At 47.3% G+C, this 133,055-nt stretch overlaps 5 protein-coding genes and 1 long non-coding RNA gene across 11 annotated transcripts; 4 read left to right on the top strand and 2 right to left on the bottom strand.

Moving 5' to 3' along the window:
* Nucleotides 1-13,777: 13,777 nt before the first annotated feature.
* On the top strand, nucleotides 13,778-32,765 carry Znf316 (zinc finger protein 316). The gene is given in 9 exon segments (XM_028890288.2): nucleotides 13,778-13,947; nucleotides 16,055-16,341; nucleotides 18,824-18,991; nucleotides 19,353-19,542; nucleotides 19,545-19,734; nucleotides 19,871-19,962; nucleotides 20,564-20,690; nucleotides 21,134-21,247; nucleotides 28,853-32,765. Coding segments are annotated over 6 exon segments (3,027 nt in total). The 5' UTR covers nucleotides 13,778-13,947; nucleotides 16,055-16,341; nucleotides 18,824-18,991; nucleotides 19,353-19,377; the 3' UTR covers nucleotides 31,192-32,765.
* Nucleotides 32,766-37,726: 4,961 nt separating this feature from the next.
* Nucleotides 37,727-51,842, bottom strand: Znf12 (zinc finger protein 12). 3 transcript variants are annotated; one of them, XM_028890282.2, is made up of 5 exons: nucleotides 51,560-51,842; nucleotides 50,667-50,726; nucleotides 46,132-46,258; nucleotides 45,796-45,891; nucleotides 37,727-41,470 (listed from the first exon to the last, which is right to left on the bottom strand). In XM_028890282.2, the coding sequence occupies exons 2-5, from the start codon at nucleotides 50,679-50,681 to the stop codon at nucleotides 39,621-39,623; spliced, it is 2,088 nt and encodes a 695-aa protein (XP_028746115.1). In that variant the 5' UTR covers nucleotides 50,682-50,726; nucleotides 51,560-51,842; the 3' UTR covers nucleotides 37,727-39,620. The 3 variants fall into 3 exon arrangements, with proteins under 3 accessions (XP_028746115.1, XP_028746116.1, XP_028746118.1); XM_028890283.2 differs by lacking the exon at nucleotides 45,796-45,891; XM_028890285.2 differs by lacking the exons at nucleotides 50,667-50,726; nucleotides 51,560-51,842 and having other exon boundaries at nucleotides 45,833-45,891; nucleotides 46,132-46,155.
* Nucleotides 51,843-61,280: 9,438 nt separating this feature from the next.
* LOC114707573 (speedy protein E4A-like) lies at nucleotides 61,281-68,808 on the top strand. Its single transcript, XM_037198566.1, has 7 exons — nucleotides 61,281-61,597; nucleotides 62,144-62,362; nucleotides 64,165-64,223; nucleotides 64,759-64,844; nucleotides 66,145-66,313; nucleotides 66,490-66,593; nucleotides 67,914-68,808. Exons 1-6 carry the CDS (start codon nucleotides 61,384-61,386, stop codon nucleotides 66,556-66,558), a joined length of 816 nt encoding a protein of 271 aa, XP_037054461.1. The 5' UTR covers nucleotides 61,281-61,383; the 3' UTR covers nucleotides 66,559-66,593; nucleotides 67,914-68,808.
* A 7,456-nt stretch (nucleotides 68,809-76,264) lies between these two features.
* Nucleotides 76,265-85,471, bottom strand: LOC114707572 (speedy protein E4A). Its single transcript, XM_028890340.2, has 7 exons — nucleotides 85,202-85,471; nucleotides 84,462-84,680; nucleotides 83,298-83,356; nucleotides 82,674-82,759; nucleotides 80,001-80,169; nucleotides 79,706-79,808; nucleotides 76,265-77,170 (listed from the first exon to the last, which is right to left on the bottom strand). Exons 1-6 carry the CDS (start codon nucleotides 85,308-85,310, stop codon nucleotides 79,749-79,751), a joined length of 702 nt encoding a protein of 233 aa, XP_028746173.1. The 5' UTR covers nucleotides 85,311-85,471; the 3' UTR covers nucleotides 76,265-77,170; nucleotides 79,706-79,748.
* Nucleotides 85,472-93,257: 7,786 nt separating this feature from the next.
* Rbak (RB associated KRAB zinc finger) lies at nucleotides 93,258-121,079 on the top strand. Of its 4 annotated transcripts, XM_037198480.1 has the most exons (6): nucleotides 93,258-93,531; nucleotides 101,307-101,447; nucleotides 106,276-106,334; nucleotides 115,977-116,103; nucleotides 117,257-117,352; nucleotides 118,682-121,079. In XM_037198480.1, the coding sequence occupies exons 3-6, from the start codon at nucleotides 106,320-106,322 to the stop codon at nucleotides 120,565-120,567; spliced, it is 2,124 nt and encodes a 707-aa protein (XP_037054375.1). In that variant the 5' UTR covers nucleotides 93,258-93,531; nucleotides 101,307-101,447; nucleotides 106,276-106,319; the 3' UTR covers nucleotides 120,568-121,079. The 4 variants fall into 4 exon arrangements, with proteins under 4 accessions (XP_037054375.1, XP_037054377.1, XP_028746127.1 ...); XM_028890294.2 differs by lacking the exons at nucleotides 93,258-93,531; nucleotides 101,307-101,447 and adding an exon at nucleotides 104,870-105,137; XM_037198481.1 differs by lacking the exons at nucleotides 93,258-93,531; nucleotides 101,307-101,447 and adding an exon at nucleotides 107,279-107,387.
* Nucleotides 121,080-127,302: 6,223 nt separating this feature from the next.
* LOC114707533 lies at nucleotides 127,303-128,314 on the top strand. Its single transcript, XR_005089875.1, has 3 exons — nucleotides 127,303-127,414; nucleotides 127,532-127,651; nucleotides 128,000-128,314. It is a non-coding gene; the product is annotated as an uncharacterized LOC114707533 (long non-coding RNA).
* The last annotated feature ends 4,741 nt before the right edge of the window (nucleotides 128,315-133,055 follow it).

Below are 133,055 nucleotides of genomic sequence, written 5' to 3'. Positions count from 1 at the left end.
ATGCCACAGTGCACAGAGGACAACTTTGTGGAGTTGAGTCCCTCTTTCCACCTTTATATGGATTCAGGGGATTGAACTCAGGAAGCCTGTTTTGTATGACAAGCACCTTTACCTGCTGAGCCATATCACCAACCCCAACCACCTTATTTTTTGAGACAGGGTCTCTCACTGAACTTTGAGCACACCCATAGGATAGACTAGCTGGCTAGTGAGTCCTGGGGACCTACTTGTCTCTGCATCCCCCACAGCTCTAAGGTTAGAGATATGTGTTACCACCCCTGTCTTCTGTGTGGCTGCTGGGGATCTGAACTGGGGTCCTCATGCAGACTGAGCTGTCTCCCGAGCTCTGAACAAACCTTCCCAAGGATGAAAATGTGTGGATCTAGGCCAACATTGTGAACAAACTGCCTGTGAGCACATTTTTAGATCTATTTTTATTCTTTTTAATTATGTGTGTGTGTGTGTGTGTGTGTGTGTGTGTGTGTATACACATGGATGCAAGTTTGCCCACAGAGACCAGAAATGTCAGATCCTCTGGAGCTGGGGTTATAGAGGGTAGTGAGCTATCTGATGTGGGTGCTGGGGACTAGTTAGTCCTCTGGAGGAGCAGCAAGTGATCTAAACCACTAAGCCAGCTTTGCAGCTCCCTCTGAACTAATGTGAAAAGTGGGTCCCTCTCAGTGATGCGCCCCACTACAAGATTCAGGGCTTATGGGGAGAGGGTGAGCTAGACTTTAGGCCCCTCAAGCTGCTGCATCACCTGCCCTTCACCTGCAGTCTGATTGGTTGACTGATTTGCATAGTTAGTAGGTTATTGGTTAGTTAGTTGCTTAGTTAGTGTGTGCCATGGCCCCTGTGTGGAGGTCAGCACTCTCCTTCTGCCAACCAAGTGGACCCAGAGATCACACTCATGTCATTAGGCTCTATCCACTGAGCCATGCTGCTAGCCTCTACTTTTGGTTTTAGCCGAAAGTTTTAGAATTGAGTGATTCTTTAACTTGAGTGAACCGAGGCTACCCCCGTTCACACACCTTACCCATCAAGTGTTCAGATCCCATTTTTGCCCTTGATGCTGCTGGCGCAGTAGAGATCTGCCCAAGACACACACTTGCTGGAGAAAATGAAGGCCAAAGGCAGAGACTAGAGAATTGTCTTTTAAAGGAATTTTTCCAGGTGTGGTGGCATATACTTGTAACCCTAGCATTTGGGAAGCAGATGCAGGATAGTGAGTTCAAGGCCAGCCTGGGCTACATAGCAAGCTCTTGTCTCATAAAAGAAAAGCAGGGAGGAAGTCAGCTAGATGGTAGTTCACGCCTGTAATCCCAGCACTTGGGATGCTGAAGGAGGATCCAGAGTTGGAGGCTAGCCTAGACTAAATAGTGACACTTTATATCAAAAAGAAAAAGAGGATTTAAATGCTGTATGTCGCTTGAGGGAAGCATAAGGCAGCTGTAAAAATAAATACAATGCTGTTTCTAAAGTACTGTTACATTATGGCAAGCTCCCAAGGCTTGCTGAAATGGTGGATACAGGGCCTCCTTTCTCTTTGTTTAAAAGGCGTCCAGAGATGGGAAGACAGCCACTCCACCTTCTTGGTGCAGTAGTTTGGGGAGAAATGGAATGTAAAGCTTTGTTGATGTGGCATGAGCAGTCCACTTATAAACCATGCCCCCAAGCTCCACTGAAAGATTCCAGGCAGGAGCTCCATCACTGAGCCCCACCCCACTCCCTTACTGGTAGATTCCAGGCACAGGCTCTGCCGCGGAGCCACACTCCCACACCCTCACTTGTGAGTTCTGGGCAATAGGGTCCCAACCACTGAGCCAGGTGCCCAACCCTCTTATTTCTTTTGAGACATGATTTTTGCCCAGGCTGGCCCGAAACTTACTCTGTAGCCCAGGTAGTCCAGGATTCCTGACCCTCCTGCCTCAGCCTCCTGGGTGCTAGAAACACAGGCCTGCACCATTACGTTCAGCCCCCAGTAGCAACTACTGCCCTTTGCTTCTACAGCGAATGGCTGGCAGACTGCTGAGTGACCGACTAGTAAACAGAGTAGAGCTTCAATTGCCCATGTGTGAAGAAACCAGAGGGCTAGCCCCTGCACCTGTCTCAAGATGCTTCTGCTTTGAGGACAGTGGTACCCTGGCTCTGCCTGTACTGTGGCTTGGTTGGACTGTTCTGTTACTGCTGACCTCAGTCTTGACAAGCGGTCACAAACTTGCTAGAAGGGAATACTTTTATTAATTTTTTATTTATGTATATGTGTGTGGTGTGTCTGTATGAGCACATGCCACATGTGTGCAGGTGCCTACCGAGGGCAAAAGAGGGTGTCAGATCCCCTGGAGCTGGAGTTATAGGTGGTGGTGAGCAGCCCAGTGTGGGTGCTGGGTACCAAACTCCAGTCTGGAAGAGCAGTGAGTGCTCTTGACTTCGGAACCATCATCACTCCATCCCATAGAAATGAGTCATTTTAGAGCAGTTTCATCAAAATAATACGGATAAAATCTAACGGACATCAAAAAAGAAAAAATAATGTGTGGCACTAAGGCAACTCCGCTGTCTCTCATACATATCTCTAAATGGTGTGTACAAGGAAGATATCCCCCCAATACACTCATGTAACAGCTAGCCTGGCTTGTCGGCACAGCCTCCCAGCCCTGCTCTCCGAAACCTGAGGCCGGAGGAGAGACAGCTCATCATCACGGTCACCTGCTTCATTCCTGCTCTGCTGGCCATAGGGGCCTCTGTCAGTGACAGGACCATCTGTCGACCCAGCGAACTTCTAGAAGCTTGCACTTGGTGTCAGCTTTCCTGCACTCACCAATGGGGGCAGAGGGCACACAGCCAGCTCAGGAAGGTGCCAGTCATTTCAGGACATTTGTGATTCTGTGAGTCTGGGAATAACTCAGTGCACACACAGTAGCTTTGGGTGACTCTTGAGTCTGCTGGAGTCTCCCAGCTGTGGACATGAGCTATCCGTCCTTCAGAAACCACCCACACTCCTGGGCTGAGTAGCATTGTTGTGTGACAGAATTCTTTCGGAGGAGACACAACACACCCCAGATAGGTATTTTACAACAGATCAAAGTACGGATACCACCAAAGTCCGCACCTGGTCATCGGCTGAGTTTTATTGGGGTTACTTGCAGGAATACCGGTGAGGGGTTAACTTACAGGAAAAGAAACAACTCAAAGGCAGCTGCATCACCAAAGCCCACCTCAGCATGGGTGACAGCTCACACGTCTGGGAGCCTGGAGCACACTGCTGGAGCACAGTGCACAGCCTGCAGGCAGCTCAACAGGCTGGAGAGCATCCTTTCCAAGTGACTGCTCGAAATCTCTTCCAGGCAGCTCAGCGGGTTTCTACATCCAGGCAGCCGATCTTGTCCTGGAGTCTTCTTCGCTGGTCTGCTCTGCGGGTCACAGAGGGGACACTCTGGTTTTTTTTTTTTTTTTTTTTTTTTTTTGGATTTTTGAGACAGGGTTTCTCTGTGTAGTTTTGCGCCTTTCTTTCCTGGAGCTCACTTGGTAGCCCAGGCTGGCCTCGAACTCACAGAGATCCGCCTGGCTCTGCCTCCCGAGTGCTGGGATTAAAGGCGTGCGCCACCACCGCCCGGCAACACTCTTTTTTTATTGCTTACTCTGGCAGGAGGGGCCTAGTGAATCTGGTCAGTTTCAGGGACTTCCTGGAGCTATTTTGAGGTGTTTACTTCCTGCTTAAGGAGCTTCCTGCAGCATGGAAGGTTTTAATCTCCAAGGAAACTGTTACATAACACCTTCCTTCCTCCTGTGTTCCTCTTCTGAGCCTTGGAGAGGGTAACTATAGATGTCCACCTATGACTAAGTGTGGCCACCATGCCACAGTAACAGTCACTTGTTCTCAGGAGCTTCACCAGTAGTTGGGTTGAGGCCAATGACAACAGATGACAGCAGTGGTCTCTGGGCTAAGTGCACATGTTTAGAATGCAGTTTGACAGGCACATCACATCCATCTAGAAAAACCATAGAAGCTGCTTCCTCATTGGGATCTATGATTCCTCCTAGCTACAGGTTTTTGTCCTGGCTTACAGTACTAGATGTGAAATCCCTCCCGATGAGCAGGCCTTAAATCCACCTGGAAGGCTGTTGGTTTTACCCACCATAGCCCAGCCGTTATTGCACAACCCAGCACCTCCTGCCTGGCATGTCGGTGTTTTAGCATGCAAGGTCCATAGCCGAGCAGGAATGCTGGGGACAGTTCTCCGCAAGCTCCCTGCACGGCCCCTTCTGGCATCGTGAAAGCCAGTCAGCATGGTGGGAGTTTCCAGTTCAATCCCAGCGTAATTCCTTCATGTCACACAGTCAGAGCATGCGCATACGGTGTCTTCGGCAGCAGGCTCTTACTATCTAGTTCTGGCGAACAACCTACAACAGTAGCCACAGCCTTTATATAAGGTTTGTGGGGCCTCGGGGGTTTTCTTGGCCAACAACTCAGAGAAGGCGGCCCACCCCTGGTGGTAGGGTATTGGTGAAATTATTAAGGCTACTCCACGTGGTTAAAAGGAAGATTTATTTAGTGGGTAACTTACAAATGAAGGGATAGGTAGGTGGCAGGTTCTGGAAAAGACGCAGCGCACTCTGGCAGTGTTCTCTGGAGAACTCCCCTTGGTCTACCTCTAGTGTCCAGGTCCAGGAAACAAGAGAGTGCCTGATGGGGTCTTCAGGGCCCTCCCTTGGCCCCGCCTTGTAGGCATGACAGATACCGAAGCCTCAATGGGGGTTGGAACTTCCAGACCAAAGCTGGAATGGCTGCCTACTACAGTAGGGTAGTCATTCAATCACCTTATAGCCTCTGGGAGTGTCCATTTCCACCCATGTAGCATATCTTTTGGATTTTTTTTCCTTTTAATTAACCCAATCCAAGCAGGGTTGGAAGTTAAGTAGAAATACCATTGCATCTGATTGTCTCTCAGTGGTTTGCCAAACCTGCGAAACACTCTGCGGTTAGCATTATGTCATCTCTAGAACAAAACTTTTTCCAGAGGATGCAGGACGAGGCCACATCCTGAACCTCCATCCCGTAACGAAGATAACATTGGTGAGGCACTCTGAAAGTCTGTTGTCATCTGTCCTAAGCAAGTGTCAGGTGATCCCGGAGGTTAACAACCAAGAAGGTACTGACGTCAAACATAAGCAAGGTCTCATACAGCATGGGCGTTCCAGCCATTTAAATCAGTTGCTCCCTCCGCAGATCAGGGTTGGGTACAATTAGCTCCCTGTAATCTATAACTATTCTCTCCAAGCCAGTACATTGCCATGTCCTGGAGGTCTTCCATGGAGCATCCCTACATGTCTCCACCCGTGATAAACTCCGTGGGGCCTCACTTAATCTGCTCAGCCCTACTCAGGGCCAACGGTAAATGTGGCCCTGCTTCGCCTGGCTGTACCTGATGGCTCCCTCAGTCAAAGGGGCCTTGGGTTCCCACTGTAGCTGTAACACCCTCCCTCCCCCGTTCACCACACCTGGCTCTCGGGGGAGTTCCTGTCTGGGAAAGCGTCTCCACCCCTAGCATACCGTTTTGCTGGAGGGAAAATGTACCCTCCTTAGTCGGGAGGGGGGGGGGAAGGGGCGGATATTACTCACCCCTGGGACAGGCTTGATTGTCTTCTCTTATACTGCTCTATCATGGATGTCTTCTGTGAACTGCTCCTCAGGCTTTCTGGCCTTCCAGACACACAATTTAGCTTCCTATCAGTTTTTTTTTTTTTCACCCCCGCAGGAACTCCAGCTGGACACAAATCTTGCCACATTTGTCTTTAAGTAATGCAGACTCTTCCTCCGCCTTACCTTTGCTATCTCCTCTAGGTTGCTTTCTTGCTTTATGGACTCTCTTCTCACGCTGGTCGGAGTCACTGAGATCTGCCAAAGCCCTTCCTACTTTATAAAGATCTTACCCTGCACCAGCAGACTCAGCAAAGCCACAAAAGCTCCACCTGACCCCTGCTGGGTCAGCCTTGTCTTTAATTCCTCCGTGAATGCATTTCTCTCTGGTCCAGTGAACTGGGGTTCAAACACAGCTTCTCTTATCCCTAGTTCCCTCAACAGCATCTACCCCTGATATTTATGGGGACCTCAGATGGAGGTAACCAAGTGTTCCTAATGGCTCTGATAAGCCAGTCCCTGAGGGACTGACTTCCCTCACACTGTCTCAGGTTATGCCGCCTTTTCTTTAGGGAGGGATGGGTAGTCGTATGACTCAGTTTTCCTGCCTCCACAGCAGTCAGACCGATCTCGTTCACCACCATGTCCCACAGTCTCAGAAGCCAGGTGGCAACAGGCTCTTTCATTGTTTAAAAGTCTTCCCCAGTTCCAGCAGCTCAGGTGCTGAATATTCCTTAATTATCAACCTGGACCATTGTTAATGCCCCCATCTGCAGGACGGATTATAGATCCCCCTTTTTCTATTACCTGAGGTGTATCTTCTATTGCTTTTGTGATGTTCTACTCCTCCTCCTCACTCACTGGATCTTTTCTGGATTCCAAGTTCTTGGACCCCCGGACGGGCTTTTGAGCACGGATCTAACTTGTGTTCTCTTTTCTTTCCGGCCCCAAGCCTTAAGAAGGGGCAAGCCAACCCCTCCATCTCACCCTCTCCTTTATCTAAGTTACTTGCCGGAGTAGAGGCTCACACAGAGGATGCGGCCACATCGCCCTCTCTTGTTGCAGTCGCTCCTTTACGAGAATAAGTTCCTGCTTGACAGCAACTTCAGACGCGTTTCTGTCTACACAACAGGGGCCAGGCAACCTCTGCCGCTGCTGCCCATAATCTCAACTCTTGTGCACTAATCTCAAAGACCGAAAACTTTCTTCTAAACCTTTAACTGTTTTCAGGGGATCTCCATATTCACACGGCAGACCCCACTCATCAAGGAGGCATGCCACTCCACAACACACAGACGAAGACTGCTATCCTGAGATTTCTCCCACAGACACTCCTGATCCCGATGGCTCAGCCTTAGTTGCATGTCTCATTATCTATAGCAAGAACGATGCAACCCGCCATCGTGAACAAAGGCACACGAACACACACCACCGCACAGGAAAGGACAGTTCTATCGGAATTTCCTCTGCAGATGCTGCCCCCCTCAGGCTGCTTAGCAACAGTCTCAGTTGCATGTCTTGCTACCCACAGCCAGGACCGCGACTCACTCCTCCCCAACTCATCTTTGGTCCTGTCCTGTTCCTGTCCAGGCGCCAATTATGCTGTGTGTGACAAAACTTTTCCCGGGGAGACACAACACACACATCTACTCAGACCCCAGTCCGGATACCACCAAAGTCCAACTCGGTGAACCAATGAGCTTCATCGGAGTTACTTGCAGGAATACGGGTGAGGGGTCACTTGCAGGAGCGGAAATGACTCAAAGACAGCTGCAGGGGAGCACCCTGCACAGCCTGCAGGCAGCTCAATAGTTTGGAGAGTGTCCTTTCTAAGTGACTTTGTCTAAACCTCTTCCAGGCAGCTCGGCTGGTTTCTGTATCTTCCAGGGAGCTGGTAACAAATGTCCACACCAGCTCAGTTTCCAGGACTTGCACAGGGAAGCAAGAAGCCTGGCATAGTGGAGTGCTGACCCATGTCCCTAGATTGGACAGACAACTGTAGTGCCAGTTTATTTTACCTGAATTTTAGATCTATTTATTTTACTTTATTTTATGCCTGTGTGTGTGTGTGTGTGTGTGTGTGTGTGTGTGTGTGCGCGTTGTCTGCATGCATGTCTGTCCACTATGACATGCATGGTGCCTGTGGAGTCAGAAGAGAGCATTGGATCCCCTGGAACGGAAGCTACAGATGGTTTGAGCTGCCACATGGGTGCTGCTGGGAACCACACCTGAGTCCTCTGCAGAAGCAGCAAATGCTCTTAACCACGGAGCCTGTTCTCCAGCCACTGTAATGCCAGTTGGAAAAAGAAATGAAAGCGCCTGTGGCCAGGATGTAGCTCAGTTGGTGGAGGACTTATCTAGCATGTAAGAAACCCTGGGTTTGATCTCCAACACCTCATAAACTGGGTACAGTGGCACATGCTTGTGATCCCAGTGCTTGGGAGGCAGATGCAGTTATGCCAGCCTTAGCTACAGTAGCCTCTCTCTCTCTCTCTGTCTCTCTCTCTCTCTCTCTCTCTCTCTCTCTCTCTCTCTCTCACACACACACACACACACACACGTTAGGCCTGGGGAAATGGTTCAGTGGGTAAAAACACTCGTTACACAAGCATTAGGACCCGAGTGTGAATCGCTATCACCCACATAAAAAGCAGAGTATGGCTGTTCATGTACCTGTTACCCCAGAGCTACAGGGAGTGGAGACAGGAGGATTGCTGGGCCTTGATGGCTGCCAGCCTAGCTCCAGATTCAGTGAAAGCTCCTGTCTCAAGGGAATAAGCCAGAGTGCTAGAGTAGAACATCGGACATCCTCTTGTGGCCTCTGAGCATGGACACACACATGGATACACACACCCACACACACACACCAAAAGACAGAAAGTTAAAGTGCTGAAGTCTTATTTAATCCTGGGGGCAGAGATCTGAGGACAGAAACAGCTTGATTAGGAACACAGCATGGACTATGCTGTCAAGGACCTGGGGGTGGGACAGGTGTCAATACATGGAAAGACACTAATGGGGGAGTCTGGTTAAGCAGACCAACAATGGTGCTTGTGGAGACAGGTCAGGGTGAGGAGCTAACAATCACTTTGGGGTGGTGGAAGCGTTTCGCCAGATGCTGGGGGTGGGGTTTCTAGATAAACCGACTGGACAAGATTTTTGCTACAGCTGGGCTGTGCAAAGATGGACCAGCAGTACAGAAGTTGAGATATGAGCTCACAGCAACCTCAGAGGGGCCCTTGGGCATTCCCGTCCTCAGGTAAGATACCCCACCTTTGCCTGTTCCTTACTGCTTCTCTTCAGGGACCTGGAATTGGTCCAATCCTCTCTGGCGGCCCTCTGGTCACCTTCATTTGTACCCAGCAAGAAAAGAGCTGTCATCCCCTTTCTACCGCCACCCCCTCCCCAGGCCCAGTGACCACTCACTCCCAGCATGCCTTGCAGTTGCTCTCAGCTGGAATGTTTCAATGGATTTGGTTGCCTGGGTAGGGCAACAGAGGGCAGATGTGGACATGGTAGTGAGGGCTGGGGTTAGGAAGCCGGGCTCCATCTGAAGGGAAGATGGAGGCCCTGTTTTTCATGATGGTGTTGACACAGACCACATCACAGACCTGGGACACTTGGGGTCCTAAAGGGGGGTCTGGTTCTTGTTGAAGTTTTCAACTTCACAGCTTGTCACTTTGGCCAACTCAACAGCTTTGTGTGTGTCTGTGTACCTGCAGGTGCATCCGTGCATGCGTGCGAATGTCTATGTGGAGGCCAGAGGCTGATGTTAAGTGTTTTCCTGCTCACACTCCACCTTAGTTTTTGAGGCAGGGTCGCTCAGTGAACTTGGAGCTCAACTCAGCTGGAATGGCTGGCTATTGAGCTCCAGCGATCATCCTCTCTTCCTCCATAGCTTTCATCCTCCTCCCCCTCTTATTATTATCTGTTTATTTACTATAAGAAGAGGGCTGGAGAAATGGCTCAGAGGTTAAGAGCACTGGCTGTTCTTCCAGTAGTCCTGAGTTCAATTCCCAGCAACCACATGGTGGCTCATAGCCATCTGTAATGAGATCTGGTGCCCTCTTCTGGCCTGCAAGCATACATGCAAACAGAATGTTGTATACTTATTAAATAAATAAATATAAATAAATAAATATATTTGAAAAGATGATCTAGAATTTGCCGGTTTGTCTAGACAGGCTGTCAGCAAGCCTCAGGAACCCCCTCATCTTCATTTTCCCAGTGCTGGAATTACGGGCCGCCACGCCTGACTTTTCTGTGGGTGCCGAGATCTGAACTCAGGTCCTCACGCTTGCATGGCCGGGATTTTGACCACTGGGCCCCTCTACCACCTCAGCAGCTTTTAGACGTCTTCTTGCTGCTCCCCAGAACTCCCGTATCATACCCCCCCATCTCTTGGTGAACCATGACCTCTCTGCTGTCCACCCTCTTGAGCTCCCTAAATTACCCCAAGCTCCCACCTCAGGCTCTCACCCAGGGCCTACTGTGTCCCATTCTTTGTCCCCTGTCATGCTTGAGTGAGCACTACCTGGGCCGGGGAGGCATAGGGACCCACTCTGCTTTCTCTCAGCTCTTTGCATGGGGTTCTGGGGTGGGGGCTCATAGTCACAGCTTTGGGATTTACTTTATTCCCTGAGGGGGTGGGCTGTGTGCCCTTCACTGCTTTGTGATATCCCCATCAACACCTTATGTCTGGTAGTGACACTGTGCAGGAGCCCAGGATGGAGGGACAGCTGTTTTCCAGTGGAGGTATCTTTCCCCCCACTATAGAGTTTACTCTGTGAGTGTGTGCATGTTCCTGTGGAGGTCAGAGGGAAGCCTTGGGTGTCTTTCCTCAGGAGCCATCACTTTATTTAATTTTAAAAATTCAGAAGATTTTAGCATGTTTAATTGTGTGTGTGTGTGTGTGTGTGTGTGTGTGTGTGTGTGTATGTGCACGCAACACGTGAGTGCAGCGCCTATAGAGGCCAGGAGTGTGGGTTCCCCTGGAGCTGTAGTTATAGGTGGCTGTGAGCCCCTCGATGTGGGTGCTGCAAATGAACTCAGGTCTTCTGGAAAAACAGCAAGTGTCCTTAATCACTGACCCATCTCTCCAGCCCCTACTTTAGTTTTTGAGCCAGGGTCTCGCACTGGGAGACCCTGAGTATCACCGATTGGGCCAGGCTGGCTGGCCAATGAGCCCGGGGACCCTCCTATCTCGGCTTCTCTGGCACAAGGCATACAAGCACGCACCACCATGCCCGGCTTTTTACGTGGGCGTTCAGGATGAAACTCAGGCCTCTAAGCTTGCATGGTAAGCCGTTCACCAACTGAGCCATCTCCCCAGCCCCACATCTGTTTCCTTGTTTCTGTTCTCTTGGGGTGCACAGGCCTGGGCAGGTCTAGTCTCCAGACAGGCTGCCAATCCCTTCTCTTCTCCAGCTCAGTATGCATCTGGGGGCAGCTGGACCAGTCCATGATATGGGCGGGCTCAGTCTCCTTTCTTCTTCCTCAGAAACCATCACCTACTTTTGTTTCCCATATGATGAGACAGACTCCTCTCCCTTTCTGTGGGTTCTAGCCTGTCAGGTTTCCTGCAGGGAGGCAGGTGATGGGCAAGCCTTGGGCACATCTACATTCCAGCTCTTGTCAAAAGTGGCAGTGGACAGGTAGGTTGGAAGCATGCCTGGAATCCCAGCATTGGGAGCAGGGGGATCTCGAGGTCAAGGCTAGACTGGGCTATATAGTGAGGCTATCTGCCCTAACTACCTTTTCTGCTGCTGCGATTCATCACTCTTACCAAGCATCTTAGAAGGAGAGGGTTTGTTTTGGTTGACAGGTTACAGTCCATCGCCGAGGGAAGAAGTTCAAGGCGGGAACCCAAGCAGGAACTGTGGAGAAACAGTGCTTACTGGCTTGCCCAGCTACCTTTCCTACACAGTTCAGGGCCATCTGCCTAGGGATGGCACCACCCGCAGTGGGCTGAGCCTCTCACATCCATTGAATCAAGAAAATGCAGAGACATGCCCACCGGCCAGTCTGATGGAGGTAATTCCTCAACTGAGAGCTCTTTCCCCAAGTGCCTCAACTTGACAACCACCAAGATCGGCCATCACACTATCTCAAGAGTCAATCAAACAGACAAAACAAAAAATGCTATCAGCACACAGACACACACATTCCCTTGACAGTGTGATAGAGCCAGGACCCTTCACCAGAGTCTGTGCCAGGCTGTTTGAACTTCCAGTGTCCAAAACTGTGAGCTAAATATACCTGGTTTCTTTACTACCTTCCCCTCCAAAAAAGTGACCTCAAATTCATCCACTGCAGAAAATGCTAATGTCTTATCTGTTTTGTTTTCCTTTGGGAGGAGTTAGGGATGGAATCCGAAGCCCTGAGCAAGCTGGGTAAGCACTTTATCACTGGTTCACACCCCCAGATCCTCACTAGTGGCTTCTAGGCAAGTGCTCTATCATTGAGTCACACCGCTGGGTCCTCGCTGGTGTAAATTCTAGATAATCCATCTGCTCCTGAGCCACAGCCCAGTCCCTCACTGGGGATTCTAGGCAGGGGCTCTACTACTGAGTCACACCCCAGCCCCTCACTGGGGGATTCTAGGCAGGTGCTCTACCACTGAGCCACACCCCAGCCCTCACTGGGGGACTCTAGTCAGGCCCAGTACTGGTAGTTACCTCCCAGCTTTTAGTATTTTTTAGAGCTAGGGTCTTACTAGTTGTTCAGGCTGGCCTTGAACTCCCTTAGTAGCTCTGAACTCATGTTCCTCCAGAGTAGCTGGAATTTCAGGCTTGCACCACCATGCCCGACTGCAGGACTTTTATAATACACAGCCCCCCTGTGAAGATCTCTTTCCCCTTTGCCCCCTGCCCACTTGACAACGGGGCCTGAGAACATGGAGAGTGAGTAAAGCATGGCACATGGCAGGAATATACACACCCCATCACCTGCTTTTGGTGTCCCTTAGGGTGAGATTGGCTCCTCTTCCCTCCCTTGGGTTTCTAGCTTGTCAGGTAGCCTGCTAGGGGAAGGTGGTCAGTCTGTGTAAAAAATCAGGGTGTGGAAGAATGTCATCATGGAGATAGCTTACATACACACATGGGAACACATATCCTAGTGAAAACGAGAGACAAGGACCTTCCTTCCATGTTTGTCTGCATGTGTATCAGCAAAGAGGGGTGAGGTTTGGGTCCTAAAGAACCCTCAGGCAGAGAGGCAGCCAGAGAGCCAGCCAGGTCCACGAATCCTAAGCATCCAGGCTATATGGTCTATCAAGGAAAGCGCAAAAGTTTCGCAGTCTTCTCAGTGTAAGAGAGGGGAGGGTGAAAAAGAGGAAGGAGGGCAGAGGCTAGACCCTGGGGCACTCAGCTCAGGTGGCTAGCAGGCTCAGGGTCCAGGGGCTTCAGAACATAGATGGCCCATGTAGGGCAGCAGAGCACTGACCAGAATAGCCATGAATATTAGACTGTCAAGGTGCAACTTGTCTGAGGCCATTGCAAGGCCACTACCCAATATTCATGCCAGATCAGGGGATGGCAGGTCAGGGGGTTGAAGAACAGGACTCAATTTTGGCCTCAAACTACAACCTTCTGTGCATTGGACTGTTCTAGCCCACAGGGCCCCTCATGCCTTGATCAGGCTGACCCTCTCCTTGCCACACCCTTGTCAGCACTGTCCCTGCACGCACAAGTGACTCCAGAAGGCAGCTGTAGTGGAGCTGTGGATCATCAAAGAGGGATCAACCTCTTGGCCACACCCTTGCTCATGTCAGGGTCCGACACTTGCCGCTGCCTGGATATCCACAAGGGGTCACCACTTTCTCCACCATCGTGAGATCCAGGGAGGGTCCTGTGGACAGGGGACGGGCTCCGGACGCGTCCTGACACGCACCGCAGTGGACCTAGGCCGTGGTCTGGAAGGAAGGGATGCTCGCTAGGGCTTGACGTCGTGGGCATCTCCAAGGGTGGGCAGGGATCTCTTGCAGGGGAGAGGAGCAGGTAGTCCATGGATGCTCATCATGGGTAGCCACGAGCATCCTTCACGCACTTGGGGGTGCGACGCGGCAGCCCCCCTGTCTGCACCCTGAGCTCCGTGACGCCCCATGACCGGAAGTGCCCCCCCGTGGGCGCGGGCAAGGCGGGGCCGGCGGGCGGCACTTCCGGTGCCCACGCGCCACCGCCTCCTCCGCCGTCGCGCAGCTCGCGGCCGTCACTTTGTGTAGTGCGGGGGGGTCCCCGGTGGTCACAGCCCCCCGCCCCCGAGTCCGTGTCTCGCTCCGGCTTGGTTGGGCCCCGGGCGCGCGCGCGGTGAGTGGGGCGCGCGGACGCGGCAGGTGCGCGCGGGCGGGACGCGCGCGCTGGGGCGGTGGCGGCGGCGAGCCTGGCCGTCCTGGATGCCCTGGCTCTGGAGGCCTTGGATGATCGTGGGGCGATCGCGGGGCTCCGCGGCCTGTGTTTGGAGGGGTCGGAGCTGCAGTTGCACGAGCTGGATCTTCCAGGCCCCTAAGTCCCCCAATACTGGCCTGGGCCTGCGCGTCACGTCACGGATGGCTTGACACTCCCCCCCGCCCCTCGCCCCCGCCCCCTGCCCCAGAGTCATAGACTCCAGCGTGGGAGGGGGCGGGCCGGAGACGACATACACTGCACCTTTGGAAGGTGCCAGCGCCGCCTCCTTCAGCTCAGGGGCGGGAGCTGGGCGGGGACCGCCCCCACTACCCGGAGACACCTTCCAAGGAGGGCTGTCACCACTCCTGCCCAGGCATGAGATGGATCCTAGGTAACCGCTCTAGAGGGAGGGAGAGGAGGAAAGCACCCTGTGTTGGAGCCCTAAAGCTGGCTTTGTGACATTGGGGGGCCGCGGTCCAGTTGGTCTCGTTTGCAAATGGAGGCTGACTGGGTTCCTGTCTGCTAAGTCTGTTGCCCCCGATGTGTGGGGGAACTCATCCCTCGGGTTGTTGGAATCTAGGGTGCCTCATGTGGACACAAGGAGGGAAAGAGGAGATGCAGGAACCATCGAGGATCAGCTCACCTGCTCAGCCTCAGTGGGTGGCACCGGCACTTTGTTTTGGTTCAGTAGCCCCTAGGGCCGGTCTTGGAGGGCTAGCTAGGAACCTGATCTGGGGGGTCGTGGATGGCTTCCGGGAGCAACCCTGGAGAGTAGGGGCTCCGGAAACTCGGCAGATGGTGAGGATTGTAGTGAACCGGGAAAGACATCCTGGACAAAAAGTCCTGAAGGGCCTTGAAGTCAGTGGGGGCCACTGAGCAGGAATGAAGGTCACTAGAAAGTGTGCACGCATGTGCACGAACACACAAATATGTGCCTTCACGTGGGTTCCTCTGGATTTGGGACTTCTGGAGTTCCTAACTTTTTAAACTTTACCATGTGCCTTTGCACACCCCCTTTTTATGGACAGGGCCCCACCCCATTCTGTATCTGCAGCACTATTGCCCTAAGGGTTGGAGTGTTTTTGCATGATGAAGCCATGAACTTGACTCTGCATTCTGATCTAGGATGGGAGGTCAAGGGGAAGTGAGGAGAAAGGCTTTCTAGTGACTGATTGACTGGAGGGGAGGGGGAGTGTTGGGGGGAAAATATCCAAGGAGGCGGGGCGCCCCTAGGGCCTGAGTTGTAAGAATATGAACTGACCTACCCCTGGTCAGACTGGTTTTCAGAACTTTGGTTCTGAACCCTGGGTCAGGGCACCTGGAGCATTGGCTTTTTCTTGGCTTCTGCCCTCTCTTCCCATGGACTGCTAACTTTGGAGGATTTGTTGTTGTTGTAGTTTTTTGTTTTTCGAGACAGAGTTTCTCTGTGTAGCCCTGGCTGTCCTGGAACTTGCTTTATAGACCAGGCTGGCCTCAAACTCACAAAGATTCGCCTGCCTCTGCCTCCCAAGTGCTGGGATTGAAAGTGTGCACCACCACCACCATTTGGTAACCTTAGAGGCTTTTGTTTTGTTTTGTTTTCCAAGACAGGGTTTCTTTGTGTAGTTTTGGTGCCTGTCTTGGATCTCGCTCTGTAGACCAGGCTGGCCTTGAACTCACAGATCTGCCTGGCCCTGTCTCCCAAGTGCTGGGATTAAAGGTGTGCACCACCACCACCTGGCTCTTAGAGGCTTTTAATCGTTTATTTCTCCTTGCTCTGGCCTAAGAAGAAGCAACTAAGTGAGGAAGCTTTTGCTTAGGCTCACAGTTTAAAGGTACAGACCATCATGATGGGAAAGACACAGCGGCCATTACTTGAGGCAGCTGGTCATATTGTATCCACAATCAGGAAGCAGAGTGATGGATGCTGGTGCTCAGCTTGCTGGCTCCTTTTTATTCAGTCCAAGACCCTAGCTCAGGGGATAGTGTCACCCACATTCAGAGAGGGTCTTCCTATCCCGATGAACCTAATCTAGAAACTCCCTTACAGACATCCCAGATGGGTCTCTCTTCTGTGGTTTGAGATCCTATCAAGTGTGCAACAGTGACCATCACCAGGCTAATGCATGGATTTGATTTTACCCACTGTCCTCTTTGGAGGCAGAGGCTCTCCACTGCTTCTGGGGTGGATTTTAGTTTGATGTACCCTTCCCTCAGTCAGTGGTTGGCCTGTTGTGGAGTGTGACAGTTGAGCCCTGACACCGATTTGAAAAAACAACAACGGAAAACAAACCGATGTCCATGTCATTAACTATAGATCTTCGGGCCATGTCTTCAGTAAGTACTGAAATGACTACTGTGTGTCTGGCATAGGGGTCCGGGGGAAGAAAACGCAGACTCTTCATCATCCTTCTGTTGAATACTCTTCAGTAAAGAAAATGTGGATGCTGCCTGGGAAGAGAAGTAGCCAAGATGGGCTGCCTCCTCCTCTCCTCCTCCACCACCTCCTGCTCCTCTACCTCCTCCTTCTCCTCTTTGTGTATAGTGTATGTACACAGTTTTGTGTGTGCTTCTGTGCACACTTATACACAAGTGTGCATGTGGATGACAGAGGTTGGTATAGTCACTTTCCACCATATTATTTGAGGCAGTGTCTCTCTGAACCTGAGCCTTACCAATTCTGGTTTCCTGGCCAGCACTGCCCAGGGTTTATAGATAGACAGAGCTGTACTTCAGCCTTTCTTCCCCCTGCCCTCTCCACAGCTGCTTGTGTGGCCGAGCACTTTGACTAACTGAATTGACTCCCCAGCCCCAGCTTTCTTCTTTTCTTGGATCCTTACAGACAACAGTCTGGCCTGAGGAAGTCTGAGTTAGTTCTGTGGGTGTCTGGGCTCAGCTTGAATCGATAGCCTGAGGCCTGAGTAAGCAAAGTTCTTCTCTAGTAGGTCTGAGGTGGGTGGTGGTTGGAAATCTCTCCCTGAGTGTTCTCGGTGACCCTGAGTGCTAGCCAGGATAGCACAAGGTGTGTGTGTGTGTGTGTGTGTGTGTGTGTGTGTGTGTGTGTGTGTGTTTACCCTTCAGGCATCTTCCAACACCAAAGAGCCCTGGAGGGCTCAGATGGTTCTCTTAGACCTAGTTTTGTGGCTTCAATCTTTGATGCCGTGTGCTTCGGAATCTAGTTTGAGACAGTGCTGGGGGTGGGGAGGACAGACAGTCACAACAGAGGGGACTATGGATGTCAGGAGTCCCAGCCCTTGGATTTGGGGGGTTGGCACTGGCAGGGATGCCCAGAGAGTTCTAGCTGCTAAAGAATGGGATTCGTTTTGCTTTGTTTTTGACTGCTCATTTGTTTACTTTCATAGTGTGTGGAGTGTGTCCATGTTTATGTGTGTGCAGGTGTGTATGGATGTATGTGGAGCCCAGAAGTCATGCTAGGTGTCTTCAATTGCTGTCCAACTTTTTGTTTTTGTTTTTTGAGGCAGGGCCCTTCACTGGAGCTCACTGAGTTGGCCACACTGGCTGGCCAGTGAGTCCCATGGAAGCTCCAGTCCCTGCCACCACAGTGCTGGGATCATAGGTGTGCACTGTCATGCCCAGCTTTTACATTCAGGGGAGCAAACTCGGGTTTTCATTCATGCAAAGCAAGCACATTATAGACTGAGCTACCTCCCCCGTACCAAAGTGTAGATTTTAATTAAAACCCTTTTTTAATTTTACGTGTGTAAGTGTTTTGCCTCCTTGTATGTCTTGTGTACTACCTGTATGTCTGGTGTCCACAGAGGTCAGCGAAAGGGCCTAGGATCCCTTGGAACTGGAGTTACAGATGATTTTGAGCTACCGTGTGGATTCTGAGAATTGAACCCAGGTCCTCTAGAAGAGCAGCCAGTGCTTCTAACTGCTGAGCCAGCTCTCCAGCCCCCAGAGCATAGGTTTGAAAGCAGACGTCTGAACAGAAAGGTGATGGGATTTAGGTGAGCCTGGCCCCAGCAGGGTGCTCAGGTGTGTCCCTGGGAATACCAGGCACAGTGTTCTGACTGTTCTCATGGCCCTGGGCATCTTTACCTGCCACAGTCTGGTTTTAAGCGTCCTGGGGCAATGCTGTCCCCTGAGGTGGCTCCAGTGTCTGGTGTGGCCTGGCATTTCAGGATCCTTTTGGAATCCAGCATGCTGGGGTGGCCTGCCTTGCTTTTGAAAATGTTCCCATTCAGATTTGAGATACTTCCAGTGCATGAATGACATGATGGCGGAAAGAGTCATAGGAATGAATTGGTGAAAACCACAGCTAACGGCACCCACTGCCAAGCCTGATATCAGGCCTGAGTTTGATCCCGGAGACCCAGTGGGGTGGAAAGAGAACTGACTCCTTCAAGTTGCTCCCAACCTCCACACATTTGCCACGACATGCACCTCTACTCCACAAATAAATACAATATAATAAAAAAGAAAACATAACTGCCCAGCCCTTGAGATTGACTGGGCTGGTTCCTTGTAGTCATAGGCTAGATTAGTAGCTGTAGGATCCCTGATGCCATTCCCTTCAGTCCGTGGCTCTAGGCTCCAGGCCAGGCACAGCTGGACTGAGTCTGTGGAATGGCTGGGGGAGTAGGACCCTGTGAGCCTCTGAGGTGTTGACATTTCAACCGTTCTTAGTCTCTGGCCCTTGCACTTGAAGGAGTGTCAGTCACCTGTGCTGGCCTAGTGATGAGCTGGACTCCGCCTCCCTGACCAGCTGAGATTTTTCACAACACCCCTGGAGTCAGATAAAGACAGGTAGCAGAGTGATGCCTGCTCATGGCCCTGTCTCTCCTTTGACTCACAGGAGGGGGTCCGAGAGCTGCTGACTGATGGGCACTCTCTCCTTTCCCCGAAGAGACAAAACAAAGACACTTTTCCAGCCCTGTGCCACACCCAGCCACCTACAGCCGCGTAGGTGCCAGTGATCTGACGGTGTGTGGGCCTGAACTGGCTCATGTGTGCGGAGGGCAGGGTAAGCTGCTTATGTTGGCTTTCTGTGTGGGACAGGCTACCCCTTGTAGGTTACAGTCACCCATCAGTAAACATGGATCGCTGGGGCTCTGTTGGCTGTACTCCATGCTTCTCCTGGTCCTTGAGGATCGATGGGTTGGCATGAGGGTGACTTACCCACGAACAGGTTGCTGCTCACACTAGACACATGGCTGCTGGTAGAGAGAGCAGCAGCTATGTCCCAGAGGATTGTGGGGAGGAGCCCTTTGGGGGGGGTCTCTCTGGGTAAACCACCTGTCAGTTGCACAGCCTGAGATAACAGACAGAACGTGGTCCTCCCTCAGCCCTTGTGGCCTCCCCTGTGAAGTGCCTCTGTGTTTCAGGCCACACGGAGGCTCTCTCCTAGGGATGATGGCTGCCCTTCAAACTACTCCAGAATCCCCAGCTACCCACCTGGAGCCTGCCGAAGATGGGTCGGAATGCGATGCGGACCCTGAAGAGGAGGATGAGGATGAGAAGGGGAGAGAGGAGGCAGAGGGGGAACAGGCAGAAGAGGTAGTGGTGGAAGAGGAGGAGTGGCCACACAGGTACAGGAGGTGGAGGTGGAGGCCAGCTCAGAGGACAGTGCCAATGCCAATGCCGATGCCGATGCCGATGCTGACAGTGTGGAGGAGGTGCCGGCAGAGGAGCAGAGTCTGAGCTTGGGGACCCAGGAGCAGCGTAGCAATGGTGGTGATGTGAAGTCGCCAGCTCTTCGAGGAGAAGGTAAGGACAAGGACCCCACTGCTGCTGGGGGATCATGGAGCTGAGACTGGACCTGGGTCTGAAGTATGGGAGTAGCCGAGAGCCCCATCCTGCTTGCCAGCCAGGTACCACTGGCCCTAAGCAAGCTTCCTCTCAGCCCTGCAGGCCTCCCGAGTGTCTCCTACTATTCAGGATGAAGACCCGGAGGAAGAGGAGGAAGAGGAAGACGACGAGCATTTCCTGACACAGGTGAGCAGCCCTCCGCATATGCACCGGTCAGCTGTGGTCTTAAGTCCTCTTTGTGTTGTGGCTCTAGCTCCCAGGCCCAGGGTTTATGTGGTTCTGTTTTCCCAGGTCTCTGTCCCTTCCCAGGCCATTATGTTGTTCTGAGTACTCGGGTTACCTCCCACTCAACTGTTCCTGGGCATGGCTGCCCCCATCCTACTCCCAAGTCAAGCTGGAGTCTTCTAGGATGACTATCCCCTGCCTAGGGTCTGTTTTTCTGCTGTTGGGTCAGATATCAGTACCCACACTCAGTTTAGTTGGTACCAGCTGTCCATCGCCAACCTGTTGTTGATGTGGCCAAGGTATTTGCTGGGACTGGTCTGTGTGACATCGGAGGGGCCATAGTTGCTAGGGCTTCTGCCCTCTCGGAGTTTGATGGATAAGAGATGGGTCCCTGTCACAGGTCGAGAGGCCTGAGAGACAGCAGTATTGTCTGGGCACCTGTGGACCCATCAATAATGGGGTGCTAGGCTGTGTGCCCACTATATGTTCTAACCTTATCTGGCATGGGTATTGGAGGCAGGGCGTCCCCTTAGCTTTTCTCCTGGGGCTCTATGTTCTTCAGGGGCTGGTGACTTTTGAAGATGTGGCTGTGTACTTCTCTTTGGAAGAGTGGGAGAGGCTGGATGTGGACCAGAGGGACCTCTACCGGGAAGTAATGCAGGAGAACTATGGGATCCTGGTCTCCTTGGGTAAGGAAGGACCCTGAGGCAGTATGCTGTGAGGGCTATGGGGGCTTAGCCGTCCAAGGGAGTGCTTCTTGAGCTCCTGGGTTTTGGAGCAGTCAGCCCATTTTTGCCTCTGGGTTCAGGGGTCCGAAGCAGGTGGAGACATGCTATGAAGCTGGTGGTCCACTCTGGCCTCTTAACTGCACAGCCCTAGAAACCTCTAGGTGGGAGGAGAAAGTGTGGGTATCCTGCAGGTGAGGATGTATGGGGTGGGGTATGGAAGGAGGAGAGCGGCCGTGGAAGGCAAGGCTTCCAGGAATGGACTTTAGGATCTCTCAGAGCAGAGGTCGTGGGGGAGGGCTGGTCCTGGAAGGGTAGAGAGCAGAGGACTTGAGTGTGGACAGAGATAGTCTGGGGCCCATTGGGACAGCCACCCATATACAGCTCTCTTTCCCTCTCTTGGGTAGGATACCCAATCCCCAAGCCAGATCTGATTTTCCACCTTGAACAAGGAGAAGAACCTTGGGTCCCAGACAGCCCCCATCCTGAGGAGGGAGACATTGTCACCGGCGTCTACACGGGTGAGTGAGAGACGAATCTTGAGGGGATTCTGCTAGCATGATTGCTCAGAGCTGTGTCCTGCTTGAGTCTTTACCAAGGCAAGCCCTCTGCAGACCTGTACCTGGTCCCTCTGCGTCCCTGATGATGCTAATGCTCACGTGTTGGGGTCCGGAGGTGCTGTGAGGGAGGCTGCTGTGTGCTGGTCCCCTGCTGTCACCTCCTGAGTCTTCACGGTCCTGCTTCACAGAGGTCCAGGGGATAGACCTTAAGTGAACCCTAAGTGGTTTTTGTTGTTCCCATCTTGGAATCTGTGAGGTTTTTTTGTTTTGTTTTCACTTTTCTATAACTGAGGGGACTTGTCAGGCTGGCACAGAAACCGACCAGACTGTCAGTGTGGCTTTCCACACACAGACTAACCAATGTATGGCTTCTCCACCCATTTGGCCATTTCTTCATAAGGTATCCCTCAGTCCGTCCACTCCCTCCAGAGCCATCCAGCTTGTGTTTTGAGTCAGGGTATTACTGCCATCCGAGGCTCACCAATTGAGTAGTCTGGCCGGCCAGTGAGCTCTCGGACCCTCCAGAGCTCCATCTCCGCCCCTCCAGTGAGTGTGCTGCCAGTTTTGTTTTGTTTTTCTATGTATGAGTCTGGGATTTAACTCAGGTCTTCAGATTCTGACCTGTGTGAGCGGTTAAAAGCTTCCGGGGGAGTTCTGAGGTGATGTGTCTGGAAAATGAAAATTTCCATACATTGGAATGTGGACTTCTCTGGGTGCCTCACACTGGCTCAGGCTCTGCCTGTTCAACTCCCCGAGCCCCACTTCATTCATATGGAGAATAAAGAGTCTGAACTAAACCCATAGATTCCAGCCTGAGCATGCTGGGCTCCTAGTCACATCGAATATGCCGTGGGGTCTGAGTCTCACTAGGACTTTGGAGTGATGGAGGCCCTTGCCTGGAGGTGTCCCTCTGGGGATTGGGGTGTTGTTAGCCAGGGTGGAACAGTGAACTGATCTGGAGTTATCATAGATGTATATTAAAATGAGAAGACAGCAACCCTCACTCTGGTGACATGCCTGTGAGCCCTCACAGCCGCTCAGTGAGGGGCAGTGAGACCTCTTCAGCCTCCTTTCAGACGAGCCCAGAGGTAATAGTGTTTCTTGAGGACCCAAGTGGGAGGTGTGTTCCATTCCTGGACACATTCAGAAAAACCACTTAGAAACAGGCTAACACTGGCCAGCCTCTTGAGTGTAGGTTCAAGATGTGCCCTCCTGTTCTATTCTCTCGAAGGGTCCTGGGAAAGAGTCTGGTCCTTTTCCGTACGCCACACGGCAGGTGCTGTGGGGCTGTGTACCTGGATGGGGTTTGGAATCTCTTTGAGAGGACCGGTTAACTAGGCCAGTGGCTCTGTGCCTTCTGTGACAAGCCGTGGTGTTGAGGCGGGTGGCCTGAGATGCCTCTCAGCCTGGCCCTGCCTGCAGACTATCAGTTGGTACGGGACCCATGAACATCTTTTAAAACATTTTATCTTAAGCCGGGGACTCAGGAAGCAAAGGCAGGGCAAATCTGTTTGGGTTTGATGCCAGCCAGAGCTACATAGTGAGGCCCTGTCTCAAGAAAAAAAAAAAATTCAGACAAGCAAACAACCCAAAACCCCTTTATGTGTGAGGTCAGAGGACAGCCTTGGGCATCAGTCCTCAGCTTCTACCTTGTTTGAGACAGGGTGCCTTTATTACCCAACACTGCATAGTCTCGCTAGATGGCTCGTGAGTTTTCAGGGATTCTTTTGTCCCTCATAGGGTCCTGGGTTTGACTCATGCTACTGTGTCTGGCTTTTCCTCGGCTCTAGGGATTTCAGCCCAGGTTGTCGTACCTGCGTGGCAAACACTTGACTCACTGACCTTTCTCCCCAGCCCCCCAGCGCGTGTCTTTGATGCCACATGACTGCCCGGAGGGGACTCAGATGGCAGGGGCAGGAGGAGCTCCGGTGTTGTGAAGCCCTCAGGTCCTCCTTCCGAGGGCAGCCAGGGGTCCAGTGAAGTCTGCCTCCCTTCTCAGTCTGCCTTGCCTTTCATTGTCTCTGCCCAGCAGTGGCAGCTGGGAACTGAGAGTGCTTGAGTCTGGCAGGACAGACACCAACTGTCCCAAGGCTGGCCATCTGGACTTCCAAATTAGTCTTGTAAGACAAGACACTAATTTCCTCTCCTCTGCCCCTTGCAAGTTCAGCTGTATGTGGTATGTGGGCTCCCGGCTGCATTCCTTCACGCAGGTGTTGCCATCTTCTATAAGATACTCAGAGTCCCACTTGCCCTTCAGCCTGTGCTCTAGGTATCCTAGCAACCCTGACCCCCACCTTCAACTCTTCGCTCCACAGTGTCCTTCTGACCCAGCTTACCCTTCTGACCCAGCCTCTATCCCAGGGTCCTGGGTCCTTATGAACACACCACGTGGTTCTGGAGAGATCCCTGCCCCTGGCTCAGCCCTGTTTCCTGCCTCCAGTCTGTACAGAAGCAGAGAACACACTGGAGAAGGCATGCCCCGAGTGGCTGCTGCCCTGGCTTTCGGCGTCTGCATGAGCTTGGCTTTGCTCTGAGACAGGTCCTTCCTGCTTCCTCCCCTAACACTTGATCTTTCGGCAAACTCCAGAAGCTGTGCTGGCCAGAGCAGTACCTGGCCCTGCGGGGGGTGATCCCCACTCCCTCTGCTGCAGTCTCCACCCCTTCCCTTTCTTGGTATGTGTGGACAGGTGTGCATGGAGGCCAGAAGTCAACACAGGAGCTGTCCCCTTGTTGAGACTTGGTTTCTCACTGCAATCTGGGGCTTGATGATTAGGCTGGCTGGCCAGCAAGTCCCAGGAGTCCTTCCAACTCTGCTTTCCCTATTCTTGGATTACAAGCACGCACTATCACATCAGGCTTCTCACATGGGTGCTGGGAATGGAACTCAGGTGTTTGTACTTATGTGGCAAGTGCTAACCAAGCCACCTTCCCGGCCCCTTTTCTGAAAGTGAAGGACAGAAAGGAAACACAACACCGAGAACTGAACCAGCTTAAACTCTGACGTTTAACAGATGGCGATGTAGTTTGAGAGGCCCTGAGAATCCAGTAAGCAGGCATAGCCGGGGGGTCTGGAGCCCCAAGTGATCTCAAAGCGCACACTGCCAGCACTCGGACAGTTGCATCCATCAGGGGACATACAGCAGCTGTCAGTCACCTAGTGGTTCAGCCGTGCAGAGATGAGCACAGGATAGGGAGAGTGACGAGGGGAGAGGTCTCTCAGCCAGGGGCAGTGCATGCACACTCCTAGCAGGCAGGGGCTGGCACAGCTGTGAACAACTGGGGACCTTTGAGGGTCTCTGGGTGGAGTTTCACTTAGCCATGTCCTGGAGGGAACCTGGGTAGTACAGTCCTCTAGTCCTAGCCAGGGCACAAGGGGCCGAGCCCTGTCGTTCCCTGGGTCCCTGGACCTAGTGCAGGTATGAGAAGTAAGGGAACATCTGGCAGAGAGGCTGGCTTCTTAGCATCTGGAGCAAAGGGGCTGATGGGTATTTAAGCGCTGGAGGCTCTGATGGGGTGAGGGAATGCTTACTCCTCCTAAATCCCTGTGACAAAGGCAGGCCTTGGCTCCTCTTAATACTCGGGCCTTGGTGTTGAATCCATACATCACCCATGAAGACATCAAGGCCAAAGAGTTGCTGGTCTTTTAGAGGCCATTCACCAGCAATGGGGGCAGCCCAGTGCCCATCCCAGGAGAAGGGCCGCCTGTTTCCAGACCTGTTAGCATGGACAGAGCTTGGCTTAGAGGACAGATGCCAGTGTAGAAGCTGGCTACTTTCCCAGGCTGCAGTTCAGACACCTCCCTGGAAGCCCTCAGCCAGAATGCCAACATCCATAGACTTGGCACTTCCTTTTGGTATGCCTCCTCCCTTGGGGGGCTGTCCCCAATAAGGGAAGGGACTCTGAGCTCATCTTCAGTTTTGTGTCTAGGTGGAGGAGATGATGGGGAGCATGAAGACAGGTACAGATACTACTTGGGGACCTCTGTGCCTGCCATGCCTTGTCAGGATCCCTGGCTCTCTGCAACTGCTGACAGGCTCCCTCCAAGTCCGCCAGTCTTGGAGGGGACTGGCCTGCTCAGGTCTCTGGAGTAAAGGATCCTGGTTAAAGGGCCCAGCTTGGCCCATGCAGCCCTTGGGGAATCCAGCAGATTGGGGACATCAGCCATGGGAGCTCCCCTAGGGTGGAGCGCAGTGGAATAAGCTAGTTTTGAGCTTATAAATTCCCAGTATTATGCTTCAAAGGGACAAACCTCTAGGACTCACACCAACAGCCACTATGATAAAGAGTGACATTTGTAGAAATGGGAACTGGTGACAGCCCGCCCGGCCCTGAGGGTTTTAAATTACTACCTCGGCCCTCAGAATCCTTTGTTCATGCTCCCCCTCCACCAGCTCCTCTCATCTTTCCCTGTGGTGAGCAGGAAACCTGTTTCACCAGAGTCCGGGTGTCTCCAGCTCAGGACATGGGTTGTATAGATGTCCCTGTGGCAATGCTGTATAATTTGGCTAGACAGTTGGCCTTGAGTCCCTGCCTCTTCCTGGAGGCCTACTTAATCCCCCTTCACCCACGGTCAGACCTCTGCAGCAAACGTTAGGTGCAAGGCAGCCCCGGTCCCGACTCCTGTGAGTCCTGTGAGTCTGGGTCTGGCCCTCAGGGTCACCTGTTGAATTGCTGCCCCTCCCAATGCCTTCTAGCTGTTAAGGAACACACCACACCCTCCAGGTGTGAGTGTCAATACTCACAACAGGCCTGACTGAGACTAACAGAGACTTCAGCTCTGGGTCAAGTCCGCCAGTGGAGTGGCTATCCCCCGAGACGGCACACTCCACAGCTATGCCCTCTAAACTTGGAGCAAACACCTTGAAGCAGGGAATGAGGAACCAAAGCTGGTCTCCCTTGGGGTTCTCTCCCGGAAGCCCAGCGATGTTGAGGTCTCACCTTGGGATGGAGCCAGCTGACTTCTCCAGGGCTGCAGGGGTTGGTTCTTCCCCGTGCATCGGTGGTGGCTTCCATCACGTCCCTGAGCTTAGCGCAGGCCTTGTGCTTGCTGAGCAGTGGTCATGCCGGCTCCAGAGATAGCAGTGAGATCCCCCAGGCCTCTTTCAGGATTGTCCGCCCTACAGAGCTTCGTGTGGTAGAGTCAGGTGCAGGGGCTAGTCCGTTAAGACAGCAGACGGTCCTGCTGGTCCCAGACTCTGGGCCAGTGCCAGCCTACTCTCTCAGCTCCTGGCAGAACTAGACCCTGGAGAGTCACAGGCTGGCTCAGAGGTCCAGGGGATTGTATTTGTTCTTCAGCATCAGCTGCCCCTGACTTACGGGGCTCTAGTTAAAAACCACTTAAGCCTCTCACCAGAGCCTCAGGAATGTCTTGCTGGTTGTCAGCCAGCTTCTCCCTGCCCCAGTGCTGCTCCGGCCTTCCCAGGTTTGGAAAGTTCTAGCTGAACAAAGAAGGGCATCCAGCCAGCAACAAGGCCTCTTTCTGACACTTCTTGTCACTCTGGTGGCCATGCTGGCAGCTGGAGGTAAACTCAGCTTAAGCAAATTTTCCATCTAAAACTTCTAAATTATACATTTACTAGAATCGTGGGAAACTTATTAGTGTTACAGAGTAAGCAAAAATAAAGATTTTCTTGTCTTTTTGTATGAACAGCAGCATGTTAGGCCCTCACAGTTCTCTCTGGCTTCATGTATGTGGCACTATGCTGTACCCCCTGTGAACTGACATCTCATATGCAGAACTAGGGATGATAGGGTGCAGGACTTGACATGCGAAGCCAGCACTGGTTTTTGAGACTTTCTGATCCATATCCTGGCTTCTGTGGTCCAGGCTCTCCCAGATGTAGATGTAATTCTGAACGGTTTTATTAACCGTTAAAAGCCCCACAGGTCAGAGAGCAGTAGCTAAGAGCTCAGACCGCCTTCTTACCACCCGCTGCTGCTGCCTTCCTTCCCCTGAGAAAGAGACCTACTTCCCGTGTCTGTCTTTTTTTTTTTTTTTTTGAACTTTTCTGCGTGCTTTGCGCTTTCTAACTCACTTGTAGCCAGGCTGGCTGAACTCACAGAGATCCGCCTGCTCTGCCTCTGAGTGCTGGGATAAAGCGTGCCCCCACCCCCAAGTGTCTGTCTTTTTATTGACTTTCTGTTCTGCCTTCTCATTCGTTGTAAATGCAACCACATGACCTCCTCGTCATTGCCTGTCTATACAGACCTCCAGGTCTCTTATGGTTGGTATTGAGATTAAAGGCGTGTCTCCATGCTGGCTGTATTTTTGAACACACAGACATCTGCCTGTCATGTGATTGGGATTAAGGGCATGTGCTACCACTGCCAGACTTATGCTAAGTGGCTTGCTATCAGCTCTGACCCCAAGGCAACTTTATTTAGTAACATACAAATAAAATCACATTTCAGCACAAATAAAATACCACCATACCCAGACCCTGGCTTCTGTGGTCCACTGGCAGTCTAAATGGGCCAGACCTTTGCCCTCAGAATCAAGTAGGGGGGGAGCTCAGCCCTTCCAGCTGCTGAGAGCTAAGGTGGGCATGATGAATAAGAGAGGCACATGGGCCGGGCGGTGGTGGCGAGCCTAATCCAGCACTGGAGGCAGAGCCAGGCGGATCTCTGTGAGTTCGAGGCAGACTGGGCTACAAGTGAGTTCAGGAAGGGCAAAGCTACACAGAGAAACCCTGTCTCGAAAAAAAAAAAAAAAAAAAAAAGAGAGAGCACATGGATGCCCTGAACACCTGGGAGCACTGTGGCCCAGGCAGTGTCCCCATGTCTCCTGGGTGTATCATGGTGGCACTGTCTACACACTCATTTCCTGAACAAGGAGGCCCTACAGACTTGATTCCAGAGCCCACACAATCCCCAGGATGGGCAGAAGAATGAGTCGGGGTGCATCTCAGTGGAAGGGGTCAGTTTCAGAAAGTCCCAGGGGTGCTCACAGTACACAAACAGTCTCAGCTGGCCTGGAGTTTCCCAAATGCAGAGTACAGGAAAGTGAAGCCGGGGATGACCTCACAGTGGAAAAGGAAGTCAGGACCCCACGGGCTCAGCTCCTGGGGCCTCTTAAAAGTGAGAGCTCACAGGCTCTTCCCTGGCTAGCCGGTCCTATTTCTGCTAACTAGAGTAGAAGAGAACTCCCTGGCCACTGGTACAGGCAAGGAGAGGGAGAAATGCTGAGGAGTAGACTTCACAGAGGCGGGTCCTCCAGGCAGAGCACATGGCTGGATGTGCCACGCTGGGTCCCTGGGGACTGCAGCGCCCTGGGTTCTCACCCAGTGCCCTTTTCTGTGCACAAGAACCTGTTGATACACTACCCACCATGCGGTCTCCCGTCCTCCACAGAGTGGCAAGTCCTAGAGACCCTGGCTTTCTTGACCAGGTGTGTATGTTGGGCCTCCATGAAGTCCTTGACAGTGGCTTTCTTGCCTTGGAGCTGGCCAGTATTGGCTACGGCATGCACCACCTCACACTTGACCAAAGCAGGTCTGTCCCAAGCATTTTAGGGCAATTTCCTTGCCAAGCTCCTGTCCCATCATCCTCTTGTCTTTTCACCTTCAGGAGCCTGGTTCTGGAACGATGACATAGAGGACCATGAAGAGGAAGATGATGAGGACTTCCTTGCTGAGATGGCAGAGGAAGAGAACGAGCCCCCAGGGCTCTGGTCTGCTGCCTATGGTGTGGGGGACGTGCCTGGGACTTGGGGCCCTGACGACTCAGATTCGGCTCAGACTCCAGAGGGTTGGCTCCCCAACCCAGGCAGCCTCGGGATCCTGGCCGAGGAGGTTGAAGCTAAACATTTTCTGTCTGGCCGGGAGCCCGGGGAGAACTTTCTGGCTCCCTGGGCGTTTCCCGCAGTGGCTGTTCCTATCGGACACCCGGAGACCACTTGCGATGTGTGCGGCAAAGTGTTCCCGCACCGTTCGCGCCTGGCCAAGCACCAGCGTTACCACGCGGCCGTCAAGCCCTTCGGCTGCGAGGAGTGTGGCAAGGGCTTTGTGTACCGTTCGCACCTGGCCATCCACCAGCGCACTCACACCGGCGAGAAGCCCTTCCCGTGCCCGGACTGCGGCAAACGCTTCGTCTACAAGTCGCACTTGGTCACACACCGGCGCATCCACACGGGCGAGCGGCCCTACCGCTGCGTCTTCTGCGGTGCGGGCTTCGGGCGGCGCTCCTACTTGGTGACCCACCAGCGCACGCACACGGGCGAGAGGCCCTACCCGTGCCTCCACTGCGGCCGGAGCTTCAGCCAGAGCTCCGCGCTCGCCCGCCACCAGGCTGTGCACACCGCGGACCGTCCTCACTGCTGCCCGGACTGCGGCCAGGCTTTCCGCCTGCGCGCTGACTTCCAGCGGCACCGGCGCGGCGGCTGCACGGAACCCAGCAGCGGCGATGGCACGGGGATGGCCCCCCACGAGATGGAGATGGCAGTCGCGTCTGTAGCCACGGCGGAGCCGGGGGAACTGGAGGCCAGGCCCGAGGAGATCGAAGAGCCCGTGCCTGGGGTGGCAGATGGAGACACCGAGGCTGAAGCCAGAGAGGACGAGGAGGTGGTAGCTGCGGCGGCAGAGGCGACTGTCCCCGACGGCAAGAAGGACCCTGAGCCAGACAGACGGTTCCGTGAGATGGGCAATGGCCTGAGCGGGGGCGAAGGGCCTTCCTCGCACCCGCTCGGCTTCCATTTCCCCATGCACCCCAAGTCTTGGCTGCATCCGGACGGGTTCCCCATACTAGGGTTCCCCGAGTTCTCTGAACGGCTGCAGGCTGATGGGCGCCATCTCTCCGCCCCGCTGGGCGCCCCGCTGACTCTGGAGGGCGCGGGGTTGGCTTGTGACCCGTTTCGCAGCGCGGGCTCCGGCGTCGGGGCGGATGGTGGCCTGCGAGCGTTCGCGCCCGCCGTCGGGTCGCTGCTGGCGGAGCCGGCGCCCGCCGCGCTGGCGGAGGAGGAGAGCCCGTGGATCTGCTCCGACTGCGGCAAGACGTTCGGGCGGCGCGCGGCGCTGGCCAAGCACCAGCGCTACCACGCGGGCGAACGGCCGCACCGCTGCGCCGACTGCGGCAAAAGCTTCGTCTACGGCTCGCACCTGGCGCGCCACCGGCGCACGCACACGGGCGAGCGGCCCTTCCCGTGCCCGGAGTGCGGCGCTCGCTTCGCCCGCGGCTCGCACCTTGCGGCGCACGTGCGCGGCCACACGGGCGAGAAGCCGTTCGTGTGCGGCGTGTGCGGTGCGGGCTTCAGCCGGCGCGCCCACCTCACGGCGCACGGGCGGGCGCACACGGGCGAGCGGCCCTACGCCTGCGGCGAGTGCGGCCGGCGCTTCGGGCAGAGCGCGGCGCTGACGCGGCACCAGTGGGCGCACGCCGAGGAGAAGCCGCACCGCTGCCCCGACTGCGGCAAGGGCTTCGGCCACAGCTCGGACTTCAAGCGGCACCGCCGCACGCACACCGGCGAGAAGCCGTTCCGCTGCGCCGACTGCGGCCGCGGCTTCGCGCAGCGCTCCAACCTCGCCAAGCACCGGCGCGGCCACACCGGCGAGCGGCCCTTCCCCTGCCCAGAGTGCGGCAAGCGGTTCTCTCAGCGGTCGGTGCTCGTGACTCACCAGCGCACGCATACCGGGGAGCGGCCGTACGCATGCGCCAACTGCGGCCGGCGCTTCTCGCAGAGCTCGCACCTGCTCACTCACATGAAGACGCACCGCGGGCAGGCGGGCGCGCAGGCGCAGAACACCGCCGCTAAGGCCCCGGCACCCGCCAAGGCAACGCCGCCGCCGCCGCCGCTACCGGGCTCGGGCTCCGGGTCCGGAACGCTGCTCGAGTTCGCCGGCGGAACCAGCTTCGGCTCTGATCCCGCCGCGTTCGCTGGGCCCTCGGGCGCCTACGAGGAGAGCGTCCTGTGAGGCCTGGTCGAAGCGCGCGGCGCTTCCCCGCTCCTCGGCGGGCTGAGGATTCCCAAGTTTGGGTGCCCCTGGGCTTCATCGCCCCGAGCTTCAGATCTCGCGCTTGGGCGCGCACGGGCCGCCACCCTGATCGAGAGTGCCCCATCCCTGGATCTGTGCTTCAGGGATAGCGGGCAAGGCCAATTCGTCCATCACGGATTCCGATTCAGGGATTCAGGTGGTCCGTAGAGCCCAGCTTAGGAGTCTGTCACCCGGCTTTCTGGCAGCGAAGGGAAGCTTTTAGCATCGGGAGAGGGCAAGAGAGATCATCTGGCTGCTCTCTTCCGCATCTGGGTTTCTGGGTGGGTTTGGCTTCTTCCTATTCTCCCTAGGAGATTCGGGGATCGTCTTCCGGTCACTTGAGTGTGTCCAGTAAGTTTTAAGAACATGGTTTGCTGCAGGAGCCTCACTAGAATCGGGGGAGGGGGACGGAGGTGCGAACAGGTAAAGCTTTTGTTCTGTCGACTGTGGGTATTTATTTTCATCTTTTGTATGGCGGGAAGACTGTGGGGAGGAGTTAAAAAAGCAAGATACCAAATGGGTAGCCAGGTTGCAGATGTTGGCTAGGTCCCCGTGGAGTTGGAAGCCTTATTCTTTGAAAATCCTTACTCCAACCCCTAAACACGGGTCTGCCGAGCACTGGCTACAAGGTGGGTTTTGGTATTGGTATCCCCTCCAAGCTTGTTGGTTCTCTAGTGGCTGCAAGTGGCACACATGGACGTCTTTGGAGTGCCTCCTGTGGGCTCCTCCAGACCTAGTCTCCAGACTAGTTCCCTAGCAGCGCCCTCCGCTGCAGCAGGTGGCTGCGGAGCCCCGTGCTCAGCCTTTCACAACCTTGGGGTGGGTCCAGGAACCTTCCCCCTCAGCTTTTAATAAGGGCCCTACATCCTCTGCAAGCCTCTTAACTCTGCTTCTGTAATAATCACCCTGCGGTACAAGCTGGTAGTGTTTCTGCCACAGCTGGGCCCGTGGCTTACAGAGGGATTGGTGGCTTACACAGTGGTTGTCCACTTAAGGCATCACATGGACCTGAGCTCACAGCGCCCTTGCACAGCCTGGACTGTTGGCATCTGGGGTGTGGCTCATGCAAGCCCCTCCCACCCTCCCTGAATACTGGGCCAGAGTGACTGGGAGCTAAAGAAGTGAGATTTCCACCCACCCTGCATTCCCTTTTAGACCTAGATCCTTTGTTGTAGTGTAGATATGCCTTTGGGCCCAAGAGCTAACATGCAGGCTGCTAGGTGCTGGGTGGGTAGTCCATGGGTGGGAGAAGAGCTGGGGTGGTGATGGTCAGAACTTAGCCTGGCCAGGTGAGGTGGAGTGGGAAGGCATGGGTCCTGATTGCTCAGCAGTGGCCCCTCTGTCCCATTTTTAAATGCTCTTCCCATGTCTGCTGGGACATGAACTTCAGAAAAAGCCAGGGCAGGGTGGGCTGGGAGGGCACCATCCCCATCCCTCCTAGTCCCCAGCGGTTTCCACCCTGCCCCTCTGGTGTGGGTAGGAGGACCCAGCTTCAATAAAGATGGAGAAACAAGCTTTGGGACTGGACTCTGCTTTTGCCCCACCATAGTGTCCCTCAGGGATGCTCACTCTGCAAGGCTCATCTCCTTTCTGACTTCTGAGAAACCAGAATTCTTGCATGGCATATCATGAATTTGCCCTGTGCCCACCAAGTCTTGTTGAGACCCCTCACACTGCCATAAATTGGAACAACACACGTGGGACATGACTGGGATTAATTTGGCTAACTTTTCCAGGTTTAAAGAGAGGATCTGGTCTCCTTTCTCAAAGTGTAGACCCGCCTTGGCCTTTTCTCAAGGACCCCAGTGCTATGAGGTTCACCTACCCCAAATCCACAAAGCCATGACCACCCCAAGAGTTCCTACACAACTCCCCTTAAGCTGGCTTTTCTTATTCAATCTCTGTGATAGGATCTTTTCCCAATGGATTTGAAAAATATGCAGATATGATTTGAGGCATCAGAATAATGGAAACTAGTATCTTCATAAAACAAGCAGGCTGGGCAGGGGATGTAGCTCAGTTGGTACCTTGCTTGCCCAGTAGAACTCCACAAACCAGACATGGTGGAACAATCTTGTCATGTCTGCATTTAGGAGGTGGAGACAGGAGGATCATGAGTTCAGGATCATTTTCAGCTCCATGAGCTTGAGGCCAGCCTAGGCTACATAGAGACTACCTCAAACAAACAAACAAACAAACAAACAGACAAACAAGCAAAAAATACCCCAGACTCTTAGGAGGCAGATGCTTCATAAGACATAAAGATGAATAACCACTCAGTTCTTAGTCTCCCGAGAAAGGCCAAGCAATTCCTTGATAAAGCTCACCACTGATTGTGCAGCTGGGGTTTTTATGTTGTGGGGGAGAGAATTCCCAATGCTATAATTGCCAAAATAAAGGGGAGGGGTGGAGCTCCAGTGACCTGTGAAATGTGACCAACCAAAGGTGACATTTGGAGGATCATTATGCCTGGACATTCTCTCACTCTACCTACCTCTACATTTTTCTCTCGTCCCTGTTTTCTCAGCCTTTCTATGTATTTTTCTACTTGATCTCTTTAGACACTGCTCTCTCTCTCTCTCTCTCTCTCTCTCTCTCTCTCTCTCTCTCTCCTTCCCTCCATCCCTCCCTCCAATTGGCTGCTTATATAATAAAGTGGTTTTAGATTTTAAGTTATATCAAAGTTTTATCTTCCTTGTTCATGATTTTCCCCACATTTTAAGTTAGATATGAATTGTAAAGCCTCCAACAGTATGAAAACATGTTCGTCTTCATCTCCCTGACAACACTCATCCCATCCAATACCCGGGTTCCTGTTCATATGCATGTGTCTATATGGAAATGGTTCAGAATAAGAATATACTGTTCAGCAACTTGCTTTTTTCCCATGTACCATGTACCATGTAGAGGTGTGCATGGTGACATATGCCTATATCATAATACTTGGGAGGCAGGTAGGCAGGTCTCACATTCTAAGTTCCAGAGTGAAATGGGATATTTTGTGAATTGTCTAAAAAACAAAACAAAAACCAACCAACCAACCACCACCACCACCACCACCAAAACCCCAGGAGGCTGGAGAGATGGCTCAGCAGTTAAGAGCACTGTCTGCTCTTCCAGAGGACCTGCATCACATTCTAGCAACCACATGGCAGCTCACAACTGTCTGCAACTCCTTCCGGCTCTGCAGGAATAGAGAATGTATATGGTGCACGGACAGAGCACCCAGGCACATAAATAAAAGCAACAGAACTACTTATGAGAATTTGCTTCATTCATATTCCTATCTAATTTCCCCATTCCAGATACAGTTTTCAACAACTTCACGTTAGAAAGTGTGTCTCATCCTCCCCCCCCCCCCAGACAGGGTTTCTCTGTGTAGTTTTGGTTCCTGTCCTGGATCTCGCTCTTGTAGACCAGGCTGGCCTCACAGAGATCCATCTGCCTCTGCCTCCCGAGTGCTGTGATTAAAGGCATGCGTCACCACCGTCCGGCTGTTTTTTGTTGTTTTTAATATGTGGGGCTGGATAGACAGCTCTGTAGTTAAGAGCACTGGTTACTCTTCTAGAGGAACCAAGTTCAGTTCTCAGCACCCACATGGCTCACAATCATCTGTAACTCTGGTTTTAGGCGATCTGACCACTCTTCTGACCTCTGAGGGCTCCTGCATACATGGTTCAGACACAAAAATTTAAAAATTGCATATGTATATGAATATATTTGCATGTATGCATATGTGTATGTAGGCCTGAGGCTGATGTTAGGTATTTCCCTAAGTTACTCTCCACCTTATTTTTTGAGACAGGGTCTCTCACTAGAGCTCACCAATTTGCTGGCAGGCTAGTGAACTCCAGGGATCCTGTCTTACCAGCCCTAGGAGGTACTGGGGAACAAACTCAGATTCATGTTTGCATGGCAAGCACTTCATCAACTGAGCTATTGCCCAAGAACCTTGAATATGTTTCTCTAAAAGGCTGACTAGAAAGGAACGGCCTTTGTAAGACTCCAGTTCAGGTTCTTTAGTGCCTGTCTGTTATCATACACTCTTTCCTAAAGTGCTTCACCTGCTCAGCAATCCTGCGTCCACACTGTTAATGCATCTATGCCATCTCCAGCTTCAGGTGGTGGCAACAAGCCTACACTGGTTAGCCCATAATTTTCACAAGCATCATAAACTTAAAATCCAACAGAGGGGGCTGGGGAGATGCTCAGTTGTTAACAGAGCAGAGAACTCAAGTTCAATGCCTAGCAATCACATGGTAGTTAACAACCGTGTGTGACTCTGGTTCCAAGGGACCTAAAAATCTGCTTTCCATAGGCTTCTGTCCATGTTGTGCACATACATACACTCAAGTGTGCACACACATACAAATAAAATGAACTTTTTAAAAGATCCAATGGATGGATTTTTTTACTTTCATGTGTGTTTCCATGTTTGCAGTCACACATTTGGGTTAATGTGCATGTGTAATCCAGAAACTGATGTCTGGGATCATCTGTGATTGCTCTCCCACATTGTTCACTGAGGCAGGGTCTCTCAATCAAACCCAGAGCGCTCTAAAACTATTCTGGCTAGCCAACCTGCTGTGGATCTCATCTCGGCCTTACAGGTGGACCACCACATGCTCTTTGCATTTATATGGGTTCTGAGGACCTGAACTCTGTTCTACTTGAAGGGCAAGTGGTTTAGACACTGAGATCTCTCTTCTACCCAATTTATTTTTCATAGTTATCTTTGTGGTGAGAGAAATTTCCTTGTACATTTCATTTTGTTTAAGTAGCGGCATTCTATAAAGCTTGCCATAATTATTTTTTTTTGGGGGGGGGCCGGTCATGACTTCCTGGCTAGAGTTGGATCACAATTGGGTAGAGTGAGAGATGACAGGAACAAAGGAAGGGCAAATCCAAGGCTCAAACGCCATGGTCCAGGTGGTAGCATATCTTCGCATTTCTTTAAATGTGAACTGTGGGTTGAGGAGATGGCTGGGTCAGTGAAGCGTCTCAAGCAGGAGGACCTGGGCGCTAATCTCTGAAATCCATGTAAAAAGCTGGGCATGGAAGCCAGGCGATGGTGGCGCACGCCTTTAATCCCAGCACTTGGGAAGCAGAGGCAGGCGGATCTCAGTGAGTTTGAGGCCAGCCTGGTCTACAAAGCTAGTTCCAGGACACCCAGGAATGTTACACAGAAAAACCCTGTTTTGAAAAACAAAAACAAAACAAAAAGGCTGGGCATGATACATGCCTGTAACCCATCATGGGGGTGTGAGTAGAGACAGGTGGATCCCTGAAGCTCACTGGCCAGCCAATTAGACACACATCTATGAGCTTCAGGTCCAGTGAGCCCTTGTCTCAGAAAATAAAGTAATGATGGAGAGACACCAAGTATCCACCTTGGACCTCCACATGCACACAGCACTACACACACACAAATGTGTATTGTGTCAAGTTATGCTACAACTGTGGGAAACTGTGCATGTGGCTATCTACTCCAGGCTGGCCGGAACCTCTTGCCCTGCCTCCATCTTCCAAGTGCTGGAATTACAGGCACACACCACCATGCCTTGCTGTAGACACCACCTCAACAAATATACTACCAACTTTTTGTTCCAATACCAAACTAAACCACCTACCAGACTTCAAATTTTTGTTATATAGCATACTCAGAATTATACAAGGACATAGGGAGTGGGGGATGCTGAGCGACAAAATAGGAGATTTATGATGAGTCTTATATATAAATAATGTGGTATTCTGTACAATGGATAAATTGTTCAAAAGTTATGGGCTACCAGGATAATTATCTGAAAGTAAGCAAAATTAGATCCTTACATCACATCACACATTGCCAAATGTAAACAGTGATCTATGTGCAAGTTTGTACTCCAAACGAAACTTATTGTATTAGAAAATGGAAGCAGAGCTGATGTCTATTTCCAAAAGTTAATTTCATAAGTCAAGCTGGTCATGGTGGCTCATATCTGTACTCCCACACTTGGAAGATTAAGGCAGAAGGATGACAATGAGTTCAAGGCCTGTCAGGGCTACAACGCAACAATTTTATCTCAAAACAAACAATAAAACAAGGCCTCAGTTGGCCAAGTGCCTGCCTGACCATCATCATCAGGCTGAGTTTCATTCCCAGAACCATGTGAACCAGCTATGGTGGCGGATGGTTGTTGGTCAAGTTCCTGATGCACATGCATGATGACCCGGTTCCAACCCCAGAATCCATGTACAAAATATAACCATGGGCACTTGTAATCTCAGCAATGGGGAGCTGGAGACAGGTGGCTCCCAAACATGCTGGGCCGGCCTAGTTTACTTGATAAACTCCAGGCCTGTTGGTGACACTGTCTCAGCAAACAAGGGAGACATTATCTGAAGGATGACACTTGAAGTTGTCCTTGGGCATCCACAGACATGTGCACACCCATACACACAGGAAAATAACTTTACAGGCCAATGACAGGAGAGCTCAAGGAAGCATACACATTTGTTTCAAGTTCATTTTCAATTTTCAGACTGTTTACATATGAAGTTTCAGATAATAAATCTCTCTATTGACACATCAAAATAAATGATTTACCTAAAGTCCACTTCTGAATTGCATAACTCCTGCAAAGTGTAATGCCACACCGGGTAGACTGAATTGTTGTTACTAGCAGAGTATTCCTAAGTCAACTGGCTTAGAAACAAATAATCTCTTAGGAAAAAAAACAACACACTACAGACATGGAGTGGCTACAGGTCGTGCTGGTTTAGTGGCTCTGCGACATCATTGAGGTCCCAGGTTATTCTACTTTCTGTAACGGCCATGATTACACCGTATCCATGGTTGGGAGTCATTATCTGGCACCATATCCAGATATGGTGATGGTCACCAAGGTTTGGCTTCTTTGAGGAAACCCTTTCGGGAAATGATCTCTGCTGACCCCTCTAACTCTTTAGACTTGGGTCCAAGGCTACCAATAAAACTTATCAGGAGCGATAGCCCATCTGTCAAGGGGGAATGAATACTCAGACTACAGACAAAGAGCAAGGAGGGAGTGACAGAAGGCCATGGATGATGTCTGCCACAAGCCTTATTTGTGTGTCCTTACCTCCTAGTGATGGTAGAGCAGAGAACGTTCACAACAGCAGCACAGAGACAGTGCTACTCAGCCCTTGTGCTCCACACACACTGAAGCATGTACATAAAAAAGTGAACAAACAGCAGAGAGAAATGAGAATATTCTAAGTATAGTTCTTAGCTGTACAGAGTACAGTGAGTGCTAAAGCTATTTCTTGCCCTTGGAGACTTCTGGCTTAATTAAAAATGACCTATTCAGAGTTTCCTATTGTATAGATACATTTCTGTCTTCTTTGCTAGTTGAAAACAACAAAAAAATTGGCTTCTTACAGATGATACAATCCTGTAACAATGACCAAATGCATTTCAAAATCCAAGGAACAAGAAAAAAGCATAGTTCATAACTTTCAAATACTACTTCAGTGACAGTGCATATTAAAAAAATAACACGATGGTGAATTTAGTTAGAATGGTAATAATCTTACTATATGTTACAAACAAGGATACAATGCTTTTCCAAGCTGGATTAAAACTGAACATATGATTTCTGTGATTGTTACTAAACTAGGAACAAGAAACCCCAAGTTCTGTGTTCCTTGGGAACTGTTTACTAGTTTAATGCAGCAAACTTGTCTAACTAGATTGACAATTTTATATCCTGTAGTTATAGAGTGTACATATTTCTAGCACGTTATCTTCTTTTGATTTTTACAAAATCTCCTTTAGTATTAGCAGTTTCCAAAGGAGTGCACATCCCACATTCTTTAAGTTGAGTCAATTCCCTGATAAGCAGTTTGAAGTCATGTTGAAAAGTATTTATACATTCTTACTCCTGTGCAGTCTGCTATGTGGTGTTTTCACAATTGTGGCTTCTGACCTGTGAACTTCCAGATGAATCTACTTCTCATGGCCTTATTCTGCTCATTTGTGTGGGCTCTCTGATCAAGGATCCTTTGGTATGTGGAGTGTGGTTCTGGGAGCACTGAACACCAGAGTCTGCAGTTCGTTAAGTCCCTATGTAAAATGCTGCATTTAACACAATCCTCCCATGTACTTTAACTCGTCTCTAGGTTATCTATAATGCTTAATACCACATAATGCAATAGAAAGTTGTTATATTGTACTACGTAGAAAAAAATTCTGTATATATTCAGTACAGATAAAACCTTTTTCCTAAGTAGGTCTGGTTGGTTGATTCCTCAGATATGGAACCTATGGGTGCTGAGGGCCAATTGTACAATTGGGCTCCCTTCTGGACAGGAGTTTCTAGATCACTGAGGTGGTCAGCTGAAGTCTGACTTTAAAGGAGCCTTCCCACATCAGCTACATTCCCATTCCCTCTTCTATGAATTCTCTGATGGCTATTGAATGCTGACTTGTGGTAGAACTTCTTCCCACATTCAGTACATTCATAGGGCTTCTCTCCTGAGTGGGTTCTGTAATGCACAGTGAGGTATGACATCCGAGAGAAGGCTTTCCCACATTCATTACATTCAAAGGGCTTTTCTCCTGAATGAATCCTATGATGTATAGTGAGATATGACATCTGAGAAAAGCATTTTCCACATTCATAACATTCATAGGCTTTTTCTCCTGTATGTGTTCTCTGATGTCTGTTAAGTGCTGAATTCTGGCAGAAGGTTTTCCCACACTCACTACATTCATAGGGTTTCTCTCCTGAATGAATTCTATGATGTATAGTGAGGTATGACATCTGAGAGAAGAACTTTCCACATATGTAACATTCATAGGGTTTCTCCCCTCTATGAATTCGCCGGTGCCTACAAAGGGCTGAATTTTGGTAGAAGGTTTTCCCACATTCACTACATTCATAGGGTTTCACTCCTGAATGAGTTCTATGATGTACAGTGAGGTATGACAACTGTGAGAATAACTTCCCGCACTCATTACATTCATAAGGCTTTTCTCCCGTGTGTACTCTCTGATGTCTCATGAGGGCCGAGTTCAAATAGAAGGTTTTCCCACATTCTGTACACTCATAGGGTTTCTCTCCTGAATGTGTTCTGTAGTGAACAGTGAGGTAGGACAGCCTGGAGAAGAACTTCCCACACTCGTTGCACTCATAGGGCTTCTCTCCTGTGTGTGTCCTCGTGTGGGTTGTGAGGGTGGACTTGCGGCAGAAGCATTTCCCACACTCACTGCACTTGTAGAGTTTTACGCCTGTGTGGATTTTCTGGTGATCGTTAAGTGCTGACTTCTGAGAGAAGGTCTTCCCACAGTCCTGGCAAACATAGGGCCTCTCTCCTGAATGTGTCCTCTGGTGCTGTGTGAGGTGTGTCTTCTGGCAAAAGGATTTCCCACAGTAGCTACATTCATAGGGCTTTTCTCCCGAGTGAGTTCTCTGGTGCTGAATGAGGTGTAACTTCTGGTAGAAGTTTTTCCCACACTCATTACATTCGTAGGGCTTCTCCCCTGTGTGGGTTCTCTGATGTACAGTGAGGGTTCCCTTCTGGCAGAAGGATTTCCCACACTGATTACACTTAAAGGGTTTCTCTCCGGTGTGAGTTCTCTGATGTATAATGAATTTGGACTTTTTACAGAAGGACTTCCCACATTCATGGCACTCATAAGGTTTCATTTCCATGGGAGAACTCTGGTGGACACTGAGGTCTGACATCTGAAGAAAAGTTATTTCAGATTCATTCCAATCATAGGGCTTCTCTTCCATGTGATTAAGAAAAACCGTGTTCTTTGGGAAGGATTTCTGGCACTCAACATATTCAAAGGGCTTCTCCAAAATATGAATTTTCTGATAAATATTTTCTTCACTTAGAGTGTAATCATCTTCATTCTGACTAAATTCGTAAGAATCACCTCCTGGATGTGTTTTCTCAAGCTTAATGTGGAGAAGTGATTTCCCACATCCTGCACACACATTGGGCTTCATTTTTGCATAGCTTCCATCGCTACTAATGAATTCGGAGATGCACGTCAAGCTCTTTTCACAGGAGTCACACTTAGGTATGACTTCTCCTGAAGGGACAAGTGTTGTTTCTTCATTAATGGCTTTACCAGCCATATCACCTGTCTTTTCAACTATGCTTCTGTAGTCGAACACAGCTGACCACGACTGCTTCTCTTCATCTCCCTGGACTTTCTCCATCAGGTCATTCTCTTGCCAGATTTCATCTGAAGAAAGGCAAAATGAACCCATGTTTGTTCATTTTCTTACATAACACATGGTCTGACACTGATACACAGCCTCTCATTTGGAGTCTAGCGTCACATCCTGATAGTATCCACCCTGTTTACTCTTTTGGAATAACATAGCAGATCTCCACTGGCGGGGAAGGAAAGTAAACAGATAACACATAGCCCCTTTGATCTGGGCTACTTTGTAATATCTTGTTCACAGAGCAGTGACTGGTAAAAAAAAGGGATGCTGGATGGAAGGAGTCACAGCAAAGGGGGACAGTTGTCCTGCCTTCAGGACAGTTAGGAGCACCACAAGAGAGCAAGATACATGGAGACAAGGACTTGGGCCGGAGACTGACAAGCACTTGGCTGCACATCACTTCACACGTGATGGGTGGTGTGGGTGGTGGGTGTGGTCAGACTCAGGCATCGCTGACTACATCGACCCGTGTGCACTTTCTCTGATTTGTATCCTTCCATACTATTTGTTTTTTTTGCATTCCACACAGCGGTGTCATGTGAGTTTTATACCTAAATTTTTCTCGTGTTTAGAACCTGAGACCCAGACTTCCCCTCTAAGCTTCACTTAGAAGGTGAGTTCTGGAACACCAATGTGAACAGGAAGGATCAAAGGGCACAGAAAAAGATGTTATCCTCTAAAAGCTTTGATTTATTAAAAAAAAAAAAAAAAAGGACCCTGCCACTGCTGAAGTTGGAGACTGAACTCACTCTGGCCATGAAATGTACTTCTGTTCCTAGCTGGGCCTGCACTACATGAACTGATGTGGACACCCAGGAAAGCCGCTGAACACCCTCGATGGTCACTATCCCACCTGTCAGCAGGAAATGACGGGCTTCATCTCACACGACAGCGTGTGGGACAAAACACATAGTCAAGATGACCTGGGCAATTACTTTTCCCACTTTCAATCTACCAATAATTTCTTTAGCCCCCTATGTTGGTTTGAATGAGTTGTCCCCCAAAAGTCTTGGTCCCTAGTTGGTGGCTGTTTGGGGAGATTAGGAGGTGTGGCCTTCCTGAAGGAAGTATGACACTAGAAGCTTCATGTTTCAAAAGACTCTTGCCATTTTGAGTGCTCTTACTCTCCTTCTGTCTGAGGACTGCGATGTGAGCTCTCAGCTGCTGCTCCTGCTTGCCTGCTGCCATGCTCCTGATGTGACACTGATGGACCATTATCGTTCTGGAACCATAAGGCCCCAAATGAACTTTCTTCTGTAAGTTGCCTTGGTCATGGTTTTTACCATGGCAGCAGGAAAGAACTAGCAGACCCTGCTGCAGTTTCTGAGTTCTGAACGGGAGTGAGTTTTACTCAGTGTGTGCAGTTTCTGAGTTCTGTACGGGAGTGAGTTTTACTTAGTGTACAAACCTTCGGAAGCACGTCCCTCAGCGTGCTCTTCCAATGGTGATTTCTGTTTCCACTTATCTTAGAAATTATGGGATGGGCTTATTTCACTTGATGTCATGCATATCATCACGTCACACATTATTAATCTTATTCTTATAGCCTCCCAGAATCCACCAGTGTCAAAAATCAACACTGTCCCACCTGGACTCAGTAACGACTCAAAGCCAGGATGAGTCATAACTGAAAACATTCTGTCCCAGGAAAATAAGCTATTAACTGAACAAAGTGGGTCACGCGATACAGATCACAGTGCCATGGCCTTATGCAAGGATTTCTGGGATATCACACAAATTCATGGCATATCGGCATCCACAAGTCTCTGCTTCCACTGCTTTCCTGCTTGACATCTTGCCTACCTTTACTGCAGAGAGAAGAGCGATACTGGAGTAATGATAAGAGTTGGGAAGGAATAGAACTCTCAGGGGTGGAAACCTGCACTCAGACTTAAAAACCTTACTACACAGGGAAACACAGCCTGTCCTAAGGAAATGTAAGGCTGCAAAGATGAAAACCCCATGATGAGAAGACACTAAGACCATGGACCAAATGCAGTTAGCGAGGGTCTCAGGACGCTCTTGCAGCGAGTACAGAGCCATTGCTGTGTTAAGCCTCTGGAGACAAGGAACTTAAATAGGTTTACTTTGTAAAGGATCAACTGGATACTTCAGATGAAGTCTTTCCAAGGCAATCAGGATTAACAGTAGCCCAGGCACATTTCATGCTTACATTAAAACTGTCTAGAAGGTAAAGTAAGATATTTCCTAAGGGAAAAACACCCAGTCAATCTGGAGACCTGTACTACCTGATGAGTAGATGTTCTTAGAGCCTCTCTGAGGGTCATGGTGGTAAATGAGCAGAGTTCAACTGAGTAATTAGGGGAGATAGGGACAGTGCTCAGCAACTATAAGCTGGAAGAGTTCATGATCAATTTTCACACACAGCAAGAATGAGAGAAACACACACTGATACCACAGAAAATACAGCGCAGCTGCCATGCCAGCGTGAGTCTGCAGAGAAACACACAGGCAAACAAAAACCTCAGATTTGAGAGTGGAGAAGCCCTCCGAGAAATCATGAAGCCAGGGGACACAGGCAGGACAAAACCCTTCCTAGATACCTTAAGGTGGAAAGACAAATAAATCCAATGTCATATATGTCCACAACACAACAGAACATCATTCCCAACATCACTGGGAATAAAAGAACTAGTATGAGGCTAAGAGAAAAACAAGTATTTTGAAAGAGAGATAGAGACCCAAGTCTGCAGGAGCTAAACACCATAGAGCTGCGTTTCCAGACAACAAGAAGACATGCCCATAGAGGCAAGGAGAGGCCAGGACAAACGGTTTAGGGCATGGATTTTGTAAACTGACCTCAAAGACAATAAAGAGGTGTAAGGTAAAATGGCTCACTGGGTAAAGAAGCTTGCTGAAAAAAACCTAGCAATCTCTAGAGCCCACACGAAGGAAAGACTGACTCCACAAAGTTGTCCAAAGACCTCAGAAGCATGAATTAGAGGGGCTGGAGAGATGGCTTATCAGTTAAGAGCATCGGCTGCTCTTCCAGAGGACCTGGGTTAGATTCCTAGCACCCAGATAGCTTTCACAGCCACCTGCAACTCCAGTTGAGGACAGCCAACCCCTCCTGTCCTCCACAGGCACTGCACGCACATGGTGTGCAGATACACATGCAGGCAAAACACACATATAAGATAAAGGTTAAAAAAAAAACCCAAAAAAGCCGGGCGGTGGTGGCGCATGCCTTTAATCCCAGAACTTGGGAGGCAGAGGCAGGTGGATCTTTGGGAGTTTGAGGTCAGCCTGGGCTACAGAGTGGGTTCCAGGAAAGGCGCAAAGCTACACAGAGAAACCCTGTCTCGAAAAAAAAAAAAAAAAAAAAAAAAAATCTGTGGCTGGGTGGTGGTGGCGCACAACTTTAAGCCCAGCACTTGGGAGGCAGTGGCAAGTGGATCTCTGTGAGTTCGAGGCCAGCCTGGTCTACAGAGCAAGATTCAGGACAGGCACCAAAACTACACAGAGAAACCCTGTTTCAACCCCTCCACCCCCTCCAAAAAAGAGCCTGTGATGGCTAACATTGTCAATCATCTAGAAGTCAAGCCTCTAGGCAACCCTGTGGGGATCATCCTGATGAGGTTGGAGTACCTGATGGCCATGTTTGGAGTACCAGGCCAGGCTAGGATTCTGGACTGAATAAAAATGAGAAAGCAAGCTGTGCACCAGCAAGCATCACTCTCTGCCTGACTGTGGATGCAGTGTGAGCAGAGTATGAGCAGCTGCCTCAAAGTCCTGCTGCTGTGACTTCCAAACTATGATGGGCTGTGCACACCCTGGAGCTGTGAGCCAAAAAAGACCTTAAGTTCCTTTGGTGAGGGTTTATCACAGCCACAGGAGAATGACTAATACAGAGCTCAAAGCAGTTCACGGTCAGAGAGAATGAAAACAAAACCAAGAGGGGTTAATAACCTAAGAGCTGAAGAAGGTTGTTAATTGACAATACACTTATGAGCACATAATACAAGAAAACGATAATAATGGGTGACTCAAAATGGAACATGCAAGGTTTAGAGGGAAAGGAACTGACTTCATCTGTGCAGCCCTGGCTGTCCTGGAACTCACAGAGATCTACCTGCCTCTGCCTCCTGGGTGCTGGGATTAAAGGTGTGTGCCCCTCACAGCCAGCTAGGAATTTTTGATTCTGGATATTGGTAACCAGGGAGAAAGTCTCCATAACTATATATTTTCATGCGGAAGGAAGAAACCTGTAGGAGTGACTAACTACCTTCAGTAACTTCTAAAGTGTGGGATGATCAGAATGTTTCTGGGAGAAACTCCCCAGTTACCATCATCTGCCTCTCTGCCTCCACTAACACACCTGGACAGCTCTGAGGTGAGAATGCTTCTTCTCCTACCCATGGCTCGTCTCCTTGTTCCAACTTGATGATAACATCCGGTTTGATAATGTGATACCCTGTTAATGAGAAATGAAAAACAACTTGAGCCTGCCTGCATGCCTTCAGGGCTCCTATCATGAGGGGCAAGTGCCTCTGTACCAACTGTGTGGCACAAGAACCCTGGTGCTTTATTTTCACAGAAAGGCCAATCAGAAGAAACCACTCACAATCATCCCACAGAATTCAAAATCAAAGTCATCGACTCTTTAGTGACTTTAAAGGCATCCCCAGCAGCTCAGACAGCAGCTGGTCCTCACCTACGGAGACGAGGTTGCTGTAGTTCTCCAGCATCACATCCCTGTATGTTGTCTTCTCCTCAGGGCCCAGCTGCTGCCACTCCTCCTGGGTGAAGGCCACAGCCACATCCTTGAATGACACCAGCCCCTGCAACAATATGGTCAGAATTCGATCACAAGGAACAGGCATCTGAAGACAAGCGCTTCAAAGCTCACTGGTGCTGTTCACCACGAACACTGTGTATTTTATTTTGTATTACAGACCGTGAAAGGAAAGCACGCCTATCAAAACACACTGCCTCGGGGCCAGAGAAGCGGCTCAGTGGTGAAAGCACCCGGAGCACAAGTGTGAGTACCAGAGTTAGGGGTCCAGAAACCCATGTAAATGCCAGGCAGGCACAGCAGCCCCTCTGTGGTTCCAATCTTGGAAGTCAAGACAGGGCTCTCCAGAGGAAGCTGGCTAGCAAGACTAGCCATACTGGAGAATTTTGGGTTTGACTAAGAGATCCTTCCTCAATGAATAAAGTAGAAGGGTGAGTGATGGTTCCCAACATCAACCCTGGGCCCCCACATGCACTCACACACAAGCAACACTGTGCATATACACAAATACACATAGTACACACACATGATAAGTAGAAAGAAAAAACCTCAACTGCCTTGGGACTCATTTATTCACATTAAGAAAGCACTGGGCTTGAACTGCAAGCCAGGAACAATGCTGGCTGTCAGGGACCCAAGAACATTAGAAACAGTTCCCACCGCCGAGGAGCTCAGATCTGAGGGACTCCCACGCAATCCTAGGTGCACCCTACTTTTGGAACACTCTCCACCTTTTCTCCAGTACATGAACAATGTTGGTCCCCCCACCCTTTCCTTCCCTGACTCTTTTCTCATGTCCTCTGCTAGTTCTTCTCTCCTCCAGGTTCCCAGAGCACTGACTGCTTTGATGGAGAGCCTGCCTGCATTCATGGATAGTTTAACTGCTCTCCATGTACAAACACTGCACAAATTATCATCACCAGTCCAAGTCTCTCTCCTACACTCTAGACACATATGCCCCAGATTCTTCAACACAGTATTCTCCACTGCAGAGTCCCTCAATCAAGCCCAGAACTTGGTGACATGGCTAGTCTTCCTAGGATCCCCTTGTCTCTTCCTTCCAAGGCTGTCACACCCATTTGGTATTTTTATGGGTTCCTGGAAATCTGAACTCCAGTTCACAACTTAAGGGACAAGTGCTTTAACCACAGAGCTATGTCCTCAGTGCCTCAAACTTCCTTTTAGTGCTTAACTTTTTTTTTTTTTCTGCACAGGGTTTCTCTGTGCAGTTTTGGAGCCTGTCCTGGATCTCGCTCTGTAGACCAGGCTGGCCTCAAACTCAGAGATCCACCTGGCTCTGCCTCCTGAGTGTTGGGCTTAAAGGCGTGTGCCACCACTGCCCGGCTAGTGTTTAGCTTTTGAACAAACTGTTTCATTCACAAACACATACATCAACACTACAACTGCCTCCTGCCATAGCATCACCTCTACCTGTGACGTTAGTGGGTATCATGGGCTCTACAGGAAGTGCTTAGCATAGTGAAGTAGATTTCAGTGGTGTCTAAGTTATTGTCGGTTATTGACTATATAATAATATATTATCACATATATAATATATGTATTATTATAAATATACATTAACCATACAACAAAGATGCTTCAAGCCAGGGACCTATAAGCTAGTTTTCAGGAGAGGAAGAAAGATGTGAAATTATTGCTTTGGGAAAGAAATGGAAATGACAGAGCATCTTATAAATAAATACACAAGGGCGAGCAAGATGGCTCAGCAGGTGAAGGAGCTTGCCACCAAATCTGGTGACCTGAGTTTAGTCCCCGTGACCTGACTCCTGGAAGTTGTCCTTTAAGCTCCACACACCCAACATGGCATGTACACGCCTACAAAATAATTAGACAAAACAAAACAAAAAAGACAACAAAAATTCCACCAACTCAAACAGTAAGATGTGAGCTGACAGAACCTCTCTTATATTAAAAGCACCTAGGGGCCAGCTCTTTACTGAGAACATAGTCAGGATAAACTTACTACGCTATTCATACCACTGTAGATATTCCCAATCTGTGTGTTTCTATTTGAGACTCTCCCACTAAGGGCACCTCGGTGAGCTCCTGGGAAGGAATATGCTATTTGGAGAATGCCAGTATCCAGGAGGGTACACTGGCATTTGCCAGTGAATAATGACTCCTAATTAATAAGTAACTCTAGCCAAAGGGAAGGTTATTCGAGGGTCTGTCACTTAACTTCTTGGGACACTGAAAGTCATCACCAGAGCCAGGGGTGGTGTCATACGCCTTTAACTTTCGGCTGAAGAGGGGGATCAAGAACTCAGGGGTGGCCTGAGTGACATACCAAGACCCCCTTTCAAACCAACCAATGATGCAAAAACAAAGAAATTAAAGCCAACAAAGAAAACTACTCAGACCATGAGAGAAAACTGAATGTGGTGATGGAAAATGGGATCATTTTGAATAAACTGCATCCTTCTAGGTTGGACAATAGACCAATGAATGGAAAGGACAGGAGAAGACACAACGATGGGCAGGAAAGACTGAGTTATTTGATGCGACAGTCTGTTGGATGTTGTAGGGACAGAGTCCACAGAGATGCTCAGCAGGCAACTGGCTGATCCACAGGTGAACCAGCACGGAGCTACTGGCTAATGCCAAGACAGCGAGATCAGGGCAGGGTTAAGAAGAAATTCTAAATCCAGGAAGAGGGCAGCAAGATAGAAACTGGCAGAGACTGGAGACAGGAGGGGTCAATAGGGGGTGCACGCCTATGCGCTTGAGCGCGCGCGCGCGTGCGTGCATGTGTGTTAGAATACTGTAGAGAGCACAAAGGCCTTCTGCACACAGATAAGCACTGGAGAAGCCAGGATAGTTAAACATGGAGTTTACCTCTTCAATGGACTGAGGTAGCTGCTCTTCCTGGAAAGCTAGCAATGATGTTGTTTTACAAGCTGGCCATCCTTTGCTGTCTGCTGAGACAGGCTCTGCCGGCATCTCCCAGAATTCACATTTTTACTTGTCCAAGACCTTTGACCCTAAATCTTGAGCACCATAAACTCCATTCTTATGACGATATAACTTGTGTTTGACAATAGCCTGAGAGACTTCTATGCCATCTTAGGGCCAGGCCAATGCCGACACCCACAGATGTTGTTTACCTAAGTCAAGCTCCCTGGACCCTAAATCTTGGGCATTATCTGAGTCAACAGTACCCATTCTTGTGAAAGAGGCCAGATGTACTTTATGAGGAATCTTAATGTAAACATGCCTTAAATTGTTGTGCACTTGGGACTAAATTATTATCTTTTTTCAAAAGTTTTTTGAATACTTTTTTTTTCAAAAATTGTGCTGTGCTTAAATATGGTTAAAGTAAAATGATATGGGCCAGTGCTGTGGGATGGTCTGTATGTTAAATGTGTTGCTCTGATTGGTTAATAAATAAAACACTGATTGGCCAGTAGCCAGGCAGGAAGTATAGGTGGGACCAGGAGAGAGGAGAATTCTGGGAAGGGAAGGCTGAGGCAAGGAGACGCTGCCAGCCACCATGAGAAGATGTTAAGATACCGTAAGCCACGAGCCACGTGGCGACTTATAGATGAATAGAAATGGGTTAATTTAAGATTTAAGAACAGTTAGCAAGGAGCCTGCCATGGCCATACAGTTTGTAAGCAATATAAGTCTCTGTGTGTTTACTCGGTTGGGTCTGAGCGGCTGGGGGACTGGTGGGTGAGAGAGATTTGTCCTGACCGTGGTCTAGGCAGGACCAAGAAAACTCTAGCTACAGGCCAGACTCTAGAAGTCCTGGTCCATTGCTGGCTACAATAAAATCAGGCTGAGCTGAGTTTTGTTCTTGTCTCTTCGTGGACCGTTTTTTCCCCTGCCTGCTGTAAAGCCTGCAGGGGAATCACCCCAGAATACCACCGCAGAGTTGGGATTGTAGGTCAGTTCAAGGATGCCCTCCACCACGGAGAATAACCCAAGGCAGGAGGAGCTTGAAGCAGACAGTCACATCGAATCCACAACCGGGAAACAGAGAGTGAGGAAAGCATGCTTGCGGGTACTCGTCATCTTCTCCAATTTATGCAGCCCAGGATGCCCAGGGAATGGTCTTGCCCATGATAAAATGAGCTTCCCTACATCAGTGACTGTAATCAAGATATCCACCCAACACACACACACACACACACACACACACACACACACACACACACACACAGAGGCATTCCCAGAGGCATCTCCCACATGTCTCTAAATCTGGTCAAGGTGACAACTACCCCACCATAAGGACTTCTTTAAAGACCATGCTACCTATAGATATGAGCACAACAAAAATGCTTACTATTGTTCACTACTGTTTTGTCTGATCCTTTTATCTATTCCTACTTTTATCTATTTTCTCTTTTAAAGTCTGAACTGTTCTTTGCCTCTTCGAGTGCAGTAGACCAAATTAGACAATAGAGATGTAAACAGAAATAAAACAAACTTACCAAGGATGTATTCATCTTCTGCTGCTGAAGGAAAAGTCTGGAGAAGTGCTAGAGTCGGGTCTGGGGAAGGAAAAACAAAGCCATTATGAATGATATGGCAAGGGGGAATCTCCTATACAAAAATCTACCAGAACATTCCAAGAAGGAAACCTATGGGTGATGGTCTCATTGGTTTTCAGAAAGTACTGGAGAACTGTAACCACGCATGGGGAATGAATGAGTGCCACTATCAAGGTGAACTAACACGAAATGCCAGTTCAACAAATTACATTGTTGGACAGGGATACAAAAGATTACTCACAAGCTGCTCTGAAAACAATACAGTTAACCTGGTGGTGGTGGTGGGGTATTTGTATAAAATTAAGTGATATTGTGAGTGCGACTTGAATACTGCAGAAGGAACGCCAGCCTGGTAGCACTCCTACTAAAAAAAAACCTCAGGGTGACCTCGGTTAAGCCACCACCTCATCAACAGAGGCAAAAACGAACAGCTTTCTCTCATCAACTGAGGCAAAAACGAACTTGCCCTCAACTAGACTATATGATGCTGCAGGGACAGTCTCGGGGCAACCAAGCAGACAGAGCAAGGGTGCCCATGGGCGCCGAGGGACACTCGTCACACTCTAAAGCGATGAGCGGAAGGGGTGTCGAGTGAGGCTGGCGGGTGGACAGCGCCTTCGCAGCTCAGGTCGCTAACCCTTTCTAGGCCCGCCCGCCTCGTCCTCGGACAATCAACGCTGCCCAAAGTGGTGCAGCCAACCCTGCTCTCAGCCCGACCACTGCGACCATCCCGGATCCCGCATGCTAAGGGAAGAAGAGAGCAGAGGCTTTGCGCAGGCGCTGATCGCTCCGTCCCCCGTCCGGTACCCCCACCCCACAACGCGCCCCCGTACCTCCAACCAGCAATCAGCCAGACCCAGCCTCCTTCCCAGGGCCCTGATCTGCATCCTCAGGCCTCACCTAGGAGGCCGCGCCGGGCCCGGGTCTGGACACCCCTGTCAGCCCGGCCTTCGGCCTCCCCGGCCTGCACAGCCGTGCCCGCCCGCTGCGGACCGGGACGCTCCAGCCTCGGTCCCTCAGGCTCCGCTACTCCAGCTCGCACAAGCCTAAGCTGCGGGAGCGAGGGCAGAAACACAGCCCGGAGGAAGCCAGGGCGGTGCAGCGGCCGTGCGCATGCGCGAGCTCGCAGGCAGGCCGAGGTGCGCACGCGCAGCAGCGTCCCCCCCCCAAAATAGCCTAGTCCCAGGGGGTCTCCCTCACTCCCAGAAGTCTAGGCGCCGCTGATTCTAGGGACCGTCACACAAGTGTCTTCCTCGTCTCCGCAAGTTGAGAGCAACAGTAACTCCGGGCCTGGCGGTTGCTCTCGCATTTGTCCTCACTCCCTCTGAGCCTCCAGAACTGGCCCGAGGGGTTATGTCATCAAGGCACCACGCCCACTCCTGGCCCGGGGCTTTTAAGTAAAAGGCACAGTCTGACAGATAACTGTTTGTCATGCTGTGTTAACCGAAGTATTAGAAGTTTCCATAAAACACCAAGTACAAGAAATGTCTAGCAATTCTTTCCAAAGAAGGGAGAGAAGACAAAAAATAGTGGTTTTTCTGGATCACACAACGAATTCATAAAAGTTCTAAAGCAACCAAATAAGTCCTCTCCCAGAGGACCTGAGTTCAATTCCCAGCACCCACATGGCAGCTCACACCTGTCTGTAACTCCAGTTCCAGGGGACCTGGCACCCTTACACAGACATACATACAAGGAAAAACACTGATGCACATAAAATATAATAATAATAATAATAATAATAATAATAATAATAATAATAAAAGATTTCGATGTGTACAGACAGAACAAGGGTCACCAGTCAACAGGCTGAGACCCTTCTCCTCTGCTCAGATAGGAATTGGGTAAGCAATGAGCAGCTCAACCAGTGCCAGCATCCCAGGCTCTTGTGTGCCCACGGTCTGTTGGCTGGACCAGCAGGCCTAGGGGCTTTTGGCTCCAAGTCCTGACCTAGAGGTCTATTGTGCCTGGCTTTAGAAACTAGAGACTTAATGTCCTGGCCTTTAACCCACTGGTGGCCCTGGCACTTGGCAGATGTTGTAATATATGAACTCCAGCAGCAGCAGCAGCAGCAGCAGGTAGCAACTGTGCCTGCTAGTGCTACTGATCTTGAATAGACTCAGGTGTTGTGACTCCATACAATGGCCATGAGTGTTATAGCTATTTAGTCCAAGGTATGCTGTAGTGGGTAGCCATTCCAGCTTGGATCTGGAAGTTCCAACCCCCATTGAGACTCTGGCAACTGTCACGCCTACAAGCCGGGGCGAGGGGAGGCGCCTGGAGACCTGGATGGGCCAGCGCTCTCTCTGTGCGCTCTCTCTGTGCACTCTCTCTGTGCCAGGACGCTGAACGGTGAAGGTGGACTGTGCAGAACTCCGGAGAACACTGCTGGATTGCGATACACCTTCCCCAGACCCTGCGACCTACCTTTCACTTAATTTGTGAGTTACGCCATTAAATAAATATCCTTTTAACTACGTGGAGTGGCCAAAATAATTTCTCCAATAGTATGCCCTTAGCCATTAATGCTTGGCAGCTCCCTGGCTCACTGCCAGCAACTGAGAGCTCACTGTTTCTTGTCTGTAGCTCCTCATTGCCTTCTATCCTATTCAGCCTCAGCTCCCCCAGGCTCTTGCTGTCTCTACTCCTGTCGTCCCTTGTAGTCAATGCTTGCTTTTCACTGCCATTTTCAAATAATCTCTTTATCATATCACCAGCTCAGTCACTGAACTGATGAGAAGGATGAGAAGCAGGCAAAGACCAATGGAGAGAAGACTTTCATGGAGCCTGATGTTGCAGCATGGGTCACAATGGCTGCTTCTGTTCACGGGGGCTTGTGATTGCAAAAGGATTTTTAGAAAGCTGGGGTTCGCTGGCACGTTGGAGAGGATGAACCAGAGGATTGTGAGTTTGAGGCCAGTGTGGGCAACATAATGAAATACTGGAGGGAGGGGAGGTGGGAAAAACAGGGAGCAAGAGGGAGAGAGAGGAGGAGGGAGGGAGAGAAGGAGAGAGGAAAGGAGACAGAAGCTGTTTGAGACAGTGGTGTCCAGGATAGTGGCTTTTGGAAGTAGAAATGTGTTTCAACAGCCAACGTCTGTGAATGCTGTGCAGCTTCCTTTAGGGGGCTGTGGCGTGTTCAAAGCAGAGAAGCTTCTAAGAAGGTGTTCCTGCTGCCCTGAGGGCAGTCCACCAAACTGATTAGCTAATAGTATTCTGCTTGGCACACTCAGGAAGAGGCTAGCAGCTACCAATTAGGGAAGCAAATACTTAGCTTATCTAAAGAAAAAAAACATTAAGATGGGTTCTTATAATAAAGCTTTATTGTTAACATTAATAGTCATTCAATACTATTTAATAATGTTCTATACTCAGTCTATACTCAGCTAAATACCCATTGCGAGAGTTGATGATTCTATTTGCTCCAAAAGTATTTCGTGTGTGTGTGTGTGTGTGTGTGTGTGTGTGTGTCTGTATTTGTGTTTGTGTGTTTTAGTATGCGTTTTTGTGATCATGTGCATACCCTAAGGTCTTCATATTGAACTTGGAGCTCACCAGTTTGGTTAAGAAAGTTGGGCAGTGGATCCCAGGAATCTGCCCATTTCGGCCTCTCACCACTGGGTACACACTGCACCCAGCTCTTACCTGGGTCCTGGGGATCCAAACTGGGCTCCTCACACTCGTGCAGCAATCGCTTTGCCAGCAGCAGACTAAGCCATTTCTCCAGCTCCCTGTTTCACAAACGTTTCTATTATGAATTTTCTCACAGAAATATTGTAATAAAATGGGAAGAGGTTCTGGTGAGATAACTCAGCTGGTAGAAATATTTGCTGAGCAAGCCGGACAACCTTACTTAGATCCGTAGAATCTGTGTAAATGTGAGTGGAGAGAACCAACTCCACAAAGAAGCCTTTTGACCCACAACTACACACTGTGGCTTGTGCGTGCCATAATATTCACTCACCTGCATTTACACACTTACTTCATAGACACACAAATAGTATTTTTAAAAAAGACTTAATTATTCATTATGTATACAGTGTTCTGCCTGCATGTTTGCCTGCAGGCCAGAAGAGGGCACCAGATCTCATTACGGATGGTTTTGAGCTACCATGTGTCTGGACATTGAACTCAGGACCTCTGGAAGAGCAGCCACTGCTCTTAACAGCTGAGCTATCAACAAATAGTATTTTTAATAAATAAATAATTTGAAGATGCACTCATAAGACTACATAAATATGCAATGTCTGCTACTCCAATGAAGGTAGGGGTGTGTGTGTGTGTGTGTGTGTGTGTGTGTGTGTGTGTGTGTGTTCATGAGGATTAAACCTAGGGTCTTGCATATGCTAGGCAGGCACTCCACCACTAAGCTACATCCAGCCCTTTTTTTTGTTTCCTTGTTTTCTTTCTGTTTTGAGGCGGCTCACTAAGTTACCCAGAACCCACTCTGGAACCCAGGTAGGCCTGAACCTGCAATCCTGAGTGACTGCCATTACAATCCTGCACTAGCAGATCCAACTTCTTAAGGAATTTTTGAACAAACAATTGACATGGAGCAGGGCTGGAGAGGTGGCTCAGCAGTTAAGAGCATGCACTGCTTTTCCTGATGCTCTTCCAGAGGACTTGCATTTGACTTCCACCACCAATGTCTGTCAGATTACCCCACCTGTAACTCCAGCTCAGGGTATCTGATGCCTGTGGTCTCTAAAGGCACACAGACACACACAGACACAGACACCCCCCCCAGACACACACACAGACACAGACAGACAGACAGACAGACAGACACACACACACATACACACACACACACACACACACACACACACGCCACATAATGTTTTTAATGTTCAAGAAATTACCAGGAGGGTCAGCTAGATGCCATGCTAGCCTGAAAACTTGACTTCAGTCCCAGAACCCACAGTGGAGGAATAGACCTAACTCCCAAAAGTTATCCTCTGATCTCCTGAGCATGCCATGGACACACTCACATAAAACAAACAACGATAATAAATCAAGTTGTTTATTGATATATATATATATCAATATATTGATTTATTTTTATATATGATTTATTTATATATGTGATTTGAAAATATAAAATTTATAATTATAAAATCGCCATGGAAACCAATATAAACAAACACATCTGAAAGCCACATGGTCTTAAAGACAGGGAAAATGCAAATCTCACATTCCTCCATATTTTCCTCAATCGGTGTCTCTGTGTATTAGACAACCACTTAAGAAATTGTCCTGTAATTGTACTTCCTATCCACCCAAAGACTCATGGGTCTAGGCTATGGGTAGGTAATGTTTGCTGTCAACCCCTCCAGTTCAGCACCTGCCAGTCACTGCTACCTACTTGCGTGGTATAATGGTGAATCTTTTTTTTTTTTTTATTTGAGACAGGGTTTCTCCATGGTTCTGGCTGTCCTAGAACTCACTGTGTAGACCAGGCTGGCCTTGAACTCACAGAGCTGCCTGCCTCTGCTTCCCAAGTACTGGGATTAAAGGCGTGCACCACCACTGCCCGACTAAAAACATTAAGTATACTTTTTATCATTACAAGTGGAGAATGTTCCTCATGGTGACTCTGAATTATCAGCTTGATTAGATTTAGAGACAGTAAAAGAAACTGCCTTAGTTTTTTGTGCCTTAGTTTCTTTTTATGTCGCTTTGATAAAAGACCCCAACAAAAGTACTCAAGGGAGCAAGGGCTTCTTTTGTCTCAGTTCACAGTTCAAAAGTCATTCATCATGGTGGGGAAGCCAAACAGACAGGAGCTTGAAGCAGCTGGTCCTATGGAATCTACAACCAGGAAGCAGAGAGGGGTGGGGAATCACTGTGTTCAACTCTGTTTCTCCGTTTATGCAATCCGTAATCTCACCCCAGGGAAATGGTGTCTGCAGAGTGGGTCTCCCCACCTCAGGGAATCCCATCAAGAGGACGGCACAGGCTTGCCCAGAGGCCGTTCCAACTAGATATTCCCTCACAGCAATTCTAGATCCATCCCAGAGACAAGTCACTGAGTATGTCCTTGAGGGAGTTTCCTGAGAAGCTTTCTTTTTTCTTTTATTTATTTTTTATTTTATGAACAGTAATGTTTTGCCTGCATATATGTCTGTGTGAAGGTGTCGGGCTCCTGGAACTGGAGTCACAGACAGTTGTGAGCTGCCATGTGGGTGCTGGGAATTGAACTTGGCTCCTTTGGAAGAGCACTCAGTGCTCTTAACCTCAGAGCCATCTCTTCAGCCTCCCTAAGAGGTTTTCTGAGGAAAAAAGACCCACCTTGAAATGGGTAGCACCATCTCATGGTTTTAGACTGAATGGAAAAAAAAAAAAGAAAAAGTGAGCTGAGCAACAGCCTCTCTCTCTCCTTCCCTCCCTTCCTCTCCTCCTCTTTCCCCCCTCTGTCTCTCTTTCCCAATCTCCCCTCTCTCTCCCCCTCCATCCCTTCCTCTCTTCTCCTCCCCTCTCTCCCCTCTTTCTCCCTCTCCATCCTTCTGTCTCTCTCTGTCTCCCCCTTTTCTCCCTTTCCCTCTTCCTCTCTCCCTCCTCTCTCCCTCTCTCCCCTCCTCTCTCCCTCTCTCCCTCCTCTCTCCCTCTCTCCCCTCCTCTCTCCCTCTCTTCCCTCCTCTCTCCCTCTCTCCCCTCCTCTCTCCCTCTCTTCCCTCCTCTCTCCCTCTCTCCCCTCCTCTCTCCCTCTCTCCCTGCTTCCTGACGATGGATGTAATGCCACCAGTCTTTTCCCACTCCTACCACCACACCTTCCCTGCTGTGATGAATTGTAGCCTTTCCAACTCTGAGCTCAACTAAACATTTCCTTCCTAAAGTTGCTTCTGTCAAATATTTTGCCCAGCAGTGTTAAAGCCTAGGTCCCCAACTAATGGTACTGTTTTCAGAGGTCCTTGAAATGCAAGGCTTGGGGCCTAGCTGGAGGAAGTAGATTCAATGGTAGCAGTGGGGATTTATTGGGGCTATCTGGTCCCTTCCTGTCTTCCTCTTTCCATTTCCTGTATACCCTGCAAGGAACAGCAATCCCACCACTATGATGTTCTGCCTCACCATGATCACAGAACCATAAAGCCAAGGGACTATGGACTAAACCCTCTGAAGTGATGAGGTCAAATAAAATGTTCCTTTTTCAGGTGCCTATGTCACATGAATATAAAAGCAATTAATAGAGAAAACAGGTGCCAGGGAAGCGGCGCCTCTGCTGTGGTAAAACTGACCTTGTGGTTTCTAAGCCTTCGGAGCTGACTTGAAAGAGAAATCAGAAGAAGTGTGGGGCTGCACAACAGAGAAGTTTTAGGATGTTGTAAACCCAACTTGGTGAGAGACCCTGGAGTGAGTTCAAAAGACATGAATCCTAGTAGATACTCACAAAGTGTAGACTACACCCAGAGGTTTAAAGTGAGAATGAGATATGTATTGGAAATTGCACGAGGCCATTTGTATTACATTCTGGAAAGGAATTTGTCAATATTTTGCCTGTGCCCTTAGACTTTGTTTTTCTTGTTTGTTTGTTTTGGTTTTTGTATTTTTCAGGGGACCTCACCATGTGCCTTTGTCTGGTTTGGAACAGATCAGGCTGGTCTCCAGCTCACAGAAGATCCTTCTGCCACCATGAGCCACCATGTCCAGTTGCTTTGACTGAGTCTAGAATTATCTTACATTAATTGATGTCAGAGAACCCATCTTCGTTGTGGGCAGGTCCATCCCCTAGACAGGGCATATTGGGCTGTATAAGATGAAGAAGGAGCTGAACAGCATCGTGTATCATCCACTCTCTGCTTCCTGACTGAGGATGCAGTGTGACCAGCCACCTACTTCTACCTCCTGCTGATGGACTTCCCTGCCACGACTGACTGTACTGTTGAACTGTAAACCAGAATCAGTCCTTTCTCCCCTAAGTTGCTTTCCTCAAGGCATTTTGATCATAGCAAAAGACAAAAATCCAAGATAATATTGTACTAACTAATGTGGTAAAGCAATTTTTGAGACAGCATTGCATGTAGAATATGGTGTAGTTACTGTAAGCTGCTTTTAGCCAGGTTTAAAAGTAAAAATTATTGTCAAAAGCAGAGCAGAAAGACTTGAGGAAAAGTTTGTGATTTGGTCAGAAAAGCATGTGTAAAGTTGAGGCCAGAGCAGAGGTGGTTTCTGGAAAGGCAGCAGTGTGGGTGGGATCAGCATAGCCTGTATTTGAATTCAGCAGTGGAGCAAAAGTGACAATATCGTGGTCATGCTCACACCTCCAAATGTCAATGGGTATTTATCCTCGTGTGCTTCCACGTCAGACAGAGGATGGCAGATATGCTGGGTAGCTGGTAAGACACTAGTAAAGACAGATAACATGGCAGCACCTGGACCCCTGGCTACTAGCTGCATCTCCCACTGTACAATGACTGTACTCGATCCATGGCTGGGTGTCCATGGTACTTTGATTCCCTTTGGTCCTCTGTTCTGTGCCCTATAGTAGGTTGCCTTCTTGAGTGCTTTGATGGTTATCTTCAACTGTCAACTTGACACAATCTAGAATAATTTGGAAAGAGAATTTCCATGGGTGGGTTGTCCTATAGGCATATCTGTGGGAGATTGCCTTAACTAAGTTAATTGATGTGAGGAGGACCAGCCCACTGTGGGTGGTACCATTCCCTGGAAAGGGGATTCAGAATTGTTTAAGAGTAAAGGAATCAAACTGACGGCAAGTTGATGAGGGAGTATATATGCATTCGTATCTCTCTGCAGACATGATGTCACTAGCTGTTTGATGCTGCCTTGACTTCTCCACGGTGACCGACTGTAACCTGGACTTACCAGCTGAAATAAATCCCTTCCTTTACTGAGTTACTTTTTATCAGGATATTTAATCACAGGAACAGAAATATAAAGCAGGATAGACACTGAATGTCAACTCTTCTGTTAAGGGATGCCACCATTCTGTCCATTTGGCAGTGAGCCTTGGGGCTGGCCTCTTTTTCAGGGGGTCTGAATCCAGAGACTGTCACTTCATATATATTCCCCTCTTTGTAAACTTAACCAGCTGAGAGAGTCAGTTTTGAATCCTGTGAGCACAGGTAGCAAAAATCCACCCTTAGCAGTCATCCTCTGCACCCAAGGGTCTCACTAGATTTTAGGAGTCACAGCATTGGAAGATTTCTTCAAGGGTTAAAGACCATATTTACCAGAGGACACAATGGAAATGTTAGAGGGGCAGGCACAGCAAGGCGTAGAGATGCTAAGGGTAGAAGCCCAGGCTCAACTTTGCTCTGAGGTCTTCATGTTCATATGGACACTACATTTATGGTCATCACTCACCAGCCAGAAGCACTGGCTCAAAGGTGCCATCAGATAAGAACCTTTGGCCTGATACCACCCCGCATGTCAGATCTCCATCACCTTGCAAAAGTCTCCCAAAGACTCCACCTTGTTGTGTTCAGTTACAGTGATCTCGCTTTCTTTAGAATCCCCATTGCATTCTTCAACTATAGATTTCCAAACCTGCACAACCATGCTCGGAACAAGTAGACATATCAACCCATCAGTTACACATGTTGTCTTTCAAACCGGTTGCCAGGGTGGAAGACTGATGACCTCACAGGCTTCCGTCCCTCCTGATTGGAAGGGTCAAACTCTGTGGAGCTAGGCAGCGCGGTGGACAGACTCACCTTCTCAAGGCTCTGCTACACACCGGACTTCTCCCTAGGTTACAGAAGGGAGAACTAGAGGTGGATTCAGCCAGAGTCCAGGAGGAGGGTGGGAGAGACGAGAGTCTAGGATTTGTAGATGAGAAGGAAGTGTCTAAGAGAATTATGGCATCCGGTGACCCATCCTCGACACCTGAGGAACAGTGTCCCCAGCTTAGCACCACGGTGTCCTCACCAGTGGTGGATGAAGAGATCCCAGGACTATCAGGTGAGGAGGTTTCCAGGGTGAGAAGAGATGTGAGCGAGTGGCCATAAGGAGGAGGGGCATAGAAGTAAGAAAGGAGGAGATGGATGCCAGAGACAGGAGAAGGGGAGGGCAGGCAATGGGATGTGGATGTCACCAGGGCTGAAAACTACAGAGCAAAGAAGGGGAATAAAGAATTATAGAATGACATTTCTTCCAGGAGGCATATCTCTGAGTTTGAGCTAGCCTGGTCTATAAAGCAAGTTCCAGGACAGTGAGAGATACAGAGCAAAACCCTGTCTAAAAAATCAAACTTGATTTTTAGTTAATTAATAAAAAATTTTTAAAAAATTTCCTTTTTTTTAACCAAATGGAGCAATAGTGTATAATGGGGAAGAGGCTGAGGTTTCAAACGGGAGTGCAGAGGGCAGGTGAACCGAAACACTTCATTGAGCTGTGGGGAGAACGCAGCCCCAGGACACACATTGCAAAGAGAAGAGACGTGGCAAGTGATGTTGGAGGTGGGATGAGTGTGGGTCAGTGGCAGGGTGCAGACTGACCCCTAATCCTCAGAACCAAGTAGACACATCAGTCTGTCAGTTACACGTGTTTTATTTCAAACTGGTTGCCAGATTGGAAGGCTGATGACATCACAGGCGTCCGCCCTCCTGATTGGAGGAGAAGCACTCCATGGTGGTGGGCAGCTCAGGGGACAACAGTATCTTCTTGGAGCTTTCCTCCACACCTCTCCTCTCCCTACATGGGGGAAGGGACATCATGTGTGGATTCAGCGAGAGTCAGGGAGGAGGGTGGGATAGATCAGAGTCTGGGATTTGTGGACAGGAGGAAACAGGTTGGGAGAATCGTGACCACTGGCCAACTGTCATTGTGTTCTGAGGAACAGAGTCCTCAGCCTGGCATCACCAGGTCCTTAACTGGGGTGGTGGTGGATGGGGAGATCTCAGGACCATCAGGTGAGGGACTGTGTGAGAAGAGGTGTGAGAGGGTGACAGCAAGGAGGAAGGACATGGAAGGAAGGAGGGAGGAGGGAGGAAGGCAGGAAAGAGGGAGAGAAGGAAGGAGGGAGCAGGGAAGGAGGGAAGGAGGGAGATAAGGAAGGAGGGAAGGATGGAAGGATAGAAGGAAGGAAGTAGGGAAGGAAGAAGGGAGGAGGGAAGCAGAGAGAACAGGTCAGACACAGATGTCACATGGACAGAAAATCTACAGAACAAAGAAGGGGTTAGGCACCAAGACTCAGAGACAGGACAGAGAAGAGGGGACACAGGAAGAGACTTCCTTTTCATGGGGACAATTCATGTCTAATGAGGAAGAGTCTTGAGGAACAGGGAGAGGGGATGGGGACAAGATGAGGGGCAGGTGGCTATCAGCACAGAGGGAAAGGCACAAATGTTTGGGGACAGGCAGAAGCTGAAGAGGTTTGGGGTGTTTGGGGTGCCGGGAGGCAGGGGTGAGGTCATCAAAGCCAGAGCTTCACACAGGGGTGTGGTTTCTTCACTTAGAACCAAGAGTGGAGGCCATCCCCCAGCCTCCATCCGCCAGCCCAAAGAGGAAGAGGGACTTGTCATCGGATTCTGAGGATGACCTGGCAGAGCTTTGGGACCCTGAACCCGAGCCAGTGTGGTCAGTGGAGACACTGTGTGGGCTCAGGATGAAGCTAAAGAGGCAGCGTGTGTCTACAGTGAGGCCTGAACACCACAAAGTCTTTGCCAGGCTGCTGGGTAGGTGATACCTGCATGGCTCCCTCCTTAGGCAAAAGAGGGAACGTCTGGTCAACCTCCTTCCTCATGGGAAAGCTACCCTCACAGCCAGGGCTCTGTCAGCCTGAAGACTTACATTAAGTTGGTTCTCAGGAACACATAGGTGGCAGGGGCTTAGGCTAGAGTTGAAAAAAGGTTCACATGGAGGTGAGGAAGAAGACTGTAACTTTCCTCTTTCTGACTTTGCTGAGTTGAGGTGTCTTCATCCACATCAGGGCAACACAGTCACGTTCCCACCCTCATATGACATCACATGGGACTGCCAGTGTAAGTGCTTCTGGCCTGTGATGTGGTGCATTTGATGCAATGAGAGGGGATCACGGTGTGTCGAAATATCTTGGTCCTGGGATGGGGATGCAGCTCAGTTGTAGAGTCTTCTTTCACACATTTACACTCCTGGATTGATCCCAGAGCCACACACACACAAAAGTGCACCTGAAGTGTGGTATGCATGCCACTGATACTCTAAACTTCACTCAGTGCCTCCTCTCCAGAGTCTCAGAGTCTCTTACTCAAGGATGGTACTACCCACAGTGGGCTGGAGCCTCCTATGTAAATTAGCAATCATAAGTTACCCCAAAACTTATCCACAAGTCAATCTGATTGAGACAATCTTCAAATTAAGTCCCTCAGGTAACTCTGGACTATTTCAAGAGGAGACCAGAAGTTAACTAGAAGACTTCCCCTATTGTCAACATGGTACATAAACATATCACCTTAAAGCATAACCTTTCCTTTCTTGTTTGTCCCCAAGATCTTATGTTGATATAATACAAATAGTGTACAACTGTAAAAGTCTCACCTTTTTTTTAAGTTCAAATTCTTTAAAGGGGAAATGATTTGGAAATAACCAAGGTCTCTTAGCTGTGGGCTTTTGTAAAATGAAAAACAAGTTAAACACCTTTTTACTCCAAAAGGGAGGAAACCAGGCATAAAAACAACCACACTTAAGAAAAACCAAAATCCAGCAGTATAGATCAAATCTGAGCTCAATGTCTGACATTTGGGATACATTCATTATCTTACAGTTCATTTATAATCTTACGGCTCCAAAGGGCTTGGGCAGACCCACTTCTTCAACTCAACCCTCTGCACCACACACAGCTTGTCTCATAGGCACAGGTCCACTGTCCTTGGGGGTCATCACACAGTCCTAGCATGTCCAGTACCCTGGGGTGTCTGCTGTAACTGGGTCTGCAACTTCACCAAGGTGATTGCTGGCCTCGCGTTAGGACTCTGACCATGTCACATGATGTCCAGTCTCAGGGACTCCACGAAGGCCCTTCAGCCCTTCAGCTTTGATCTCATCAAAGAGCTGTACCACGTGGGAAACTCTTAGACATCACCGTGTTCTACTACCAGCTTGAGATACAGCCTTTCTTCTCCTGGGCCACATCTGTGTGCTGGCCCTGAGAATACACTTCCCAGAAGAAAATGGCACAACGATGTTGATCTTTTATTAATGGAAGCTGATTCTTTGGCACTAGACAGCCAGTAACCACAGAGTCTTTAAAATACCACGTGACAGACACTGAAGCACGCGCACGCGCGCACGCACACACACACACACACACACACACACACACACACACACTCAGCGCATGGTATTTATTAGATTGGCTTATAGGATATGGTGTGGATAGGCCAACAATGTCAGTCTCACACCAGTTCTGACCAGAATCCTCCCCCAGGGAGGTGGTTCTCACGGCCCTCTCTCCCAAGCTGTTCCAGTTCACACCATGACACATGTGCTTCATTCACAGAGGATCCCGTGGTGAAAAAATTCCTGGCCTGGGACAAGATGCTGAGAGTGTCTGATAAGGTGTGCTGAGCTGGGCTCCAGATCCTCTCCTGCCTGGGGAGGGACCTCCCTGACCCACAGTCCTCTGTCCCTCCACAGTTGTCTCTGAAGCCACATGGTCCTAACCCTTGATATCCTGCCAGTGTCTCCCCTCAGGGCCCGGTAGTGTCTCACAGAGTGGACAGGAGGCCCATGCCTCACTGGGGTCCTCGGGATCTGAGCCCACGGTCGCCATCTTACCCTGGGAATTGCCTCTTCTCTCACAGTTCTCTGGGACCCTTTGTTCCCGACAGGCAAAGACCTCCCTGTCCCTGTTGTCCTAAGCTCTCCCTCAGAACTGCCCCAGGGCCAGCCATGCTGGAGCAACGAGGCCTGCTCCCTCTGGCCTGGTCCACCCGAAAGTCCCTTTCTCCTCCCTGCCCCACTCCAGCAGGCCCCCAAAACTCTGGGCTCCTCTCTGAGCCTCATGTCACCCACCTCAGCCTCCCCCTCCCTGCCCCTGCCTGCTCCCTCTCCAGGGTGTGACCTCCCCTCCCCTGTCTCCTCTCTCCATCAGTACCTCCTGTCTATGGTCATAGCTTATTTCAGCCGTGCAGGGCTCTTCTCCTGGCAGTTTAGGCCAATCCACTTCTTCCTGGCTCTGTGAGTATTTTGCCTCCTCCTGTTGGTCTCTGTCCCCTGCCCTGAGTGTGTGTGTGTGTGTGTGTGTATCACAAAAAGTAGGCCTCTGGCCTGTCCCTGTAGCATAAATGTCCTTAAACTGTTCTTTATTATTATTATTATTTTAAACTAACACCAGCTAGAAATTTGACAAGGGCTGGAGAGATGGCTCAGTTGATAAAATACTTGCCATGCAAGCGTGAAGACGTGTTCAGATTTAGCGCCCACATGAAAGTAGTGAGCCAGGTGCTTGAATTCCAGGGCTATGGGGTCAAGTAAAGGAAGATCACCTGGGGATCAGAGCAGCCCCCTAGTCTAGCATGTGAGATTGAGGTCCCAGGGAGAGAGACTGTTACATGAAACAAGGTAGACAGCTCCTAGGAAAAACTTAGGGTTGACTTCGAGCTAAATGTAAGTGCTTAATTGTACACACACACACACACACACACACACACACACACACGCACGCACGCACGCACGTGCACGTGTGCATGTGTGCGCAAATATTAAAAATATGAAAGAGATAGGTTGTAGCCTCTGGTCTTCTCTCCTTTTTCTCAGTCCCATCATAGCGGACACTTGTTGAAAGCAAGAGCTTGTCAAACATCCAGTCATTTTTGGGACACTTCAATTCTGTTTTTTTAAAAAAAGTATTATTTATTTATTTATTTATTTATTTATTTATTTATTTATTTATTTATTATGTATACAGAAGAGGGTGCCAGATCTCATTACAGATGGTTGTGAGCCACCATGTGGTTGCTGGGAATTGAACTCAGGACCTCTGGAAGGGCAGTCAGTGCTCTTAACCTCCGAGCCATCTCTCCAGCCCCAATTCTGTTTTATTTTGGAGGTGTTTCTGTGATAAACTCAGTCAATGAAGTAATCAACATTGCACATGCCTTTTCTATCACTTCCATTCATTTATTCACTCATTCAGCGGTTCATTTAACACATTCCAGAAAGCATACCCTTAGTGTCACAAAATGTGAGGTAACACTGGGGGAGATCTCAGAAATGTCAGTTGAGCATCAAGGAGAGAACAAGGAGGGAAGACAAGCAGGGTCAGGCCTGACTCTGGGATGCTCATTCCAGGGAAGGGAGCACATGTCCAGGGAAGGGAGAGGGTGGAGTCAGCTCTCTGGTGAGAACTGCAGAAATAGCACTGGGCTCTGCCAATGGCTTGTCTGCTCGGTTGATGTGATCCCCATGCTGAGGTGCCCCCCTGGCCCTCCTCCTGGGTCCTCCTGAGCCTTTCACGACACTCTAATTTCTTCCCTAGGTACCTGGCCAATGACATGGAGGAGGACAACCAGGCCCCTAAACAAGACATTTTTTACTTCCTCTATGGGAAGAGCTATGCCCAGCGCCCCATGTTCCACAAACTGCGGTTCCAGCTCATTCGGTCCATGGGCTGGAGGATCTGGGTGTCCCGGGAGGAGTGTGAAGAGGTGGGTGGGTGTGGGGCACATGGGGTGCAGAAGGGCAGGCTGGACAGACAAGAGAGAAATGCGGTTGAATATGGGAGGTGGGATTTGGGGAATGGGAAACCTTAAGGCTGAACAGGAAGCGTAAAGGTGTTGGAGGGAGCACACGGCATTGCTCAGGGATCTGATTCTCTCTCCAGATCCAGGCTTACAACCCAGAGCTGTGGGTGTGGGCACGAGATCGCACCAACCTGAACTTAGAACCATAAATCCATAGAGGCTTGAGGTCATTGGCCTGAGGAAGGTATGTTGGTGTTCTCTGAGGTGTATAGTCCTGTCTGTGGTCTAATTAAGAAAGCCACTAAGCTTCCACTTAACCCACCCTCATCCCACACTCGCTTCCATCCTTTGAAATAGCCTAGCCAGTAGCATAGATGTATCTGTCCCATCACTAGACACACACACACACACACACACACACACACACACACACACACACACACAGAGGGGGGGTGGGGGAGAGAGAGGGGAGAGAGAGAGGTAGAGAGAGAGAGAGAGAGAGAGAGAGAGAGAGAGAGAGAGAGAGAGAGAGAGAGAGAGATGTGGAGAGGAGGGAGACAACCAGGGAGACATGATCTTGGGGAGACAGGCTATGTGCCTAGAGGCCACTCAGTTGACCTCATAAGTGGGCACTGTTACAAGGACTGCGATTGGGCAGGTCACCAGGCTTGGGGCAAAGCATTTCACAGCCTTCTGAGCCATTTCATCAGCCCCAGGGACTAATTCCAACCCACAATTAGAGTTACAGTTTTGGGCAGAAGATGAAGCGAGTGTTTGGTTTTCATTCCATGTTAACAGCCAAGTTCTATGTAGAGGATTATAGCCTCACTTCAGGGGTTAGGGCTAGGATTTGGCACAGGGGCTCATGGGTCAAGATGGTAACATGTTAGTGATGTTTACAGCATGGCTAGAAGTCCAGATTTTAAGCAACCAGTGAAGCCCTTAATTCAGAGTCACATTCTGAAAGTAGGTCTCAGGTGACGGCTGTAAAGAGGGGTGCTGGGCCTGACCTTAGGAAGATGAGGTGAATTCGGGAATCAAGGTTACCAAAGGTTGAGAATTACAGTTGAGCATGATACTTCAGGGTTCAGATCAAGAATCAGGGTTGAGCAGATAGAACGATAGTTCTGTGGTTAAGAGCACTTGCTGCCCTTTCAGAGAACAGGACTTGGTTCCCAGTGGCCATGAGGGGCAGTTCATAACAGCCTCTAAGTCCTTTCCAGGGGATCTGAAGTTCTCTTCTGGCTTCTGCAGTCATCTACAAACACACACACAAACACACACACACACACACACACACACACACACACACACACACACACACACACTTAAAGAATCGAGTGTTAAGAGCCAGAGTTGCTCCATGGTAGAGCCTCCATGTGTCAGCCCCAGCACCTGACCCTGAGCACCACAGAACAACAGACAAAAGGAAGAAGGGTTCGACATAAGTTCCCATCTGTCAAATGTTCTAACCTCTAGTTAGGATTGACTTGGGACATAACTCTTGTTCTTGCTTGAAGAATTGCATGTATGAAGTCTGACATGGCCTCACTCTTCCCTCCAGATCCCTGTGCCTGAGGGAGACACTCTATGCCAACATTAAGGACTGCTGGGGGAAAGAAGAGAGGACTGCCTTGCACAGGAGACTAGAAGAACCCAGATTCTTCTAGAAGGAGTGGAATGGAATCACCACACTGTGCTCCTGGGGGTGGGAACACATGTAGAGGCTCTGGAGGGGAAATGAGAAATCAGGATTCCTCCAGGGCCCATTCTACTCAGCGGCACCATCCAGATGTTATGCCTAATGTCCTCAGTCCCATCTCCCCGAGGTAGCTGCTGAAGGCCCAGTGATTTCCTATAATTTGTCTCCACAATCTCAGGCCATTGAAGGAGGCACTCAGGGCTCAGATGAGGAGGGACCTACCTTCATAATATAGTATTTGATTTATATAATTGTAATAACTTTCACATGTCACAAGTTTTATTGCGTTATCAATATACATAACAAGTTTTGTTATATTATTAATAAATAAACTTCATTGTATTGTTACATGTTCACTACGGAATAATTAGCATATTAGTTTTATAATGGTTCCAGTTTTGGGAACATGCTGCTCCTGTATTTTATCATAGCTCTTATAATGTTTATATATCCATAACTATTTTCATTAAATGGAGAATTTTTACCTTTTAAAATCTATTATATTTATGTGTCTATTTGTCTTATATCTGGGTAGCAGAACCCTAGATCTTTGTGAATATAAGTTTTTATTTATTTTATATTTAGTCTCCATTGTTGAATGTAAACATTTAGCTTTGATACTTTAACTTGCTTGGACATGTTTGTATATTACTTTAAAAAGGCTATGTGTGTGAAAGAGCATCCATGTTACAAGGTCCTTCCTCTGGGGACAGATAATAAAGATTAAGTGTGTTTTATGTTCTATGAGTTTATGTTACTATGAACTCTTTGGTTTTTTTTTTTGGGGTGTGTGTGTTATGCATTTGTGGATGTCTTCATGTTCACCTGTGTGTAATTCTGTGTATATGTGAGTGTACGTGTGGAGGCTGGAGGTCTGAGGTTGATTTCTGATGTTTTCCCTGATGGCTCCCTACCTTATTCATGAAGGCAGTTTCTCCCTTGAACCCAGAGCTCCCCAATATACTGAGTCTCTGCAGCTTGCTCCGAGGACACACACTGGCCCCTTTCTGTTTTCTCTACAGGAGAGCCGCCATGTCTACCTGGCAATTGCATGGTATGGGGATCCGAACTCGGGTCTTCAAGCTTGTTGCTTGCACAGCACACACTTTATCGGGGGGCCATCTCCCAATCCCTGCTACTGTGATTTCTCAGATGCCGTTCTCTTGTGTACCGTTTGTCTGAAGTGATCATGTGTCATGTCACTGAAATCAATGAAGAAAAAGGAAAAGACTTGGGATTTCCTATAAGGGTGGAACAACACAGTCATGCTAGCAAATGAGGAAAGATCTTGCATGTACAACTGTGCATATGTGTGCTGTTTGTTTATGTTTATGTAGATGTGTACAGATGCCTATGGGTACATGTGCACACTTGTGTATGTAGACAGCAGAAGTTGGCATCTGGTCTTTTCCTCCACCTTTGTACACATTATTTTTTTAAAGATCTATTTATCTTTATTTTATGTGTGTGAGTGTTTTGCCTGCATGTAGGTATGGGCACCATGTGTGAGAGTGCCCACAGAAGTCAGAATAATACACTGGATCACCATCACCTGGAGCTGGAGTTAGAGATGGTGTGAGCTGCCATGTGGGTGCTGGAACCAAGGTCAGGTCTTCTGCAAGAACAGGAAGTGCTCTTAACTGCTGAGCTCTCTTTCCATCTTTTTAAAAAAAATTACAGAAGGTTTTGCATAGAAACTGGAGCTTATTAATTTACCAAATATTCAAACATATGAACCTATGGGGGACATTCTCATTCAAACCACTACAGGCTTCATGGTTACAGTCCTCCATGGTTAAAGATTTCAATAAGGACTTTGATTCAAACCCCAGAACTCATGTAAACGTGGGAACATGTTTGTAACCCCAGTGCTGCTATTGTGAGACAAGAGAACTCCCAGAAGCTCACAGGCTGGAATCATTGGTGCTGAGTAACAAAGTAAGCTGTCTTTAACAAGGCAGGAGGCAAGGATATATACTGGAGGCATGCATGCACCTCACCTTGCACACATTAACCAGCACACACACATACATGCAAACATCATGCACACATCACACGTGCAGATATTTAAACATCAACTTGAGCTGGGCAGTGGTGGTGCACACCTTTAATCCCAGCACTCAGGAGGCAGAGTCAGGCAGATCTCTGTAAGTTCAAGGCCAGCCTGGTCTACAGAGCGAGTTCCAGGACAGGCTCCAAAACTACACAAAGAAGCCCTGTCTGGAAAAACAACAACAACAAAAAAATCGACTTGACTAAAGAGTAAGTATTATCTATACTGAAAAACATTTGCTTTATTTTGACAATGTTTGGGAAAATTTGTATGACCATTGTAACTAACTGTCAATGCTTCAATGAGGGACTGTTTCATTGGGTTGGCCTATGGGAGACTGTCTTCATTAAATTAATCGCTGTGGGGAGACTCAGCTCATTGTGAGCGGCAGCACTCCCTAGGCAGGGCGTTCTGAACTATACGTGAAAACACAACGGAGCATAAGGAACGAGCGACTGAGCACGTGTGCGTTAATTCCTTTCTGTTGTTGACTGTGGACGCGATGTGACTGGCCGTTTGACATTCCTATTGCTTTGACTTCCTTGCTATCGGTGACTGGAACTCGGAATTGGGAACTAAAATAGACCCTTTCTCCCATAAGTTGCTTTTTGCCAGGGTAGTTGATCGGCAACAGAAAACCATGGAAAACTAGGGAAGCCATGTAGTTGGCACCCTGCTTAGGACAGGGAACAAACCTTCCCTGAGACTTTCCCCAAGCAAATCAACCCAAACTCATGCTCTAGGAAGCCTCTAATCTACCTTTTCTGACTTTGGATTTGAACATAGTCTTTTTCTATGTTTCCTAAAGTCAGAATTATGTAACACTCTCTTAAGTCTGTACTTTGTGGTCCACCTAAGTGCTTTGTTCAAATACTTTAATTTCAAAATAATTATAGATTGCAAGAAAATTGCCAAGACAGTACGTACAAGTTTCCTATGCCATTCACCCAAATCCTTCAATTACGACATCTTACAAAATGACTCAAAATACAACTCTTACCTCTAAGAAATAAGAGATATTGTGTGTGTGTGTGTGTGCGCTTGTTCACGCACCCATGTGCAGTATGCAGAGCCCAAGGGTCAATGCCAGGTGTCTGTTGTCACTTTTTACCTTAGTTTTTGAGGCAGAGTTTCTCTCTGAATCTGAAGCTGTGTTGGCTAGCAGTGAACTCCTGGGATCTGACTGTCTCTGTCCCTCAGCATCGGGGTTACGGACACTATGGCCAAGGCTGGGTTATGAGGGGTCAGGGATTTGAACTCAGGTCCTCTTGCTTTCATGGCAAGTGCTGTTATCCCTTAACCACCCCACCCCGCCCCAAATAAGAGTCAAATATGAATGACCATGACCCAGAAACATGGATTCATGTTTCTCCAAATAATATATTCCAATATGGACCTGTCATCAGGGTCAAGGACAAGATCACAGTTCCACACTGTCACCCACAACAGCCAGAGAGTTCCTTTAATCTTTAGGGAACTTGAATTAGGTAAAGCTGGATCCTTAGCTTTGGTGCAGAAAATACTTTCAGAATGCGTCTCTGTGAAGCAGAGTTAGAGGGTTTTTTGTTTGATTTTTGTTGTTTTAAACAAGAACAACTTTAGGGGCTGGAGAAATGGCTCTGAGGTTAAGAGCACTGGCTGCTCTTGCAGAGGACCACGTGGTGGCTCACAATCATCTATAACTCCAGTTCTAGGGGATCTGATGCCCTCTTCTGGCCACCACAGATTCCAGGCACACATGTGGTGCACAGGCCTATGTGCAGCCAAAATACTCAGACACATAAAATAAAATAAATAAATCTAAAATAAAAACAACCAAACAAAAACAACCCCTACAGCTCCCAACAACCTCCTCCCAAATAAAACTCGAATGAGAGGTTGTGGTGACTGAAATAGATGATGCTGGGAATTACCCAGGGCCATTTTCAGGGAGGTCATTCTGCTGATTCACTTTTCCTTTTTAAAAAAGATTATATTTAGTTCCACATCCTCTCCAGCATAAAGTGTCTTCAGTGTTTTTGATCTTAGCCACTCTGACAGGCGTAAGGTGGTATCTCAGAGTTGTTTAGGGGAACTCTCCTCCACTGCTGGTGGGAATGCAAGCTTGTACAACCACTTTGGAAATCAATATGGCGCTTTCTTAGAAAATTGGGAATCAATCTCCCCCAAGATCCAGCTATACCACTCCTGGGCATATACCCAAGAAATGCTCAATCATACCACAAGAGCACTTGCTCAGCTATGTTCATATCAGCATTGTTTGTAATAGCCAAAACCTGGAAACAACCTAGATGCCCTTCAACTGAAGAATGGATAAATAAATTGTGGCACATATACACAATGGAATACTACTCAGCAGAAAAAAACAATGACATCATACGGTTTGCAGGCAAATGGATGGATCTAGAAAAAATCATCCTGAGTGAGGTAACCCAGACTCAGAAAGACAAATATGGTATGTACTCACTCATAGGAAGATGCTAGATGTGGAACAAGGATGACTGGACTGCTACTCACATCACCAGTGAGGCTACCTGGAAAACAGGACCCCAAAAAAAGACACGGAGAAATGGACGAGATCTACATGAACAGCCTGGTCATGAGTGGGAACAATGAAGGGCGACGGTCGAGGGAAAGAGAGTGGGAGATCCTAGCTGGATCAAGAAAAGAGAGGGAGAACAAGGAATAGGAGACCATGGTAAATGAAGACCACATGAGAAAGTGAGAAGGGAGGAAGCAGAGAGCTAGGGAGGCCCACGGAGATCCACAAAGATACCCCCACAAAAGACTGCTGGCAATGGTCGCGAGACGGCAGGAACTGACCTACTCTGGTGATGGGATGGCCAGACACCCTGATAGTTGTGCCATAAACCCCATCCAAGGACTGAGGAATCTGAATGCAGACATCCACGGCTGGGCCCCTGGTGGAGCACTGGGAGTCTAATTAGTGAGAAAGAAGAGGGTTTATATGAGCGAGAATTGTTGAAGCCAAGGTTGGATAAAGCACCGGGACAAATAACCAAATGAATGGAAGCACAGGATCTATGAACCAAAGGCTGAGGGGCCCCCAACTGGATCAGGCCCCCTGAATGTGTGAGACAGTCATTTGGCTTGATCTGTTTGGGAGGCAGCTGTGCATTGGTGCCGGGTCCTGGGCTCGTTGCATGAGTTAGCTGTTTGAATCCTGACTTATGCAGGGACACTTGGCTCGGTCTGGGATGGGGGGAATGGACCTGCCTGGACTGAGTCTACCAGGTCGACCCTGGTCCTCGGGGGAGACCTTGATCTGGAGGAGGTGGGAATGGGGGGTGGGCTGGGGGGAGGGGGGGCGAGAGGGGGAGAACAGGGGAATCTGTGGCTATTATGTTGAACTGAATGGTGTTGTAAAATAATAATAATAAAAAATAATAAAAAAGATTATATTTAATTGATGAAACTATGTGTATATGTGTGTCTTGTGGGGGTACATGTCCACGAGTGCAGGTATCCTTGGAGTCCAAAAGGGGGCATTAGATCCTCTTGACCTGGAGTTACACACAGTTGTGAGCTGTCGTGTCAGTGCTGGGAACTGAATTTAGGTCCTCTGGAAGAGCAGCCGGTGCTCTTAACCACTGTGCCCTCTCTCCAGCCTTCACTTCTCCTTTATGTAGGAGGTAGGGTTGTTTTCCAGGAACTCATGGATTTTTTTTTTTTACTTTTCTTTTAAAAAATACTAAAAACCCACTATGGGTTTTTTGTTTTGTTTTTGCACTCCTAAATTTCCTCCTTCCATTGCTTCTCCTAATGTCTGGGTTCAAGTTACAGTCTCTTGTGGAGACTCTTTTATTTTTCTTCTTTAAAAAAAAAAAGTGAGCCAAGTGGTAGTGGCGTATACCTTTAATCCCAGAATTTGGGAGGCAGAGGCACGTGGATCTCTGTGAGTTCAAGGTCAGCCTGATCTACAGATTGAGTTCCAGGACAGCCAGGACTCCAGGACTGTTTCACAGAGAAACCCTGTCTTGAAAAACCAAATATATATATATATATATAATGTATATGTGTGTGCAAGTGTGTGTGTGCTTATGTATATGACACTAGCCTGTGTACCACATTGCATGTATGTACATATGTATGGCATTTGAATGTGTGTGCATGTGTGTGAATGTAACTGTGTACTCCTGTGTGGGTGTGCTTGCAACCGTGCACCAAGGAGGGTGTCAAGTACCCTCCCTTGACACCTGCCTTATTCCCATGGGACAGGTTTCCCCAGTGAACCTGCAGTTTGTCTCCTGTCTCCATGCACCACCTCCTCCTGCACCGAGGTCATGGAGTATACACAACCACACCCACCTTTCTATGGGTTGCTAGAAGTTGAATTCAGGTCTTTGTGCTCCTGTAGCAAGAGCTCTACCCATGGAGCCATCTACATGCTTATCTACATGAAACACATTCTAATTCAGGGGCTGTGGCTGTGGCTTCATTGTTAGAGTAAACATTTTCCTGGCATGCACGAAGCCCTGGGTTCCATGCCCAACATAGCAGAGACTGAGAGAGATGAGCCATGCCTGCAAGGTCAGTACTCAGGGGTGGAGGCAGAAGGATCAGAAGTCCAAGGTCATTCTTAGTTACATATTCTGCTCGAGGCCAGCTTAGAATATATGAGACCCCATCTCATAAAAAAAAGTAGAGAGAATTAAATAAGTAGGTAGCCTCGGAATTCTTTTTTAAGAGTTAAAATTTGGTCAGATAAGCAGAATCCTGTTAAACAACATTGAGCAGCAAACAATTCAGACTGACAGGATTAAAGGGCCCGAGAACAGGAGACGGTTCATCTTTACTGTAGTCCCTTGCAGGAAATGCTTCGTGGTTTCTTTAAAACAAAACAAAACAAAACAAATAAAAAAAAGCATGATTTGGGAAGGCTTACTGGGTAAGGGCACTTGCTGCCAAGCCTGACAACCTGAGTTTGATCCCCAGGACTCACATGGTGGGAGGAGAAAACCAACTCCTGAGATCCCTGAAAATTGTCCTCTGACCTTCATGTGAGTGAAGAGGCATATGAATGTGTCATAAACAGACACACAAAACACACACACACACACACACACACATACATATGAGGGAGAAGTGAAGAAGATAAACTTAAAATAAATAAATAAGGGGCTGGAGAGACGGCTCAGCAGTTAAGAGCACTGGCTGCACCCAGCGGTGGTGGTGCACACCTTTAATCACAGTGTTGGACTCCAAAATTTAGGGTCTCAAGTGGGCGCCCCAAGAACCCAGTCTCCAGTCCAGATGATGCAACAGCACAGAGTTTTTTTTAATTGAAGCAACTGTACAGACGGGCAAACTCTGTTCCTAAGAGCAAGAGTCGCATCTTACTGCAGCCTCATGGGGGCTTTTAAAGGAAAAACTCACGAAAGTCATAAGATTACAATTCCCATACAATTTCGTTTCACAAGATCATGGTCTGGTTACAGAGTGATCACAGAGGGGGTACAGTTATGTCAATAGGTACATTTTTCCTATAACCTCAAGGGGGGATATCAGGGTGGGGGTGGAGTTTACACAAAGGTCACAGTGGTTCTTCCTGGAACACCTGCAACTATCCCAGTCACAGCTGAGCACATCTCTTAACAGAAATCTTTTTACATTGTTATATGGTTGCAGGGGAGATTGAACAATGGGTAAGTCAGGTTGCCCTTGGAACTAGATTTTTAGTTTCTCATTTTCTGGTGCTTGAAGTTTCTCTTTTCCTGAGGCTTGGGGGTGTAAGCCTGAAGGGCTAGGGTCTTTCACACAGCATTCGGGAGGCAGAGGCAGGCGAATCTCTGTGAGTTTGAGGCCAGCCTGGTCTACTGAGTGAGATCCAGGACAGGCACCAAAACTACACAGAGAAACCCTGTCTTGAAAAAACTAAAACTAAAAAAAAAAAAAAAAAAAAAAAAAAGCACTGACTGCTCTTCCATGGGACCTGGGTTCAATTCCCAGCATCCACCTGGTGGCTCACAACTGTCTGTAACTCTGGTTCCAGGGCATCTAACGTCCTCTCTTGGACTATATGGGCACTGCATGCATGTGATGCATGTGCATCCATGTAGGCAAAACAGCCATACACATAAAGAAAAAATAAAACATGAATAAATAAACTCAGACTGTATAGAAAGATGAGAGTCTAGGCTATTGACAAAAGAATATTTATTAAAAAATGTGCTATTTCAAAATACATATCATCTTTAGATCAAAGGAAGTTAAATAAGCATTATTTGTTCACAACTCAGTAATAAAGAGTAAATTTCAAACAAGAATTTATATTTCCATGAAACAAGTATCTATAAGCAGAATCTAAAAACCCACAAGGCATGGTGGCACACACCTTTAATCCCAGCACTCAGGAGGCAGAAGCAGGTGGGTCTCTCTGAGTTTGAGGTCAGTCTAGTCCATGAAGGAAGTTCAAGGTCAGGCAGGGCTACCTAGTGAGGCTCTGTCTCAAAACAAAAGAAATAGATTAAAAAACCCTGAATCTTCTCTTAGAGAATATTTACACATAGGAAAGTTTTAACATCCATCACAAAACTGCAATAACTGCATACTTTCAATCCACAATATCTCAAAACTATTCGAAATAAATAATTCTATGATAAACATTTATAGACTCCAATAAAAATATGAAATATATTAAAGCTTTCTATTCCAAATATATGGCTCAAATACTATATTTTGAAGGTAGGTCCTTCCTCATCTGAGCCCTGAGGTGCCTCCTTCAATGGCCTGAGATTGTGGGGACAAATTCTAGGAAACCATTGGGCCTTCAGCAGCTACCTCGGGGAGATGGGACTGAGGACATTAGGCACAACATCTGGATGGTGCCGCTGAGTAGAATGGGCCCTGGAGGAATCCTGATTTCTCATTTCCCCTCCATAGCCCCTACATGTGTTCCCACCCCGAGGAGCACAGTGTGGTGATTCCATTCCACTCCTTCTAGAAGAATCTGGGTTCTTCTAGTCTCCTGTGCAAGGCAGTCCTCTCTTCTTTCCCCCAGCAGTCCTTAATGTTGGCATAGAGTGTCTCCCTCAGGCACAGGGATCTGGAGGGAAGAGTGAGGCCATGTCAGACTTCATACATGCAATTCTTCAAGCAAGAACAAGAGTTATGTCCAAGTCAATCCTAACTAGAGGTTAGAACATTTGACAGATGGGAACTTATGTCGAACCATTCTTTCTTTTGTCTGTTGTTCTGTGGTGCTCAGGGTCAGACCCCGGGGCTCTTCTGTGGTGGGGAAGTGCTCTATCACGGAGCTCATGACCCTTGTTAGTTGTCATTGTTTGGGAGATTTTTTTTTTACAGTGTGTACCTGTGTGTGCCTGTGGTAGTGGTGGTGGGGGTAGGAGGAGTTGCCCATGTGGGTGCAATGCCAGGGGAGGTCAGAAGAGGGCATCAGATTCCTGGAGCTCGGGTTACAACCCGTTGTGAGCCATTGGGCCCTCTGCAAGAACAGCAAGTGCTCTTTCCAGATGAGCTGTCTCTGACCCCGTTGTTGTTTTGAGAAGGCACTCCTGTGTCAGTCCTGGAACACACTACTGCGATCAGAGGGGCCTTCAACAGTTAGTGGGCCTCTGCATCCCGGGTGCTGAAGTTAAGGCTTTCACAACCAGGCCTAGCTGATCCTTGATTCTTAACCCCTAAACCTGAAGCATTATTTTCAAGTGTGATTTTCAGACTAGTTGACTTAGACCTCCAGAATCACCTAAGCCGCCTCATGTGGGCCCAGCACACCCTGCTTGACAGCAAGGACCAGAGGAGACTGCCTGTGGTGTGGACTAGCTTCTCAGGATATGACTCTGGACCGATTCACACTTTGCTCCTCTTTTGTCACTTGTTTTAAATTTTTATTGCCATTTATTTGTGGGGGCAGATGTGTACCACAGTGGGACTGTGGCGGTCAGAGGACAATTTGCGGCAGTTGGTTCTTTCCTTCTGCCATGTGGGTCCCGGGGATTAAATTTACATGGCAGCAAGTGCCTTTCCCTGCTGAGCTATCCTGCTGGCCACTGAGTTACTCTGTGTGTGTGTGTGTGTGTGTGTGTGTGTGTGTGTGTGTGTGTGTGTGTGTGCATGAGAGGGGGGGAGGTCCTCAGGTCCTCAGGTGCCATTCACTTTGTTGTTGTTTTTTTTTTAAATATTTACTCATTTTTAATTTTATGTGCATGGGTGTTTTGCCTGCATGTATGTCTTTGCACCATGTGCATGCAGTGCTCTTAGAGACCATAAGAGGGCGTTGGATCCTCTGGAACTGGAGTTATGAATGGTTTTGAGCCACCACGCAGGTGCTGGGAATCAAACCTGGGTCCTCTGGAAGATCAGCCGGTGCTCTTAACTGCTGAGCCATCTCTCCAGCCCCCAACTGATTTTTGGAGACTGTCTCTTACTGTCCTAGCCCTCACCAATTCATTTGGTTGGTTATCCCGCCAGGCCCTGGGATCTGCCTGACTCCCCATCCCTGTCCAGCCTGCCCTAGTGTGGGGTTTACAAGCCCATGCCACAGTGCTGGGCTGTTTTGACATGGTTCTGGGTATCAGGTCCTCATACTTGCAGGGCAAGCACTTGACTGACTCACCTATCTGTCTACTCCTGAGCCTATGAAGGGTAAACACACTCAAGGTTCCAGTCTCTTGCTGTATCCTGTCAAGTCTTGGATGAACATTCTGACATAGACAGGGCCACTTGGCCATGCGTCACCCACTATGGCGGTCTGAAACCATGGCACAAATTAAACCTTCTCTTCAGTTCGTTCCATGAAGTACGACCAGAGTGTCCCCAGAGTAACTAACGAAGGTGATCCTGAAAACTTGAGCACAAACTTGAGTGCAAAGGTGTAATTGTGGCTGGGGCGATGGCTCAGTGGATAACCTTGCTGAACAAGTATGGAGACTGGAGTTTGGCTCCCCAGAACCCACATACAAGCTAGGCAGGCCTGGCAGACATCTGCAATCCTGATACATACCAGGCACAGACAAAGATCTCTGGAGAACATGGGCTAACCAGACTAGCTGCCATTGACGAGCTCTGGGTTCACCAACACACTATACCACAACAGATAAAGTGGACAGACATCAAGGGAGACACTCTGCATTAACTGCTGCCCACCCCCACAGATGTGCACCACACACACACACACACACACACACACACACACACACACACACCGTACATACACACACTCAGAAAACAGGAAGAACAGATGTAAATTATGGAGGTGTGGAATTGTAGAGCTGCCAAATGTGAAGGGGGAACAGAAATTCATATTTCTTCAAACACATCTGGACCTAGTTGCTTAAAGTAGAAGGCTTTCTACTCAATTCAAGTCCTTGTGACAGAAAGGTCACTTCCAAGGTCAGCTGGCTGGCCTCCAGGTGCATAGCCTGTCTCCCCAAGGTTGTGCCTCCTGGTTGTCATTGCTGTGTATGCAGTGATGAGGAGGGTCTGGCTGTGTGTGTGGCTGGGATTTCTCACAGTATGGAGGTAAGTGTGGGATGTGAGTGTGTCAAGTGTGTGTGTGGGTTCTGTGCTTTTCCTAACCAGACACAGACAAGACACACTTTAAAAGACACCAAGGACATACCTAACTCAGGCCAATGGTCTTAGGCCTCCATGGCTCTAGGGTTCTAAGTAAGGTTGGTGCGATCCCGTGCCCACACCCACAGCTCTGGGTTGTAAGCTTGGATCTGGAAAAAAATGACAACAAAACAAAACAGTTTCATGAGAAGTTCTAGATGCTGGCTCTCCTGGAAGACTCCATGTTCAGATCAACCTTCAGCTCTTCTGTTCCCCAACCCCACTTCTCATATTCAACTGCATCCCTCTCTCTGTCTGTCCAGCCTGCCCTTCTGTACCCCATGTGTCCCACACCCACCCACCTCTTCACACTCCTCCCGGGATACCCAGATCCTCCAGCCCATGGACCGAATGAGCTGGAACCGCAGTTTGTGGAACATGGGGCGCTGGGCATAGCTCTTCCCATAGAGGAAGTAAAAAATGTCTTGTTTAGGGGCCTGGTTGTCCTCCTCCATGTCATTGGCCAGGTACCTGGGGAAGAAATCAGGGCGTTATATGGTACTTTATCAAAGAGGACCATTTGAAGGGAGGCTTGGGGGGCATCTTGTCACTGGATGGCATCAGTCCTGCCCATAGTCCACCGTGGACAGAAGTGATCTGAAAGCATCTGTCACATGGAGCTGAAGAAGACAAGCATCTACGGAGCTCAATGCTGTCCTTGCTGTTCATGACATGAGATGACCTCTGGATTCCCTTTCAATCCATTCCCTCTCCCCTAGGCTTGTGTTGTGTGCACACACTGGTGTCAGCTCAGGCTCAGCACCTAAGGGTTTTGTCTGACCCTGGTTTCCTTCCCTTCTCTTCCCCTCCTTTCAGTGGCTGATACAATCAACTTTTCTGAGTTCTCTCTTTCCACTGCCTCATGGTATAGACAATGCACTTTGTAGGGTTTGTTGGATGAATCAGTGAACAAATGAATGAATGAATGGACGAATGAATGAATGAGTGAACAAATGAAAGTGATAGTTAAGGCAAAATGTAATACTGATAACTTCTTTGACTGAGTAGTATAACCTAACCACTCCCAACATAAAGAATTAAGGTGTCCCAAGAATGAAGGGTATTTGACAAAGCCCCACCTTCAATGGATGCGCTGTAATAGGATTTGGGAAAGGAAGGGGCAACACCAGAGACTGTAATCTCAAATATCCTACCATGGTAGGAGTCCATCGCAATACTGCTGGAGGCAAGAGCCAGAAGACCAAGGAAGGCGGCCGAGGGGAGGCGTTGCCAATTTTTCATTTGATTTGAATTGTCCTGATATATTGCCCACGTTGTCCCCGAATGCCTGAGCTCAAGAGATCATACCACCTCAGTCTCCTGAGCTGCAGGAGGCTCCTCATCATGCTGATTGGTTTCAGAGTCTGAACAGACTTTAGGGGGGGTTAACTGTCTCCAGGCACACAATTGTGAGATACTCGAATAGAAAACACAAGATCAAACGGAGGACAGGGCATTGGGAAGGAGCCAGCCAGGGATGGAGGGAGCATCAGAGTGATGAGGGAGTCAGGTTGGAGAGCACCTGGACAGAGGGCAGAGTTCACACTGGGCACGCCAGTCTCAGGGTGGAGATGATTCCTGGTGCAGTTCTCTGGAAGCCTGGGATGGAGTTGCCTGTGTTTTCCATACAAAACAGACCCACTAGACTGAGGACAGGTGGACAAGGTAAACCAGCAGAGAGCATTTTACCCAGGACTAGTGCAGCATCAGGAAGCCTGAGATGGACACCTGTCATGGAATCCAGGAGGAAGATGGGATGGTGTGTGGTGTGTTCAGTACAGGGGACACAGTAAAGGAAGCGCTGCAGCCCAGTGCTTGGGGATCACTTCAACTCCACCTTCCTCTCCTCTCAGGAGGGGTCTGTGTTAGAATGTAGCCACATAGTTTCACGCCCTCTCTTACTACTCACACAGATACTAGCAAGCCGCCCTCTGAGAGTCTGTCTTAAATCTCTAGCTTTCAAGTGCCCAGATTTCTCAGTTCTCCAAGTGAGTTTTCAGACTCTCTGCTGGTGGGCACACATCTCTTCCTCCATCTGCCCTGACTCTCCAGGGCTACACAGAGAAACACTGTCTCAAAAACCAAACCAAAACAGATAGAAAAGGAAGAGGAGGATGAGGATGAGGAGGAGAAACAGCAGCAACCATTAAAGATCACCTGCCCCCTTTAAGCCCCAAATCCCAGATCTTTCACTGTTTGCTCTTGATTTGCTGAGTTCTTTCATTTTATTACTTTATCCATGCACGGGTGTTTTCCCTGCATGTATGTCTGTGCACATGTGCATGCTTGGTGTCCAAGAAGGCGAGAAGAGGGTTTCAGAACCCTTGGAACCACAGTTACAGATGGCTGTGAGGCCCCGCGTGAATGCTGGGAATCAAGTCCAAGTCCTCCGGAGAAGCACACAGCACTTTAACTGCTGAGCCCTCTCTCCAGCTTCCTGTTCAGTGTGTGTGTGTATGTGTGTGTGTGTGTGTGTGTGTGTGTGTGTGTGTGTATGCGAGTGTGTGCAGCATGTATACATGTGGGTGTGTAGGTGCATGTTTGTGCATGTGTGCCTGTGTGGAGGCCACAAGTGAACATCAGGTATTGATCCTCGGGAACCATCTACCTTGTGTTTTTATATAGGCCTCTCCCTGGAACACAAGTCTTGCCAGTGAGTCTAGGCTGGCTGGTGAGTGGGTCTCAGGGATCCTGACGTCTCTTATCCCAGCATTAGGGTAATAGCCACATGTTACTACCCATGGCTTTTCATGTGGGTCCTGGGGATCTGAACTCACGTCCATAAGAATGTACCTCGAGGCTTTACCAACTGAACCAACTCTCCAGTGCCTTGCTCAGTGTTTTAAATGGACATTAGCTTGTTTTCCCTCATAAAGCTACAAAACTAGGTATGTGAGAGATGAAAGGTCAGAGGCTCACTTCTCATGACCCAACATCCAGGGCAGGGGACCAACTGGAGGAGGCGAAATACTCACAGAGCCAGGAAGAAGTGGATTGGCCTAAACTGCCAGGAGAAGAGCCCTGCACGGCTGAAATAAGCTATGACCATAGACAGGAGGTACTGATGGAGAGAGGAGACAGGGGAGGGGAGGTCACACCCTGGAGAGGGAGAAGGCAGGGGCAGGGAAGGGGAGGCTGAGGTGGGTGACATGAGGCTCAGAGAGGAGCCCAGAGTTTTGGGGGCCTGCTGGAGTGGGGCAGGGAGGTGAAAGGGACTTTCGGGTGGGCCAGGCCAGAGGGAGCAGCCCTCGTTGCTCCAGCATGGCTGGCCCTGGGGCAGTTCTGAGGGAGAGCTTAGGACAACAGGGACAGGGAGGTCTTTGCCCGTCGGGAACAAAGGGTCCCAGAGAACTGTGAGAGGAGAAGAGGCAATTCCCAGGGTAAGATGGCGACCGTGGGCTCAGATCCCGAGGACCCCAGTGAGGCATGGGCCTCCTGTCCACTCTGTGAGACACTGCCGGGCCCTGAGGGGAGACACTGGCAGGATATCAAGGGTCAGGACCGTGTGGCTTCAGAGACAACTGTGGAGGGACAGAGGACTGTGGGTCAGGGAGGTCCCTCCCCAGGCAGGAGAGGATCTGGAGCCCAGCTCAGCACACCTTATCAGACACTCTCAGCATCTTGTCCCAGGCCAGGAATTTTTTCACCACGGGATCCTCTGTGAATGAAGCACATGTGTCATGGTGTGAACTGGAACAGCTTGGGAGAGAGGGCCATGAGAACCACCTCCCTGGGGGAGGGTCCAGGTAGGAACCCAGGATTAGACACAGGCGCAAAGGATGGAACAGGCACATGTGGCAGAGAAACACCTGAACCTCCTGGGTGGAGGCGCTGAGAGAGGCTTAGAATACAGTGGCCTGTATACATGCTTAGATGCCTTCTATGTATATGTCATTCTGGAGTCAATCCAAGGTCTTGCATATGCTGGACAAGACTCCACCACTGTTGGGGAATATTATTTTAAGGTTGTTACTTTTGTTTATGTTGCATTTATTTAACTCCGTGAAATTGTGATACTTTGCTTACCTAAAATACCTGATGGTCTAATAAAGAACTGAATGGCCAATAGCAAGGCAGAATAAAGGATAAGCAGGACTGGCAGGCAGAGAGAATATATAGAAGGGGAAATCTGGGATGAAGTTAGAAGTAGCCAGAGAAGGAGGAGGACCCAGGGTCAGACACCCAGCTATACAGCAAGCCACAGAGTAAGAAATAAAGAAAGGTATGTAGGAATAGAAAAGGAAAAGCCCAGAAGCAAAAAGTAGATAGCATAATTTAAGTTAAGAAAAGCTGGCTAGAAATAAGCCAAGCTAAGGCCATGCATTTATAATTAAGAATAAGCCTCCATGTGGGTTTTATTTGGGAGTTGGGTGGCAGGCCCCCAAAGTGCAACAACAAACAACCACTGAGCTACATCCACAGCCAAGGACCAAGACGTCCCAACAGCTGATGTTCCCATTTGATGTCATATAAGGTTATGAACATGGATGTGTCGCCCTTGTATGGACGAAGACACCCCAGCTCAGCAAAGTCAGAGCTAAGTTATAGTTGGGGTGGTGAACTCCAACCTCTCTCATTTCCATGTGGATCTATGTCAACTCTAGCCTAAGCCCCTGCTACCTATGGGTCCCTAAGAATCAACTGAGCTTGAGTCTCCCAGGCTGACAGAGCCCTGGCTGTGAGGGTAGCTTTCCCACGAGGAAGGAGGTTGACTAGACGTTCCCTTTTTTGCCTAAGGAGGGAGCCATGCAGGTATCACCTACCCAGCAGCCTGGCGAAGACCTCATGGTGTTCAGGCCTCACTGTAGACACACGCTGCCTCTTTAGCTTCATCCTGAGCCCACACAGTGTCTCCACTGACCACACTGGCTCGGGTTCAGGGTCCCAAAGCTCTGCCAGGTCATCCTCAGAATCCGATGACAAGTCCCTCTTCCTCTTTGGGCTGGCGGATGGAGGCTGGGGGATGGCCTCCACTCTTGGTTCTAAGTGAAGAAACCACACCCCTGTGTGAAGCTCTGGCTTTGCTGACCTCAGCCCTGCCTCCCGGCACCCCAAACACCCCAAACCTCTTCAGCTTCTGCCTGTCCCCAAACATTTGTGCCTTTCCCTCTGTGCTGATAGCACCTGCCCCTCATCTTGTCCCCATCCCCTCTCTCTGTTCCTCAAGACTCTTCCTCATTAGACATGAATTGTCCCCATGAAAAGGAAGTCTCTTCCTGTGTCCCCTCTTCTCTGTCCTGTCTTTGAGTCTTGGTGCTAACCCCTCATTGTTCTGTAGATTTTCTGTCCATGTGACATCTGCGTCTGACCTGTTCTCCCTGTTTCCTGGGCCCTCCTTCCTCCCTCCTCCCTTCTCTCCCTCCTTCCTCCCTCCTCCCTTCTCTCCTTTCCTTTCCTTCCTTCCCTCCCTCCTTCCCTCCTTCTTTCCTTCCCTCCTCCCTTCCTTCCATGTCCTTCCTCCTTGCTGTCACCCTCTCACACCTCTTCTCACGCAGTCCCTCACCTGATGGTCCTGAGATCTCCCCATCCACCACCACCCCAGTTAAGGACCTGGTGATGCCAGGCTGAGGACTCTGTTCCTCAGAACACAATGACAGTTGGCCAGTGGTCATGATTCTCCCAACCTGTTTCCTCCTGTCCACAAATCCCAGACTCTGATCTGTCCCACCCTCCTCCCTGACTCTCGCTGAATCCACACATGATGTCCCTTCCCTAGTCTGAGGAGATCTCAAGAGTAGAGCTCTGAGAAGACACTGCTGTCATCTGCCTAGCCCTGTTGAGTGTGGCCCTTCATATCAGGAGGTCAGGAGCCTGTGATGTCATCCGCTTCCATCCTGAAAACCAGCTTCAAAGAAAGCTTGTGTGATTTATGGATAATGTGTCCACTTTCTCTCACAAACTAGGGTTGACATGTCTCCTGCCACTGACATAGACTCATTCCACGAACAAAACCATCTTCCATGTCTGGTTCCTACTTTCCCTTTGTGTGCTGGGTAAGGGATGAAGGCTGGAGAGGTGCCTCAGTTGTTAAGAGTGTTTGGTGTGCAACCATAAGGACCTGAGTTCAAATCTCAGTAACCACACAAGGCAGACACAGACTCTTCAGTACCTATAACCCAGGCAGTGTGTGTGTGTGTGTGTGTGTGTGTGTGTGTGTGTGTGTGTGTGTGTGTGTAGAGGGGACAGGAGTGAAGAACCAAAGCACCCCTATTTCAAGCAAACCCCTCACCCCAGCTTGAAACAGGCCTGAGTTTCAAAATTCTCAGAGCTGCTGACATAGGTCCCAGGACAAAGTCAGGATGTTTGAAGAGCCATCTGGGAGCAACTGATTAACCATGGAATGCCCCAATGCCAAAGATAGTCAAAGTACAAAGTCAGGATGTTGAAGGACTATAACAATTGATTAACCACAGAATGCCCCAATGCCAGAGGTAGTCTATAAAGTTTGACAAACAACCGGTTAAAACTACAAAGTAAGGCCGGGCGGTGATGGCACACTCCTTTAATCCCAGCACTTGGGAGACAGGCAGGTGGGTCTCTGTGAGTTTAAGGCCAGCCTGGGCTACAGAGTGAGTTCCAGGAAAGGCGCAAAGCTACACAGAGAAACCCTGTCTTGAAAAAAACCAAAACCCAAACCAAAAAAAAAAAAAAACCTGTAACAACACAAAGAACTACAAAGTAAGATAACACAGAAATTCTGAAAAGCCCCTAAAACTAGAGCCAATCAGAATTGTACCCATACTAGTACCCCTAAATGATGCAACCTTGTGGTCTTTGCCTTTAAACACTGAGCTTGCAGAGGGGCGGGCACCTCCTCTAGCCTCCGCTGTGTGTGGCTGCTCGACCAAGGTCCCAGCCCTGCAGCTTGAACTGCTTCAATAAACCTTGCTTTTGCATTTTGGTGAGTTGGTATCTCTGGTAGTCTCTTTGGGGGTCTCCCGCCCAGGGCACAACATTTGGGGGCCCATCTGGGATTTTTGGGGGACCCCAGAGACCCCAAACCCCAAAGGTTTACACCGGCCGATCGGGTGAGTCTGTCTGTCTGTCTTGCTTGTTTGTTGTTTCTGTTTCTCCTTTCTGATTGCTGCCAGCAGCTGTCTGTATCTGAGAGGTTCCGCTTTGGTGGACGCACTGTAAAAGCGAACCCGGAGAAGTTGGGAGACATCCCCTGTCCTCGTCTGGGCAAAGGTCTCGAGTTTGAGGCCACTTTGCCAGGGACCTGCGGGGGTCTTGTCTGTATCTGGGGATCAGGAGACTCTGTAGACTTGTCCCCGTCCCATCTGTAGATCTTTGGCATAATTGAGGCTCCCTCTCCGGACGCCCCTCTGCCTCGACCATCTGTCAGCGGAATTCTGTAAAGGACCCTTGTTCTTCCTTTTCGTCTGTCTTGTTCGTCAATGTAATTTGTTATATTTCTGCTCATCATTTGTTTGCTAACACACTGCAGACCGTGACACAAGGGAGTTTTGTCTGCAGGCACCAGGAGAGCTGTTTGTTGTCTTGTCTTATGTTGTAAAAAAGTTTTGTTTGCCTTTCTGTTGGAATGTCCTGCCTATATGAATGCGTAAGTGTGTAAAAAATGTGGCCCCCTATATGTGTGTTCTATGCCTGAGCTTGTGTGTGCATTATGACTGGATGGTATGTTGTGGGCTGGAAGGCCAGCAAAAGAGACAGAGGTCCCTTTGGTTGCTTTCCTGCTCTCTGACCAGAGTTCGGGCAGCGGGCAGGAACTAGCAGCAACGAGTCTGGCAGGCAGCTGCCGCGCAGCCCAGGGTGCCGCTGAGTGGGCTAGGAGGGCTGTGAGCGCCGCAGGGCCCAGACTCAGAGGCTGTGTAGGGACTAGGCATGGCTGGACACTGGGGTGGGCCATGAGCACTGTGGGGCCCTGACATGGCCAGCAGGTTCGGGTGAAAGACCCTGACCCTTCAGGCTTACACCCCCAAGCCCCAGGAAATAAGGAACTAAAAAGAAAACTAGTTCCAAGGGCCACCTGACTCAGCCATTATTCAACCTGTAACAGTGTAACAATGTAAAAAGATTTCTGTTAAGAGATGTGCTGTGACTGTGGATAGTTGCAAGTGTTCCAGGAAGGACCACTGTGACCTTTGTGTAAACTCCACTCCCATCCTGATACCCCCCTTGAGGTTTCAGGAAGAATGTACATGTGGACGTGACTGTACCCACTCTGTGATCAGACCATGATCTTTTGAAACGAAATTGTATGGGAATTGTAATCTTATGGCTTTTGTGGGTTTTTCCTTTAAAAGCCCCCATGGGGCTACATACAGAGTAAGATGCGACTCTTGCTCTTAGGAGCAGAGTTTGCCCGTCTGTACAGTTGCTTCAATAAAAAAAACCCTGTGCTGTTGCATCAACTGGACTGGAGTCTGGGTTCTTGGGGTGCCCACTTGAGACCCTAGATTTTGGGGTCCAACACGGGCTGGGCCCCTGTGCAGAGAGCCGTGGGGCAGAGCTGGCAGAAGCCGGCAGGGGCCCCAGAGGAGCTCAAAATGTGGAGAACTAACTGTCTCTCCAGGACACTCACAGCTGAGGAGTGGCCTACAGGTCTGTGGGCCCAGCTAGGGCAGGGAGTCCCTTCTAGTCTGCACTTGAAAATCTGAGGTTAACAGTGATCTTTTGTTCCCATGGTGTGTGCCTTCCCTGTCCTCTTCTTCTCCCAGGCTGTTGGGTGGGGCTCCCAAGACCTGCCCTGGGGCTAAAACCTGATCAAGGTCTGGTTCCAAGAATAAAACGTCACTGCCTATGGTTGCTAAGTTACTGAGACTATGTTATAAGGCTAACCAACAGTTTCTTGTCTGTGGTACAGTGCTGATGCAAAAGAGTTATTCTTGTTATGGTATATGCATGTATTTCTGTTCTTGTTTAAAATATTGTAGCTTTACAATATATTCTAGACTACTGAGGTAAATCGTAAGGGTTTCTATGTTTAAAAAAAGCAGAATTTATCTGGAATAAATGTCTGAGGGATCAAAGGAAAGGACTTAGGGTACATAAAAGGTTGTAGAAAGTCAGAGAGGATATGATGTAAACTATGTTTGTTATGGTTTCTTATATCTGCAAATACTGAGTTTAAGAGTTAATTCTGGTTGGTTTTCATTTTAAAAATGGCTAATGATTCTGCAAACTGCTTATGCATGTATGTATATGGACAGGTATGTGACTTGGATTTAACTATATGTGTAAATGTAAGCTAGCTTTAACGGTATGTATATGTATGTAACTTGGATCCGAGTGTATATATGTATGCAAGTAATTATTGTTTAAAAAACATTCTTTAGCCGGGAGGCGGTGGCACACGCCTTTAATCCCAGCACTCGGGAGGCAGAGGCAGGCGGATCTCTGTGAGTTCGAGGCCAGCCTGGGCTACCAAGTGAGCTCCAGGAAAGGCGCAAAGCTACCCAGAGAAACCCTGTCTCGAAAACCAAAAAAAAAAAAAAAAAAAAAAAACATTCTTTAAACAGCAACCACGTGGTGACCTCATGGGCAGCCATATAAATGGCAGTCATCTTTTTTTCCCCTTTTTTTTTATTCATTTATTTTATTTTATTTTATTTTACAATACCATTCGGTTCTACATATCAGCCACAGGTTCCCCTATTCTTCCCCCTTCCCATCCCCTCCCCTTACCCCCAGCCTACCCCTCCATTCCCACCTCCTCCAGGGCAAATCCTCCCCCGAGGACTGCGATCAACCTGGTAGACTCAGTCCAGGGAGGTCCAGTCCCTTCCTCCCAGACTGAGCCAAGTGTTCCTGCATAAGCTCCAGGTTTCAAACAGCCAACTCATGCAATGAGCACAGGACTTGGTCCCACTGCCTAGTTGCCTCCCAAACTGATCAAGCCAATCAACTGTCTCACCTATTCAGAGGGCCTGATCCTGCTGGGGGCCCCTCAGCCTTTGGTTCATAGTTCATGTGTTTCCATTCATTTGGCTATTTTTTTCAATAATTGAGTAAAACTGAAATTTATTATAAGCCACAGTCGTCCTAGGGACCTCCATGCTATATATATATAGCCTCCATGGTTCTATGGGTTGTGGTCTGATTGTTCTTTATTTTATATCTAGAATCCACTTATGAGCGGGTACATACCATGACTGCCTTTCTGGGTTTGGGTTACCTCACTCAGGATGATTTTTTTCTAGTTCAGTCCATTTGCCTGCAAATTTCATGCTTTCATTGTTTTTCTCTGCTGAGTAGTACTCCATTGTGTATATGTACCACATTTTTTTCATCCATTCTTCCGTTGATAGGTTGTTTCCAGGTTCTGGCTATTACAAATAGTGCTGCTATGAGCATAGCTGAGCATGTATCTTTATGGTATGAATCAGCATTCCTTGGGTATATGCCCAGGAGTGGTAAGGCTGGGTCTTGAGGTAGTTCGATTCCTAATTTTCTGAGAAACCGCCATACTGATTTCCACAGTGGTTGTACAAGTTTACATTCCCACCAACAGTGGAGGAGTGTTCCCTTTGCTCCACATCCTCTCCAATATTGACTGTCATTGGTGTTTTTGATCGTAGCAATTCTGACAGGTGTAAGGTGGTATCTCAGAGTCGTTTTGATTTGCATTTCTCTGATGATTAAGGATGTTGAGCATTTCTTTAAATGTCTTTCAGCCATTTGTGATTCTTGTTTTGTTAATTCTCTGTTTAGCTCTTTAGCCCATTTTTTTAATTGGACTGTTCAGTATTTTGATGTCTAGTTTCTTGAGTTCTTTATATATTGTGGAGATCAATCCTCTGTCAGATGTGGGGTTGGTGAAGATCTTTTCCCATTCTGTTGCCTGTCTTTTTGTCTTATTGACTGTGTCTTTTGCCCTGCAGAAGCTTCTCAATTTCGAGAGGTCCCATTTATTAATTGTTGTGCTCAGGGTCTGTGCTGTTGGTGTTATATTTAGGAAATGGTCTCCAGTGCCAATGCGTTCAAGAGTGCTTCCTACATTCTTTTCTATTAAGTTTAGTGTAACTGGATTTATGTTCAGGTCTTTGATCCACTTGGACTTGAGTTTTGTGCATGGTGACAGGTATGGATCTATTTGTAATCTTTTACATATTGACATCCAGTTATGCCAACACCATTTGTTGAAGATACTTTCTTTTTTCTATTGTATAGTTTTGGCTCCTTTGTCAAAAACCAGGTGTTCATATGTGCATGGATTAATGTCAGGGTCTTCAATTCGATTCCATTGGTCCGTATGTTGGTTTTTATACCAGTACCAAGCTGTTTTTATTACTATAGTTCTATAGTAGAGTTTGAGGTCAGGGATGGTGATGCCTCCAAAGGTTGCTTTATTGTATAGGATTCTTTTAGCTATCCTGGGTCTTTTGTTTTTCCATATGAAGTTGAGTATTTTTCTTTCCAAGTCTGTTTAAGAATTGTGTTGGGATTTTGATGGGGATTGGTAGTAATCTTTTACTAAGGTTATAAAGATCTGCTCAGGTTAACATTCAAATACTTATGTCTTTACCAAATGTTTAACAACAAGCTTCTAGAGAATTTAAATAGATGGCAACGTATGTTTAATAAATAAGTTATTTAATTTAAATATGAAACTTGCACCTCAATGCTTTTATACACAGGAATATACCTTGCTCTGGCAGCTAAACTTTGTAGTTTAAGATTTACCCATGTAACAAAATGATAATGGTTTTAAAGACATAAAAGGATCATAGGAAACAGCTGAGGTTTGCAAATGTATGACAGGACTAGAGTCCCAAAAAGAGTCTAGTTGCAAAGGTGGACCTTAGAAGTTGTAAAAATGCCAGTGCCAGATGATGATCACTGGAAGCACCAGCCATAATGAAATAAAGCAGGCAGGCTATGTATGTGCTGCCAAGGATAGGGTCATAGTCATAAGCTCCACATGCTAACCATGAACTGGGATGTTCATTTCTTGTGATTCAGCAAGACAATGACCTAAGCAGTCTGACAAAGGGCTTAAAATAGCTTCTGACTCCATGAGTCTTCACCCTTTGAGGGTTAAAAAAATCTTTTTACTGGGGTGGCCTAGGACTACCTGTATGTCAGATGTTTGCATTGAGATTCAACAATGGCAAAACTGCTGTTATGAAATAGCATTGAGAAAGTTAAAAACCAGTGACTTAGAAAATGTTTCTCCTTACCCAAGGTGCATTCAGGCTTAAGAATGTTGTCTAGCCTCCTTGTATTTGCTAAATTTGTTAAGCTTAAGCTATTTGGATAAATTGATTTATATATGTTTTAAATTAATGTTTTGTTTTAGTTTCTTTACTGAATCCATATTTGATGCTAAAAGAGCTTCAATTTAAAATAATTGTTTTAAGGCTACTTATTGTAGACTGTTAGGGAACATAAGTAAATAGTAAGCCTTAAATAACCAAGTTTTTTTTTAATTGTAGTCAGACTAAGTACTGATGTAATATTACAGGGACAAGCTTTACTCAGTCCCTTGCATATGTTTTCAGGGTAGAGTTTGAAACAAGTAACTAGAAACAAAGTTTGTCTATTCAGATATACCTGGACAGAGTATGGCATTTAAATGTTGATCTAAAAACTTATTATATCAGACAGACTTCCAGATCCTAACAATGACCCAAGGTCTCCAAAGAAGATTACGTACGAAGCACCACAACATCTCTGCCTCGATTATGTCAACACTGACCACAGGGCAAGATGCCCCAATGCAACGCCTACTGCCAGGACCCAGCCTAGACTGTGGACAAGCAGCAGGACACTGGAATTCATTGCACCCTTTTGCCTGGACAAATCAAGGTCAGTCTTCTGTGTCCCTATTCCACAGGAAAAATACTCTGCCTTATGGGCCTGATGGCAGAAGAAGATTGATGCTGTTCTGACTGGTGCTTCCAATGCTATGGAGACCTGGGTATGGACTGGTCCCTGTCATTTATAGAATTGGAAGCTGCTTGGTCTGCACTCAGATATAATTTATCCTTCTCAGATCTCTGATAGTACTGACGGTTAGGCTAGCTATAACTTTGTCAGCATGGCAGATCACACAATAAACTCTTGTCAATTCATTTTTTAAAAAATGTTCTAAGATATAAAAATTTAAATAAGTCATAAAGTTTCAGATATCAGTCTAAGAAAGGTCTGAGGATAAAAAAGCTTCTGAGCTTTAAGGATCTCAAAAAATAATTTAAGATAAAAAATGTTTCAGATTGCTTTCCTGTTCTATGATATAATGATTCAGAGCTTAACATTTAAAAGTCCTGATAAACTGGTAGAACAATGACTACTTACTGTTCAGTCACAAGCTCAGAATTTTAGATTTGTCATCTAAATATATCTAAATGTAAACCTAAAAATGCTTCTCATCAGGTCAAAAATCTCTGTCCAATTTATACCTGGCTCTCTGGACAGAAGGAAAATGCACAAGTGTTTAACCCAAATCTGTAATTCTTGTTGGGACTCAAAGGTATGAATCTACTTCTGCTGTTTTACAGATACCCATTACCTGCTTTGTCTACAATATGGATTTCAGTACAGATTGGTATAGGCCTCAGAGGGTTAAAAGAGTCATAAAACTTGGATACACTTCACAGAGTTCAGAAGGACCCCAGATAAGTGCAGATTCCTAAGGATGGTATTTTTCCTCTCTCTTGGTCTTGGGACTCCTGTTTTTCTCAATTACGAAGGGTATGGGCCAAAGGGTTCCAAATAAGTTCATAAATTTTAACTTCTGTTCCTAGTTTAGGTTTGTCTCCACAGATTTCCACTTGGCTGGCAGTCACCTCGAAGCTTCAGTTGCTGACTCCACTGCTCCAGACGACTGTGAGCTCCGGACTTGCTAAAAAATGATGTGGACCTGTCCAGGTGAGTGGTTGTTTCCGACTACTTTGGGAAGCATATCGGTCTGTGACCCTCAATACCCAGTAAGACCCTTGGAGCAGAGTGGGACAGGGACTGAGCAGCTGGCCTTCTGTGCTTCTACCCATGGTGGGGTCTCAGGGTCCAGATTTTCTATCCCAGATGGTCACATTTACCAAATGGGGGTAAATACAGGAAGTAGGGGCTGTTGCCACACAAGCATGATGACTGGAGTTGACGCCTCCAATACCTCCCACAAAAAGTCAATGGGTGTGGCAACCTTTCTGTAATCTCACTACTCAGAAGTGGAGACTGGGGAATCCCATAGCCAATCTGGCTGGCTGGGCTATCGGGTGAGCTCTGGGTTCAGGGGACTCTGAAAAAGTGGAGTGTAATTGAGGAAGACATCCAATGTCAACCTCTGGTCTCCACACACATTCACTCATACATGTATGTGCACTTATACACACACTCACCCACATACAAGCATGCATGCATGTGCATGTACACCACACACACATTAAAAAATTTAATTTCCAACCACTAGCCAAATTAACCAAAAGGCAAAGAGAGAGCACCCAAATTCACAAAATCAGAAATGAAAAGGGAGACATAACAACAGACAATGAGGAAATCCAGAGAATCATCAGATCATACTTCAAAAACCTGTACTCCACAAAAATGGAGAACCAGGAAGAAATGGACAATTTTCTGGATAAATACCACATACCAAAATTAAATCAAGACCAGATAAACCATTTAAATAGACCAATAACCGCTAAAGAAATAGAAACAGTCATCAAAAGTCTCCCAACCAAAAAAAGCCCAGGACCAGATGGTTTCAGTGCAGAATCTACCAGACTTTCAAAGAAGAACTAATACCAATACTCTTCAAAGTGTTCCACACAATAGAAACAGAAGGAACACTACCAAACTCTTTTTATGAGGCTACAATTACCCTGATACCCAAACCACACAAAGATGCAACAAAGAAAGAGAACTACAGACCAATCTCCCTCATGAACATTGATGCAAAAATACTCAACAAAATATTGGCAAACCGAATCCAAGAATACATCAAAACAATCATCCATCACGACCAAGTAGGATTCATCCCAGGGATGCAAGGATGATTCAACATATGAAAATCAGTCAGTGTAATACACCATATAAACAAACTGAAAGAAAAAAACCACATGATCATCTCCTTAGATGCTGAAAAAGCCTTTGACAAAATCCAACACCCCTTCATGATAAAGGTCTTAGAAAGATTAGGAATACAAGGAACATTTCTAAACATAATAAAAGCAATTTATAGCAAGCCAACAGCAAACATCAAATTAAATGGAGAGAAACTCAAAGCGATACCACTCAATTCAGGAACAAGACAAGGCTGTCCACTCTCCCCATATTTATTCAATATAGTACTAGAAGTTCTAGCTAGAGCAATAAGACAACAAAAGGAGATCAAAGGGATACAAATTGGCAAGGAAGAAGTCAAACTTTCACTATTTGCAGATGATATGATAGTATACATAAATGACCCCAAAAACTCTACCAGGGAACTTCTACAGCTGATAAACTCCTTCAGTAAAGTGGCAGGATACAAGATCAACTCAAAAAAATCAGTAGCCCTCCTATACACAAATGATAAAAGGGCTGAGAAAGAAGTCAGAGAAACATCACCCTTTACAATAGCCACAAATAATATAAAATACCTTGGGATAACACTAACTAAACAAGTGAAAGACCTTTTTGATAAGAACTTTAAATCTCTAAAGAAAGAAATTGAAGAAGATATCAGAAAATGGAAGGATCTGCCATGCTCATGGATAGGTAGGATTAACATAGTAAAAATGGCAATCTTACCAAAAGCAATCTACAGATTCAATGCAATCCCCATCAAAATCCCAACACAATTCTTCACAGACTTGGAAAGAAAAATACTCAACTTTATATGGAAAAACAAAAGACCCAGGATAGCTAAAAGAATCCTATATGATAAAGCAACCCTTGGAGGCATCACCATCCCGGACCTCAAACTCTACTATAGAGCTATAGTAATAAAAACAGCTTGGTACTGGTATAAAAACCGACATACAGACCAATGGAATCGAATTGAAGACCCTGACATTAATCCATGCACATATGAACACCTGGTTTTTGACAAAGGAGCCAAAACTATACAATGGAACAAAGAAAGTATCTTCAACAAATGGTGTTGGCATAACTGGATGTCAATATGTAAAAGATTACAAATAGATCCATATCTGTCACCATGCACAAAACTCAAGTCCAAGTGGATCAAAGACCTAAACATAAATCCAGTTACACTAAACTTAATAGAAAAGAATGTAGGAAGCACTCTTGAACGCATTGGCACCGGAGACCATTTCCTAAATAAAACACCGACAGCACAGACCCTGAGCACAACCATTAATAAATGGGACCTCTCGAAACTGAGAAGCTTTTGCAGGGCAAAAGACACAGTCAATAAGACAAAAAGACAGCAACAGATTGGGAAAAGATCTTCACCAACCCCACATCTGACAGAGGATTGATCTCCACAATATATAAAGAACTCAAGAAACTAGACATCAAAGCACTGAACAGTCCAATTAAAAAATGGGCTAAAGAGCTAAACAGAGAATTCACAAAACAAGAATCACAAATGGCTGAAAGACATTTAAAGAAATGCTCAACATCCTTAATCATCAGAGAAATGCAAATCAAAATGACTCTGAGATACCACCTTACACCTGTCAGAATTGCTACGATCAAAAACACCAATGACAACCAATGTTGGAGAGGATGTGGAGCAAAGGGAACACTCCTCCACTGTTGGTGGGAATGTAAACTTGTACAACCACTGTGGAAATCAGTATGGCGGTTTCTCAGAAAATTAGGAATCGAACTACCTCAAGACCCAGCCTTACCACTCTTGGGCATCTACCCAAGGAATGCTGATTTATACCATAAAGATACATGCTCAGCTATGTTCATAGCAGCACTATTTGTAATAGCCAGAACCTGGAAACAACCTAGATGCCCATCAACGGAAGAATGGATGAAAAAAATGTGGTACATATACACAATGGAGTACTACTCAGCAGAGAAAAACAATGAAAGCATGAAATTTGCAGGCAAATGGATGAACTAGAAAAAATCATCCTGAGTGAGGTAACCCAAACCCAGAAAGACAGTTATGGTATGTACTCACTCATTGGTGGATTCTAGATATAAAATAAAGAACAATCAGACCACAACCCATAGAACCATAGAGGCTATATATATAGCATGGAGGTCCCTAGGACGACTGTGGCATATAATAAATTTCAGTTTTACTCAATTATTGAAAAAAAATAGCCAAATGAATGGAAACACATGAACTATGAACCAAAGGCTGAGGGGCCCCCAGCTGGATCAGGCCCTCTGAATAGGTGAGACAGTTGATTGGCTTGATCAGTTTGGGAGGCATCTAGGCAGTGGGACCAAGTCCTGTGCTCATTGCATGAGTTGGCTGTCTGAAACCTGGAACTTATGCAGGGACACTTGGCTTAGTCTGGGAGGAAGGGACTGGACCTCCCTGGACTGAGTCTACCAAGTTGATCACAGTCCTCGGGGGAGGACTTGTCCTGGAGGAGGTGGGAATGGAGGGTAGGCTGGGGGTAAGGGGAGGGCGTGGGAGGGGGGAGAATAGGGAACCCATGGCTGACATGTAGAACTGAATGATATTGTAAAATAAAAAATATATATCACAAAAAAATAAAAAATCCAAAAAAAAAATTTAATTTCCATAAATATAGGAAATAACACTTTTAGGAAATTACACACACACACACACACACACACACACACACACACACACACACACGAGCCTAAGAGGTCCTAGTTTACTGTCCAGATGCAGACTTCATAATTCACTGAACAAGAGGGACCATGCTCAGCTTAGAGAAGCCAGTAGTGCCCTGAAGTGGAAGGCACTGAGTGGGGTCTCAGAACTGGAGGCCATAGTCAGAGAATGTGCACTGGGCACATAACCCTCCACTGAGAGCATTCAGTGTACAGGAAAGTAAAAGCCAGGGTTGGAGATTGAGGCAAACACCACGCCTATCTTGACCTTGATCTTCAAGACATCCATATACAGGGTTGCCACTGGAGGCACGGTCATGTTTCATCTCTTTGTCCCTTAAACTTATGGGGATGGAGAGATGGCTTAGTGGTTAAGAACACTGATTGCTCTTCCAGAGGACCCAGGTTTAATTACCAGCACCTGCATGGTGGCTCACAACCATCTCTAACTCTAGTACCAGGAGGATCTGAAGCCTTCTTCTGGTCTCCAAGGGTACTGCACACATGTGGTGTGCAGTCATACATGCAGATAAAACACACATGCATATAAAATAAAATAAATTCTTTTAAATTTATGTTTAGTACATGCATATATGTGGATACGTATACATGTGCATGTAGGGGTAGACAATGGTCTTACTCAATTGCTCTCCACCTTATTAAACATTTAAAATTTATTTTATTTGGGGTGGGCTTGGGCAGGTGCAGAAGTCTGAGGACAGCCTGCTGGAGTCATCACTCTTACACCACCACATGGGTCACAGGGCTCAATCTCAAATGGTCAGGTTTGGCAACAGGTGCCTTTACCCATCTCCTCACCATCTCGCCAGTCCTCCACCGTGTGTTTTTGAGATAGTTTCTACTGAACCTGGAGCCTGATGACTCATCTAGACTCACTAGCCACAAGTATAGGAGAATTTACTGTCTCCTCCTCCCCAGCTCAGATTACAGGCCCAAGCCACCCTTCCTTGCTTTGTTTTGTTTTGTTTGGGACAGGGTTTCTCTGTGTAGCCCTGGCTGTCCCAGAACTCACCACGTAGAGCAGACTGGCCTCAAACTCACAGAAATCCACCTGCCTTTGCCTCCTGAGTGCTGGGATTAAAGGTGTGTGCCACCACTGCCTACTCTCTATGGCTAACTAGTGGCTAACTCTGCCCTCTGATCTCCAGGCAAATTTTGTCAGAACACTGCCCAGCTCTTTGTTTTTTTTAACATGGGTTCTGGGGATTTGAACTCAGATCCACATGCTTGTATGACAAGCACTTTACTCACTGAGCCATCTTCTTAGCCCCTGGTTATAATTTTTCCTCCATTGGGAGAATACAGGAGCAGCCACCTCCTGGAAGCCACATGGAGAAGTTCCAGTTACGTGTAGGATGGGCCCCCACAGTGGATGGACTGAGGGGCCAAGAGGAGTGGGGAAGCTGTGCACTCACAAGTGAGAAGGCCCAGTACTTACGATTGAAGAAAGCGGATTCAGATGGCATGGCTCACAGAGGCAAGCCCCAGGACCCGGCCATCCATGTGGTTACCTGCAACAGAATAACAATTCCGTTCATGGCATTGATGTGTGATCCTGATTAGTCTTATTAAATAAAAACCCAGAGTCAAATATTGAGGGTGAAAGCTTAAAGATCAGAGAAGCAGAGCAGCCAGCCACCAGAAGCTTCTTACCCCCACGAATTCTCAGACCAAGTGTGGGTGGCAGGGTGGGGGTGGGGTGGGGTGGGGGGGGGGGGTGGAGGGTGGGTGGGGGGGGGTGGGGGTGTAGCCTGTCTTTATGAATCCTCAGACTGAATGGGTGACATCCCATCTCTACACATTCTCAGACTGAATGGGGAGGTGGGGGATCCTGTCTCTATGAATTCTCAGACTGAATGAAGTGTGAGATCCTGTCTCCACCTCCCATGCGCTGGGATTAAAGGCAATGAGCCACTACTGCCTGGCTCTGTTTCTTTTTCAGACTGGTTCAAGCTCATGTAGCCCAGGGTGGCCTTGAACTCCTGATCTTCCTGCTTCCATCTCCCAAGTGCTGGGACTAAAGGTGTGTGCCACCACTGCCCAGCCTCTATGGTTAACTGATGGCTAACTCTGCCCTCTGATCTCCAGAACACAGACAAAAGATCATACAACAGGGCATTGCTACTGTTCTAGAGGTAGAGCATGGAGGAAGCTGGTGGGGGAGGAGTCAGGGACTGATAGGATGTCATTCTACACAGGCCTGTAAATGTGGGAGCAAGCAAGTCCCCGCATGTCTCATCTAAGCCCAACTGACCATGATGACACACACCTGCAATCTCAATACTTGTGAGGCTGAGGCAGGAGGATTGCTGCAAGTTCCAGGCCAGCCTGGGCTACAGAGTGAGACCTGTTACAAAAACAAACAAACCATATGGGGGGTACTGGACAGGTTTCTTTGTTGGTTAAGTGTTGTTTGCACAAACATAAGGACCTGAGTTCAATCTTCAGCAGCCGCATTGCAGAAAGAAAAAGCCAGGTATATAGCATTTGCCTGTAATCCCCTGTGCTGGGGAGGCAGAGGCATGAAGACCCCTGGGGATCACAGCAAATGCCAAATTAAATGAGACCCTTTATTAAAAAAATAAGGTGGAGAGTAGTTGAGGAAGACATCTGACCTCTCGTACACACACACACACACACACACACACACACACACACACACACACACACAGAGAAAAGAGAGATAAAAATGGTGGAAAGTCTGTAATGAATTGATGGGCAGTCTTGGAATGGACATTTTTGTTTGTGCTATGTGTATGGGTGTTTGGGTGTTTTGTCTGCACACCAGAGGAGGTCATTCCGATCCCATGGGACTACAGTTATAGATGGCTGTGAGCCACCATGTGAGTCCTGGGAACTGAACAGCTCCCAGTGGACATGTCTCTTTAAAAGCAGGATGCCAAAGAAAATCACCATGAGATACCACTTCACACCCATGAGGGTGGTGGTAATAAAGAAGTTGGAGAATAGCAAGGGTTGGCAAGAGTGTGGTGAGCACTCTATATTGCTGGCAGGATTGTGAAATGGTGCAGCCAACATGAAAAATGTGTTGGTGGCTCCTTAAGAAGTCAAACAGAGGATTACCAGATGACGCAGCAATTGCACTACTGGATGTTACCCAGTCAATATCGACAAGAGGTACCACACAGAAACTTGAACATGGATGTTCATAGCAACTTTGTTCACCATAGCAAAAAAACCCTCCCAGCATCTATCAGCAGATCATTGAGCATCTGTCGGCAGATGAGTGCATAAACAAAATGTGATTTATCCACGATTAACCTTAAGGTGAGATGAAGAGCTGGGGAGATGGCTCAGGAGCTAAAGGTGCTTGCAGTGAGAGCTGGATAACTTGAGTGACACCCCCAGAGCCGAGGTAAAAAACAAAACGAACAAACAGACCAGCAGACGTGGTAGCGTATCTGGAATCCCAGCACTCCACTAGCAGGATGGGAGGAGGGCCGAGGAGACTGCCAGAAGCTCATGGGCCTACAATCTGCCTTCAGGAAGCTTGCTGGCCAGATATCCCAGAGTACCCAGCACAGGAACAGCACAAGACCTGCCTCAGAAACAAGCGGAGCAAGAGCACCAACTCTTCAAAGTTGTTTTCTTGACCACACACACATCACAGCACACGCACGCTCACTCATAAACAAATGAAAAACATTTAAAATGATGAAATGTTGATGCGTACGTTATATATACACATCAGGTATGTACATCCAGAACACATCTCTCCCATTATTGCCTCTCTGCCCAAAGTGCACCCACCCTCTTTATCTGCTTCATGACCATAGAATTGGTCCTTGTAAATCCCATTTTATGGTCATAACATCAGTTCTTGAAAATAGGAGATGCTATGTGAGATCAAACAACTATTTACTCTCTGAGTCCCTCCTTTAATTAAGGCAACTGAAAGCCAGAAGACTCCCCCAGTCATATGTGATAATTGACAGCTGGAGCTGAAGTCTGGACCTCCTGATGAACCACTGCATCAGCCACTATGAAGCATCCTTCCTAGGTGGCCTCTTCCCTCCACTCCCTCCAAGGTAAGGGCACACAGTGGAATTCTTCATTCGAGATGCAGCTTCTTTCCACTTTTCCCCTCAGGCCTGTGATTCCATCTTGGATCACAGCTCACTTATTCCATTCAGGTCCTTTTTCCAGTTTCTGAACAATGTCCTATGTTCCCACCGCAGGCAACATGAATGTCTGCCTGCACTGAATTTCTGGGATGGGAGAGCTGTGAGATGTTCTGTTTGCTCGGGAGGCTCTGGGTGGGGTCTGATGTCTGGCCCACCCAAATAGGGGATGGTGCCAGGTGTTACACCCAGAGAGGTTGACATTTACTCAGGAACTAGAATTATGAATCTTTAATATCAAACAAGGAAACTTGTTTGTAAGTATATAACTTGCCCAACATCACACACACTCTCAGAATGTACCTGCTCAATTTTACATCTATCCCCATGGATTTTTTTTTTTTTTTTAGCTTAAGTTAGCCTAAGTGGGGTTGATATATATTGGCCTTATCTTTTATAGCAAATGAGTTTGTTAGTATTTTATTTTACTTCACAATTTTCCTTTAAAATATTTTGAAATGGTATGAAATATTTGTGTAAGTGGATTTACAGTCTATGTACTCTTGCAATAATGCATTACTTTTTTTCCTTTTAAAACATATTTTGTGTATGGATATTTTGCCTTCATGGTTGTCTGTACAACATGAGCATGTAATGCTCAAAGACGCCAGAAGAGGGCACCAGATCCCTTAGGAATGGAGTTATAGCCAGTTGTGAACCACTATGTGGGTGTTGGTAATCCAATTTGAGTCCCCTAGGAGAGCAGCCAGTGCTCTTAACTGCTAAGCCATCTCTCCAGCCCCAAGAGTACATATTTACATCAAGGTATATTATGACCATTAGACTTTCAACACTATTAATTTTAGTTCCATATTTTTAGTATCTTCTTTGATATTGTGATTTGCATTAGATGGTTTGAAAAAAGACTGGGCTGGGGAATGCAGCTCAGTGGTAGAGCACCTGCCTAGAATCTCCCAGTGAGGGCTGGGGTGTGACTCAGTGGTAGAGCCTCTGCTAGAATCCCCAGTGAGGGGCTGGGGTGGCTCAGTGGTAGAGCACCTGCCTAGAATCCCCAGTGAGGGGCTGGGGTGTGGCTCAGTGGTAGAGCACCTGCCTAGAATCCCCCAGTGAGGGGCTGGGGTGTGGCTCAGTGGTAGAGCACCTGCCTAGAATCCCCCAGTGAGGGGCTGGGGTGTGGCTCAGTGGTAGAGCACCTGCCTAGAATCCCCCAGTGAGGGGCTGGGGTGTGGCTCAGTGGTAGAGCACCTGCCTAGAATCCCCCAGTGAGGGGCTGGGGGTGTGGCTCAGTGGTAGAGCCCCTGCCTAGAATCTCCCAGTGAGGGGCTGGGGTGTGGCTCAGTGGTAGAGCACCTGCCTAGAATCCCCAGTGAGGGGGGGGGGGGGGGGGGGGTCAGTGGTAGAGCCCTGCCTAGAATCCCCAGTGAGGGGCTGGGGTGTGACTCAGTGGTAGAGCCCTGCCTAGAATCCCCCAGTGAGGGGCTGGGGTTGCTCAGAGTAGAGCACCTGCCTAACATACAGGAAGGCCTGGGTTCCTTTCCCAGCAATGAGGTATAAATGAAAGATTACATTTTGCTTGTGGCCATATGGTAAAGTGTTCTCCACCCTTCCCATTTTAAAGAGCGTTTCCTTGTGAAAATTCACGGCAGATATACATATTGTCTCTTTGATACATATCTGGTTTTTTTTTTTGTTATTATCTAAGCTTTCTGCCTTCATCTTAAGCAAGGACTTCCTTCCGTGAAAGACCTGAGAGTCCCTTCTTTGCAATGTAAACCTCAACGAAAAGAGCACCTCTATCTCTCTGTCACCTGGGGAATTTAATCAAGCTAGGAGTCTATCTTGGACTCAATAGCTGTAACACTCATGGCCGTTGTATGGGGTCACAACACCTGAGTCTACTCAGGATCACTAGCACTAGCAGGTACAATTGCTACCTGATGCTGCTGCTGGAGTTCATATATTACAACATCTGCCAAGTGCCAGGGCCACCAGTGGGTTAAAGGCCAGGACATTAAGTCTCTAGTTTCTAAAGCTGGGCACAATAGACCTCTAGGTCAGGACTTGGAGCCAAAAGCCCCTCGGCCTGCTGGTCCAGCCAGCAGACCGTGGGCACACAAGAGCCTGGGATGCTGGCACTGGTTGAGCTTCTCATTGCTTACCCAATTCCTATCTGAACAGAGGAGAAGGGTCTCGGCCTGTTGACTGATGACCCTTGTTCTGTCTGTACACATCGAAATCTTATCTTACTACAAAATTATATAGACTTGAAATGTCCTCGTTGCAAGCAAGGAATTCCTTTTCTGAAAGACCCGAGTCCCCTCTGTGCAATGTAAAGAGAGTGTTCCCATCTCCCTGTCACCTGGGGAGTCTAGTCTGGGCTCCTCATTCAGTGATGTAGCTACCTGGTTGTCACAGGGATGTGGGAGCTTTTGCTTCATGAGATAAGGACCAGCTCAGATGGACACTTCAGTTACTAGGTGACGTCCGGACGGACCTGGGAGAAGGTGCAGCGAGTCTTGAAGAGCAGTCCTTCCAAGAAGGAGGGGTCACCCTTTCTCCTGAGACCATTTGCACCCTGCAGTGTCTGTGGAGCTACTCAGCAATGCTTCCTTCTTCTGCTGGTTCCTCAATAGTTTATCTAAGATTGGCACTTTAGGGTGGCTCGGTGCTTCCTCTATGAGGGAACTCTTACTTTCTGCATCGGCACAGAGAACTTTCTGGGTTGGCAGATTTTGTTATTAATTTAATGCCAACGTCTTTATGAAGGATCAGACCAAGAACACCGTTGCATTATTTCGGCAAGAAACTGATGGATTGTTCATCATATGGGGCCGTTTTTGAAAACTTGTCATTGTTGCCTGACCCCAGGTATCATCTTTCAGAGGCCATACTACAGGTGGCTGTTTTGTTCTTTCTGGTTCTGTTTTTAGAGTTTCTGAGCATTAGTCGTGTGATCTAGAAAACCCACCATTTGCGTTCTCTCTTCTTTCTTTGTAAAGCATTGCTAGGTATTTCTTGTGCCTAGTATTTCAAGGAGGTATGGTTAATTGAGAATGACACACAGTTTCCTTTCCGTCGGTCAGAATCTTCCTTCTATTTCAAGAGTCCCAGGCCTAAAATGGGATTTGGGTGGTAAACTGCAGGCCGTTTCTCCGGGCTCAAAGGGAGTGAGGACAAACGCGAAGTTGAGAACAGGCCTGGGGGCGGCCATTGCTCTCTGCGCGCCGCCTTCAAGCTGCTGGGAGGAGGTCCATTCTTGCGCGATGGTCCCTAGATGCCGCGGCGCGAGGACTTCTGGGAGACAGAGTTTCTGCGCAGCTCCTGGGGAGAAAGGAGAGCCTTGGAACCCCGGCTTCCTGCAAGATGCTGCACATGCGCGTCTCGGCCTATGCGCGTGCCCGTACCTGCTCACCGCCTCTGCGCCGCCCTGGCTCCCTGCTGGTCCCTGGTGGAGGCTAACTTCCCTCCCGCAGCCTTTGCGATCGCCAAGTTGGAGTCGCTGAGCCCGTGGGGCCGAGGCCAGAGCTTCCCGGTCTGCAGCCGGCAAGCGCAGCTGTGCGGTCTGGGCAGGCCTAGCTGGAGCGCGTCGCGGAGGCCGAGAGCTGGGAGGACAGGGGCGGCGGGACCCTCTGCTTGGTGAGGCCCGTGGGCGCAGATCGGGGCCGCGGGTGGGAGGCTGGGCCTGGCCGGTCGCTCGCCCAGGTTCTACCGATCTACGTGAACCTGGGTTCCCCGCTGTCTCCAGCTTGCGGAGCCCGTGAGTGTCGCGATGGTCGGGCTGACAGCAGAGCAGCCTCATCGCTTTGGGGTGCATGGACGGTCCGAGGACGAGGTGTGCCGGCACTGAAAGGGTCGGCGGTTCCAGGTTCCCACGGTGTCACTCAGCGTCCTTCAGCACTGTCTGCTAGTTCCTATCTTTGTAGCACTTTGACCAGCCTTGTGGCATCATAACGGTGTAGTGCAGAAAGTCTGATTTTGCCTCTGTTCCTGGAGGAACACTGAGTCTGCGACGGTGTGTGACTTAACCAAGGTCTTGCAGGGGTTTGTGGATAAGAGTGCCGTTGTTTTCCAGTTTCTCTCGTATTCCTTTTAAAAATGCGCCATCAGTTTAGTTGGATAGTTTGAGAACAAACCACGCTTTATTACTGTTAGTACAACGTCTGCCTATCTGGACCATTTTTCTTTTTTACGTTTTTATTTTTGAGACGTGGACTCCCTGTGTTGTCCAAGTTGTTCTGGTACTCGGTGATCCTCCTGTCTCAGCCTCCCGCTGGAATTACGTGTATGTCAGTCACCTCATGGAACATTAATCCCAAATGTATAAAGCTCAGATTCTTCATTCACATGACATATTTTCACAAATTTGAATGTGAAATAACAAAATAAGTAACCTTTTTGCACCTTTTTGCATCTAAGGCCAGAAGCAGTGTTGAGTTCATCATTGAAAGTGTAGCCAGGCAGTGGTGGTTTACACCTTTAATCCCAGCACCCAGGAGGAAGAGGTAGGCGGAGCTCTGAGTTCGAGGCCACCGTGGTCTATAGAGCAAGTTCCAGGACAGACAGGGCTACACAGAGAAACTTCCTTAAAGAAAGAAAGTGTAGCCCATCCAACCGGTGCCTGTTGGGGAGTTACGTGTGTGGTTCCTTCCCGTCACCCATGTTACCTCTTCCAAGTGTTTGTAGGCTGTGATTTCACTTGGTGGTTCCCAGGCAAGAGCTGTGTCGCTGTGTAGACCAGTTAATGCCGAATTTCAGTGACCTTTTTCTCCCACAGGTCTGCCATCAGCAGTGTCTGCACTTTCCCAAGAGCAGCAGAAAATGAGCCGGTCAAAGGTGAGTTTTCCCATTTGTAAATGTTTTTCTCTCCTTTGTAATGTGTTTTGGGAGACCTACAAAGGACTGTTCTTTAAAATGGCAGTGGAGGGATAAATAAAGGTGATTATAATATAAAATATAGCCGGAGTGGCAGACTGTCATGGTGTGTTTCGTAGGCAGTGTGATAATTTTTGGCTAATAAAGTTACTTGACAGTATTAGGGAAAGAAAAATAGTATCCGTTACATCACCTGCAGCTACTATTGGGAAATGCCATTTTTTGTTGCTTATGGATAGTACAGATTTCCTAGGACTTGGGAAATTTTCTTTATTCAAGTTGGTATGACTATTAATAGCATTCCTAATAACAACCTTTGAGTCCCGTGTTCTCTTTGTTGGGTCTGTAAGCAGAGGTTACGTGCTGCCTAAGAACTTGTTACATAACATTTTCCCAGGGACCAGAATGTCATAAGCCAATGGGATATATTTCCATCTTTATTTTTTAAATCCCAGGAGTAAAAATCCAGACAATATATTGTAGTAGTTTGATCAAAATCTTTTAATAATGGTTCTTTAAAGTGCCTCTTATGAGCTGGGCAGTGGTGGCACACGCCTTTAATCCCAGCACTCAGGAGGCAGAGGCAGGTGGATCTCTGTGAGTTTGAGGCTAGCCTGGTCTACAGAGTGAGTTCCAGGACAGTCAGGACTGTTAAACAGAGAAACCTTATCTCAAAAAAACAAACAAGCAAACAAATTGCCTCTTATGGTTTTAATTTTTTTCTGTACCCCCTCCCACAAGAAACTGGGTTGTTTATTTGTTGTTTCAGTTTGGAATCTGTTGCCATTGTTTTACCTTTTAAGTAGTTTAAAAAATTCCTTGCTTGCCTTGTGAAATTGGTAGTTTGCTCAGAAAGATTAATCAGACTATGTTCATTCATTTTTGTTGTTGTCGTTTTGAGACAGGGCCTCATGTAGCTCAGGCTGGCCTCCAGAATGCTGTTGTAGCCTGAGAATGCCCTTGATTCTGATGAACTCCTGATCTTCCTGCCTCCACATCTGAGTGGGATCACAGGTATGCACTACTGTACCTGGCTTGTCCATTGTTTTGGCAAGACCATTGTCATAGTTACTTTTCTGTTTGCATGTTGAAAAACTACCTTGGCAAATGCAACTTAAGGGAGAAAGGTTTTGTTTGGGTTCACAGTTATAGAGTACAGTCCACCATGGTGGGGGAGGCAGCGGGAGTTTAATGTAAGGGAGCTGATAATTAATATCTTGTCTGAAGTCAGGACGGAAAGAGGAAAGCATGCTGCTGCACGGCCTTTGTCTGTTTCCATAGTCCAGGACCCAGCCAGGGAATGGGGACATCCACAGCAGTAGGTTCTTCCACCTCAACTAATGTAATCAAGACAATCCCAATAGGCCCATCTCCTGGGTGGCTCTGGATTCTCCCAGTTTGACAACACTGACATCAAAATTGTTGTACATGACATTTGTGTGTTTCCTTCTAGAAGCCTCTGTTATGTTCCTGTCTCAGTTGTGGTGAGATTGGCAGGCTATGAAGTGATGGCTATTGTCACAGTCTACAGAGTTCGTAGGGAAGGAGGAATGGTACCCCCACCCATTGTATCATTTCTCCTTCATTTATAAGCTAGAATACTTTTGTGAAAGTAAACTTCTCATTTAGGCTATACAGTTCCTGTAAGAAGACAGATTAGAACTATTTGGCGGGCTTCTGAGCAGCATGTTTTTTGTTTTTGTTTTGAGCCTATGGGTTTAAAAATGTCTCAAATATCTCATTGATGTGTGATTGACCTTGATAGTTAAATCTTGAGCTTGGAGCCCAGATAATCCCTTCAAGTTGGTTTTTGAGTTCTTTGCAAACACTTCTTAAATATTCTTAAACAAACATTTGTTTGTTGTTATTCAACATTTTATTTTGAAGTAATTTCAGATTCATAGAAAAGTTGCAAAGAAACAAAAGAATTATACAGAGAAATCTTGCATTCCTTTTGCTCTAAGGTACCAATTCTTTTTTTCCCCTTTGGTTTTTGGAGACAGGGTTTCTCTATGTAGCTTTGGTGTCTTTCCTGGAACTCACTCTGTAGCCCAGGCCTTCCTCCTGAGTGTTGGGATTCAAGGTGTGTGCCACCACCGCCCGGCCCCAATTCTTATTTGCAAACAACTTTTTAAAATTTATTTTGTATGCGCCTACATGTATTGGGGGGCAGTATGTACCACATACATGTAAAGGTCAGAGAACAACTTGCAGAAGTCAGTTTTCTCCCTCCATAGGGAATCTGGGGTTGGCCCCTGATCATCAGGCTGTGTGGCAAGTGCTCCTATCCATTGAGCCATCTCACTGGCCTCCCATGCCAGCACTCCTCAAGAGAGACCCGGAATGGCTTGTGAAATAATAGACAATATACACCCTGCAGTACCAGATGTAAAACAAACAAACAAACAACAGAAACCCAAACTCTTCACAATGACAAAGTGATGGCTTAATCTAGAGAATGTTACAAGTGCTTGGAGATTGCATTTGGTCTTTTTTTAGAGGACCCAACTGGGAGAGTCTTATCCATAGACTTATAGAGTCATACACAGAATCGAGTCTTATCCAGGGTCTTATATATAGAATTGTGGAGACATGCATTGAACCATAGTCTCATACATAGAATCATAGCATCTCATACATAGAATTGTAGAATCTCATATGTAGAATTGTAGAGTTGTACCAGGCTTTTTCTTTTGGGCCACCAACCAGCTCCCAATTCATGACACTGTGATTTAATATTCGTTATGAATGCTTGGCCTTAGCTTAGCTCTTATTTTAATCTGTTTCTCTTTGTTTACGCTTTGCCTCAGGGCTTTTTACCTTTCTGTGTGTCCTACTCTGACTGCTGCCTGTCAGCTGCCTGGCTGGCCCTGGGTGTCTCCTCCCTCTCTTCCTCCCTTGTTCTCTCCTCCTCCTGTCTCCTTCTCAAGCCTAGGTTTCTCCTCCCACTTATTCTCTCTGGCCGCCAGCCCTGCCTATCCCTCTTCTGCCTAGTTATTGGCCGTTCAGCTTTTTATGAGACCAATCAGGTGCCTTAGGCAGGCAAAGTGAAGCAGCAACACATCTTTACATAGTTAAACAAATGCAGCAGAAACAAGTGTAACACATCTTTACACAGTTAAATATTCCACAACATAGAGTCTCATACATAGAACTGTAGGCAGACCTAACAATCCTAAGTATTTTCATGCCTAATAAAACACCGGAAGCAATACCTGACAGAAGTGTGGAGAAAGAGACGAAAGTGCAGCTCTCACTCCCCTCTCACAGTTGACAAAGCACAGCAGAAAACTGCGTGTGTCTGGACACTTGCACATTGGCGGATACCTCCTGTTCCTGTCACCTGTCACTGCTGGGAGTGGAAGTCCTCATGTCCACATTTTAAGTCATTTTTGGAAAGTTACAAAGATCTCCTTTTATTTTTTCCTATTTGGCTTCACTTGTTTTTACATTTAGATTACTGATTTAGTGGGTGTTCATTCTGTGCTGGCCAAAGGCTTGGGATGGCTTTGTCCTTGTTCAAACAGTTATCTCCTACTCTTACAATGAAATACCAGGGCCAGAAAACTTACAGAGAAAACTATTGTTTTGCTCGTGGTTTTGGAGGTGCATGGGAACAGACAGCCCTGAGTGCGTGCCGTCAGTTCTAAGCTGTGTTACATCATGGAGCATGTGAGAAGGGTGTCTGTGGCCAGACAGGAAGAGGAGACAGAGAGACTGGGCTCCACAGTTGCCACTTGGGTCACACACCTCCAACAGTCTAAGGCGCTGTCTGAGTGCTACCGATTGAAGGTCTCACCACCTCCTAACAGTGTCATCCTGGGGACTAAGACTTTAATCTTAAGTTGTAGACCACTTAGAACACCCCCAAGCTATCACACTGTTTCTTACAAGTCAGTTATGCAAAAAATGTAGTTTGGTGGTAGTGCGTTTGCCTGGCATGTGCAAGGCCCTGGCATTAATCTCCATTCTGCAAAAAAATATCTATGGGTTGATATGACATCCTCATTATGTAATAATGTAACTCCACCTCCCACTTCCAAACTTTGTTTTCTGTACTGGCTCATTTTTGTTAACTTGATACAAACTGGAGTCACCTGGAAATTCCCTCCATCAAATTGGCCTTTGGGATCATTTTTTAGGTTAATTGATGGGGGAAGGTTCAGAAAACTGTAGACAAAGCTGCCCTTGGATAGGTAGGCCTGGACTTTATAAGAAAGCAGGCTATGCAGGCTGTGGAGAAGGAGCCAGCCAGCAAGCAGCGTTCGCTCATGGCCACTGCATCAGCTCCCACCTTCAGATTCCTGCCTTGAGTTTCTGCCTTGGTTTCTTTTGGTGCTTTGTAACCCCTAAGCCAAATTAACCTTTTCCTCTTCTGTAACTCCTAAGCCAAATAAACTTTTTCCTCTTCTGTAACCCCTAAGCCAAATTAACCCTTTCCTCTTCTGTAACCCCGAAGCCAAATTAACCCTTTCCTCTTCAAGTTGCTTTTGATCAGTGTTTTATCACAGCAGCAGAGATGCAAACTAAGACATTTTCCGTTTTACTTCTCTTTATCCATGTATCAGTACCAAACTTTAAATCTTTGATTCTTGGGTCTTGAACTTGGGCCTTCTGAGATGCCAAGCACACATTCTACTGATATAGACCCCAGTCCTGCCAAATGGTTTAAATCATGAGTCTACATCTGTAATCTGGTAGTATTATTGCCCCCATGTAACTGCCCACCAGGACTGGAGCTTGAACCCGGAGCCATACTGTGCTAGGCAAGTACTCTTAACACTGAACACGAACACACACACGCCTGTTGAAACAGAACCCTCCCAAGTATCTCAGGTGGACTTTGAACTTATGATTTTCCTGCCTCAGCTTCCAAGGTGCCATGATTATAGGTGTGTGTCACCGTGCCCAGCTTATTTTTATTGTTTCGTGGAATAGAATCCCTTTCCTTGAATTAAGAACCTCCTGTCTCCATCTCCTAAGTGCTGAGATTACAGATGTGCACACCACTCCTGACTCTGTGTGTTAATTTTATATCCTGTTACTTTACAGTTATTTTATGGAGTTGGTTTTCATTAACAGTTCTTTGAATTTTCATATCATCTGCAAATAGGACTAGATTTTCCTGTCCTGGATTACTACTCTAAAGGTAAATGATGACCATTTGGGGAAGGCAAAGGGTTTTCTTCTGAGCTGTGTTACAGTAACGTGCTATACTCATGCTTTTCTTGAAGATTTAAAAACCAATTCCACAATTTAGTCTCTTAAGTTTTTTTTTTTTTTTTTTTTTGAGACAGGGTTTCTCTGTGTAGCTTTGCTCCTTTCCTAGAACTTACGCTGTAGCCCAGGCTGGCCTCGAACTCACAGAGATCCGCCTGCCTCTGCCTCCCAAGTGCTGGGATTAAAGGCGTGCACCGCCACCCGGCTCTTAAATTCTAAATAGTTTCTAATACCTGTTTCTTAGCAATACACTCTTACTTTATGGAAGCAATATCTTAATTTATTAAAAAACAAAATAGGAATCAGACCAGCAAGATGGCCCAGCAGATAAAAGTGCTTTCCACAAATGCCCTAGGACATGAGTTTGATCTTCAGAACCCATGTTACGGTGGAAGAAAAGGATATACTCCACAAAGTTGTACACTGGCCTCCACACATGTGCCATGGCTTAAGTGTGCACACATATACAATACTTTTAAAATATAAATCAATAGATACAATTTAATTTCTCTGAACTGGAGAGATGGTTCAATGGTTAAGAGCACTTGTTTCTCTTCCAGAGGACCTGGGTTCAAGTCCCAGCACCCACATGGCAGCTCACAACTTTCTGTGACTCCAGTCCCACGGGATGCTGTACTTTCGTCTGGCCTCTGTGGGGACTAGGCATGCATATGGTGTACAGGCATACATACCAGCACAACACAGACACATATGACAGAAATTACGTTCTTTTTATGTATAAGTTTAGTTTTGTTAGTGTTGAGTTTTCATCTTGATGCCTAGCTTTTTGCTGATGCTGTTTCCTTAGCTGATGATTCTTTGGTTTGGTTTGGGTTTTTTCCAGACAGGATTACTTTATGTATCCTCAGCTTTCCTAGAACTCACTCTGTAGACCAGACTGTCTTTGAGCTCACAGAGATACCCCAGCCTCTGCCTCCCAAGTGCTGGGATTAAAAGGTGTGCGCCACCACTGCCCGGCTAGCTGATGATTCTTAATATTTTGTTTAAATTTGTGGGAGAAAATTTCTTCTTTGAGGTACTGGAAATCGAGTCTAGATTCTCTGTTCTAGGCAAGGAAAGAGAAATTATTAACAGCTAATGTGCTGCTGGCTTGACTCACCTCTACAGGGGTGATGGCTGTAGAGTCTGGGCGTGTGTAACAGGGAGGCTACCTAATGGCGTAGTCACCTTTCCTGCTGCTGTGACATGGCTGGAGAGATGGCTGAGCAGTGGCTGCTCTTTCAGAGGAGTCAAGGTTGATTCCAGCACCCATGGTGGCTCACCTGTAACCACAGCTGCAGCCAATACCCTCTTCTTGCCACAGGCATGATGCATATGTGTACATACATACATGCAGGGAAAGCATTCATACATACAAAGTAATGACATCTTTAAAAATTACTCCAATGCGAATGTTTAAGAGAGATGGGGTTTATTTTAGCTCACAATTCCAGGTTACAGTCCATCCCAGCAGGGAAGTCAGCAGCTGGTCATATTGTATTCACTGTCAAAAAGCAGGAAGCAAAGAATGCTTGTGCTCAGCCCACTTTGTTCTGTTTGTACAGTCCAAGATCTAAGCCAAGGGAATGAAGCCACCTGTGGTGGGCAGGCCTTCCTGCCTCTTTAACCTAATCAAGATAATCCCTATAGGAATGACTAGAGGCCTGTCTCTCCTGTGATTCAGGGTCTCATCAGATGACCACTGAGATTAACCATCACACCTAATTAAATGGGTATTGGGTTATTTTGTAGAGGTGGTGAGTTCACAGAGGAGATTAATTTGTTCAAATTAATCCACACTGAAATGGCTTTCTAAGTTTTCATTTAGGGAAACAAAAAGCCTGTCCACTGTGGAGAGTGTTGAATGTATGTCCTGTTTTGTTTGATACAGTCTTGGATTGGATCTCTATTCCTGATAATCCCATACAGATAGATTATCATTGTTTCACACAGAAATGTTCCCTTTGAATAGTTATGTATTGATGCATGGTTATATAGTGATGGAGGTCTGAAATCTGGTGTCCTCTGCTGTCTCTGGCGGCACTGCCAAAGCCACCGGCTTCTAGTCAGATTTGGCAGTCCTGACTGCCCTGTCCTTGAAGCCATATCACACAGCTGTCCACGGAGTTCTGTGGTTTACTTCTCAGGCAACCAGTTGCTCCTTGGTCCCCATGATGGGACTCTACAAGGTCTCTGCTGGAGAGTCTGCTGTTTGTTTTGGCTGCAGACCAACAGCCCCTATATAAAGTTGCGTGGCCCATGGCTCTGGCTTTTTTTGTCCAGAACTCATCTTTGTACCTAAAAGGTACCACAGGGACATTCCTGTGCCTGGGACCTGGATACCAGTGCTCTTAGAAGAATGGAATGTGTTTTCTGTTTCTTTTTAAAAATATATGTGTTTATAATTTGTGTGTGTGTGTGTGTGTGTGTGTGTGTGTGTGTTAATATTGTGTCCTCCAATATGTTGTGTACCCTAATAAACTTATCTGTGGTCAGAGAACAGAACAGCCACTAGATAGATATAGAGTCTAGAAAATGGGGGCACACACACCTTTAATCCTATCACTTGGGAGGCAGAGATCCATCTGGATCTCTGTGAGTTCAAGGCCACACTGGAAACATCTAGGCATGGTGACACACACCTTTAATCCCAGAAAATGATGGCAGGAAGCAGAAAGGTATATAAGGCGTGAGGACCAGGTACTAGAGGCTTTTAAGCTTTTAGGCTTTTAGTAGTAGTTCAGCTGAGATCCATTCAGATGAGGACTCAGAGGCTCCCAGTTTGAGGAAAGAGGATCAGCTGAGAAGTTGGTGAGGTGAGGTAGCTGTGGCTTGTTCTATCTCTCTGATCTTTCAGAATTTACTCTACTAGCTGGCACTGAGTTTTTTTTTTTTTTAATTACTAAGACCATTTAAAATTCGTGTTACATATGTGTGTTTATGTGTATGGTGTGCATGAAGGCTCACAGAGGCCAGAAGAAAGTGTCAGCTCTCTAGACTTGTCAAACACTGGTGCTGGGAACTGAACTCCAGTCTTCTGCAAGAGCAATAAGCACTCTTAATTACTGAGCCATCACTCTAGCTCTGGACTTTGGTTTTTGAATTGGGAAGATAATCACGTTTGATTGGCTTACTCCTAATTTAAAACTGACCCTCATTGTATCTTTCCACTCACTTTTCTATTCAGCCTTTACATATTGATGCTGTTTAGTCTATCCCTTTTCTTAACCCCTTCTTTTCCTTGTATATCTCACTCTAGTAAAACCTTTGGGCGTTGATCCTTTTTTTTTTTTTAAATGTTATGTATTGCTGTAAGAAAGAAATGTTTGCAGTGAAACTTGAAATAAACTCAAGTGTGTGAATAGTTGAGACGGTTGGCTATGCAAATAAAATATGCAAAAAAACAAAGAGCTGAAACCCAGGACTGGCAAGATGAGTAAAAGGTCCGTTCCATCAAACCTGACAACTCGAGTTTCACCCCCAGAACCCCGGTGGAAGGAGAGACCTGCCTGCTAGTTTTCCTCTAACCCCCCTTCCCCACACTTGCTGCCATGCATATACTAAAATAAGTTTTTGTTTGCTTGTTTACTTTTCAAGACAGGATTTCATTGCATAGCCCTGGCTGTCCCTGGAACTAGTTCTGTAGATCAGGCTAGCCTCAGTCTCACAGAGATCCACCTATCTTTGCCTCTGCAGTGCTGGGATTAAAGGTGTATGCTGCCACCACCCGGCTGTTTTACATATTTTATAGCCTCTCCAATTTACACAATCTAATTAAAAAATGGGAACTGAACTGTTGTAGGTGGCTCAGTTTCATTTCATTAGCTGTGTTAAAATACCCTGAGAGAGACAACCTGAGAGAGAAAGGTTTATTTGGCTCAAGATACCAGGTTGTGATCCATAATCCTGGGGAAGTCAAGGCAGCAGAAATGTTAAGCCGCTGGTCATATTACATCCACAGTCGAGAGCAAAGAGCACTGACTTAATGCATGCTTGCTAGTGCTCAGCTTGCTTTCTCCACTCTTACAGAACGTAGGATCTCTGTCCCAAGGAATGATGCCGCCCATCGTGGACAGGCCTTCCCACTTGAGTTAACATAATAAAGACGTGCCCCCACAGGCCAGCGTAATTAGACAATCCCTTATTGCTCCTCCCTTTCCCAGGTGGTTCTAGATTATCTCAAGTTGATAGTTAACTGTTACATTAGAGTTTTGTTTTTGCTTTTGTTTCCCAAAACAACATGTTTGCAATACGGTTTGTAACCAGGCTCTGTAACATGAAGATATAGAATGTTTGTGGTTAACTGTACCAGTTGCTTGGGAAAAGCTTGTTCTCCCTGTGCCTTTTATTTCTCTCCTAATTCTGATCATAATGCCATTGCAGGGGCTGGTGTCATTCAAGGATGTGGCTGTGGCCTTCACCCAGGATGAGTGGCAGCAGCTGGGCTCTGAGGAGAAGACAACATACAGGGATGTGATGCTGGAGAACTACAGCAACCTCGTCTCTGTGGGTGAGGACCAGCTGCTTTCTAGATATTATGAATTCAATGATTTGTCTGTAGTATAAAGGAACAAGTGCTCCCAAGTCCTTCTGGTAGACATGAAGTCTATCTTTAATGTTCGGTTGAAAGAGTCCACTTTTTTTCCCCTTATGGTACTGGATATTGAACCCAGAGCTCCTACATGTTAGGCAAGTGCTCTCTTTCTTAGCTACATCCCTACATACAAAAGATTCTGCTTTTAATTGGTAAAAAACCCGGGAGGAGTGTTATATAACTTGTGGCACAGCTTCCTGTGCTGTAGCAGGAATCTTAAATGGTCTCATTCATAAGAACAAACCTGGAGCCAGGTACTGGGGTGAACACTGGAAGATCAGAGAAGCAGAACAAGTCACAGGTACCTCACCTCGCCAGTTCTTCAGCTGATCCTGTTTCCTCAGACTGGAAGCCTCTGAGTTCTCATCTGAATGGGTCTCAGCTGAACCGCTACTCAAAAGCCTAAAAGCTTAACCAGCGTAGTTCCTGGTTTTCACGCCTTATGTACCTTTCTGCTTTCTGGGATTAAAGACTCACTTCCTGGGATTAAAGGCTTGAGTCATCATGCCTGGCTGTTTCCAGTGTGACTTTAAACTCACAGAGATCCGCATGGATCTCTGCCTCCCAAGTGATAGGATTAAAGGTGTGTGTGCCACCATTTTTCTGGCCTCTCTATCTAGTGGCTGTTCTGTTCTCTGACCCCAGATAAGTTTATTAGGGTGCACAATATTTTGGGGAATACAATATCACCACACTGTACTATTGGTAAAATTATTAAGGCCACTCCACGTAGTTAAAAGGGAGGTTTATTTTCTGGGGTAACTTACAAGTGAATGGATAGTTTACAGAGTCTGGGAAAGGCATGGTGCAGTCCGGTGGTGTTCTCTGGAGAACTCTGCTCGGTCTACCTCCAGCGTCCAGGGTTTAGGAACCAAGAGAGCCGGCGCATCCGGATCTCGGGTCTTCAGGGTCCTCTCTTGGCCCCGCTTTGTAGGCATGACCATTACCGAAGCCTCAATGGGGGTTGGAACTTCCAGATCAAAGCTGGAATGGCTGCCCACTACACTGTACCACAGTGATTCTGCAGCCAAACAATTAGTCCCAACCTTTCTCCTTTTCTTGATAACAGGGTATGACGTTACCAAGCCAAATGTGATTATTAAGTTGGAGCAGGGAGAAGAACCATGGTTGGTGGAAGTTGACCGCCATGCACAGAGTCATTTGGGTAAGTGAATAGAGGCTGAAATTTTAAAAAGTGGTCATTCCCATTAACATTGTTGGAGAAGCTTTTGAAACTTGATGCTTTATATCAGGTGAAATCCAGAAATATGGGGATTTATTTGTATTTGGAATTAAGAAAAGGAAATACGATGGGGGCCATAACTGGTGTGGGCAAATTTAAGTTTCGACATTGAAAGGAAATTAAAGGTTGAATGTAGTGAGCATTTACTTTTTGTCACAAACTCTTCAAGCCCTGGTTGTGGGATTCTCTTTAAGTGGGAGGAAAATGGAACTTTCAGAATGATTTCACATTATGTGCTGGATAGGAAGGCAAAGATTTCAATGGGCATAGTGGCTCAGGTTCGTAGTCTCAGAACTTCAGGAAATTCAGGAGAATTGCTGAAAGTTTAAGGCCAGCCTTAAACTTTTCAAACAAAAACAAAAGCAAAGATTTCAGAAGTGTCTAAGGCGTAATCTCCTGTGTGGTGATGTGTCGCCATTGGTGTAAATGCAGAAGTGTCTGGGGTGGCGGTCTTCCTGTGTGGTGATGTGTTGCTGTTGGTGTAAATGCAGAAGTGTCTGGGGTGGCGGTCTTCCTGTGGTGATGTGTCGCCGTTGGTGTAAATGCAGAAGTGTCTGGGGTGGCGGTCTTCCTGTGTGGTGATGTATTACCATTGGTGTAAATGCAGAAGTGTCTGGGGTGGCGGTCTTCCTGTGTGGTGATGTATTACCATTGGTGTAAATGCAGAAGTGTCTGGAGTGGCGGTCTTCCTGTGTGGTGATGTGTTGCCGTTGGTGTAAATGCAGAAGTGTCTGGGGTGGCGGTCTTCCTGTGTGGTGATGTGTTGCCGTTGGTGTAAATGCAGAAGTGTCTGGGGTGGCGGTCTTCCTGTGGTGATGTGTTGCCGTTTGATATGAGTGAGAATCTATTTCTCCCAAACGTAGGCCATGTTAGAACATTTCTTTCTCAGATATGCCCCAGGTTATTCCCCGCTTCCCCTGCTGTGAGTCCGCCCACTTCTCTGTCACATCCTGTGAGTATCTGTGTTTTCTGCTCCTCATTTCTTAGCTCATTTTCATTTCTTCTGTCAAAGTTGTAAAGACAATATTTGTAAAGTAACCGCGGTGCTTGTTTTCAGTGTAAATTTACTCTCTTCCCACTTCTTATCCCCCCTACATCTATTACATATTATAAATCAGAGGAAAAGGAGACTTATGCACTCATAATAATTTTTACTCATAAATTGTCCACAGATATGACATTTAGGTACTACCCCCTCTGTAGCTTGTTTATTCATGTTGATAACATTTGTTCAATCTTACTCCTTTTCAGAAATCAGTAAAGTTCAAGACACCATAGAGAAAATCCAAGAAAATGAAGACAAACATATGAGGCAAGCTGATGATCTCAATAGCCAAAGACCAGAGAAGGGGGATGCATTTGATACAACTTATAACCTAGAACCACACCTCATTTCTTCAAGCACAGCAGCTCACAGTTGTGTCTCCTGTGGGAAGACTTTGGAACCTATTTCAGAATTAATTAGTAGTGATGGAAGGTATACATTAGAGAAGCCCAACAAGTGTATTGATTGTGGGGAAACATACAGAGAGAAAGCGGATGACTTTAATCCGACTTCTCAACATGATGAAAGTATTCTGCAGAAAATTACCATTTTGGAGAAACCCTTTGATTATGGGTGCATGGAAGCCTTAGACAGTGAAACTGTTTTCTTGGCTCATGAGAGAGCTTATATGGGGGAGAAGCCCTATGAATGGGATGATTCTGGACCAGACTTCATTCAGATGTCAGATTTCAATGTATACCAGAGATCACAAATGGAAATGAAGCCCTTTGAATGTACGCAGTGTGGGAAATCCTTTTGTAAAAAGTCCAAATTCATCATACATCAGAGAGCTCATACAGGAGAGAAACCATATGCATGTAATGTGTGCGGAAAGTCCTTTAGTCAAAAGGGAACCCTCACTGTACATCGGAGATCACACCTAGAGGAAAAACCTTATAAGTGTCATGAATGTGGGAAAACCTTCTGCCAGAAGTTGCATCTCACGCAACATCTGAGAACTCATTCAGGAGAAAAGCCCTATGAATGTAGTGAGTGTGGGAAAACGTTCTGCCAAAAGACACACCTCACTTTACACCAGAGAAATCATTCCGGGGAGAGGCCCTATCCATGTAATGAATGTGGGAAATCCTTCTCCCGGAAGTCTGCCCTCAATGACCATCAGAGAACACACACAGGAGAGAAGCTCTATAAGTGTAATGAGTGTGGTAAATCCTACTACCGAAAGTCCACTCTCATTACACACCAGAGAACACACACAGGGGAGAAGCCCTATCAGTGTAGTGAGTGTGGGAAGTTCTTTTCTCGGGTATCATATCTCACCATACACTATAGGAGCCATTTAGAAGAGAAACCATATGAGTGTACGGAATGTGGGAAAACCTTCAATCTAAACTCAGCTTTCATTAGGCATAGGAAGGTACATACAGAAGAGAGAGTACTTGAGTGTAGTGAATGTGGGAAGTTCTCCCAGCTGCAATATCTTCCTGGTCACACAAATGACTTAGGAGAGAAACACTATGAATGTAATGAGTGTGGGAAAACCTTCCTTGAAAATTCAGCCTTCAATGGACACCAGCCCATTCCAGAAAGTGAAAAAACTTATGAATGTAATATATGTGGAAAGTCATTCTCTGATTTGTCATGCTATACTGTACATTACAGAGGTCATTCAGAAGAGAAACCCTTTGGCTGTAATGAATGTGGGAAAACCTTCTCTCATAATTCATCCCTCTTTAGACATCAAAGAGTACATACAGGTGAAAAGCCGTATGAATGTTATGAATGTGGAAAATTCTTCTCTCAGAAGTCATATCTCACTATTCATCACCGGATCCATTCAGGAGAGAAGCCCTATGAATGTAGCAAGTGTGGGAAAGTCTTCTCTCGGATGTCAAACCTCACTGTACACTATAGAAGCCATTCAGGAGAGAAACCTTATGAATGTAATGAATGTGGGAAAGTCTTTTCTCAGAAGTCATACCTCACTGTACATTACCGGACTCATTCAGGAGAGAAACCTTATCAATGTAATGAATGTGGGAAAAAATTCCATCACAGATCAGCCTTCAATAGCCATCAGAGAATTCATAAAAGAGGGGATATAAATGTACTCAATGTGGAAAATCTCTGACATCTCAATTCAAAAACCAAACATTTGGTTATAATGAACATTGGAAGTTCAATAGGGAGTCAAGGGTGGATTTTCCCCCCAATTTTTATATTTGTGGTGCTGGGAATTGAATACAGGGCCTTTTGCATGCTATAGATGCTCTATACAGAGCTGCACCCCAGTGATTCATAAGTAGAGCATCCGTGAGCTTTGAGAAGTCCTAAAACAAAATCTACTTTAACCTGAATTTTCGGAGAAGAATCTGTAGAAATTCAGCAAGAAGCAAACCATGACCATGTAACTCACGGGACACTAGATAATTTTTACAGGAGTGAAACTTTCAAAGTATTTAATATTTATTTTTGATTTAAATTGTATTTACATATCAGGGAGTCTTCCTAAGAAATGTCAATAAGGTGACTATGTAACACACTTTGGAAACAAGCTAAAAGCCATATTTGTAATGTAAAAGCAGGTGTTTATAGAAAATATATGCAAGAAGTTATATGTTCTGAATAAACTTATAAAAGGAATTTATAAAGTTGAGAGTTGATCATAAGTGTGACTAAATATGTGGCATCTGATGTTTTAGAAATGCAATTTAATATTCTGTGCAATTTTTTTGTAACTGTGGCTTTTAATAATTTGTGAAAACGTGGTATTAGAATGACCAAGTGTTACAATGGGATATATTGGTGAAATATGTTATGTAATAGGAAAGTACATAATTTTTCTATTTAGAATTTACAAGCAGTTTTTTTTTTGTTAATGCTTACCAGTAGAGTGGTTTTGTAAAAATTTTTCAACTGGAATTGAGCAAATTTTTTAAAAAATACTATTTTGATAAGCTTTACTGTCTTAGTGTTGTATTGCTGTGAAGAGACACCATGACCAGCCAAATCTTTTAATTTTTTTTATTAAATTTATTCCTTTACATCCCAACCACAGTTGCCCCTTGCTCCTCTCCTCCCCTTCCCTCCCCTCCCCTCTTCACCCCCTCCCCAATCCAGGACCAATGCAGTTCTTATAAAGGAAAACATTTAATCGGGGCTGCGTTCAGTTCGGTGTTTTAGTCTGTTGTCATTGTGGGAAGCATGGTGGCACGCAGGCAGACAAGGTGCCAGCAAAGTATCTAAGAGTTCTACATCTGTATTTGCAGGCAGCAGGAACAGAGACTCTGAGCCTGGCTTGAGCATTTGAAACTGCAAAGCTCACCCCCAGTGACACACTTCCTCCAGCAAGGCCACACCTATCCCAAACAAGTGCTACTCGTTAATGACCAAGATTAAAATAAATGAGCCTATGGGGGCCATTCCTATTCAAACCACCACAAGCAAGCATAATTTGGGGTTGCTTATGTCCATTTAACTAAAAGAGTGTTGACATTGTATAAATATGGTGTCATTTTTGTTTATTGTCCTCTATTCCCAGGGCTTTAGAACAAAGTATGCTTCTAGCAAACATTTTCTGGTTGGTGCTTTTTGGCATTTTTCTTTGCCAAAAGAGTTTGGCTACCTACTGTTTCTCCATGGGAGAGTCAAGAGCAAGCAGTTTAAATCAATAATCATGGTTGTCTTCTGGTTGCCAGTGCAGTAGCCCACAGTAGATCTGCCCCAAGACCTCTAGTCAATACTTGAAGCAAGCTAGTCCCAAGTTGTAAGTACTGTGGTTCTGCATTACTTTAATGTGGTCACTAAGATATCTGCTTAGTGATGGGCAGGTAGTGAATACAATGTGGAATCACTGCACAGGAGGATGATTGACACCCCAGTGAGATTTCTTCACTCCATAAAATGATGTGCAATTTAAACCTTAGGGGGTTGAGGGCTGAAGATAGAGTTCAGTAGAAAGGCGCTTGCCTATCGTGAATGAGGCCCTGTGTTCGATTCCCAGTACTGTCCACCCCCAAGTATTGTAATTTGCTTCCACTTAGTATATTTGGGCTGTGTTTGACAGATACATAAGACTACAGAAAGTGCTGGGTGGTGGTGGCGCATGCCTTTAATCCCAGCACTTGGGAAGCATAGGCAGGCAGTTCTCTGTGAGTTCAAGGCCAGCCTGGGCTACAGAGTGAGTGCCAGGAAAAGCTCCACAGCTACACAGAGAAACCCTATCTCGAAAAACAAACAAGCAAAAAAACCCCAAAACAACAACAACAAAAATAACAACAAAAAAGACTTTATGTGACCTGAACCCGGACAACCAAGTGGAGATACTTGTTCTGTAAATGGTGATCAGACCCTCCCTGCTCCAAGAATAGAGATGGTTGAATATTCCCAGAGCTAACAGTCACATGAAGAAAATTCAAGTGGAAAAAAATGTTTATCATCTTAGCAAACTATGGGGAAGAACCTCTTTAATTAGACCAAGGGTGACGTCAGCTACAAGCACCATTCAGAACACTGCACTATTAACAGTTTCTCCTCAGATAAAATAGGGTCTACTATCAGTCATCTTATGCACCATTGTACAGAAGGACATGGCCAGTGTAAACAAAGAGGGAAAGAAAACAAGAAAGGAGTAAAAATCAGTAAAGGAGTAGGACTTTTATCTGCCATGACCTTGCCCATAGCACATTCCAGGGGATATTCAGGTATATGAGCTATAGATAATGAGGAAATTAAACAAGGTCCTTGCGTCAAAGGTCATTTTATAACCCCGGGGTTAAAAAAAAAAACAAAAACAAAAACCAAAACCCAAACCAAAAAGCATAGATTATTTTGAGAGCGATATTATTTACAAAAATCCTCAAGTTTGCATAAGGAAAAATACATTTTCAAGAATTTTGTCTATACAACAAAAAAATTATGTAGAAAAAAAATGTTACCACACAGTAGAAAATCTTCTGGTTTTAGGAGATGCAAGCTCAAAGGGATGTCAGTTTCCCCTAAGCCCTCAAGTAGTGGAATCTCAAAATCTAGTTATTTAATGGAAATGGACAAACTGAATCTAAAGTGTATACGAACAGTAAACAGGTTAATTGCCAAAACTCACCGTAAAACTGCTGAGAGTGGAGACTGGCAAGTTGGCTCAGCACTTAAGAATGTGTGCTGTTCTTGCAGAGGACCTGCGCTTGGTTCCCAGCATCCACATGGGGCAGCTCACAACCACCTGTAACTCCAACTCCAGGGGATGCAACATGCTCTTCTCAACTCCCTGGGCTCCTGCAGTCGTGTACACATACACACATGATACACATAATTAAAAACTTAAAAAATGTTGAATGTGGTCACTTAAACCTTCAATCCTGGCTCAGGATGCAGAAGTAGCAGTAAGTACCATGACTTCAAGACTTGGGTGACGAGATGTGTGCATAGTGAGACCCTGCACCAAAACAGAATAAAACAATTTCTATCCATCAGTGGCGAGACCTGTTAGAAAGTCACAGAAATTATGGCATAAAAGTTGACCATGAGAATAGAATAATACACAGGTCTCCGAAATGTGGGCCACCTGACTTAACAAGTGGCACTCAAGTAGGGGGAAAAGATGTCACTTCCATTTAATGCTTTGTCAGCTGCACTGTATAATAGATCAACAACAACAACAACAACAACAACAACAACAACAACAACAAACCAGAAAAACCAAAAACAAATTAAGACAGTTGGTTTGTGAAATGTAAAATAACAATTTGTGAAAGCAGAAGGGACATTTGTGGTGACCATTTTTAGTGATCCCAGCACTTGAGGGCAGAGGCAAGTGGAGGTCACTTTGATCCACATAGCAAGTCCCAGGCCAACCAGGACTACATGATGAGACCTTGCCTCAAAAAAATTAGGAGATTTTGTACCTTTCAATGTTCCAAGCGAGATTGAAAAGACATTAAAGTAAAAAGTTTAATTTGGGTTATACTAAAGGAAGTGGGGGCTGAGGGCTGGAGTGGTTGCTCATTCCTGAAGAGTACTTAATGCTCTTGAAGGGCACCTGATTTGGGCATCCACAACCGCCTGTAGCTCCAGTTCCAGACCCAACACTGGTCTCTGCACTCACCTGCACATACACAGAAATACAATTTTTTTTTCTGGAATATATAAAGAACACCTAATCAACAAGAGGAGAACATGAGTAAAAGACATGGCCATCCACATCACTGAAGGGAAAAAATGCCTATGTAGCAATATATATATATAATATGCTTTAGCTTATTAATAATCAAGAGGATATAGATTAAAACACAACCACCAAACTGGGAGATGTCTGCATAAGTCCTATGACCCAAACCTATGGTGGAAGGAAGAAAACCAACTCCTGAAAAGCCCCCCTCTGAACTGCATACGTTGTAAGGTACATGCATGCCCACACTCACACATCATACATGGTAACGTTTAAAACCTGTTCACTGATATATTAAAATGGAAGGCACAAAAAAGCATCAGGTATTTCCAAGAATGTATCCAACAGGAACATTTAAAAAAGATATTTATTTTAATGTGTGTGTGTGTGTGTGTGTGTGTGTGTGTGTGTGTGTTGTGTGTGTACATGTGCCACATGTGTGCAGGTGCCTTTAGAGGCCAGAAAAGGGTTTTGGATCCCCTGGAACTGGAATTTCAGGCAGTTGTGAGTCTCCACAAGTAAGTGCTAAGAACCAAACTCCATTCTTGTCCAAATGTTATCTAATACCAATCTAGCCCTCCAGCCCTGTGACAGGGACTTATGCATTAGTGGAAAAACTGATATTTTAAGTTAAGCATGCATATACCCTTTTACTCAACCAGGCAGAAACACACACACATACACAGAGCATATGCAGAGGCACATACTAATGCACTAGAGATAGACATAATGGGAAACTTCAGAAAATCCCAGAACTCTCAAGGCTCACATATGTAATAGAAGGGGTGTACTTCCACTGTGGCATCCTGTTGGACAGTGGGAGGGGATGATATTGAAGTCTGATGAGTCCCATAAATGAGTAATGAAGCCTAGACACAGGTAGGCACATGGTGTGATTCTATGTGAAGGATAAACACAAGCAAAACATCCATGTGGTCAATCAGCACACCATTTAGTTTTAGCTGAGGCTTGCAGAGGTTACATATCTGGTTCCTGCCATTGCCTGCTTGTACATCTAGTGCTGAATTCCCCCGTGTGTTCTACAGTATATATTTCTGTGCATGGGTGTGACCCTTTGATGGAGGACTTTAACTGGGCTGGGCAGTGGTGGCACATGCCTTTGATCCCACACTCAGGAGGCAGAGGCAGGTGGATCTCTGTGAGTTTGAGGCCAGCCTGGTCTACAGAGCAAGATCCAGGACAGACACCAAAACTACACAGAGAAATCTTGTCTCAAAAAAAAGAAAAATCCCAACTGGCTAGCACTTGTTAACATGCCCCTTGTCCTACTTTTCTGATGTCTAGCAATACACTGTGTATCAGAGTGTCTAGTTTTTATAACTCTGTGCAGGACACTTTCTTTATGGTCATGGTAGCTTTGGTGGCATCTATTATGATTTCTTGCACCATGTCCTTGAAGCTTACCACTATGTTATTATTTTGAATAAAATATTTGAAAAGGGCCGGGTGGTGGTGGCGGCGCACGCCTTTAGTCCCAGCACTCGGGAGGCAGAGCCAGGTGGATCTCTGTGAGTTTAAGGCCAGCTTTCTCTCACCCCACATTTTTATATATACAAATGTGTTTGGTACTTTTTTTTTTTGAGACAGGGTCTCACTATGTAGCCCTGGCTGTCCTGGAATCCACTATGAAGACCAGGCTGACCTCAAACTCACAGCGATCCACCTGCCTTTGCTTCACAAGTGCTGGGGTTAAAGGTGTGTGATATCACACCAGCTCATATATATTATCACACACACACACACACACACACACACACACACACACACACAAAATAAGTGTGTGTCTGTGTGTCAATCAGTTTTCATATTTTCACACTTTGAAAACTTCATATTCCTAATTTTAAGATTTACATTCCTTTGGGATAAAATGTAATAAAATGTACTTGATTTGATGAATAATCGTATTTAAGGAATTTTCAGGAGGTCTGCAAGATGGTTCAGCCAGTAAAGGCTCCAGCTGCCCAACCTGACCACCTGGGACTCCTCACATGGTGGAAGGAGAGAACCAACTCCTGCAAGCTGTCTTCTGACCTCCACACTTATGCCATGACACATGCATGCCCCCATACATACATATGCAATAAATTAAACTGTATCTAGACGGTTCTCAGGCAACCAGTACGGTCCCACGTCTGCCTATAATCCCAGCATTGGAGTGGGTGGAGACAGGAGGATGGCTGGAGCTTGCTGGCTGCCAGTTCAGCTGAAAAGCATGAGCTCCAGGTTCAGGGAGAGATCCTGCCCAAAGGAACAGGTGGAAAGTGATAGAGAAGGATATCTGAATTCTTCCTCTGGCCACTTCATGAACACAGAAGACGGAAGGAAGAAAGAAGGATGGACTCCATATATGCAAAAGGGATGGAGGATGGAAAGGAACAAGGGACCACCGGCCACTCGAGTTCTAGCAGTGGTGCTGATGGGGTCTGGCCTGCAAAGGATCAACCCGCAAAGCCAAGCCCATATCCAGGACTGTGCTCAGCAAAGAGCTGAGCAGCCCTGCCAAGACGTATTTCTCAGCGGGAGGGTGTGGCTAAGTTTTAAGGGCATGGCCATTGTATAAGTGAGCAGTTCTGGTTGGGTGGACATGGCTTGTGCTGAAAGGCGTGTGGGCGGCTCAGTTCAAGTATAAGGGGTGTGGCTCTGGGTGAGGGGCGTGGCCAGGACTTGCGAGCTGGCTCGAGGAGACCAGTAGTTCCAGAACCACCCTGGGACACAACTGTCTGCACTTGACAGTTCTTGGAGCGCTGGAGACCGTTGACCAGGCTGAGGACTGACACAGGGCACTTCGGAAGTGAGAAGGCGGGCCTTCCAGGACCAGAGATGGGTGGGCTTGGCGTGCATAAGAAGGAGGGAATAGAGGACGGCTGGGCAGGGAGGGCCTCTGACAGATAAGCCCATCCTTTTGCAGCGCCCTGTCCCGGAGTCATGTGGCCACCACTGGTGTTGCTGTTTCTGCTGCTTCCTGCTGCCTATGGCGCCCCTCACCCGGCTGCCGACCTCCAGGAAAGCTTTCCAAGCGTACTCGAAGGTTTCCACCGCCCTGTAGTGGGTTGGTGGGTGTGGGAAGAGAGGAATCTGGGGACCTGCAGAAAGGGAAAGAGTCAGTGGTAGGCAGAGACAGATACAGGGACAGAATAGGATGCAGAGAATTGGGTGGGCGGCAGAAAGGAAGCCAGTTCGATGGGCGTGGTCTAGTACTGGATGCCCAACTGCACCCTTTTAACTCCCAGAAGATCCACTACGCTATGGGGACAGTTGATCTCCACTCCCATAGATCTCCTCCCTAGGCATGGCCACAGCACAGGGGGCCTGGGCTGGGGAACTGTCCCCATTCCTTGACAGCACCACGAAGCTAAACTTTGTCACTGTTCATCAGAAATCCAAACTGAAGGAGACCGAGCCATGTGGAGGGAAGACAACCCGTTTGCTGGCTCCCGCTGTCCTCCTGGCTCATGAGGTGGCTGCTGTGTGGTCCAAAGCTGGGGACGAGGACCTGTGGCCTCATGAGGGCCTACCAGGTGCAGGATTGGGGGCTCCCCACTTCTGCTCCCAAGACTTCTTGTCCCCTCCAGGGGCCCTTCAGCTGCTGGGGCTGGGGGTGAACACCAGTTTCCTAGCAGGGGCAGATGTGGACCTCACCAGACTCACCTGCAGCACCATTTAAAAATAAAAGTTATTTCTTCAAGCTTAACAGTGCTCTTTCCTTTTGAGATCAGCCCCCAGCTCCTGGCCAACCAGTTCCTCTCAACTTTGGACCTGACATTCCCCCAGTCCCTGACACTGACATCACAAGGCCCATGCAAGCATGTGGTCTTTGTTTTTCTACCACAGCAGCTGGTGATGAGCCCTCCCTTCCCACAGTGGGAGGCTCAGCTTTTCCCAGGACCTAGGAAGAGGGTGCTGAGTTACACAAAGTAGGAAATTCTTGTGTTCTGGGGTTTTGAGACAGGACTTTGTGTGTGTACCCCAGGTTGGCCTGGAACTCTCAGTCCTCATGCCTCAGTCTTGTGAGTGTTGAGAATGCAGGTGTGCATCACCATGACAAAATCACAGATGGCCTCATAATGGACTGTCCTCTTTTTCTGAAAACAATTACAGTGTGTGTGTAACATTGAACCTAGGATCTCCTGCATGCTAGGCAGGGGCTCTACCACTGAGCCACACCCCAGCCCCTCACTGGGGGATTCTAGGCAGGTGCTCTACCACTGAGCCACACCTCCAGCCCCTCACTGGGGGATTCTAGGCGGGTGCTCTACTGCTGAGCCACACCCCAACCCTCTCTTTAATTTTTGAGACAATCTCACTGAGTTGTTCAGTCTTGCCATAAATATGTCATCTTCTGCCTCAGCTTCCCGAGTAGCTGAGATTACAGGCCTGTACCACCAGGTCCAGCTCTTTTTGAGATATGTAAAGTGGACTGGACTCCATGACAAGCACTGTCACTGATGTCATCCAGGCTGTAGATTGGGCTCCTCGTTCCAGCAGCTGATCCGTGAGGTCTTAGGGGTACTGAGCTAGCCACTGTCTGGAGCCTGAGACTCTCTGTGAGTTCCTGGGCCCAGATTCTGTCTGGAGCTGAGAGGTCTCATACAGACAGGTGGATAAGGTGGTGACGGCATGGGGACAAACCTATAGAAAATCCTGGGTAGGCCATCCTTGGTATGGGCTATTTGTGTGGAAACAAGTCCATCTATAGGACACTCTCAACAGTTGCCAACTTGTATCTGTGAAGTCTGAGCTTGGTGGAGTGGGGAGTTTTTGAAGCTGTGTAAGAGGTTTCATCAGGATTCTTCATCTTTGGGACCTGTATCCAAGATCTAGAATACAGCAGGAGCTTGGCAGAAGAGAACACACAGGACAGATGCCAGGAACCAGCCTCAAAACAAGCAGGTCGTCTTACTTTCATTTCCACTTGCTATGATAAAACACCTTGACAAGAGCAATTCAGAGGAGAAAGGTTTTTTTTTTTTAAAGATTTATTTATTTATTATGTTATACAGTGGTGTCTGCATATATGCATGCAGGCCAGAAGAGGGCACCAGATCTCATTACAGATGGTTGTGAGCCACCATGTGGTTGCTGGGAATTGAACTCAGGACCTCTGGAAGAACAGCTACTGCTCTTAACCACTGAGCCATCTCTCCAGCCCCCCATTTTTTTTTTTTTGGTTTCTCAAGACAGGGTTTCTCATGTAGTTTTGGAGCCTGTCTGGGATCTCGCTCTGTAGACTAAGGCTGGCCTCAAAATCACAGAGATCCACCTGCCTCTGCCTCCCGAGTGATGGGATTAAACATGTGCACCACCACTGCCCAGAGAAAGGTTTTGGTTTATCTCATAGTTCCCAGGTTACTGTCCATCATAGTAGGGAAGCCACTGTGTCAGGGGTTAAGAGAACTGTGTTTTCCCAAGACCCAGTCGATATCTCGTTCAACTCTGCTTAGGACACTGATAAGAACAGTAGCTTCTCTTACATCCAATACATTATATTGCTGTGAACAGACGCCAGTGGTATTTCCAGTGTGTATGTCAATGAAAGGCCAACAGTAACTTTGCTTTCCAGAAAAGAATTGCTGTTCATAGGACAAGAGACAGCATGTTTTTTTTTTTTCATCTTTCCATCATGTCAGAATTTATTGATTAACAACAAATTCATAGCTCCATTGATTTTGTTGGCTGAAATGTGCCATGCTGTTCTGGTTTTCTTTGATAGCTGGCTGAGGCAAACACAGATTCTTTTTGTAGCACAAATCCTAATTGATCTTATAATAAAAACCCGGAGCCAGATATCTGGGTAAATGCTGAAAGATCAGTGAGACAAAAGAACAAGCCACAGCCACCTCTCACCTCATCAACTCCTCAGCCAAAAGGGGAAGATCCTGTCTCCACGAATCCTCAGACTGAATGCCTCTGAGTCCTCAGCTGAAAGGGTGCTGAACTCCTGTCTCCTCCTTCCTTATATTCCTTTCTCTGCCCAGCCATATCACTTTCTGTCTCTACTTCCCAGTGCTGGGATTAAAGGCATGTGACTCCCAAGTACTGTTTTTTTTAATGCCAAATGCAGTTTATTGAAGGAGGGAGGAGGTCTTAAATACAGGCTTACAGTACAATGGGAGAACCCTGGAGGGCAGAAATTCTCTACCGATGTTTTACAATCTTGCATCTAAGCTGTTAATGCCCATTATGCAGGATACACAGACAAGGAACTTCCTTTAAGCATTCAGGAGGGTGGAACCTGGCAGGGAATTAGCATAGGGAGGATATCAAGGTCAAGGTCAACAAGTAAGGCAACAGTTATCCAAAACAGGGGCCAGGGCCCTACAGGTCCCCCTTTTACTAAAAAAATGAGCTTCTGACTTAGGTTGCATGGGATGTCAGCAGGTCACCTTATCCATCATGGAGATACCTGTCCAGGCCACACAGGCGCTCTGTCTTAGGTTGGCGAGTGCCCCCCAGGAATTGCCCATCTCTGAATACTCATTATCATACAGGCTCAATCGTGTGTGAGCTGCAGAATTAACTGCTGCCAAAGATCTCAAAGTGGCACTGGGCTTGCAATCTGTGTGTTCGACACAGAAAAGACCAACAGAAGTCCTAATCCACCCATAGCCAGTAGGCTAAAGGCAACTGAGCCATTCCCTTCCTTAATGAGCTTTACTGAAAATTGGAGTCCTTGTAAGATTGTATCCCAAAAGTAAATGGAACTTGAGTTTATAAATTTATATTTTTCAAAGCTAATCGAAATGTATATAACTATTGAATTAAATTTATCATGCCTGATAGAATGAAAGATTAACTAACTGTGGTAGCTACTTTTGCTGCCAGGGTCTCCACTGTGCTAGCTGTAGTAAGCAATTATGAAATGGTAATCCCAGAAACAGTAGCAGTGGTTGCCGCCACTGCTATAACAGCAACAACAGCAGCAGCAATGTCAAATTCTCTTCTGGAATGTGTGGGCATCCACTGGCATGGATACAATTCCAGGAACACGAACTGCCAAGGCCCATTTTTCTTGATCCCAGCACGACTTAAGCTGGCAGCTCTGAAAAAGAACAACTAAGAACCATAAAGAAAAAACAGGCAGCTCACAATGAGCAGAACTAATGGTCTCATAATGGCTACATTCAGGCTCATAAATTTTAAGGTATCTTCAAAGGGGGCTAAATGAATTTTAGGAGGCCAATAAATGTTTCACAGAGCCACTCCTGAAAAGTAGGTACTATACCAGCTTGAAGAGGATTGTGAAAATGAAAAGGCTTAGTTGGCATGCTAATGTTAATAAATGGAGGTCAGTGACCTTCAGGGTTATCTTTAATCTCCAAGGTGTCTGGTTGACATGTTCTCAAACATACTTGAAAAAGCAGTTACCAAACATTACCTTCTGGAGAATCCAACCACATGGCTACAGTTCCTAGGCTTATGTTAATGCTTGCCAAAGCCATGTTGGGCTTCAGCACCAGCCACAGGGTGCACACAAGTGCACAGAATCCAAAGAGGAACCTCATTGTCCTGAGGAAAGACATAAACAGATCCCCTGGCCCACACCAACACTAGATCGGGTCTCCTCCAAGTGCTAGTAGAAAGATCCTTCCATTGCTCCAGAGGGTGATTTGCAACAGGAGCCATCCAGTGCTTATCTCCAGCAGAATCCACCAATAAAAATTTAAAATATATAAAACATGGGAAAGAATAGAATGTGGAGAAGAATGATGAGCCCCTAGTTCCCCTTTTTACTTCAGCAAAATATGTTTGTTTTTTTTACTAGTTCAAATTTTTCTTTTTTAAATTAATTAATTAATTTATTTTCTATTATCAGCTTGATACATTATAAATTCTTATCCTAATAGTGAAATGTTTCATTGAGGCTTGCTCAGTAATTGAGTAAAATCAAAACTTACTATAAGCCACAGTCATTCTAGGGTCCCCCATGCTATATATATAGCCTCCATGGTTCTGTGGGTTGCAGTCTGATTGTTCTTTGTTTTATATCTAGAATCCACTTATGAGTGAGTACATACCATGTTTGTCCTTCTGTTTGGGTTACCTCACTCAGGATGATTTTTTCTAGTTCCATCATTTGCCTGCAAATTTCATGTTGTCATTGTTTTTCTCTGCTGAGTAGTACTCCATTGTGTATATGTACCACATTTTCTTAGTCCATTCTTCAGTTGATTGGCATCTAGGTTGTTTCTAGGTTCTGGCTATTACAAATAGTGCTGCTATGAACATACTTGAGCATGTATCTTTGTGGTATGATTAATCATTCTTTGGGTATATGCCCAAGAGTGGTAAGGCTGGGTCTTGAGGTAGTTCAATTCCTAATTTTCTGAGAAACCGCCATACTGATTTTCACAGTGGTTGTACAAGTTTGCATTCCCACCAATGGTGGAGGAGTGTTCCCTTTGCTTTGCATCCTCTCCAACATTGACTGTCAT

The sequence above is a fragment of the Peromyscus leucopus genome, chromosome 23 (genome assembly GCF_004664715.2).
Source record: "Peromyscus leucopus breed LL Stock chromosome 23, UCI_PerLeu_2.1, whole genome shotgun sequence".
Taxonomy (NCBI): Eukaryota; Metazoa; Chordata; class Mammalia; order Rodentia; family Cricetidae; genus Peromyscus; species Peromyscus leucopus.
Note: the sequence above shows the minus strand (reverse complement) of the source record. Positions and strands in the feature narration are given on the sequence as shown.

Bases quoted from the DNA above. Each gene is read 5' to 3' on its own strand.
- Znf12 (XM_028890282.2), bottom strand. The intron at 45,892-46,131 runs GTGAGGACCAGC...TCTCATTAACAG, and splicing joins CAGCAACCTCGTCTCCGTAG to GGTATCACATTATCAAACCG. The intron at 41,471-45,795 runs GTGTGTTAGTGG...GCCTTTCTTCAG, and splicing joins CTCACCTCAGAGCTGTCCAG to ATGAAATCTGGCAAGAGAAT.
- LOC114707573 (XM_037198566.1), top strand. From the start codon at position 61,384: ATGGGGGAAGGGACATCATGTGTGGATTCAGCGAGAGTCAGGGAGGAG. The intron at 64,845-66,144 runs GTGAGTATTTTG...TTTCTTCCCTAG, and splicing joins ATCCACTTCTTCCTGGCTCT to GTACCTGGCCAATGACATGG. The intron at 66,314-66,489 runs GTGGGTGGGTGT...TTCTCTCTCCAG, and splicing joins CCCGGGAGGAGTGTGAAGAG to ATCCAGGCTTACAACCCAGA.
- LOC114707572 (XM_028890340.2), bottom strand. From the start codon at position 85,310: ATGACCACTGGCCAACTGTCATTGTGTTCTGAGGAACAGAGTCCTCAG. The intron at 82,760-83,297 runs GTGTGCTGAGCT...TCTCTCCATCAG, and splicing joins TGCTGAGAGTGTCTGATAAG to TACCTCCTGTCTATGGTCAT. The intron at 80,170-82,673 runs GTGAGTATTTCG...TTTCTTCCCCAG, and splicing joins ATCCACTTCTTCCTGGCTCT to GTACCTGGCCAATGACATGG.
- Rbak (XM_037198480.1), top strand. The intron at 116,104-117,256 runs GTGAGGACCAGC...TCTTGATAACAG, and splicing joins CAGCAACCTCGTCTCTGTGG to GGTATGACGTTACCAAGCCA. The intron at 117,353-118,681 runs GTAAGTGAATAG...ACTCCTTTTCAG, and splicing joins CCATGCACAGAGTCATTTGG to AAATCAGTAAAGTTCAAGAC.